Below are 123,256 nucleotides of genomic sequence, written 5' to 3' on the forward strand. Positions count from 1 at the left end.
AGGGGCTCTTGACACAGTGAAACTTGAAGGTGAGGTTCAACCTCTAGCAGAACCTTTAAGATCTCAATACAGGCCATGTATGTAGAACTTTCTGTCTGTAGCACAGGCCACACAGGACTCCTAGCTAAATACAGCCCATTTATCATATGCTATTTAATGGCACTTCTCATCAGAGACTTTAACTAGGCAGAGCATGACTGAGCATCCTGCCCCTGGTGACAGTATTTATGGGATTGGTAATTTTCCCCTAGAGAAAAGAAGGCAGAACTACTCCCTGACTGATTATCCTAATGGAACGTTGTAGAGGTGGGGAGGAGAAAGGCACAGAACCAGAAGCTCAAATATCAGTCTGCAGTTTTCTTTCTTTAGTGGCTAATGACTTGTGCTTCAAACCATGAAACAGCCTCTGCCCGAGGATTGCAAAGCTCAGTTACTGGGTTCTGCCATCAGAGGGAACTGTTGCATTTTTTAAAATTCCATATCCATTCTGCTGGCCCAAAGAGAAAGGTTTTATTGTCACCACCTCCCTACTCCCTATGAAAAATAAGAGTTCTATACAACTTGCTGCCCTTGGGAAGGCTGTAAGTGGATGACAAGACTTTATTAGAGTCCATACATTGCCCCTGGAAGCTGGATTCTTGCCTGCAGCTCCTGCTACAAGTTCTAGCTGGGAACATCTGTCACCGAAAATTTGTCTTCAATGTTTTTGTGCCCCTGCCTGTCAGCACCCAAACACTTGCCTCTGTTGATAAAAGTAATGAGTTCAGTGCATGTGTCTGGTGCATCAAGATAACTTTGTTCTTGGCCTGCCTCAGAGTTGGATACTGAGAACCTGCTAAGCACAGCTGCTTTGCTGGAGGAAACTCCTTTTGATTCCTCTCTGTAGTAAATCTAGGAAGAAAATGCTGGGTGATTTTCACTCTAGTGAATGGAGACAAAGATACCATATGTCAGGCAAGATTCTTTTCACACTTTTTCCACATTCCCAATAACAATCCTAAATTCACTGGTTTCAATTTACAGCCAAAAGGGGTCACTGAATGCTTCTGTTCCACAGAAACTGTCTCTCTTTGGGGCAAGCATCCTGTGGTTCAGGTGTATTTATAAAAGGAGCTAACTCTGCCCTAGATAAGCAAGACAGCATTCTGTATTTCCCCACAATGATTTCCACAGCTGCAGTGGTGGTGGGAGAAGATAAGAATTAGTCTTTTCTCCACCATGCATTTGCAGTGGGGCCAGCTGAGAAGTTAAGTAAAAGAGATCCATGGTCCTTGGCTGGCTGAAGCCTCAGTGAAAGGTGGGGAAGCACTGGGTAAAAGCATAGTTGTCTCACTAGACAGTAATATTTCCAGCTTTAGCATATCTTCATTTCTCCTTTCATGCCAATCATTCTCTTCTGCCTTTTTCTCTTCCTTTGTTAAGCTGCTGAAGAAAGTGATCAGAATAGGAGATACCTCCTGCCTCCTGCCAATCATGGACATTTTCAAAGATGAAGACAGGAAGCTGATGCAAACTCACTGCCATTTCAGAGCACTGACCATCCTGAAGGACAAACAGGAGGATGCTGACCTGAAAGAGGCCATTGCCTACCTTTCCTTTGCCATCATTGCTTCAGGTAGGATTATCAACATACTGATAGGGAACACAATGTATGTCTTCTGTACACTTTACTACATGTCTTCCCAGAGCTATTTTATGTCCCATGCTTTCCTTCTTTACTGTGGTTTAAAAAAGACCCTTTTAGGATAAGCAGTGCAATGGTGTTCTTCTGTTGGTCAAGGAAAAGCAGATTGGTGGGGGGATTCTTCTGTACTTAATGTAGGGAGGCTGTTTATCACAGCAACAGATCCATGCTCAAAATATAGGGAAGTCTCAAGAAATTACTGCAGAATTATTATTCCTTCTATAGAGCTTGATTTTTCAGTAAGTGACTGCACACAGATGACTGAGTAATGTCAAGATCCTGGTGTCCAGCTGCTAGGGTGCACTACTATAACTCTGAAATGTTTCCCCAGAAAATGAAACTTGATCTAGAAGGAGATTAAAGCATCTTTGAAAATACAGTATAATTGTTTCCTAAGGAGATCAAAGCCAAACTGGCGATAAATGAAGAGAATTTTGTCCCCTGAACACCCTCCTACCAATGAAATGTACGTGGTGCCTCCTGTTTCATGCGAATGAACAGTCACTGCAGCAACCAACCTGCCTTCTTGTTCCAACATCATGCATCATTATCCTAGCTTTTGCTAAGTAGCGAGATTAGGCTAACATGGAAATGTGCCTGGCATGTTCCAAGTAAAATCATGTTCGTAAGGAAATGTGCCTCTCACTCCACGCAAATGTTATGACAACAGCATTGAGAAGAAAGAGAGATTGGTTTATGAAAATGAAAAAACCAAACTGTTAATTGCTTTGAGCTGGTTCCATTTCACAGCCCAGGCATTCCAGCTTATCCACTCCCCACCTGCTGGAGCAGATGCTTTCTTCTCTCATTTATGTTTTTCCTATTCCTTCCTAACAAAATCCCCAAGGGTTCTTTCTAACTAGTTAGATCGTAATCCAGCTCAGGTTCTGAGGGGATGGTCATGCCATTGGTAAGTTGTCTCCAGCTGTTGCACATTAATGATGTCTTGGAGGAAGGTGTGTTGGAGGGATAGATGTGCAGATACGAAAACATTCCCTCATTTTCCTTTTGCTGCTTTCCAGAGCAGCATCACAACATTGTCTTTTAGAGGTCCTGTAAGAAATACCTGGAAGACCTTATGACAGAATTACAAAGGACAAAGGTTTGCAGACCTCAAAAATTCACAGCAGTAGTTTGGTGGCAAGTGACAAACAAGGAATTCTCTGCACTGTTAGCTAGCTGAGCCTGGGTCTGCCAGAGGAGGCAGAAGAACACTGGCCTGCATAGAAAGTTTGAGTGTGTAATAACTGCAGACCATTCCTTTTGCTTCCATTGGCTGTGCCTGAGGAGACCGGCTCTTGCTGGTACAAGAGGCAATCAGAAAAGCAGTCATGGATATTTGAGGAGGGAGTGTTGATGGACGTATGTATGTGTTTTTATTAGAAACCAGGAAGCTTTTAGCTAGCTGAGCAATGTGATTTTATGATTTTCATTCTGTTACCTTTTTCACTCATTCAGCTTTTTATTACAATGTTCTTTTGGCATGTTTAACTAGCCTGAAGACTCTTCGAAGTGGGGTCTGTGTTTTTGGCATGCCTGGCACAGTATAGTTCCTGTCTGGAAAGTCAGAGTTGAGTCACAGCAGGACAGTTACAGTTAGAGTATGCATTAGCAATTCCACTGGCAACAGAAACAAAGGAAGCTATCACTTAAGTACTCTCATATACTTCATTGAGCAAAGTGGCATTTTCCTACAGCTTCATCTGGATATCCTCGGATATCCTGTCCAGCACCCTCCTTATGCTTCTTCCTGTCACATCTGTGGACTGCAGTTCCTTACCAGAGCACATTTGCCTCCACCCAGCACACATCTCTTATTCCACCACAGCTCTGAATAAAGCATATACTTTTCACTCCTGCAGTGACCACAACACAACATGAAGGTCTACCACATCATTTGCACTTGGCCACTTTGAGGCCCTTCAGTGGGGTTTATAGTTGTCACATGCTCCAGGTAAGCATGGCTGCATTTCTGTTCTCCAGGGGGTTATGCTGAAGATTGCCTTCTCATCAGGGCTCGATGCTATGGGCACCTTGGTCAGAAGAAAACTGCCATTTTTGATTTCAATGCTATCCTAAAGGAGGATCCTAGGAATGTGCAAGCTCTGAGTGGACGAGGATTCATTTACCTTGCTCTGAAGCAGCAGAAGGTATTATCATATATTGATTTGGTGGTGATATTTCTGATGGTATTAAGCAGTATTAGTGTAAGGTACCACAGGTTTTTCATGGACTCACTGAAATCAAATGAGTTTACCAGAGACTTTGGGAAGTGAAAGGCTCTTGCTTTGGCTGGTGTATCAGTAGTCCACCTGACCTTATTGATTTCCTTTCCCAATCTAGAGAGAGGAAAACAAAACCTTAATCTTACTGGCACTACCATGCATTGATTTGCAATGTAGCAAACTCCCCCTTATATTTGATATCACATTTTCAGAACATGATGTTGCATTAGATGAAATGTAGCAACAACAAATGGAGAAAGAAAGAACAGTTTCAAGGTTCAGTGAGTCCCTCTCCATCATCTATGAAAGCTTATGTGTACAATTAGTTTTACAGTGGACTTTGGAGATTGCAGTATATCATTGCCTGGAAATCATGTCAGATGTCTGCATGGTTTATCTGCTTCTAATATGATCAATAGCCTTACACTTTACCTGTATAGCACACCGCTGATTGTGTGGATTTGTACTGGCTTATCCTGGCTGGCCCAAATCCTGCACTTACTCATCCACAACATCTCCTCCTTGTTGCTCTAAGATGTTTTTTCAATGATAATCTGAGTTCAAAACACTGCAAATAGTCATTTGAACCTGTCCTTATATCAGCTTTGCAAATGAAAACAATGCATCACAAGGACAGAGAAGAGCAATGAGTTTCCAAAGTTGTGCAGATGACCTGTGGGACAACAGAGAACTGAAAACACATAAAAGAAAAAATTACCAATTCATAGTTATTGTGCCATTTCAATTTTTGGCCTTGTTTTCACACAGGAAGCAGTGCAAGATTTGATCTCAGCATTGAAGGTGGAGGCAGGAGCTGTGATCCCAGCAATCCTGGCTCTAAAGCATGAAGCCCAAGGTTTGATCACTCAGTGGCTCCTTCAGCATGGCAGGGCTGTGTTAACTGAGCTTGTTGCTACTAAAGACCTTTCAAAAGAAGAAACCCTCAGGGATCTTCTCATGCTTGCAAAGACACTCATTAAAATTGACAGGGATGCACCATACCACATCTTCTACACAGATGTTTTAATTGCAAATGGTGAGTTCCAATTCTTTCACACTGCTGCTCAGAGTAAGGGAATGAAAGAAAGCTGGTGTTAAATGGCAAGAGTACTGCTGTAGAGTACTTGTCAAGAGAAGTTTGCAAATGTTTTGGGAAAGGGTATGAAGTAATTAATACCCTTGGATGTGACAGTGGACAGGCTACTTAAATCCTGCTTTAGTTAAGTTTTCTTGATGCCTCTCTCTCCACATGGAATGGGTTATATAGCTTGTACTGATGTTAACCCCCAGGAAGGTATGAAGAGGCCCTCAAACACCTCCAGGAAGCATTTGGCTGCTCTCTTGCTGATGACTTTGCTAGTGCAAGGCTGGCAGTGCTGCAGCTGAAGAGGAGGAATGTGACAGCAGCAGCTCACTCACTCGGTGTCCTGGCTAAGAGAGATGAAAGGGAGCTGGGGTTTCTCCTGAACTTCACAGACACTAAGCAACGGCAGCATCTTGCTCAGGTACAATCTGGTTTTGATGCCACATGGGTGCATTCAGTGGGGAAAGAAATGAGAAGCAATCCTGCAAGGCTGCAAGGATTTTCCCTGCCTTGTCTTGAATAGAGTGTGTGGGAAGACATTTATCAGAAGCACGAGGAACAAATTGGCTTCTTCCTCCAGCCTTCACTCCAGCCAGATGAGGGAGTTGAATCCAGACTTCTTTCAGTGCAGTGACCTTGCTTCAGTCTCTAATAATTCATCATTACCACTTCTTGCCACTTGGGGGAATTTCTCCTTGGTCCCCCTAGCATTAGACCTGTTTAATCCCAGTGCTAAAATGCAGGGGATGTGAGGGGCAGCAGCTAGAGATTTAACAAGATCCTTGCTCAGCTGTTCTCTGTACGAGTTACACAGTGCTCATAGCTGCCTTCTGGGGAAGGGGTATTTATCTTTGGTCATTTTCTTGCTGAAATTAAACGCAAGGTTCTGATTCAGTCTCCTTAAATGCTTCGATTCTTTTTGCTCTTTTGTGTAACATTTAGAAATGTGAATGTATTTGTATAAAACGATGAGCCTTTGAGACTGGCATTGGTTTTCTCAGCTGAAATATTGTGACACAAAAATGGCACATTGTTCTAGCCCACAAAGTACGGATTTTTCAGTATTTTCTTCAACTTTCTTCCCCAAAGTACATCCAACTCTGAGAAAACATCTCCAGTAATACAACAGGACAAGGTCAGATTGATGGTGAGGAGTTTTAACATTCACTCAAGCATCTGCAATTCTGATTACTCAGAAGCTCGGTGTTCTGAGAATCAGTTTGCTTTCTTTTACTCAGTTTGTAGATTGTGTGCACCCTGGTGAGAAGCTATATTGTTGTGCTTTCTCCCAGGTTATAAAACAAACAACATGCTGCTATACTTAATGTATCTTGAGAGGAGTGCTTTGTGAGTTTCTTAGCAAAACAGCAGGAGGATATAAGCAAACAAGTATTAATTTGCTGGTCCCTAGATAAACCCCATCACAGAGAAAAGAGCCCTTCCCTTCTGATAATGTAAAAAAATCAGTCTGACGGGGAAGAGTTTTAAGATTTCAGAGCCAATTTGCAGACCTCATAGCAGCCTTCCAGTATCTGAAGGGGGCTACAGGGCTGCTGGTGAGGGACTGTTCATTAGGGACTGTAGTGATAGGACAAGGGGTAACGGGTTGAAACTTAAACAGCAGAGGTTTAGATTGGATATAAGGAAGAAATTCTTTACTGTTAGGGTGGTTGTGAATGCTCCATCCCTGGCAGTGTTCAAAGCCAGGTTGGATGAAGCCTTGGGTGATATGGTTTAGTGTGAGGTGTCCCTGCCCATGGCAGGGGGGTTGGAACTTTCCTTTCCAACCTTAACTATTCTATGATTCTAATGGAGTTTTCTTTGATCTTTGTGAACCTGAGGTTTTGTGGCTTTTTCTGCCTTCTCTATTTTGTTGTTTTCCCCTTCAGATAAGGGCAGACTTACACTTGAGAGTCACGATTAGCAAAGCCATCAGTTGGCTTTTTTTCCTATAGCTTGGGGAAGCTTCAGTAGAGACCAGCCTTCATAATCAGCACATGCAAATGTCTGGGGGCAGTACGTGGGGATGCAGTTTCCATCTAGTCATCTTTGGAGCAGAACATGGCAGAAATGTGGTTTCATGAAGAGAACACTATAAACTTTTAGCAAAACCTGTACAAAGAGTGGTTCAGAAATGCCTGAGAGAAAAGAAGGTGCCCATAAATCCAAGATTTATCTGCATGTGAAGATATATGCCAATTACATGTTCTCCAACTAGGGGCAACCTCAACAGTTGAGAAAGTAGCCACAATTTCTTAGTCTCTGTGTCTACCTGTGCTCAGTCCAGACTACATATTTCAGGGGTTTCACTTTTAATAACTAATATTAAGTTACTTTCTGTCCACAGGTAGCAGCCCAGCAAGGAAATGTGCTGATTAAAGAACATAGCTATGAGAAAGCTCTTGGTTATTATACGCTTGCTGCTTTGGCAAGCAAAGATAGCCCAAGGTATCTTCGACAGAGGGCTGCTTGCCTTATGCACCTGAAGAGATACGACAAAGCTTTACAAGACCTGGAGAAGGTGATCCAGCAGCACGGCCGGAGCAGTCTGCAAACACGCACTGAGGACCACTGCTCCAAAGGACACCTCCTGTTCTCAGTGGCTGAGGAGGAAGCAGCAGTTAAGCAGTATATTGAGGCACTGAAGCTGGATGAATCTGTGGCATTATGCAGCATCATGAATAGCCCCGGCAGTGAAATGTTAACCGAAGCATTTCTTAAGGTTGCCCAATATCACTTTGAAATGCAGCATTATGAGGAGGCCTGGGAAATCACAGCCTATGGGCTTAAAATTGATAAAAATGCTGAACTGAAAAAGCTGAAAACAAGACTTAAGCGAGAGGCATCAAGCTGTAGCTTACATTAATGTGTGTGTTTGGGAATGTGTCTGATTGCTTTCTAGTTTGTGAGGCTGCAAGAACAAGGGGAAGATGAAACGGTTGTGCTAAACATGCAATGGACATGCCACTGAACATGGTACAGCAAGATTAGAAGTGAGAGTTTCAGGCAGTGAAACTAAACTGACCAGGAGAGCGCTAAGAAAAAGGCAAATTGTAGTATTCAGGAAGCCTTTAAAATTGCTGTGGGTGTGTGTAAGCTCCCCTCTGGGAGGAAAGTGTTTTGTCTGAATAAGGTGATCTAATTCTAACACATGAGTTCCAACCATAGTGAAGGAAAATGAAGAGCTTGCAGCTTATGAAGAATCACCATGTATTTCCTTGCTATTTGATTCATTTTACACATACTGGTCTAATAAGTACCCCCATTTTCATGGGCCAGTCATAAAGATCTGTCAAAACTAACTTTTATAATGTAATTGTGAAGGACCATATGTTTTACAGCACTCAGCTGACCTGCTCCTGAATGGAACTGCCTTTGTCATCATCCAGTGGATGTGCAATGATCAGCACCAATACAGGGGAGTGGAGCATTACAAATGCCAAGTAAGCTGTTTTTCTGTTCCAGGAAATATAGGTAATATGAAGGATGAGACTCAGAGATTAAATATCCAGTCTAGTGACTAATGTACTGGTATATGGGATACACAAACAGCTACACTACAGACTTCAACCAGGGCTACCAGATCCCTGTGTCTGTTATTCTGGTCTCTCACCAGGGGTGCCTATTCAATATCATCTGCCCCATCCTGGATAGTCATGCAGAAAGGACAGCACTGGAGCCTGGGCTAATTGAGAAGTGATCAATGTACAAGGAGGAGGTTAGGGCTGGAGGCAGCAGCCAAGATGGTAATGTGGTTTCTGCAGTGGTTCAGCACTCATCCTTCACCATCCATGCTGCACAGCACGGGAACCAGCATCTCAGCTGCTCTGAAGGGTTCTGCCTGCCACAGCTTCACCACCCGTAAGGACAGAGAGACTCAGGGAGCTCAGAGATGGTGCTGACAAAGACACAGGGTTTCACCTCTGCAAAGGGAGCACACAGCTTCAGCTGGAAGCAATGAGCCTGTGCTGTGCAAAAAGGAAACAAGGTGGGCCCAAAGCAACATACTCGTGTTTTGACTGCTCCAACCGAATTCTCCCAATGTTTATGGAGTGTGATAATACAACCATTGAGAAAAATAGAAACTACTGTTGAAAACAAAGATTAAAGCAATGCTGAGACCTGCTCTCCTGCTTTGATTGGGATGAAAGGGAAAGGTAACATTTTCTTTTTTGTTGCACTGTTTTCTGAAAGGCAACATCCCACGGGGAAACCATCCAGCAGCCATGCAGTCAACCCAATAGGCACTGATACCATCTCCACCCTTGCATCTTTTTTGCTTCTCTGCATGCACTTTTGTTTTTTCTTCCCTAAGAGCACACGTAAGGCTGGGCTTCTTTTCCTCTTAAATTCAAGGAAAGTTATTCTGATTTAATCCTAGTGACACAGATGCTCCTAACGTCTTTCTTTTTGCTCCTACCTGGCATCAAGATGCTACTGCATAGTTTCCAGCTGCCTGACCTCTTTAGGTCTGACCAAAAGTTAAAGCATGTCACAAAGGGCATTTACCGGTTACCTCTTAAACATTGTGGGAGCAACGTTCCTGCTCTACTCACTCTGCTGCTGGGCAGCCGAGAGAGGGCACTGCAGGCTTTGGATTCAAGTGGACTTTCATGTGGGAAAGCGAGGAGTGACAGCAATGCGGGTGGCACCGTTGCAATGCCAGTTATCTGCAGAAGAGACGCAGCATCAGTATTCCCCCCTGGCTCTTCGACTGTGGGGGGAGAGCCCAAACGTTCGTGCTCTCCTCTGCTGCTGGGCAGCCGAGAGAGGGCACTGCAGATTTTGGATTAGTACGGAATTTTAAGTGGGAAAGAGAGGAGTGACAGCAATGTGGGTGGCACCGTTGCAATGGTAACTGTCTGCAGAAGAGGCCCAGCACCAGCATTCCCTCCTGGCTCTTCGGCTGTGGGAGCAGAGGCCAAACGTTCGTGCTCTACTCACTCTGCTGCTGGGCAGCTGAGAGTGGGCACCGAGGATTTTGGATTCAAGTGGACTTTTAGGTGGGAAATGGAGGAGTGAGAGCAATGTTGGTGCCACTGTCGCAATGCTAACTCTCTGTTGTCTAACATGTTGTACTTGCCAGTACAGCACGAACCCAACCAGGAAGGGGTTGAGCTGGCTATTCCTGGGACTTGTTTTGTCTGGTGGCTTCCTACAAACTGGAGCAAGGACTCACCAACTTGTTCCACATCATTAGCGGCTGGCAGCTTCCCAACCATTACCAGTGTAGTCTGGATTTCACCCAGCAGCTTGGAGATGAAAGACATTGCAGCACCACTGCACTCACTGTTTTAGGTCCCAGTCCAGCTCCTACTGAAGTCAGTTACTCTTTTTCCACTGAGTACAGCTTGATCTGTGTCTGACATTTCTGTAACACTTCTGTCTCAAGTGCGGGGCTAGCTGAAATGTTGGTAACAGAGTCCAACACAACAGATAGGTGCCTACACCTCAGCTCTTTTCTGGCAGTCAAATTAAAACCAGCACCACAGTCAAGCAAGAGCATGAAGAATTGTGTTTCTTTCCTGCAAACACAGATGCTCTGAGCTTAGAGCAGCCAAAGCACCTGGTGAAAGGAATCTAGAAGCCTGCACTAAGCGGCTGCGTGTGGAGGCTGACACATGTGAAGCTCTGTTCTCTTGCCAAAATTGCATCCCTGCCAGGAGCATCATCAAAGAAATCTCTCTGGTGGTGATGAAGATACTGACGGTGTTCAGCTGCCCTAAGAATGGCTGAGGTCATTGCTCAGAATCAGGGAGGAGCCCCAGGAGAAGTGTATGTCTAAAGGAGTAACCAAAGTCCAGGGTGTAGGAACACGCAGGACATAGCTGTATTTTTACACACATAGCAAGGAGCCACCTCACCTGGCTCTTCTGTCAGCAGAGTTTTATTGAGAGTCCTCCTGTGAGTGATTTAATGAACATCCTAAAGGCTGTAAAGTTTACACACATAGTTTGAATTTCTTCTGTCTCATTCTGCAGCAAGCGATTATTGACTCCTCCTGGTTTACATGTGGGAAGCAGAAGCATAAAGACAAGAGGTACTAAATGAGCAAGCAGAGAGGAGGCCAGGATCCTTGCTCAAAGGTCAGCAGTTGTCTGTTTTAACATGTAATACTTCCCGGTCAGTGGTGCTCAGATGCTACACCTGGAGGGCCTGGTTTGTTACAAGACTTGGCCTCTGTTACAGCACACCTTGTCATTGCTAAATAGGCTTAGTTCCACTTTCAAGACCAAGACACCAAGAAGCAGCTACCATTTTAAATCCTGTGTCACGCAACCACTGCAGGACTGGCCCAGCACTGGGAGCAGGAGGCTGTCAGCACAGGAACAAGAAGAGCATTCAAGAGAATTTGAAACTGTATAAAATCGAAACTGGGAAAAAGTGGTTTTCCACACTAACATAGAACTGGATTTGGGGGGTTGTGCTAAGAGGCCAAGAACTTAGGCTTCTGGTTTTTCATCTCTAGAAGAATAAGGAGGTGTAATCAGTTGTAAGGAATGACTGAGGGCCCTAAGAGTCCTTGGTTGCTGGGGGACAGCCTGGCTCGGTACTGAGAGTTGTGCCAGCCATTGACTGAGGGAGACCAGCTCTGCTTCTGCTATGGATAGCAGAAAATCCTGGTTACTTCACACTGTGGGCAAGGTGACCTGTAGCATAATGCTGAGACACCTCAGTAGTTTTCCTTCTAAAGGATACATGAAATTCCTGGGATCTGTAAAGTACCAGGAGCCCATGAGAGCCTTTTCCCAGAGCCAGCATTACTGAAATGCAGTGGGTGAGCAGAGATCCTCCACCCCTTGGCAGCACACTGCAAATGCAGCCAAATATAGGCAGAAAGAATCCTGCTTTCTGAAGAATGAAAAGAGGAGCAATGGAAAAGAGCAGCAGCATCCCTCTCTGTGAACCCACTCCTCTCCATCCCCATAGCAAGCTTCTCTGAAGGCAAGACTAGGATTAATAGGAAACATATGGGAGGAGAGTCTGTGATCCAGTGCTCCAGGATGAGCAGCTGAAGCACTAAGGAGCTACCTGGACCCCATTCAGGAGTGAGCTCAGGGATCAAACATCTCATGAATGGGGAGTGGGCTGGGTGGGGAATGTAAAAGGTACAGGCTGCAGTTTGGTGCTTCCCACCCTCCCAGGGCAACATGCCAGTCTGGGAGGAACATTCCAGTTCCAGCACAACAAAGCGTGAGAGTCACTAACATCTTCCACGCAACATCTCTTCCCCTCCCTACTCAAATTTAATTGGAGCTGAACTCATATTCCATAGGGTTCCAATCCATCCAGTTTTCAAACTCTGAAGCCTTAAGGGACTTGCATGAAGCTACATTTACAAGCAATGGACTGATACCAAAATCAAATGCCCTCGACTTTGGTGGAGCTGAAGACTGAATTAGAGGCTGTAGCTCAACCCCTCTATGGAATTTGGTGGAGGCAGATTCCCCCACCTCACTGAGGACACTGCCAATGCTCTCCAATGCTTTACGGTCTGTATGTGCAAATAAACCCTTCTCCTTTCTGCTCCATCTTTTTTTGATCCTTTCCCCTTCTCTTTGGAATTTCCTCCCTTTGTCCATCCCAAGAACAAAGCAGCCATTATCTCAAAGCTCATCACTCCACACAGATATAATCCAGCTAAATATCTGACTTAACAGGCAGCGGACAGCTGTAGAAGACCAGCTGAAAGGGTGAAAGGGTCTGTCCTGGACAGCAAAGTACTGCTCTGAAGTATCCAGGACAGACCTTTAGACAATACAAACCAGCTGTGCTGTTACAGTGCCTTACACATCAACTACAATTCTTGTCTTTGACTGAAAGAGGGGGAAAATGGCCACAACCGCAGTCACTGAATCAGAACACCCCCAAAGCTGGAGAGGGTTTGTATCCACACCCAACCTTCGATTTTCTGCCTTTTCCACAAGGAGTATAAACACAAATTATGCACTCACCCACCTTTGCACTGAAGCTGCATAGGATTGCTTTGCTTTGTAGAAATGGCAGCTTACTCCTGCACTGGTTCTCTTTGACATCCTGTTGTCAATAGCACCCTTTGGCCAAGCTTCTTTTCCCCTCAGGAGTCCAGGGGCTCTGGCAATCACCCTGCTCCCTCACTGTCTCCTCATTTCAGCCCCTGAAAGCCACAGTAGTGACAGGATGCTGCAATGCATGTACAAACTATGCCCCCACTGCCATTTGCAGCTGTACATTCACATCAGTACCTCAGTTCACTGTCCTTTCGGTTGGAAAAGTACTGGAGTTTGACATCAGGCCTGCATAATGACTTGGGGGCTCAGCAAATGTCTGTCAGTGACTTCCTGGAAACCTGCAAGTTTTCCAGGTGTGTTGTCTGCTCAGTGTGGGATTTATTTAAAGCATGTGCTGAAGTTTAGCAAAAGGGGACACTGGTCCTTGCTGGGGTCTTAAGGCAATGCAAGTAAACAATATAATTGCTATGCAGAAGAACTGGAGCTGTTTCCAATAAAAAACAATTAAATTTACCAATAGATCACATTTCCAGTTTAAACTTTTCCTGGTGGTGGATGGATGCATCACCTATATGCTCTCATCAGCCACCAACTGGAATTAGAGCAGGAACAAGGTGGGGAAGATTTTCAATGTGACAGTGATTTGAGTATCTTTGTTCCTGTGTTTGTGCTTCTCTGCAGTTTAACTACACAATATCTGCAAGAATGAAGTGGGATATGCTTCATCTCAACAATACTTCTCACCTCCCTGGATTTACACATCAGTGCTTTAGTCTTTCCCTTAAAAAAAAATAAGGAGGAAAAAACTAGTTCAAGTAAGGGTGGAATGCACAGAGATGAGCTCTGTTCCCAACCACTGCTGGTTTAGTAGCTACCATCAGCCTAAAGTGCTTAGCGAATGGCTGCTCATCCCATCACATTTACTACCTTCCACATGTGCTTTATTATCATTAGCTTCACTTTAAACCATCCTTTCCAACCTTTCCTGTCTCTTCATTTTTGCTGTCCTCACTCCAGAATGAAGTAACAAGCCTGTAAGCAAGCATTTTCCATGCCTTACCTTACAAGTTCATTGGGTTATTCCACAACTACTTCCTTTACCTCATCCCTGACAGCCTGATTCTGCCATGAGGCCTGTGCACAGACCCCCTGAACTTACTGAGGCTCTAACTACAACATGAAAGCTCTGGGTGACCACCAGATTGATCTCAGTAAACCTTTATGTCTAACATGGCTTTAAAAAGACTTGGTCTAATAGCTCAGGGTAGAATTAAGGTTTATGGAAATAAGAGCAATAATTGCTACAATTTGAACAGATTTTTTGTCCTGGGGTTGTTATTTTTACACGGTGGATGAGGATTTTCATTTAAATATGCTCTATAATGTTACAGTCCGGACACAGGAGCAATATACACGTATGGATCTTGCCATACAGCAGTAAACCCTAACCCCCAGGATGGTTATTGAGAAAGGAAACAGTGTACACTTACTGTAACTCCCCATTTCAGCATAGCTTTTGGGAACCAGCACAGACTGAGGTGCCCACAGCACAAAGACATCACCTGGCTCCATGTTTCATTTCCCAGAAACCAGAATAAATGGCATGGTAACAGAAGGGGTGGGCTAGCCACTGACCACTGGCGTTCTGTAGTTAGATTTATGCTGTGACTGCACAGGGCCTGGATGTCTCCTGCTCTGCCTCTCTCCTGCATGTGGTTATGAAAAGAGCAAGAGAAGGAGAAAGGAAATTAACACAACAGAGAACTTGAAATAAAAGTGTTTTACATCATCTCCTATAAAACAACCCATAAATCCCTGCCCTCCTGCTCCACCCCTCACATGGTTTTCATTTTGCTGGCAGGCTGAATAACAGAAACGTGGAGGGTACAAAGCACATATTCTTGGTGGGAGAGGCACCCCCTTTCCCTATGCACTTCCTACTCACACCTTGTCCCTGTGCCTACAGCACAGCATACTCTTCTGGTGAGTAATTGAAACATGGAGGAATTCAGCATCTGTCTGCCATGTGCATTGCTCCAATTCCTTCCACTCGAGGATCCCTGCCCCACTGTGAGCCTCCTCAGCCACCTTTGCCCAGTGCAGGGGAAAGAACAGAACTGTTGGGACTTCTGAGCCACCAGCATAAACCCCCAGGTAACAGAAACAGCAGAACACTAGCAAGGCCCCCATTCAAACCCATCTGTCACTCCAGCAATGGCACAGAAGGTCACAACAGGAAGCCAGAAGGGTTGAGGCAGTGCCTTTCCCATTCCACCCCTGCACCCAGAGAACCTGCAGCTCTTCAGAGCCATTCATGCTCCTTCAGCAGCCACTAAGGTTTTCTGAAGACAGGAACAGAGAATTTAGTTCTGTCCTGGAATTCCCTGGCTCATTTAAGTAGCTTTTCTGAACAGGATGTCTCTAATGCCTGAACATAATCTAAACATCCAAAGTGCTGTATAAATGTATTAGTTACTTTCAGTAACCTTGGATAAACAGAAAAGCTAATGCTTCAATTCCAGCATTGGTTTTGCCATTGGAAATAAACTGCAGCTCAAGAATTTGTTAGATTCACCTTCTCCATAGGGTTAGAGGTCCTCTGGAGCTCTCAGGAGTTGCCACACTCTCTGTCATTGCTTTCTTTGCTAAGAAGAGAAATCACAGATGGCAACTAACCTACAACACGAAGCTAGGTCTCATTTCTCACCTCCCACCTCCACCGCAAGCACTGCTCACCAGAAAGAATGACCTGCTGTAATTCCAGGAACTGAGCAAAGGCAGGGGAGTGAAAACTCCAGCCTGACTTGCACAGAAACATAGGCACCTTTTTCTTTTAACAAGCTCCACTAGGGCAAGCTCCAGGAGATGCCAAGAACATTTTGTTCAGAAGCAGGGATCTGGAGCAGGTTTATTCCCAGGGTGCTGTCCCTCTCAGGGTAGGGATGTACCAGCTGACAGCCGTTTCCTCCAGCCAGCTGGTGAGATACACTGCCAGTCCTGGGCTGTGTCAGACTTCAGTTCCAGCCCTTGAGAGGAGAGTTCGGGCTTGTTCCCATGGCAGTCTGGCCTGTAGCTAACCTGGTAGTGACTGTGTGTGTATAGGAGAGACACGCAGACAAATACAGTTCAGAGCAAGGCTGCATGCAGGTGGAGGGAGTGTACTTTAACAGTTCACTCTACAGTGGCTTTTTCATTCCCACTGCTCCCAGTGCTGGGCCTCATTCTGGCTTTGGCACTGGTCTCCAAACCAAACCATCTATCCACTACACTATGTAAGCTGCCATCCTAACACCCAGCTTTTGCTGGTCTAGCAAGTTACAACCTGCTGGTGCTTCCCCTTAAAACCACTTACCCATTTGCTAACTTTAGAGATGACTGCAGGAGTTGGCAAGTGTCTGACTGCAGCGTGGCATCAGTGTGTGACCTTATGGTATGGTGGCTATGGTGAGAAACATACTGCTGCTAATCTGTGACCCCAAGACAAATGGCCTCATTTGTTGTAGTTCACATTTCTTTGTCATCTCTGACTGAATAAAGAAAAGGATGAGAATGAGTTAAGAGGGAAGGGGAAGCAGCATAAGAAGACCTTAAAAAATACATTAGTCACTGCATGCAAGGCAAACAGCAGCCTGTTGATATATCCCACCCAAAGGGGACTGAGAAAGTGACCTCATGCTGCTTGTCAGTTATAATCCCATCCCTCCCATGACAACCTAATGATATAGCTCCATCTGTCTGGAAGCAAGTTCCCACTGCATCAGGGCCAGCTTTACTATAGAGACAGAACAGTGCTAGGAACTTTTAATGACTGTGTGTTATACACCCTACCCTCGTGAAGGCTTTTTCCAGTAAAGGTAGGAGCAACACACAAACACCAAGTCCTGTGCTGTAACATATACGTGATGCAGACTGATTGTGTGCTTAGGTACAAGTTTATGTCATGCTGTACACACTGTACAAAACCCCTTAATTTATCATGATACTGCTTTTGTGCCTAAGGACTTTGTCATGGACCTGGATCCTCAGCATGCCAGATGCTGTGCGACCAAGCTAAGAGGAGGATCTCTGCCTCAGTTTTGTTCTTGCTTGTGCAAAGTGCCCCTAGGTACCACAGTGCAGAGGCAGAGCAAACTGCAGCCACCATCCAGCAGCAGCTGATGCAGCCTGTGCAAGAACTGAGGAAGCCTTGGTCCCTTTTATCCAGAAGTACAGGCACAGAAGATAAGGAAGAGAGACTGCCCCTTTCTCCACAGACTGTTGCTCTTTTCTTTCTCCCTTCCATTTCTGAGGCATCTAAAAACCCAGGGACAGCTTTCTGCTTCCCATTCAAATCAGACTTTAGTCACAGGAAAGCAAGATGCAAGCCATGGCTGCACCATGCTCATAGCACCCAGGTTATTTCCATGCAGAATGAAGTCACACTCGGTTCCCAGCCACCAAAATGGACCAACACCAGCAGGCAACCTGCCCTAGAGCTTTCTTTCTTTTGCTGTTAGTTTCAAGGATGAACCCATAAATTAACCTATCATTGACTAAAGTCTAGCAAAGCTCTTGTGTGCAAGGGACGTAGATTGCTGCTCAGAGTCTGTAAGGATCTGCCAAGAGGCTGTACTGCCTCAAGGATCTTTGGGAAACTGGCTGTGTGTAAATCTTTCCCCTTGGATGCATTTCACGGAGCCATCCAAAGGGTCGATAAAGCCACAGACAACACAAGCAGTAGCAGGTGGCTGGATATGATGATGCAGGAGCCCACCTGAAAGGACCAGGACACCATAGTGCCTCTGCCTTGGGTACAGCTTGTCAAGAGCTCTGAGCACAGGCTGAGCTGCAGCCAATTTGGCTGCACAAGTAGCTTTTCACTGTGGATTTTATGGGGCTCCCTGGGAGCAGGGGCAGGGGCAGCCCCCCTCTGCCCCTGATGCTAAGTTATTTTACACTTATTATCTGAAGTCAGTGTTTAGCCGTTGCCCAGGTAACAGCTCAAACATGCCTCACCTCTGGCCTCCCTGCAGCTCCGCATGGCTGCTGGAGAGCTGGGAAGCAGACTTTGTGCCAGGCGCTGAGGAAATGAGCTCTGCAGCCTCCCCAGGACATCCCAGAATACTGGAGAGCCAATCCAAAACATTCCCAGCCAGATTCCTGGGCAGACACCTCACTGAGCACACAGTGCCTGCCACAAAATCCACAGCATCTCCCCCACCCCTCACACCCTTCGGCTTCTCCAAACACGTGCAGAGCCATGAGGCAAATGCAGCCCAGCTCACACCATTCCCATTGGTACCTCTTCCCTACCTCTCCCAACATCTCCTCCAGCAAGTGCATGTCCTCTGATACACACTTAGAGTACTTAGAGCCAAAGACATCAGCCTGCAGTACATGCTGTGTCCTGCTGAGCCACAGCCTGGGCTGAGATACAGGAACTCAACACACATAGAGCCTTTCAGTCCATGGAAGGGGTTAAGGAGCTGGAATGAGGCTGTGGCAGGCACTCAGCAGTCCTGTGCTGCTAACACAGGCACCTCACTCCCTGAAGTCACAAGGAGTATAATGTGCATAAAGGAGGTAATAACAAGCCTGGTGTCCCTGCTACAGCCTTCGTATTGAATGTGCTGATCTCCCAGGTTAAAACACAGTGCTGAGGCTCGACCTGCTACCAGGAAACAAAACAAACACATCTGCATGTTGCTTGGTACAGCAAGATCGAAATGAGGTGCTGCCAAAGGAGCAAATGGGACTTGTAGTGATGGTGCCTTGCATGTACTTCTGCCCTAACACACAAGGAAACAAAGAGCAAATCAGGTTACAAGTACAGAGGTGCAAGAGGCAAGTGCTGTGCCCCAGTGCCACAGGTCATTGCTGGAGCAGGGGTCAGGAGACAAGTCAGACAGGCAAACCAGAGCCATTTAACACTTCAGTTCCCCTGTCCCCATACATCTGCAGAGGGCTATTTTGTTTTTGTTACCTCTGGGGCATCATTTGCACTCCAGCTCCCACTTCAGTGGTGTCTGCAAACAGACATGCATCCTGCCCAAGTATGTACAGTTCAGTTAGATGCTTGCTGGGTGCTTTCAGCACCCCAAAAACCTGTATTTTTCTTCTCTCATTCCTCCGTTCCTCACCCCAAGTCGTGAGTGAGGGATCAGTCCCTGGGCAACTCAGAACATAATCTTTGTCACCCTTCAGATTCACTGTGAGGTTACAGGAGAGCCACACCAGATCAGGATTTGCCATCTTGCCACATTGAGACCTGCATCTTTATGTGTGGTGGCACTTCTGCAACAGGTTATGTCTGATATGGGCCAGATCTCACATCGTATCAGCATCAAAAAGACCGTACACAGGTGCACCTTTTGTACTAAATGCATGGAAATCTTCCCCTAGCAGAAATCTTGGATGCTTGCTCCCAGTCAGGCACTGGCAAAGCAATCCTTGGGAATTCTTCAATAGTTTTAAATACCGTGAGATGCCAGTGGGGTTCCAAAGTATGTCTGCTTGAACTGTTACTGAATTCCTTTTACTGCCCCCCCTGCTGGGAGCCTTGATATCAGGGAATGTTTAACTCCATGAATGGCAGCAGTTTTCACATTACTGAAGAGCTGAGTGATTTTTGCCAGGACAACTGCAATCAAGTGGAGATTATTTCTTTGCTTTTTAAGACTTACTTCAGAGTGGTCATAGAAGCACAGTGTGGGGAGCAAGGTATCAGTATCCCCTCTAGTTTTCCATGAAAGAGATTTCTCATGCATTGTCTTCATCTGCTGTTCTCCCTTGAGAGCAAGAGAAGTGTCAAGCCGAGACCGCTGTAATCCTTGCAGCTCAACTCAAAATGAGCTGGAGTTGTCAGCAAACAAAACTGATGGGGCCAGAAAGAAATCAAGTCCTGAATGACCTTCCCTAGCATCATGGCAGAGACAGAATCTGCCCCTATTTCCTTTTGTTGATGGCCAAACGTTCATCCCCCATGGCTAAAGCAACTCCATCACCTTAGTCAGTGTCAGCAGCTGCTGTGCTGGGTGCCCCAGAGGGGAGGGTGATGCTCCCATTAGCCAGGCCCCAGCCAGTACCAAGCCCCCACTGGGTGGGATCCATGTCCTGCCCAGAGTTCTGCATCCTGACCCCACTATTCCCAAGCCTGTCCTTTCACTGTGTCTGGCTCCCTGTGCCTCTTGCCACAGGACATTCATACTTCAGCTAAGTCATCACTGACCCATTTTACTTCCTTTCTTTTTTTCATTCATCTTTGCCTTCTTGGGCTTGCTTAAAGCAGCTGGACCCACTTGGGGCTGGTTTGGATCCATGCGAGAGGACAAGGGGATGTGATGTAGCATAAAAGGAAGTGCTCCCAGAATGGCTGCACACTTACTCTACCTTTCTAAAGCCTGTGGAAGTTTAACTGCATCCTAGAAAACATCAGGGACTCTCAGGGACTGACTGTCAGCTCTAGGCTCCCTCCTGCTGGGAGTCCTGTCTGCCTACATGCCACAGCCACGTGGAGACGTTCCACATTCACAGTCAAGCCACAAAAGTCTGTCCTGTTCCTTCAAGGAATGCTGTGTCCTATGTGAATTAGAGAGGAGCAATGCCAGCTATGGAGTCAAGCAGGCTTCAGCATGCTGCTTTCTATGGTTACGGTCCAGGAAGATTTCAGTTTTGGCACAAAATATATGTACAGACAGGGCTCTGATGTGAGATGTGATCCTCTGTTCTGTCATTCATCCATCACATAACAGCCCCACAATGTGCCAAAGGTCCTCTTAGCCTCAAACAAAACCCAGAAGTGGGAAGGAGTTCATGTAGCCTCCCTGACATAGATACACATTGGCCTTAAGTGGTTCACTGTCCTTAGTCGAAATACTTATTATCAATCACATGTTGCATGAGGAAAATACATCAGCTTTGCCTGTGACTCTGCATTTACCAGCAGAGGTTCCTGATGCAGCTGTATCAGCACAGCTTGAACAGACAACTAATGCATGTTTGTTCTTCCTTTCCAACTCAGTCTTGCAGTAGTTCACCCTTTCCCCAGTATCTCAGTCTGCCTTGCCAGCCCAAACCCAGCCTCAGCTTGGATCTACCCAGAAGTGAAGGTGAGTCTGTGATGTTCTGGGCCTCTTTCACTCAATGGTGCATTGAAGCACATCAGGAAAGGATAAGGTGAGGTATTTCCTTTGGGCTGGGTGCCCAGTAGCTTTGGAGCAGGGGAGGAAGAGAGTTTCCAAGGCCCCTTCAGAAGGCAGGGCGAGTACTACTCTGGCATGGCAGGAGGAGAAGTCTCTTGCCAAGTCGTCTCTGGAGCCATGATCAAACACATTGGGGCACCCCCTTTGTGCTAATAGATGAAACTGCTCCTCTCATGAACTTGGGTACCCAATGCCAAGTTTAGATACAGTCTAGACTCAGTAGCATATTTATAGCCTTGGCACATGACGTGGCAGGCAGTGGGGTATAAACAACATTCAGACACCATGAGGCGCAAAGTTATTTATACATCCAAGTGCTGAATGTGGGGTACCACAGCCCCAGGGGCAGGAGCCACAGCTTCCTGGGGATGGGAAGAAGCTGCCATATCAGTGGGAGTGTGGTTTCTGAGAATGGGACACGACAGGAGTCAAGATCACTATCTAATCTTCTGCAAGACACTAAACTGACCGTACTTCTTCAGGAATAAATGCCATTTTACCTGTTGCCACAAGAGCTGAAAAGAGTGAGGAGCTGGCTCAGCCATTGCCCGAGATACAAGCAAATGTCCATTCACTCATAACAGCAAAAATGTCCATAGTCAGCAGCTAGTATTCATGATGAGACTCTCCTGCCAGTTTAACACTGTCCAGTGGATTCAGTGGCAGCAACTCTCTCGCAAGTCTAAGAACTATCTAATTCATGGCAGTAACAGGAGTCAGCATCTGTGCTGCATTGTGAACACAAGAGCACATGAGTACAGTGAGCCTGCAGGCTGCTCAGGCTGGGAGGGAGTAAGGCATTACATACATGTATGTAATATATATAGTATAACAATATACCATCTCAGCAGCTCCTTGCAATTCAGTTTCTCACAACATAGATGCAGTCCGCTGTCAAGCAAAGTTTGGCAACATTGTCCTGAGCTGATAATGTCAGCTAAAGATCTAGTTGAGGAAAGAGAGGAGTACCCTGGGTTCAGCTGGGCTCTGATTTGTTCAAGATTCTTAGCCTGGTTGTGGATAAAATTGATTAGCAGAGGATTAATATTTATGGACCTCTTTGAGCTCTTGGGCTGAAAGAGGATGGAAGCACCATGTGTTTTTATTTGCCCAGGAGGCAGAGCTTTCAGCCAGTTCTCTGCTTCCTTCTGCAAACTGCACCCTTAAAGTAGGCTCACAAGACAGTTTTGACTCTATCTTGCCATCGATACAGGAATCAGGGGTTTTCAACTGCTTTAGCTGCACCAGACAGTGTTCTGGTATGTTATTATAGTGTGGCTAAGTCATGTCTGGTGGCTGTTAATGTCCCAAGCCTCTTAGAAGATGGACACCCTGTGAGACAGGCTGGCTGAGACAGGCAGGCAAAGTGACAACATCAGTCAATGATAACAGGGTGAAGGAAGTCTCCTTGTCAAAACTTCCTTCAGGCCTGCAGGGAAAGGAGTGCCACATCAAGAGCTGGACATGACTGCTCTTCCCTCTTCTTTCTTCATCTTGCCACAGAGGGTTTTAGGTTACTGCCTCTAGGTGGGGAGAACCGGTTCTGCAGGTGATGGTGGGGGAATACGCATCTGTGTCCTTTCTGTGACTTACATGTCATGAAGCACCTCAACCTTCCGCCCGGAAAGAAACTTTTACAGACATAATTGGCTTTAATGATAGCTTGCACCAGCACACTTTCTCCTGAGAGTCCCACGCACTGGGCAAACATCTGTCCTACAGACCTCTGCCCAGAGCACACGGATGTCACTGTCACCCAGAGATGGATTATCCAAGCAGAAAGCATACTGATCAACTGTTAGCTCATTCCAGAGGTCAGAGGAAGGTCAAAGAGTCGAATCCTTCAGTGATTTCACTAGGAGGATATCCCTTCTCCCTAGCAGGTTTTTGAGGAGGCTCTTCTAATCTGTGACATTAACCTTACTCTGCCAAGAGCACTGGCCCCAAATCTGTGCTGTGCCACACTTAAACTGTGGGGCAAACATCTCCCACTTAGAGGTATAGTTTTGTATGTCAACTTTGCAAGGGATTGCATGGATGCCAGAGAGCTCTGCTTTCAAGTACCTGCTGCCTTCTCTGTAGAGTGAAGGGGGATGTCAGCAGAGGCTGGTTTCTGCAACATCTAGTCTTTGGAGGGAGAAGGGCAGACAATACAGTCCAGAGACCTGCAGATCTCAGGATCTTTCTGATGGAAGGCCTCATTTATCAGTCATGAGTGCTATGAATGACAGAATGGTCTCTGCCCTTTCATGCTCATTTCAACCATGAGAAATTACAGCCCATGCACTTGGACTGGGCTTAGACAGAGAAAGGAGTGGGCAGTGCAGTGATCAACTGCCCATCTCCGCTGGCCAAACACCTCCTCTGACAGACATTAATACAGCTGTGAGGGGGAAGTGTTAGTGTGAAGGTGCTGAATCATCTCATCCCAGAACAAGCCTTTGAGAGGTCACCCAGTTCATTCTCCTGCACAAAGTGGGTAACAACTACATCAGCATCCTTCCTGGCAGCTTGTGCACCGCATCCTCCCAGGTGCAAAGAGCCAAAGACTCTCCCTTCAGTTGAAAAAGTACTTGCACCCTTCTCAGGCTACTGCTGAGCACATGGGTCAAACATCTGAGGGCCCCACACTGCTCCACAAGCTACAACCCGTCTGCACTTTGACACATGAGGGTGAGAAAGTGCTGGCCCCCTTATCCAAGACTTCCAGCATGGCATTAACCAAAGTGTTGAGACTTTCTAGGTATGAAAAATAGGAAAGAGAAATGTGTGAGAGAGGGAGAGAAATTATTGATAAAGACCAACCTGACTCCTGCCTCATCCTCTTCCTCCCCATTTTTTATCCTTCTCAAGCAGCTGTAGGGCATTACTTGGTTTGTGCTGGGCTGAGAGGATGCTGCCAGGTCAGCAGGATATGTTGTCCATTTAGACAAGAGGATTATTTAGTCTAGAGCCTCTCAAAGGAAATATCCATTCGCACATGAAAAATCTCTAGAATTCCATTTGCTCTCTCCAGGGTCTGGGTATCTCTGCAGTCTCCAAAATGCAGTTGCTGCTTCCTCCATCCTCTGCTGGCTCTGGACTTCAGCTGCTCTTTGTTCAGTTGCTCTAAGCTCACAGTGAGATTTTGCCTGCACCAGACATGTTAAATAGTAGGTGGAAAGTTTTTCCTTATCCCAAACATTTCTTCCCAGATAATTTGCTGCCAACTGATTGAAAACGAAAATTGTCAACCTTCTCTGGAAGCTTCACTGCTGCTAAGGGATCTTCATCCATATAGGTGTAAGTAGCTAACAGGAAGTAGTACCTATATGGATTTTTCAGGTCTGTGAGTACATTCCACTTGTTCCACAGCCAGGGACTTCCAGGGCACTGTACTAATTACATTGACCTCGTGATTAGAGGAGAAATTCAGGTGTAAGATGCAGCTCAGGAACAAGGAGGAACATTGTGTTCATGGTATGTAAAACTGCTATGCAGTGCAGCACAACTTTAGCAGCAGGAAAAGATTACCAGGATACTTAGGATAGGGAAGGATGGAAGTGATACAAACAAACTAGATCCGACACACTATCTATTGTTAAAGATTCCTAAGAAATCCATATATGCATGCAAGACAGCGTTAATTCTGCTTTAAAGAGCTCCCTTTTGTCTCCTACCATTTTTTCTAGGAATTTTACATCTAAGCTTTGTACGGTTCTCATTTTCAGTTAGTAGAATACACCATAGGGCAAGAACACCCTTCTGCACTATGGGCAATCTATTTAGGCAGCTCTTGTGAACTTCAAAACACATACGGTCATGACATAAGAGGTCAGCAATGTCCCAGCAAGCCACTTGCTGACAACCTTTCACCTCATGTGCTCTCAGCCTAATTCGGGAGGGCAGTGTCTTGGCTCTGTGTGCTTTGGTGAAGAGCTGTGACAGCTTGTATTTAATTCCTTTGATCTACACAGTGTGTGGGTAGCACAAGGATCCTTTCTCTCATTCTAAACACATGTATACTGCTGGAGCATGGCCTTACTCAGAGGACAATGGGGTTCCTGGCAATTGACTTATTCCTGTTGCAAAAACTCCACCTCTGACCTGATTCATCCCCCTGCCTGGTGCAGTGACACCGACCGTGGCCTCATGATAAGGGAATCATTGCAGGGGAGTTATAAATAGCTATCAGACAGGGGTCACTAAATCTGCCTTACTCAAAGCAAACATGTCAGCCAAAGTTCTTCTATCAGGAAGCTGCATTTCCTACCATTGTCTGTCTCACTCTCCCATCTCTTCCTAGAGGTGTCAGCACCATTATTAACTCCTATCTGAGTTTTTTCCCTCTTCAATTCCTGTTCCCTTTCATTTCTGCAGTGTGGCAGTGGCAAAGACATACAGACATTCACTTTAATGATGACACTGTTCATGGGGATCCTCTTCTGTTCTGCCACTATGGTTTGGAAAGTGCATTCTGACATAGAATAGGGAGGTGCCTAACCAATGCTGCCCTTATGACAATAATTAGTGTCATTTAAGCACTGTGCTCAGTAAAGAAGCTATAGTCAGGTCATAGTAGTGAGTCAGTGTAGAGAGAAGTGAATAAGGGATGGAAAGTCTCAAAACTGAGGTACTCAGGACAAACTCCCCAAGCCCAAGGAAAAAGCATAGCAGAGGAATCAGTGAATCCACTGAGGAAAGGGCAGTGCTGCATGTGTTGAGTAGTCCTTGGTCACAACCTATGGGAACCTCAGCTAGGAAGCCAAACTGGAGATCAGGCCATTTACAGGGATCAAAGGCTGGAAGGGTAGCAATGTTCGTCCCAAAGACACAGCTGAGATTACAGAGAAATTAACATTACACAGTTCTCTTTTCTAGAGATCATGGTGCAAGTAAAAGGGAGTACAAGGTTCTGTTTTCCTCAGAGGTATCTATACCAGCTATTCTCAGAAGTTACTGAGCAGAAGACTCAATTACACAAGTTCCTAATATAGCAAGTTATCTGATCATGGGCTATTTTTTTTAAGTTTTGACTCACCCATTTGTACACTTCTCATGGTAAAGGTCTTTACCCTGTGGAAACTCTTCCTACCAGAGCTCAGACTGACTCAAGGGAACAGTTATTTTGGGAGACTGTCCTTTAGAAAGAAAAAAAAACCATCAAACTCCAGCTCTCTTCACGTTTATTCATGTCTTGAGCAAACTGCTTCCTGTGCAGACAGAGCAGCATAACAACTGGGTAACACCCAAACCCAGCAGCACTGTGTCTCTGCGAAGAGAGCTCTGGGCTGCAGTTCAAGAGGCTGTGGCTTGATTCCTAACTACACTGGCCTTTTGACTGCCATTCAATGAGCCAGTTCATTGATCCGTGCCTCAGTTTCCCTACTATGGTAACAGCAATGATAGAGACATCCTTGGGGGTCTACTCCTGAACACTCCTCAGTAACTATTAAATACTGCTTATGCTGGGTTAGCCTAATTCAGCCTCAGCATGATCCCTGTTCCTACTGTGTTTACGGTTGCATTCCTTCTACAGGATCCTGGACTTCAAAAAGTATACTAATAAGTAAACAAACCACAGCTCCATCAGCCAGGAAGAAGAAGCAAAATAATGCAGACAAAGAGACTCGCTCGGCTAGTTGACGTGGTGACATCCTGCCCAGGCAGAGTCCTAACTGCCCAAGAAGCATCTTGTGAACGGAGCTGGTTTTGTGTCCTCAGGGAAGGGTGTGTTCAATTTGACGAGCAGTGGAAGATGGAAGCTGCACAGACATTAACTTCTTTGGCTGAGGAGAAGGAGAAATGCTATATAAAAATGACCCTAACAAGGTCACATCCCTTTCTCAATGCCAACCTCATGAAGGCCCAGCAGAGGCTGGGCTGCCCCCAGCATGTCTCCTCTGTGTGGTTTCAAGTCCTGTCTGCCTCCTGGTCATACTGAGCAGAAGTGAAAGCCAACAGAGAGAGAGAAAAGGGAAAAAAGAGAACAACCTAACCCCAAATCTTTTTAAAGGAAGTCAAAGGCCAGATGCTCCTGGTTTCCTGTCCACCGGTGCCACAGTAGCTGTAGCCTGTGGTTGTGGTTAGTCTGTCTAGAGCTCACATGTGAGAGACTGAAACTGTATTTACTGGAAACTGCTCCAGCTCTGTGGCTGATGAGCTGCAGCAATACCTGACAGCGGCCTCGCAAAACCCTCCTCTCTAATGGGAAGGTTTGTTTCCTCTGGGCTCATGTTGCTCATATTCCTTCATCAAAATAAAAGGTACATAAGCAAGAATTCATTTTTTAAAAAAGTGCACTTTGGACTAGTTTTAAAGGGAATATGGGAGAAAGTGGTTAATGGCTTTCTGCACGAAGTAAAGAAGTTGCTGCATTGCATCTGAGGCTTCGATATTGTAACTCCTTCTGTGATAAGGTCTTTTCTATGCTTTATGCAAGAAAGAAGATTGAACCTGAAATCAAACTTGACATTTTTCAGCAAATACTGACAGAGTATCTGCTCTAATTGCAGTTAATTCAATAATTCATTTTCTGCTTGTGAATTACAAGAAACTCTTCCTTGACATCAGTGGGTGTTTGGATGGAGTCCTTCAAAAGCTACTATTCAAGTATGGCAAGGAGAAGAATCAGATCCAGTGTGTTTTTGATGAGTAGGAGGCATAAATGGAGCAGTAGAAAAGTCATGCTTTTTAAGCACCATATACTGCTCTTCCTAATCCTACTAAGGAGCATAGGCTAAATTAGACCAACAAAGTGTGTTTATGTGTAGGATCTGCACAACCCTTTGGTTCTTGTTATACAGTTTCTAAGTTCAGTTTGGACATGGCAGACAATGAGCCTGTACAAGGTGATAAAGTACCTGGTAGAATCAGGATAAAATATTTCTACTGGCAAGCAAAGCGAGAACACTGATTCCACGACTGTTTTAATTACTACATGGATGCTCAGTGGGTTTATAGGATCCATCTGGTTCTTGTGGTAGGGAGTAAAATGAGAGAGTAGCAGTCCGGATACCTACACTTCTGGTCTGAGCACTCCCTCTCTGGTTAGCTTAGAGCATAGGGAATATTTACACGCCAGACTTGCAGGATGCCATGAAATGAGAAGAAAGTAGTGCACATCTCTATCTGCACTTGTACTGATCAACCAGCATATCCCACCCTGACAGTAAGTTACGAGAAGCCCTCCTGCACAATCCAGGAAATGCCCAGAGTGGCACCAGTGCTGTTTGCTGGTACCCACTGTGGGTGCCAACACTGTGTAATAGCTGTGGATGTTAGGTGTCTGCCAGCTCTGCCATCTGGCCAGCACAGCAGTCTTTGCTAGAGAACACTAGCACAGAAAGATGGCAATACCAAGCTTCATGTTGCTCCCTTTGGATCTTTACTCTGAGGAATTGGGAGGATTTGAGGATATACAGCAGAAAGAAAGGTACCTTTTGGGCTCTCCCTTTGTGGGTGGCCAGTGGCTTTTACACAGAAGTGATATTCCCCTCTCCCCACAAATGAAGTATTTCTGGTGGAAATGAAACTGAAATAAATCCCTGCACACTGTACAGCATTCTCTTTTCTGTCTTGTTTCACTCTACACAAGCATTCTCACTCACTTTTGTGAAGGCAGGTGAATGAAAGAAGTACGTTTCAGTGAAAGAGAATACAAGTGCACATGTTTTGTTGTAGCACAGAGCAATGAGGAGGTATTTCTTTAAACAGTTGGGAAGCTTTCTATTGGTGCAATGTCCTGTGCTAGAGAGCACTTCAATTAGCAGGATGGACAGAGTCAGGCATTAAATGTTAGGGGCTATTTAGTAAACACCATTGTATTAAATCATGTTTCTTCACATTGCTTCTCTGTAACTGGCTGCATATGAACCAAACAAAAAGAAATACAGTCTTTACTGTCTTTACTACAGAAAAGAAACTAAGCAGGCAGAGCATGGAAAGCAAAGCAGGGAGAGCAGCTGCATGGCATATTTTGGCCACTGCTGAATAGGTGGAGTGTCTAAGATGGGCCAGCACATATACACATTGCTAACAACTGCTCCCAGGTCTCCTGAGATCCTAGCACAGCCAGTAATCCAGAACAGCTTGGAGAGGCTGGACAAGTCTGCAGGAAAGTGGAACTAGAAGCAAGACACAATTTACCTAAACCATTTACAAGGCCTTGATAAACCAGATTAGTTCTTCCCCTGCATGTAGAAAACCGTATTTTTTTTTCCTGCTTGAGCTATACAGAGGGCAGCAGTTTTCTGCTTGAGATACACAGCAGTAACAATGAAAATACATGCAATGCCTGAGGGTAAAGAGCACTGTAGCAGTATTTGTGTAGATTAGGGCCTCAGGGACCTCACGGCCAGTCCTTCCCTTCCTCACACAGGGCACTCTGTGTCTTTTCTCTAATTGTGGTGTAATCCTGATTAGTCACAGCCTGTTCTTGCTGCTGCACAAAGCCATGTGGGCAGCACCGCTCGCAAGCCTGTCTGCCGCAGCCCTCTGAAGCGCAGCCAGCGCAGGAGGAATGAACCGCTGCACTGTCTGGCCCTCTCTGTCAGGAAACTGCACTGTTCACAGCACAGACAGAAGCCTCCGAGGTGGCTGCAGGAGGATGTCATCCTCTTCACATGTGGTGGAAAAGGAGGGGGGCAGAGCAGGGGACCTGTGTGGGGAGGAAGAGTGTAAAGAGAGATAAAGAGGCAAGAAAGAACAAAACCAAAGGGAGAGAGCAGCAAGCCAAGTGAATCCAGCCATTAGTATAAATCACTCCAGAAACATTGAGATGATCCAGTCTGAGGGACTGGATCAGTTCCATCTGTGGTATCAATACATTGATGTCAGCAGGCAGACATACCATGCAGTTGGATTTGATCACTTCAATGGGGCAAACTTTGTTCCCTTCAGAAACAGGAAGCCTTAGAATGTCTTGTCTAGAACAGATTCATAGTTCCTAGAATAATTCACAGCACAAACCCTGGATTATCTCCAGTAAAGCACTCTCCCAGGAAGGGAGGAAGGAAGAAATGGGTGGTGGATGCCTCTTCACTATGAATTCAGTCAAATAGACTTCTACAAGAACCCAGAGCTAGATGACTTCCTATACATGAAACACTAACATTTCTAGTGTCACCTCTGCTCTTAAAAGCGTCCCTTCTGCATAAATGTAGAACACCAGCTGCCAAGATAACACACCTTCACTGAGATTCCTGCACATTCAGGTTGCTTCCAGCAGCACTCACATATATCCTCTTGCTGTGGACTTATGATGTATCTTCTGTCAGTTTGCCTGTGTGGCCTTAAGAAGGTGATTTGCTAATTAAACACAACATTTTCAGACTATGAACTCTACTTAACCAGCATGAACTATTCTGCTTTCAAGTGGTTTTGGCTTTAATTCTCAATAATTAGGGGGATTTTCCATGCTTGTTCTTCTCTTTTTAAAGCAAAGCTGATTTTTCAGTCTCTGATGCTTAGCTTGGGTGGCATTTGGCCATTAGCTATGTGCAGGAATCATATGTACATCCAGTCATCTAAACCTGGCAGAAAGGAGCAAGAAGCAAACACAGGGGTTTGAACTCTGCTGATTCTCCCCATCATTCAGCTGGTGATTTATTCCTACCAGGAAGGAGACAGTTACACTTCTGTAATCACCAGGAAGGAACCAACAGCTTTATACCAGTGTGAAAGAGAGCAGCATTCCATTCAAAATCTCCCTGAGATTTTGTGCCTCAGGTCACAGTCCTCTAACATGTTGAATCATGCATCCTTATGGTCACAAGCAAAGCAGGCAAATTCTTTGGGGTCTGTGTCTTTTGCAAACTTCCTGCTCTGGCTGACTTGTGACCTGATTTGTCTCACACATAGCAAACTGGCTGCACAGGGAAAACAATTAATCACAGGCCTTTCCTCTGGTAGCAGCAAATAAATCCTGGCCAATTCCATGCCACTGGGAAGCAAAGGAGCCACTGGATGCGAGTAGCATTGTCACTTTTCTCTGCCATCTGTCTGGGATAGATTTGACACCCTAATATACAGGACTTGTGCAGATAATGTTTTGCCTGGCTCAAAATCAGCTGGGGAGCCACAGACAGGCCTCCTCACCTTCATGTCCTTTGTATCCAGGACCCAAATGGGCATCTCTGAACCATGTGTATTTATGTAGACATTGATATATTGCAGTTTGGCCTCAAGTTTACTGATGATGAAACATAGCTGTCATTACAATCAGCCATCACCACAATCAGTCAAGTCCTCCCCACCCTTGCCTCGATGTGCACATTGTGAATAACATCCCCACTATGAATAAAAACTTAGTGCTAACCTTGGCAGAATAGAAACAAGCACCCAGAAAACTCAGATAAGAACTGGTGCAAATCCCAGCCTGGTTTGGATAAGGCTGAGCTGAGCCAGATGTTTTCATCTCAAATCAGACTTTCTTTCCATGAGCAGCCTGTTTCCACTTACAGCAAGACAGGGACAATGCAGTTTCCCTCTCTGAAGGGCAGGAGGGTGCAAAGCTCATTTGTGTTTTCTTCCTGCCCCGTAAAGAATGCCACACAAATCTCTAGCCAGCATCTGTCTTTGACAGTGGTAAGTAACAGATGTTTAAGGAAATCATGCAAGGTAGACTACAAGCATGCTATGAGCCTTCTTCTGGTTTACTTCCTTGCTCCCATCAATGCCAGGTTCCAGGCTTGTGACAGAAAACTTTTCACTATTCAGATTCTTCATGAACGTTTGCCTGTGAGGCCCAATGTGCCAGGTGGAAGAAAAGGAATCAGATTTCCATGGATTTGTTTTCCAGCTTTACTATGGGCTCCCTCTGGGACCTTTTGCATCTCAGTTTCCCTAGATATATAAATGGAGGTGGTAATTCTTCTTCTACCCTTTATTATGTGCAAGAGGTCTTTGGATAGAAGGTACAATATGCACAGATGATTGAGAACATAGATTCCTATTATGGGCTTCAGTGATGCTGAGCAGCTCTAAGTCCCTGTAGCTTCATGGCATGCAATGTGAGCAGCACCTTTGAAAATCACATCAGAAGTATGTTACACCACTGACTGCATCTGACAGGAGACAGGGAGCCAGAATACTTAACAGCCAAGTGAGGGGTGTGAATTAGGCTAAAAGTCAAATTGATTCTCAATCTGTAACAAGCAGCAAGCAAGCAATTCTCTGTAGTTACAAAGACCAGCCATGTATTACAGGTAGTTCTTAGGAGCTGAACTCAGAAGGCAACTTTTCCCAGTAAAGACTATCAAAAAAGCATCTCTGCCCTTGACCAGATGCCATTTCAATAGAACTTGCAGGAACTTAATGGCTTAGGAACCTTTTCCTCTCCATTAGACTCATTTGCAGTAGCCCACTAATTGTACGTGCAGACAGCCAAAGGGCCTAAATCCAGGCTAAAACAAGTCAAGTGGTAAAAGCTGTGAAAATTACCCTCTTTGTAATCAAACCAATCCATCAGTTCTGGGTCACATATTATCTTTTGAGGGACACTCACATTTCCAATCTGATGCTATCAGCAATTCATTCATAACCATGACTTGTGCCCTGTTTCTGTCTGGCGCTAGTGCCATATCTCAGCATTGCACCTTTAAGCACAAATCACTCTCTGGTCCATGCCTCAGGCTTTCTGCTCCCTTCTGCCATGAGTCATGATTTCAGTCTTATGCAGAACTGTGGGTGGCAGCTCATAGAATAGCCCAAAAGCATTCCATGGAGAGGAAGTTGCACTGCAGTTGCATTTGCTTTGCCGGGACTTTTTTCCTCTATGTCTTACAGAACAGTGAAGAAGCTGGGAGTTATTGGCAGTGTGAAGCTCTGTGAATTGAGAGGAATGGCAGGGAAGGTTCTTACTCAAAAGTCCTCAAAATCTTTCAGTATGTGGTTTGGATTATAACCCAAAGGCCTCCAAAGCCCATGCAAACACTCACTGTTCTTTCAGTTTTCTTTGGATTGAACTTCAGGTGAGCTGAAAAGATTGTGCAGGTGGCTATTTCCAAAGCCAGGGGAACAATTCAATACTGTCCTTACACAGAATGGCTCTACCAGAAGTGGTGCTAAATGCAGGACTATCTGCTAATATTTAATTCTGCTGCGTGAGCCTAAGAAGCAGAAAATAAGAGAAAAAGGCAGTATGAGGAAAGCAATGTGAAATACGAAGTAAGAAGGTAGCAGAGGGCTGTTATGATGCTCTGATGTAGATCTAAAGTTGTCTCTCTCTGGCAGGAGCAGTTACAAGGTTTTTTCCAACAAAAAAGAAAATCATGTGGTTCAATTAATAGGTCTTCCCAGGGCTGATTGGGAACATAGAAAAGGTGAGAAGATGTTATTTCTGTTATCACAACTTGCAAAGCCACCAGACTGACTGGCAGGAAGAACTGCAGTCAGAGTGGAAAAGGGGGGAAGGCAAGAACAGAATCAACCTGAACAAGTTAAAACACTAAGAAGGGAAGTCAGCCCAGGCCAGGGTGGAATTGAGACACTGTATGTGCCCAGGCAGACCTTCTGGCTCCCCCACACCTCAGTTTCCCCAGCTGTGAAATAGAGATGACAACCGTTCCCTCCTACACAGGGGCACTGTGAGGCTGAACTCATTAGTGTTTGCCAAACTGCTTCGAAATCCTCTGACGGAAGCTGCTGCACAGCATGAGCACAAAGTTGTTTTTTGGGTTGGTTTGGGTTGGCTTTTTTCCTTTTTTTTTGAAACACTAAAGAGATGAGCAACTGAAAGAGTAACCAACATAGTTCACTGCCTCTTTAGAAATGCCTGGTGTAATCCTAGCCAGCAAGGGAAAAGGGTTTGCAAGGGAGATGAGAAGAATGCTGATGCCAAATCCAGTGAGAGGCCTCTGGCATAAGGAAGATGAAAGCCTCCATCCTCTCTGACACTTGCCTGGTGAGGAGGAAAAACACAAAACAAAAGAAGAAAGAAAAAAGAGAAAAGAGAGAAGGAATAAAATGAAGATGGGACAGAGGGGGAAAATGAGAAAGAAAGAGGGAGGGAACAGCAATCCAACGTGGTTGGAATAACTCTGCTCACTGTAGCCTGTCCAACAACAGCCCTGGCGGATCATAAAACAGCCTCTCACATCCATGTGGTTTTTGCTGCTAGGAGACAAGGTACAAAACACACAACCTCACGCCGGGCTCCATAAAACCTTATATTCCCCCTTAGACCCAGAGATCATCTGAAGAATTTGCATCACCTAATTAGAACCAAGCCAGGTTTTAAAAGTAAACTAGAAAAAATGAAAAGCCCCTTTCCCTTCTTTGTCCCCTTTTTGTGATTCAGTGACCATGAAATGTAAAACGTACCTTCATGACCTCTTCCCAGGAGGGTTTCCATGCAGATGCTTTGCTGGCAGCTCTTTACCAAGCACACCTGAAGGCTAAAGTCACTTCCTTTAAGTGGTGCCCAGGGGCAGGTGTACCCCATTCTCCTGATTCCATGATGAGGGCTGCTAGCAGACAGCTCCTGAGAAGCACAAGGAGACCTCCACTGCTGTTGGCATTTGCAGGGTTGGCTTTGTGCACACAGAATGAGAAGCCAGTCTCTGCTGTTACAGACAGTGATGAGTTTTCTCCTTTACTTTCATCCTTTTGATTTTTTCTTTTACTTTCATTCTTTTTATATCTTTACATTCTTTTATTTTAGCTCTAAATCAGGATAAAGCATTCCATGGCACAGGTGTTTAGCGTTGTCTCTTCACAACAAAAACCCTCACAATTTACTTAAGGAACTTTACTACAGTGTATTTCCTTTGCGCGTGAATGCACAATATTTGATCCTACATGCAGCTTTACCTACACATGCTCCCACTGACCCTGTCCAGAGCCTCCCATGACTGCAGGCCATTATACACACAAAATGCCATGGCGCTTGTGTGGCTGGCTGAGAAAGCCGAGGTTTGGCCAACACACACTGAAGAGTGGAGCCTGGGTCATGGCTGCCCTCGGCTCTCCTGTGCTGCTCCTGATGGCTGGCCAGTCCATGGGCAGTGACTCCAAGTGTCCTGTCAGCTGCAAAGAGAGCAGGGAGGAGCGCTTGGGAGGAGGCTGATGGATGATTCATGTGGCCTGCATCCAGGCATTACAGCCAGCAGGGACCACGGGCATGGCTTGCCTGCCCTCACGGCACGCAGGCTGCAGGGCTTCTCCGCCATCCTCTTCAGGGAGCATCCCTCCCACAAGAACTAGCAGGCTGCACTTACCGTTCCTCCGTGAGGAGAGGCTTGGCACCATTTGGCACTATAGCACAAAGTGGTTTAGGTCTCACATCCCTCTTGCTGTGGACGCAAGGGAAGCACGGGAGTTTCCTCACCTCGCTGCAGCACCTCACGCTGACTCGACAAGATGGCGCCTGGGGGGCTTGTGCGTGGACGCGGCCCCTGCTCTCCTCAGCACCAGAGGCAAGGTGCAGGCTACAGCACAGACCTGCAGCCCTGGAAAGCTGTGGTGGAGAGAGGTGGTTATCCAGGGAAATATCCTCTCCTTCAGACAGGCAATCTGTGTGCACGAAGGGCAAGTGCAGGGATTTGCTCACCTGCACGCGTCACCTCAGGCTGACAAGATGGCGCCTGCCGCTCCTCAGCCCCCAGAGGCAAGGGGGACCAGAGCTACAGCACAGGCCTGCAGCAGTGGGAGCTGTGCTGGGAGATGTCCTGGTTTCAGCTGGCTTTTCCAATGGCTGCCCAGCTGGGAAACAGCCTTTTCCTTCAGAGGGGTAGGCCACAAGGGCGGGAAGGAGCAGACGGGTCATGGGAAACGCGGGGAGGTGAGTGCCACATTCACAACTGCAGGATTCTCTTGGATTCACAGCCTAGAGCAGCTTCTCCACATGTCCCATCCCAGGATCAGGTGCCTAATATCTAAAGAAGCAACACTAACAGCCCTCGGTAGCATCGTGCTGCCATAGCCAGGCACACGCTGTCCGTCCATCCAAGCCGAGGAGAACACAGTGTCTAAGAGAGGAACAGCAGTGGTGTGATCCCAGGCACGGTCCCTTTGACCCATCCACAGGGTGGAACAACATCCCACTGACACAGCAGTGCTGGTGGGACTGAGGAAACCGAGTGCTATGACCAGCACTAACCCAGTATAACGTAGGAGCAGTTGTTTGCTCTGCGGGGCCTAGAACGGCACCTGAATATGGTGCGGACAGAGACAGACTTGTGGTGGATGCCACAAGAACGAACACAATATCAGGACCCATCTCAGGACTTGCCAGGCCAGTGTGAAGAGCAGAGCCCCAGGCTTGTCCTTGGCTTGCTTCCCCCATCTACCCACACTTCACTGCTTTGGCCGGGATCTCGGCAGAGGGGCTCTGAGCAGGGGCTATGCAGTAAGTGTGGGTTCAGATTGTATTTTGATTACAGAGGCTGTGAGCAATGTTCATTCCTGGTGGGTGTATCATGGCTATGGCTTCCGGAGAAAGCAGCCAGTAGAACAGCAACACATCCCTGACAGGGAGGGCCGTATCCGCTGCAGCCTGTACACTCAAGAGGATGCAGCTGTATCCTCCCCACCAGCCTTGCACTTGTATTTTCCTTCTTCAGAACTCAAGCAAACCCCAACAATAACCTGCCTTCTAAGTGTGCCTGCCCTGCACAAAGTGCTTGGCTGGTGGGTGAAAGGGAATTGAACATGTTCTCCCTCACATAGCCACTGTATCTGGCAAAAGAGGAGGCAGCTGGTTGAGGAATTACTATTATCTGCCCTCTGCAACCAGAGTACACCTTCAGAGTGTTTCCACCAGCAAGGACTTAGCCTTAAAGGCACTGATGTCAAGAAGACCTGATGGACACTGCATGCGTCACTGGGACAAGTGAGAGGAAAAAGTTATCTCGGGGAGGGAGAGCAGAAAGAAAACAAGGACCCCAAGGATCACACGCTCAGAGGATGAGAGGGGAAAGAGGTCAGTTCCTGACGAGCAACTCAAAACAAACCCATTGTTCTGTGTGAGACTGTATCAGCCCCTTTTCGCCAGGTGCTACCTGGAAAATCCATCTGCCCATTCCCCCTCCTCTGCCCTGGCTGCTAGCAAACTGGGGAAACTCAGGAGAACGGTAACGGCACCAGCTTCCTGGCTGCTCTCGTCTCACCTTCCTAGAGGAGGATCAGCAGATCTGTCCTGGTGCCTGGAGGAGGACACGTGCCCTGGACTGAGCTGAAGAACTCTGCGGAAGCACCAGGCAGCACTGCGGCAGGATATCTTTTGGGCAGGAGTGACACAGCCCATGGTAGGACACTTACATTTCATTGTTTTTGTGGGTTTTCTTGGCCTATATAGATTTGCTCTGTGTATTCACCAGCCAGACACTGCCCTGTACTAATACATACCATGTTTAGAAACCATACCAGCCCATAGATATGCTGCTGTCTGACAACCTGCTGTCACCTTCTGGAAGGGCTAAAAGGGACAGTTTAATAAAAGAAAGAAGCACCAAGGCCTTTTAGACCTTTGTATGTTGGAAAAGAAGTCCAAATACCTCCCCTGCCCCAACTCCAGTGAAAAAAGTCCCTTCTGGGTCATCTCACATCCATTCCAGGGCCTATCCATAAGACATTTTTGTTCAGAGCAAAGCTCTAGTCCTGGATTTTACATCCTAAAAATGACCATAGCCTATGAAACTGATGCTAAATCACAGCTCTCTGTCAGGTCCATCACTGCACTTGCATCACAACACCACTTTCCTGAGCGGTGCCAGTGCAGGCTCCACAGGTACACATGGAGTACATAAGCCTTTTGCATAGAATGGTTAAAACCTCCTTGAAATCACAGTGCCAAAGAAAGGGCCCTGCAGAGGCCAGTGGTGTGTTTAGAATGAAAACATTCTGCTCCCCAAAATACTGTCATGGGGAAGCAGAACAGAGGAGAAGGGAACTTCTTGGCATGGTTGATTTATGGTTCCTTTGGCTCATGGCCAGCTTGGAATACCCCAAGCCTTTGGAGAACCCATGGAAATGAAATGCTGAGGAAGTTGTACATCCTCTCAGTCAGCTAAAAACAAAAGGCAGGTTTTATAAACATGGTGTGGACACTATTACAAGACGCTCTTTCTGCTGGGTTTTGGCATTGTGTCTAGTACTGCTGGCCAGAAAGGCTGCTTGGGAGCAGGAATTCGGGGATTTCTTACAAATGGCAGTATTGGAAAAGTGTTGAAATGTTGAAATTTCCCACAAAATGAGAGCTCTGAATTTAGTTTCTGTCAGGAGTCATCAAACTCTATCATTCTGCTTCTTTTGAAATAATATCCACGTCCAGTACAAGTGTATGAATCTGATTCTTCCAATATTTAAAAGGCAACATGAAAACTGAAAACTTTCTTTGTCCTGTACATAACTGCCTCTTTATGTGTCAAGAGAACAGCACTGGTAAGTTTTTTAAGCTTTTTAAGCATTGTGATTGTCTTTCTTTCTGCAATAAGCTCCCTTCAGGGAGAACTGATGGTAGCTGGTGGTAACAGTGAAGTTAACTCAAGTGTTCTTTACAGAGGTCACCTACGTGAGTGTTTAAATTAGAGCAGGTGCTAAAACCCCAGCTTAGCATGTTCCTGAGCTGAGGCCAAAGGCAGGCACTGAGATCACTGAACCAAGCTTTGCCACTGACATCAATAGGATTTAGCATAAGCCCATTCCTAATTACAATTGCCATTCAAATGATAAGGCAAGTCCTTGTTTTCCAATACCTAGGTGCTGTTGTATGCCCTTCATCCCTTGGTGATGTGAGTGGGCTGGCCTTTAAGCGTTGCTCATCTGTTTTTTATCAAGTACAACTACTCTTTGAGATCGGAAGAGAATGTGTTCTATGCACAAGTATCTTGTCTGCTTCAGAGCACGGCAGTTTCCACGCGGATGCCACTCTGGCTCCCAGCCCTGTCTTCCAGAGGCAAGCAATAAATAAATTCCATTCCTTCTACACAGTTTAGCAAAGGCCATGTGAGTCATCACTGGGTGTAAGGACAATGATAAATGTTCCTTTAAAATGGTTTCAGCTTGACTGTTCCTTCTTTAAGAGGCCTTTTGGGAAGATCTAATCAGGTCCCTGGAAAAATTGCTGCCTGGGGTTGTGTCAGGCTAGATAATGCTTTCTGCTGTGAAAAACTGAAAACGTTTTTCTCCAGGTAATAAAGGATATTGTCCTGCTCCCCAGGGACATTTGCAGTTGGGCTGTTCATTTCCTAGGCTGGTTATGGCTTGGCTGTGATGGTAACTGCATGGATCCAGTTGGTTATGTGGCTGCTTCTGCCCTAGTCAGTAACACTTGGGTGCAAACAGCAAGACAATTCTCAGTGGATGTAATCATTACTGTCTCAGAAAGGTTTGTTCTTTCAATTCATGCTAAAGCTTTTCATGAAACTTGTGGATAGAAGGAGATGCTACTGATAAAGATTCTGAGGACCTTAAATGAAGTGACTTAAACATTGCTTCCTACCCATAGCCCTGTATGTATTTCCCCCACTTCAAATAAAGAATATAGATTGTCTCTGTTGCCAAACAGCTAGAGAATAGAAATTTTTCATGTTGAACAGCTGAGAATGAACGTGCACAAGTGTTTGTAAAAGATACATCACATATATAGAGGTTTTCTTGCCAGGAATCTGAGTTTGCTATATGCAACTTAAAGGAATGCACCTTGAATTTCCCCTCATTAGGATAGTTTCTTTTTCCTTGTTCTTTTTGAGTACCATCATTCCTTAACATCAGCAGCAGTTCAGTGGGAGCTCTTACTGTAGATGACTGGTCTGGGATATTTATGAAACGTGTTCTATGGGCTAAGCACTTGTCAGCTCTGCATCTTTGTTCCAGGCAGCCCTCCTGTTGACTATTAGCACTAAACTCTCACATTAGATGTCCTGAGAACATGTTGGGTTTTTCAGGAAGCTGGCAATGATCTGCTCCTAGCAGTGCAAGCATCCTTGTACCAAAGCCCTGCCTGATCCCTCCAAGAGACACATACCAAGGCACCGTAGCAAGCTAACAAAAAGTGGAACACATGGGGACAGATCCAAATGTTTGTGTTTTCCTAAACACAATCAAGAAAAAAGGCCACAAACCAAAACAATTTACTTGTGCAACAAGATAACACCATCAGGCAGCAGCAAGTGTGCAGTACAGGCCAAGAGACCATCCTGTGAGTACATTCCCATTCTTAAAGGCCTCTCCTTTCACTCCTCCTTTTCTTGCTTATGCATTTTGACAATACAAAGGTAGGTCAGCCAGGAATGTGCATATCCCCATCCATCTGTAACAGGCCTGTCACAGATGAATGCAGCAGTGCTGCAGGAGTAAGTGATCCATTTGTCCAGCCTGTGGTGCACTTTGACATGAGCTCCACCATTAGGAAAAGATCAGCACATGCTTCCTTAAATAGCATCAGAAAAGGAAATTTAACAAGACAACTCTTGATGTCAGAGAGATCACCTCTGCGTAGGGAGAACAGTCTGGGATCCTTTGATCCTACCCGCCTCTCCATCGCGGGCTCCGAAGGTTTACTCATTTACTTTGTTCTCTTCTGCAGTTTTCCTGCTCTGCAAAAGGCAGATCGTACTAGCAGTAAGTAACTAGACAGTAAATCTGGAGAATAATTCTTTACTGACTGAGACACCAAGCATCTCCTGGCATGTCTCCAGCCAGCTCCATTCCCCTCCAAGAGATGGCAAGGGAAGTGGGAACAGTGCTGTGCCTCTCTTCACACAGCCAACCTCTCCTGCCAGTCCCTGGCTGTGAGCTGCCTTGACAAGAGAAGGAAAAAAAATAAACCCCAAAGCTCCAAGCCTATTTTTATTTATGCCTATGTCCATGGGGCACTCTTTGTCTCAACAGCCGGTATAAGGATCTGAAGCTGTGCTGGAATCTGAAATACCATTTATTTACAGGGGAAATAAAAGCCCTGGATTAAACAGTTCATAAAAATAATCTGGGAGCTGAGACAGAGCCTGAGGAGACCAAAGGTAACAAGATCTGGAGAAGGCATCTTTGTGTGTCTTGGCTGTAGAGATGTTTCCTCAGCAAACAAAACATCTTGCCCCTCCCAGCCACCTCCCCAAACCAACTTGGCTTCAGAGGAGTATTTCCTTTTGCTTCCTCTCCTCCCACCTTTGTTTGGCTTCTTTAAGCATATCCCCAAACACCCCCTAAGAGAGAAGTTTCTAAACAAACTGGTCACCCAGTAGAGAAGTGGGACTGGAGAGGGGCAGCTCTGGTCCTCCCAAGAAAATCCTTGGAACTGGGAACTGCTGTTTTCATGCAGAGAGATTCTGCGTGTCACAGATGCAGCAAAATGTCACATTGACATAGATATCTATCAATGGTTTTATGTCTGCCAGCAGCAAGGAAAAAGAGCAGGGAGGCAGATAGCAGGAGCCTGTGGTCTGCCCTTCCACTGCCAGGCAGCCATCAGTGCCTACTGCACTTGGCCTGGCTCTGCTGCAGACCACCTGCTTGGCCTTCACACTGCACTCATTTTTCACTGCCAGTTGACAGGCTTTAGGAGGTTTCCAGACATGGAGCTAAGCAGGAAAAGAGCAAACCAAACTTCTGGACTCCATCTGCTCCCTTCCCTTCAATGAGCACTGCACCAGCACCCAGGGCAGTGTATAAAAAGAGCTTGATGGAGTCACCCTATAATCTTACACAGCAGCTGCCAAACTTTAAAGACAAGCAACACGAAGGTACGAGACCTTCCCCTTTTAGAAGGGGCCACCAGCTCCTTGGTGAAGCAGAGAGCTCATATTAAGTGAAGCATTAGACCTAATGCAAAATGGCTTTGTTTGTGAAGTGCTGCAGGGCTCAAACCACACAGGGACAGTTCAGTCAGTAAGGCAGCAGCTGCAGGAGAACACAGCAATATCAAGCTGGCTATGGACTGTCTGTGCAGCATTGACAGGGGCAAGAGTCAGGCTAAAGGTGATGGGCAGAAGTTCTCAGCAGTTAGAAAGCATTTTGACTCAGAGGTCTCCAAGGTCTTAGTTCTGTGAGCCTCAAGAGCGCTAAGCCCTTCTGTTTTACTTCACTAGTGTCTAATGTGGGGTTTTCTCATGTAACCATTCTGGCAGCTCCCAAACACGAATGCAGAGCATGGTCTGTATTCACTGAAACTGGCAATTAGAGTTGGTAATCTCATTTTAATATATAATCCAAGGAAATCTGCCATTTTAATCCAATGCAGACAGTAAAGGGGGGGGGGGAAAGGTCAGTGCTGGATTAGGAACAGGGCTTAAATCACAGAAAAAAAACCACCACTCTATTCAAGTACTGGGTTCTTGAAAAGTCAGCCTTTCCAGCTGCATGGAACATCCAGGAAAGAAAGATGCATGATGGTACTGTACCTACAGCATATGCTCAATTTCCAGCTGTGATAACAGAGTTCATACACAGCCTTGTGCAAATCCCCTCTGCTACCTGCCTTCTAAAATTCAGCTATTAAACATGTCAGGTATCAAACTATCCTTCTGTCTACTTTGTTTGGAGACAGATACTGTAGTTTTGGACAGATAGTCCAAAGAGCAAGTAGGATGAAAGGCTTTGTGTACAACAAACTAAAGGTGGGCCCCCTTTCTTCTTACCTGCTCTCTGCAATGTTTAAAGCATCCACCACATTACTGAGAGGGTCATTTTCTGTGGAGAATAGTTGAGTTCTGGCTACTGCTGTAAGACTCAAGTTACTGGACCACCTTCCTCACCCAAGGTGGTCAAACCTGTTCCAGTATGGAGACACAGCTGATGAGATCAGAGCCTGAAAAGACAAATTCCAGAGAAAAGGATGTTTGCTTTTCCTCTGGACAAAACACAACTTTTCTGGCAGGCGCAAGCAGGACAGTCTGTCCACTTTGGCAATACCCTGCATGCCTGGACTTACACAAGTGTGTTTTTACATGCAACCCAGTTTGATTACACAACCTCCCTCCAAGAGAATCTGGCAAGAAAGATATCTGAGAGACTTCAGAAACTGAGGCTGCAGCATGCTGTTTCCCTCCTTGTTCCTAGCATCATGACCAGCATGTCAAAGATTTTCCCTGACCAACCATCTTTGTGCGCCTTGGCTTCTTCTGCAGTTGGAGCTGCTCTTTTGGTGTTCATCCCTTTCTGAAAACACCATTTAGCACCCATCTGGGGAGGTGATAGTTAATGCTGGTGCTCGATTCTCCTTGATGCCAAGTGAAACTTCCTGGGAAATGCATCATAGCTGATCTTGGGATGCTCATGCTTATTTAGGTTTCAGGTATCTTACAGCTATGACCATAATATTTTATTTGCATTTGTTGTTTGTAGAGAAACATACATGCCTTGTACCTACTGAAATGTTCCTGAGCTTAGTGCCAGTGCCAGGCAACCTTAAAGAAGAAAACAAGTTTATTGTAGTGAAGGTCTCTGTTACTCTTGGTTATGAAGTTCAGAACATACTTGGCAAACACCAATACAAGAAAATGCAGACCTAAATCACGTGGAGCACAAGTCTCTTGCTCTAAATGTTAGGCATCCTCCAAGGCACCACTTGCCTGAGGATCTGCAAACCCACCTCAAGAGTGCCTCAGGATGCAGCTTCTCAGAGAGGTTTCCTGTCCAGAAACATGTCACCCTTTTGAACTCCAGGTTTATTTGCATTTTTCCCGACTATTTTTAAAATGCAAATAATAATGTCAGATTGCATATGAAGAATCACATTCTTTCCCTTCTAATGAGCATCTTACTGCACAGCACTTACTTTGGAACAGATAGCTGGCATCTGTCAGGACATGAATTGAAAATGTGTGGATTTATCCAAGCAAGATGCATCATAAGGACTTGTTCTTCTATGCTTTCCTTTACAAAATCCATTAAAAACTTCATTTCTAACATTCTGTAAATCTTATTTTCATTGCTGTATTTCCTATCATGCAGCACAGTTTGACAGTTTTCATTTAACAGCATTTCACAGAGGCTCTAGATGATACATCAGCACAGCTGGTTTAAGGATTTACTGTGCCAGTGTTGTTATCAAACCCCACAGCCAATAACTCCTGAAACCCTGAAGTTTGTGCACTGTCTATACCAGGTCAGAATGAAAAATGCCGAAATGTCAGCCTTAGTGATCAGATTTCCCCAGTTGTCTGCTTGATTCACTGCCTTCCCCTGGGTTTCCATATAGCCCATTAAACAAAACAAACCCAAACCAGGCCTTTAGAGAAAGAAGGAGTTTGACATGATTAAGTAGCTTTGCTGGTAATGTGTGTGCAACCCACCCAGGTGTCTAGACACTCTGAAAAACACAGATCATATTCAGGAGGAACAGCTGGTATTCCTCAAGTCTCTCTCTGTTGGACCTCAAATTAAATAGGAACAGATCTTATCAATATGAGGTGATCCTCTTCCAAAGGAAACATCCACCATGTTGCAGGAAATGAAGTTACTGGTTCAGTAGGTGGCACTTCACTATTCACATCAACACCACTTGTGTAACCCAAGAGGAAGTTCTGCACTCCCAAAGGTCCCTCTTTTTGAACACTGGAGAACAAAGAGTTCAGGCTCTCAAAGGTTAAACCCTCACTATTCTTTATGATAAAAGAAAAAAGATTATCTGTGTCCCAACCAGATGCCAGTTTAGGACAGTGTTTATTGCCAATGTACCCTTTATAATAATAAGTTGGAGAGTATGTTTGCTTACGCAGCTTTTAGACAGTAAAATTGTGTTAGGCCCTCCTAGGTAATAGTTAAAAGCTTAGCAAGATGTTCTGAGAGGGAACAATGACAGACTCTGATAGGAATAGGCATCTGCAGAACTCCTCAGGACAAACAAGCTGCTATCTAGAAGATTATGCAGAGGTAGCATCTATTTCTTGGCCTGTTTTCCACACAATACCATTACACAGCACAGTTTTCCTGGGCCATAAGCTCTTGCCTGCAGAACAGTCATAGATGACATCAGAGGAAAATGCAGAGTAGTGTGGACCCAAGCCCTCAAATTATTTAAAGGTGTAAGGCTGAGCAAAGTGAAAAATTGCAGGTTAAACACATTTAACAAGGACTCACAAGATGCTGTACTTGTACAGATGTGGGTTTGTAGGAGCTCAACTGGTGCAGCAGTACAAGAAAGCCAAGGATGTGTGCTTGTAAACCTGGAGGCTGCTCCCAGCTGAGGAGCTTGACACAGATAATGTAACTGGTTGGGATGCTGCCAGGAAAACACCAAGGGAATCTTGAGGTATCCCTGTTGGCATATCTTTCAATTGCATCAAATGTGTCACAGTCCTGCAAAATACAAAAGGTCTTTGCCCCACTTAATTGTATTTGAGAAAGTATTGCCAATCTTACTCCTAGGGGTAAAGGACGATTTATAACACAGCTAAGTTACAGCCAAAGAGGCTGCCCAAGGCATGAACTGTGGGTGTTCAGTGTAAGGGTATTTAGCAAGGCCTAAATTCAGGCTTTAAGTGCTCTTTTATAAGACTGTAAATCACCTTAACTTTTATACACTGTGGCAACATGGGAGCAGAGGAATGTGGCTGGTCTATGCTAGTCCCAGAAAAGGTCCTAGATGAGGTCAGCAGATTGGGCAGCAGACGTACGATCCTGAGCCTTGGAGTAAAATGCTCACACTTGTATCTCCCCTGTGCTACGTGCATATGTGACTAGGGCCAAGGGGCAGGAAACAAGCACAGAGGTGCCACAGGAACAGAACGCACAGGGACAGCTTGAACACACCATGGAAAGAGCATCACAAAGCAGTAAGCAAACCGTAAAACACAAGTCAGACAAAACATCTGGCAGCTGCTTCAAATAGTTTTCTGTCTGAAGGGCAGACAAGCCTGCAATAGTTTCGAATCAAAACATGTGCAAGGACAGGATTAGTGCTCCAGTGTGTTTTGTGCAAGCACTGAATGAGTTTTGTGCCTTTCAGCACGGTTTTGTATGCCAAGAAAGGTTTTGCTTTGGGTTAGGTTTTTACTTTTAATAAACTTGACTAAATAAATCCCCATGTATTTCCTTCTCCAGTCAAATGCAAGTTAGTCTCTGGCATAAGATCAAGAGCATTAGGTCTGCATGGGAAGCACATGGGAGACGAGAGGGAGAGCATGCTAGGAAATGTGCTTCATAATTGTCTTACCTTGTGCAGGGGAGAAGGTGTAACTGCCAAAATAAGTTCTTACAAGTATGATGCACGTCCTTTTAAGTTTGCACATCTCAGACACAGTGAAAGGGAAAATTGTCTTATGCTGCAACTGGCAAAGGACTTGACAGGCACAGACTGATGTGAAGGCTCCAACACAAAAGGTGTTTGAGTTTAGAAGTAAATTCTTAGTTCAGCACATGGAGAGAATTGGCAACTGTCCCATCTCCCCAGAGTCTGTCTTGGCAATGTCATAGCTTCAACCAAGACCCACAGTAGGTATGTCTGCTGGCATAGATATGCTGCACAGGAATGTAACCTGTACCTGAGACAGGCTTTCCTTTTGGAAGGACTTATGACAAGACTAAAGTAATGACATACAAGTAACATGACAGCTACTGAACTCCCCACTGAACACTCTCCCCCTTGCATGCATTTCTAGACTTGAATTACTTTTGCCAAAGCTCGACTTCCAGAAGTACACAAAAGTGACTCCACTGCTTGTCTGGAGCATCAGGATACAAAAAAATCCCTGCAGAATTGCCACAGCACTTTTGCATCACCAGCAAGGCAATAGCAGGCAAACTGTCAAGGCCAGAAGCTCCTATAAAATGTAGGAACAGTTCCATGTGCATAAACATGATTAGTCAGCAGCAGCAGGCAGATGAGATGCTGGCCAGCAATAAAAGGGATGGCTTTCAAGGAGGCCCTGATACGAGTAGGGCTAGCAATTTTTAATGCTGCTCCAAAGGAGTGTATCTGCCCTCTGTGTGCCAGTGCTTGAACACAGGCACTAGCAGGGGAAGCAGGGAACCACTGATTCATTAGGACTTGCCGATCTGTGATATCATTTGTTGATTCCAGCAGGCCCAATCCCCATCTCATGACTTCCTCCACTGTTACCATGGCACTGTACATAAACACCACAGGCTCCCAGCCCTGAGCAGGTCATTTGTTTCAAATATTCCATGCAGCTGGAACACAAGCCTGTTTGGGTGTCTGGAGCTGAGCATGAACTAATTTCTGTCTTCTGCACCCGCCCCACCTTCTGCAGGCTCCAGAACCCCTCCAGCCACACTCGCAGCAAGCAGAGGCAGCCTTCCCCTGAAAAGAAAGGGGAAGCTGGTCTTGTTCACACAGAGCCACAAACTGTGTGCTCCACTCGAGTCCTCCACTATATGGAGCAAAATAAAAACTTACTCAATGTTGCATGTTTAAGCTTCGGATCTACAAACGCTGTCTTCTAAATGTGGGGAAAAAAACAAGTTTAAGCCATCCAACATTCACAGAATGCTTGCCCTGACTGGAGACAAAGGCAAGAAACCACTTGCTTTTTTTATTAAGCTCTCCTCACCCAGTACCCTTATAAGGCAGTTTATAAGTATAGCTCTGAGCTTGAGATGAGCCTCACATGTTGTAGTGTTTGTGTGAACTGATTAAAGCAGTTGGTTTCCACAAGTTGGTAGCTGCAGGGAAGACAAAAAAGCACATGGACAGGAGAGGGAATGAAAGCCTTTGTCATAATTGACAGAATTACCAAGTCATCTCACTTCCAGTCTTGGAGGCTTAACATCATCACTGATAGGATGTGAGAGCATCTGTACTGCACAGGTTGGAGGTGGAGGAGACTGAAGGCACAACCTACAAGTGAACACTTTGTACTCCACAGTGTAATCTCCACCTCCTCACAGCCCAGGAATGAAGTCTCTTGTGCAAACAGATCTCAAAATGCATGAAAACACAGCAATTTATAGCAGTCAGTAGGGAGTGACTGAAAACTAGTAACAAGTGACTTGAGCTAAAGCAAGTTCATGACCTAAAGAAGTTGCCTAGAACATACTGAAATCAATCTGCCACTTTTCAAGCACTCATCATACAAGAACGACTCTCTCAACACCCAGCTTAACTTGCCACAGCACCTTCTGTAATTCACTCTGCTGTTCTATGGGCTAGAGATGCCTTTAGACTTCACCATTTTATTTTGCTTTCTTCTATCCCTCTCCATCCCTAACAAAAACGACAGTCTTGGTAAACATAAATAGGTTAGTGATTTGTTTTCATAGGAGCTGCTTTTCCTGACAGAAAAAGTTGTTTGTTGAAACTAGGAATGAAATTTGCAAACCTGCACAATGCATGAAGACAAACAGAGCTCTGTCTATTGAACCTACTTCTATCTATGCAAAGAAAAAGGAGTAGGGCTTTAGTAAGTCAGCTGTAAGACAAGTTCAGTTAGGAAACCAAGGCTGTATCTTATCCATCAGGAGAAGCTATTACTTAGGGCTGTACAAAAACTGATGTTACCATCCCCTACCACTCTGCACCAGCAGCTGCATCTTGACCTCTACCTTTTACATGCCAACTTTAAGTTGTTATTCTTCCAAGCAGAGATAAGGCCACAACAGCCCCTGCTTTACCTGTTTGAGCTGCCTTCTTTGGAGTAAGCTCACCAATCATGTAGAAACTAGAGAGCACTCTACACAATTCATGCAAATGAAAATCAACATCAAGTAATATTTAATAAAGTTTATTAGGTTACTGAGTATTATCTACAGTCATAAAATAGAAAGTCAGGATTTAAAACTGTACAAAGCAACGTACTGGTGAGGTGAGAAGAGATGGAAACAAGGGAGCACGAAGAGCATTAGAAGTAGGAAGAACACAGCTACTTCCCTGGAGTTCTGGAAGACACTGGTTCAAGTCGAAGGCAACCAAGCAGGGCTCCACACACTGAATAGTCTTGTGTCCCACCCTGTAACAGAAACTAGTACAAACCCCTACATTAAAAAAGAAATCATATAACATTAGATTAAAAAAGGGGCACATCACACCCCACCCAGTCTTGGCACCAAATCTGTGCTTTAAAAAATATACTATGCAAGTAGTTTATCTTAAAAAAGGTACCTACAGCAGCTGTTTAAAACATGTTCTTATACATAACACCACAAATATATATTAACATTTTCAACAACTAAACTCATTTGTACCTACACAGAACTGAAGGGATAACTCAAGAGCAAAAAAAAAAAAAAAATACAAACCAACCACACAAACATTTTTCAAGACAAAGAAATGTGCAAAATAACCCCAGAAAGGCAGCATAGTAACCTGTGGAGAGGTCAAGAGAGCAGCTCCTGCTAGTAAAGGAGTGTCATCCTCTTTACTTGGCTACTGAGGTGAGAATCTATTTGGGATGTGCTGATTTTGCCTGAATTGCTTGTCCTCTTTATTGCAGTTCTCTCCTATCCCCACCCTCAGCTCTAGAGAGGTTCAGTTTCTTCTTGCTGTGCCTGAAGATCATCCCATTGGCTTCTGGTAAAGTCTCACCAGCTACATTCTGCAGCAATCACCCTCTGGATTTCTCATCTGCTGATGGGACTTCTGCAGCCACACTGCTGCCACTTCTCTGGGAAGACTCCCACCCACAAGCAAGAAACAGAACTATTCTGGCTGCATAGTTAAGTGGAGATTACACTGATGGTCTGTGACAGAAGCAAGCCTGGTCTGGATGCCTCTAAGCAGCTTACCTAAGAAGAGAATTCCCTGGCAGAGCCATCAGAGAAGCATGTAAGTATGTTTCTCTAAAGCCTTAACATGGAACAGGCTGTACAGAAGACAGACCTAAAATACAGGATGCATAGCCATCTAATAAATCCCAGCTCATACAGCCTATCTCAGCCTATTGAGGGAGAAGTTCACCCCTTCTGTGTACTCACATCTGCAAGGGACCCCTGATCCCAGACTAAAACCTGCAGTTTTAAGTCAGAAGAGAGCAGGTGAAGACACAGTACGACTGCTCAGTCAGCTCAGTCAAACCCTCTAAGAGGCAGCAGAACAGAGAACAGAGCAGAACTGTGCAAGCAGTGGTGATAAACAAGCACACAGGGATTCACTATGAAATAACATTAGTACATAGTGAGAAGTCCTGGCAGATACTGGCATCACTGACATCACCAAATTAGAAAGTCTCCTGGTGGAAGGGTTCTTGGTTTTGGTGTTTCAGGGCTTGGGGTTGTATTCTTAAATATTTATTTTTTGGTTTTTAAGAACTCAGCAATTAATTCTTGGTCTTACAGACTCTTCCCAGCTCTGCTGCTCACCGCATGCCTTTCCATTCTTAGAACCTGGTTTTAACATTCCCATTCCTAACGCCTTCCCTTTCCCCAGATTATGTTCTTCCCTTGGGCTGGTACAGAAAAACCATTCACTCCTAAGCTCTACAACCCAAAGGGTGCAGCACAGCCTTTCATCAGGAGAAGCAGGGAAGCACAGAGCTTCTGTAAATGTCCCTTTTGTAAGCATGCTAGGGAAGAATTCCAAAGAACAAAACACTTCAGTTGTGGAACAAGGATTACTTGAGAGTTGCCAATAAGGGCACATGGAGATCTAAGCAGTGGCAGGAATACTTTGGCCAAGGAGTTCCAACAGTAGCGATGACACAAGGGTGGAGAGCCCATTGCTCAGTGGGTCAACTTTGATATTTTTGCCTTGGTTCCAACTCTCCATCCTTGAACACGAAGGTCATTGGTAGAGCAGGTAACTCTTGAGGGATGCTGGCAGTGGCAGTGTAGGGATCTCATTCAGTCTTTCCTTGCCCAGAGCAAGCCTCACAGCTCGCCGACACAAGTCCATCAAAGGCAGTGGTTCAGCTGGGAAAAGAGACCCAAGACATTAATATACCAACCCACAAGTTACACTAGAAAGCCCACAAGGAAGTTCCCCTCTGCAATACCAGTTATTCAAATCGGAATTCATCTTCTAGCTTGTGCTACTTCCTACAGTACCCAAAAACCTTAAGATTTGCTGAAGTAAAACACTGCAGTGCACAGTCTGATAGCATGAAAGTACCATGATTTGTCTATATGTAGGATAACAGCTGTCAACCCCTTTGTTTGTATACATGCTTCCCATGAAAAACAAAGCCATCTGTCAAAGCTTCACATCACTACTTGTACTGTGACATTTTCCATTAGAGGATTCCCTCCTGTGTCAAACCAAGGAGAAACACAAGCCTTTGGCTATCCTTTCTGCATCCTGTACTTACACACACCGAACAAGATAATACTAGTTTTTCAGGAATGGCACATGGGACCCTTTGATGCTGAACATACAGGGTACAACATACAGGGTACGGAGGTCAAAGCCACAGTTGATACATCACAGCTGCACAGAAGGAAGATACAGATTAGCTTCTCACAGCTTCTGTCACTATGTCTGTCTAAGCTCACCTTTACACAACACACTGCTCAAGCCTAAGGGGTTTCTCCTCCCCCAAGAGAAGACTAACACAAAGACATCCCAAATTAAGCAGATACTTGGACATCCTTCTAAACGGCCTGAGGGCTCAGCATGCATCATTAGAAAGCTTCCTTTACAGACATCTTGGGCTAAACACAGACACACCTAAAAACATCCACAGGATGTGGAAGAGTTTGGCTGAGAAGCTGAAGTTTTCAAGAACCTTGATAGAAGCCAACAGCTTTAACTTCCACTAGACAAGCCAAATTAATCTGACTGTTCATATAACTGTTTTCAACAGCTGAGACACAGGCTTTGTTTTCTCTGAGCGTGGTCATGTTACTACATTTCTCACCAGAAAGGTGGACACAAGCTTGTCCCTTCCAGGTTCAAAGATAACAAACAGCTAACACTGAGAAGCTGAAGCAGAAGTGTTGTCAGTAGCCTTGATCAGGCCACTCCTGAAAAAGTAAACAGTCAGACTGCTCCATGTAGAAAACACTTCCAGTGAGAAGTGGAAAAAAGCTAATTTTCATCTCATGTTTGGCAACAAGTCTGTGAGAAGGAGAGTTTGTAAGCTGAGGAGAGACTTGGTAACAGAGTCAGGAAATGCATGCTTGAATTGAGCTGTCTCCTCCTCAAATTAGCAGCCAGAGCTGAACTAATGCCCTACTCCCCTCTCTCCTTCCCTGCTGTGGATCACAAGCTGTTACCTGCTCCAGGGGAAGCGTCAGTGGGACGTTTCTTCTAGCAGTTCTCCAAAGTTCTCCCCGTGCTTGAAGCACTGATTATTGTGAGTAATCACCTCTATATGCACCCCCCTTCTGCACTGATAGCTGGCTGGAGAGCAAGCAGATCCATCAGGGCAGTGCTGTTGCTCCCCAAGCCCCACGTCTCACACATGTTCTGTGCCACAAGTGAAAGGAAGGCTCTCAGCCCAAAGTACTGCTGGTCTTGCCTGCCCGTGACCTCCTTCAGGATCCATGCTGCCTCTTCTGCAGGGACAGGTCTTGACTGCTGGCCTGCACGTCTCAGCTCTGGCTGCAATACTGCCAGAGAAGCCTGTTATTGGCAGCACTCCTTTGGCACTTCCCAGTGTCGCTTACTCTTAAACCACTGGGATACAAATATGCTGTATTCCAAGTCTGTCCCAATCACTCCTGCTCCGTATGGAGATAGCTGGGACAGAGGCATTGTCTAGCCAACATCCCAGAGGACATGGGGCCCCAAACTGCAAAGCCTATAGACCTTAGCCTAACAAACACATTCCAGTTTAATGGCCTTAAAAGGAGAGGATCTTCTTCCCACAGAGTTTAAGGACAAGAACTTTGTCCTCATCTAGTTTGCACTGATAACCCTGTCTGACAAGAGGCCTCAAGACCAAAAGAGAAAGCACACACATATCTGACCTCCTTCCATTCACAACCACTGCAATCACTGGACAGTGTTGCTATTGAATGCTCAGAAGCAGTTAGAGCCAGACACCTTCTTTCTATCTGTGCCAAAATAGCATCCCGTCATTCCTGGCCTTATGCCCACAATTCACTCCTATGCTGAGAGCACATTACAACCAAATCCAATACTGGAGGTGGCCATTTCCTTGCTAAGTGCAGTTCTGTGCCAGCAGCTCCACAGACTTGCTGGCTTTGAGGGGAGCTGCAGATTTTGGCTTTGACCCTTAAAAACCCCTGGATACTGTAAGCTGGTGTGGCACAACAAACTGGGTTTCTTTCTCTTGGTGAGAAAATGCTCTGCCAAGAGCTCTCTATCTGGTCTTGCCGAGCTGAAACATACTTCTCAAAGCACTTTTGCTCTTACCCCTTTGCAAGGCTTTCCTGGCTATTCTGACAGCTCAGTTTTCGGGGTGCCCACTGTCACCCTTGTTGTAGCTCACGTCACCAGTGTCAGGGGTTTGCCATTGTTCGCCCAGCATTAGAACATGTTCTAAAGCACACATCAGAGCCCAGAATGTTACAGCCTTTGGGCAGACACTGTTCTGGAATGCAGGGGAAACACTGCTCTTTTCATATCAATACAGCCAAATTTATTTCACTAACATCATAAATCCAGATTTTAATCCACTTCCTTCACCTCTCTCGTCCACCCTACCCAGAGGACTGAGTCACAGTCTGGCCCCATGGGAACTTCTGACTATGAGAGATAACAGACTTTAGCACATTTGGACAGCCAAATTTATTACTAAACTTAAAGAGACTGATGTCCCTATTAGTTAAAGGGGCCGGCATGCAAGTTGGGTTGGCTACAACATCCAGCCCCGCACTAGAAATGAGCACACCCTGCCCTGAAAGAAGCAGAGAAAAAAGCTACTTTTTGGAAGATGAGATTCCCATTTTCTTAGGGTCAGATCTTCCCACTCTGGCCTGCAAGGGATTTTAAAAGTCCCTTCATCAGCCATCTGAGGAAGAGAATTGTCCCTCAGTGTTTCCTGCAAAGGGACACCAGGATTACACCCCCAATAGTACAACTGTCAGGACATTCCTGTTGATACTTGGGTAGCAGAATAGGAAGGCTTGTCATGTCTAGAAAGATAGCTGGCATCACCTCCCCAAACCTTAGTCTCTGTAGTGCCTTAGGAACAGTACATGTATACAGCCAAACTGAATTAGCCATTAAAGCTTCAGAGCTGTATCCTGTTCTGCCAACATGAAACCCTCAGCTCTTCAGAAGAATGAAAACCCTCCCCAGGATGGTCTAGTAAGCCTGCACTTAAGTAGCACACGGATCTGTGCTGTTAGAACTAATACAAGAAGTTATACTCACGGTCAAGTCCATTCAAGTAGCACATCCGTATTTCACAGTGCCCCCACACCGCGCTTACCACTGGATATAGCTTTTTCCCTTTGAGTCCTCGAAATGCAACACCCATGTATTGCCCATCTACAATGAAGCTCAGTGTCCCATCATCCATGTCCAGAACCACCAGGAAAGAATCCGGCACAATGAAAGTTTCATCTGGTTCTAAGAAGGCAGGGTAGGTTTTACTTGGCTGGTTCTTGCCATCATGGTACAGTCTGTTGCGCCCAAGGTCCCAGCCCCAAGATTCATGGTTATTTCCTACCAGTGTCGTGTATCCTACTGAATGCAAAGGGGCATCTGCTGTTGCCACCCCGACCACAGCATGTGTGCCTCGCTGCCTCATTGCCCATGTGATCTGCCACACGTGGAGTCCTCGGGTATATCCCACTTTGCCTCTGATGGCATCTGTACTCTGAGCCACCGGATGCCGGTGAAATATGAGTTTGTCATCCTCTTTCACAAACACATTCAGCGAGCGATCATCATTGTTCCATGAATGTAGTAACTGCACTTCATAGGACACCGGAGGCATGTCCAGTAGCAAATCCAGACGTGTGGGTTTGCTGTAGTCAAGTCCTTGGAGTTCCTGTTTCAATGGCCTGTATACAGGGTCCCTCATATCCACAGTCTTTATCCCACCTGTGACCTTCTGACCCATGGTGTGTTCTGATTTTGCCTATTTATAGGCTCATGGATTTAGCCGGCCGCTCCTGCTGGCATTCAGCCCTACAGAACAGGCTGCCAGGAGACTCTCAAGATGTGCACCAGTCAGTATTGCCTAATGGATGGAAAGAAAAACAAGGCAAGAGTTAAACATCACCATACACAGCCTTATAGGCAACATTTACAGAGCACTTCTTTAATCTGTTTATCCTGACAACTCATCCTTCCTTTCCACCAGCACAGCAGGGTAATGTGCGCTACTTATGCGGTATGCCTGGCATAGCAGGGATAGCATATAAATCAAATAGATAGGTACAAAGTTACTAATGTCCCCTTCAGAAAGGCACTTGAATCTCTGCTTCTTTCTCTAAGGAATGTATAGATTCAGCTCATCACTCCACACTGAATGCACTGCTGCTTATTACTGCATCACTAACCCTTAAGAGAGCACATTTGTACTTAAGCTGCCTCCAGCAAACCTTGCTTTTATGTCATGATCACTTCTATGGTGTCCAGAAAAATTCAAGATAGTTTAATCAGGGCAGAAGACTTGGAACTCTCCATACACAGTAATGCTGCAGACTCAAGTCTGCCCTGTTCATCTTCAGCTGGAAAGAAGACCGACAACAGGGTCTTGTATACACATAATTTCGCCCGGTCTTCCTGCCCCAGTTCATACCACAAGGTCAGGCTGAGCAAGACATCCCAGTTAAGGCCCAGGCTGCCCACTGGTGTTCATCAGCTTCTTCCAACCGCCATGGAGAATTTCTCCTGCCAAAGCCATCTCTGTAGCTATCCACAAGGGAGGCAAAACACACAGGGCATTTAACACAAGAGGAATCCCAACAGCTTCAGTCAATTTTTTAAATATAGACCTGAGTTGACAATTGCATTGTCTTTGGACACTACAGTAACATGCTATAGCTGACTGGTTGTTCTTGGGGAACCTCCAGGACATAAGCAACCCCTAGAATAAAGGTGACATGCTGCAAAGACACACAGGTAATGGCAAGATTTTCTTCCCTTGGCACAAACAGTTCCAAAAAAGAAGCAAAGCACTGCACACAAACCATCTCCCCATAGCAGTGATCAAGAAAGGTAAAAGCCAAGCAATAAAAGCTTCTCCATCTGGAGAATTACAAACCTTCCACAGAGCAGCTGGCACAGCAGCCAGCAGTTACAGATACAGGTTTGAGCATCCTTTGCAACCCCACTACAGCTCTGCTAAGTACCTTAGAGGCCTGACTGCAAAGCAGCAGACAAAACCTGCTGGGTCCAGCCTTGAGGGATGCCCATTCCAACAGCTATGGGCACTATTGGCACTGCTGAATCACTGCAGTCAAAAGCAAATAAAGCTGCTGTAGGCTGTCTTGAATGAGTAGCTTCAGTTGGGGCAGCTGCTCTTCTCCAAAAGGAAAGAATCCCTAGCTTGAGAAACAGGATCCAGGGGGAGGAGCAAGGTGCTTCTCACAGTTCTGCAGTTCTCCTTCCAAAGCTCAGAGAAACCTCTGAAGAGCTGAAGCCAGCTTGGCTACAGACAGTACTAACTCACTTCATGTACCTCTCCTCCAGCACTGCATCCACCAGTGTCTCTGCTCTCACTCACAACACAAACAAGCCTCCAAGGCAGCTGCCAAACTGGGGGCAGCTATTGGGAGAATGAAATGGGAGGGGAGGGAACCAGCTTTCTAAGAAAAAAAAAAGTGTTATTTTAACATTTCCTGAAGTGAGGCAATCACACAGTGCTGCTGCCAGCTGCACTCCCAAGCAAGGACCTCATCTGGCACAGAAAACAGAGCATGAATCATATCTGCTTTAAAAAGAAGGTTACTGGACCTAAGAAGCAAAGCTTCAGCTAGAAGGTGACAGGGAAGGCTCATGTTTGCTCTAGGTTAGGGAGCAATTCACCAGCTTCCTAACAGGTGTTTACTATTGGTCCAGAGTATGCCATTGGAACCGTGAGATCAAACTGTAGTTCTTAGGAGAAACAGAACTACTTTTCCTTCCCTCTTTTTAAATATGGGAAGAAAAATGCCCAAGGGTCCTTAAAAGTCACATCCCAACACCAAAGCTGTCAAACCAAGGCTGTCAACAAGGCACTGGCTAAAGCACACTTGGAAATCTACAAGCAAATTCAGCTGTTGGAATTTTGATTAGGATAAAGCATTGTTAGGAGGCAGGCAGATATACTAAGGGCTCTACAGTGTGCATGAGAACACTCCATAGGAAGCTAGAACCAAAGCAGACTGCAGGGCTATTGGCGCCGACTGTGCTGAAGCACAAAGTGCTCAAGAGAAGAGAACGCAGTTTTGTGCTCTCCTTTAGCAAAACAATGCCTCATTCCTTATGGCTTCTTGCCTTTTGCCAACAAAAGCTTCAGCATACTTTCCTAAAGGCTGCTGCACCAGAGAGGGAATCACCACTGTGAAGGACAGCAGGGACTTCTGAAGCACATGGGATAGGAATACCTCTCACTGCCTGCTTCAGAAAGAAAGCAGCTCCTGCTGAACACAAGCACCTTGTATTTAGTTATGACACCTTCCCCAGGCAAACTATTAACACTAAATGAAGGACAACAGCTAGAATAAAGCAGAGAAAGGGGAAAAGGCAAAGATTGGAGCAAAGGGGTGGGTTAGAGTGAGAACAGGTTTAATGCTAAACACCATATGCCAAGATCAAAGTGCATCATGGCTCCTTATTAGGGCAAGGCAACAGTTCCTGCTCAGAGCTGGCTCCATTGTTCCTGGCACTGCTCTAGAACTGCAGGGTGGCACCTTGCCCTACAGCTAGGAAGCACAATTACACTCTCAGTCTTCAAAACTAAAAGCCTCATCATGCGCAAGACAATACAGGTACTCTCACTCAGGACAGATACAGGAAAGCTCTCCCTCTTCAATGAATGGCTTAATGCCTTAGGCAGCTTGATATGAGACACAGCCAACCATAAATGAATAGATATGCGAGGGAATTAGCTACTTCAAAGCCTTTGAGCCTGAAGTATAAGTGTAAGCACTGAAAGTGCTTTTATCTGGCATTATCAACAGCTCAGGCTTGCTGCAATTCTGCTCTGCTTTGTAAACACAAGCTCATCCCCATGACACTCTGTTCTGCTCCCATGCTATTTTCAGTTCTTTTGTTCACCTCTAGGCTTAAAAGCTTTGGAACAAAATTATAAGAGTGTCTCAGGAAAACAAATATTCACTGCTATTTTCAGGGAGAATTAGATCTCCCTCAGTTTAGCTGTTCTGAGCAAGTAGGCAATTTGCCATACTAAAGATATGCCAGGTTTCAAAACCACTGCTAGCTGCAAATAGAGCAAGGCAGGAGACAGCAAAGGCATTTCAGAGGCAGCTGTTGAAATCCCAGCTGCTGAATGGGGAGAACACAGCTCCAAAGAGTATATGCGGCAGAGCAGAGCTGGTGTCCATCTTCTGTTTACACACTGACATGAACCAGGCAAGATAACTGCCTACACAGACTCCTCCAGTTGATGTAGTCACCTTGATTTAGTTCATCAGTAGGTTGTGTACCACAGAACAGAGGCATTCTGTGCCCATGGAACAGTTTACCCCCTTCAGCTTGCAGTGAACCTCAGGATGCAGCCAAGAACCCAGTGAGGGAGATGTTCTGCTGGAGACAGTTGAGACCTTCGTGATGTTTTGTCCCCCAGTATGAATCAAAGAGCTCATCTTGATTTCAGTTACCTCCCTAGTGTCCCCCAAAACCTTGCCAGCATGATGCTAAGCAGGCTAAACAATCCACACAGCTAGGTTTAAAGAAGCCATCCACATTCAAAACAAGGCCCCTTACTGCTCTCTGATGATTCACCTCATTCCTACCTATTCAAACCCATTCACCTCATCCAAAACACACTAGAAATGCAATCCAAGCTATCAATATAGTGAACTTAAGCCAAAGAATTGTCACGCAAAATACCCTCACTGTTTTATCTGAAGCCAAGTGGCTGTTCTTTCCCATGCAGGTTATATCACCCAGTGGGAGGTTACTTCAGGTACCCACATCTCAGAGTGATGTAAGAATTTTAACAGGCTGCTGTGCAGATTTCCAGCTCCATTTGGAAGCAACATGCACAGCAGCAAGAATCATCAAAGTCCCAGTCCAACATCCGCACACAAGTGTTAATACTTGCCATTCAGGAGCCACTGCCCCTGCTGGTTCCAGTAACTAACACAACTGAGCTGCCAAAGGGATGCCAGAGTCATAGTATAGCACTGATGGTTCACAACTGAGAGATCCAGAGCAGAGTTCTCAGAAGCATCTCTCCAAAACAAAGGGAAGCAAAAAAAAAACCCAAAACCTATTGCAAGACACCTGCAGTTGTTAAAGCACCTGTGAGGCACTCAGCCACTGAAAACATCTGTGTTCTGGAGGCTAAAGGCTAGAAAACCATTCTTCTTCTGTTAAACTTCACCAGAAATAAGGACCAGAACCACTTCAGTCACAAGAAGTTTGATAACTTTAGTTCAGAAAACCACCGACTCCTCACAGGTCCTCCCTTGTGCTTACAGAACACCCATCTGGAACATCAACTCCAAGAATACATGAAGGCTCTGGAACACCTTCATTCCTGATCCAGTTTTTCTTTATTTGTTCAAGTCAGTTGACTGTGGCTCTGTTTTCCCCCTCCATAACACTGAGTGTGCTGCTACACTGAGACCAGACCTTTAAACACCCTGGCATACTACTCCAGGTGCTCAACAATGAATCAGAGCCCTACCATAAAGATTTCCAGGAAAAAGGAAATATATATTCCAGGAAAAAGGAAATAGATATTCTGCACATGAGCATTTCCTTGCTTACAGCTTTGGAAAGCTGAACTACAGCATCCCAGACAATACTAACAAATGATACTAACAGACAACTGCTTTGCTTAGGTGTCCATGATTTATCTAGTAAAACATTAAGCAAACTTGGTCCATATTCTTAGGCTACATGTTCATCCCACATGCCAACAAAAGAGCTGCCCTACTTGTAGCTTGCTGACTAAACTGCTGGCAGCAGCTTACCTGAAGACACCTTTCAAATCCTTCAGGTATGTGCACAACCTGTATGTTATGACTCCCCACAAACATCCCTCACAGTGCCAGCCCTTCCTGCACATGATTCTAGAAGCTGCTTCACCACCAGAGGTTTTCCCCTTCCTCTCTTGGTGGTGCTAGGAACACATCCCTTGATCATGCAGACCTTGTGTAAAACCGAGCTAAAAGCAAAGGTGGATCAGCAGTGCTACAGAATAAATGGGGTGGAGAAAGAAGAACTTGCATGCCCCAAACAGTGTTCAAATTTTAGCCTCAAAGGACCAGGATGCTCCATTTTCACTCGTGTTAATTCTTAGCATCACAAATACACACCTGCCTTGGACTGGGTATTTCCGCTTACTGCAGAAGCTAGTCACATAAGCCTGGGACACTCCACTCAGCATTTATGCTATCACTTTGCCACATTCTGGCTTTAGCACCCTGCCCACCCCACTAAATACTGATCAAGCCTTGGGGAAAGAGAGTCAGCTCACCTATACAGTTGAAGTTTCAGTGCTGTGTTAGCAGAGACCAAGCAGCTATGGAAGAGATGACAGGACTAGTTGGAGTGTTGCAACTCTGCTTAGATCAGGACTGGGCAGGCAACCTCAGTGCACAGCACTGGTTTTGGCAGCCAACAGCCTCACTGCTTGTGCCACACACAGAGGGTTGCCACAGGGGCAGCTTCCTCAGCCCCACCTACTGAGGAGCAGGGGTGGTTTGGATCAGCAGGTTGAGCTGCTGGCAGGGCTGTGTGGCCTCCACAGAAAGTGAAACTGTGCTCTCAGTGAGTGCAAGAGATTGGGCAAGGAAGAATGAAGCAAGATGGCACATGTCCCAGCAGTCAGCAAACAGCCAGCACTGTCCTCCGGCAGTTTAAGAGGCCCCTGGTAAGTAACTGCTCCAGATACACCAGGGATGGTGAGAACAAGGCAGTTTATTTCAGCTGCCTCACTAAGCAAACAGCCTCATTCACCTGCTAAGCAGACACCAAGAGCTCTGTCCTCTGTACATTAAGCAGCTAGCATTAGGATGCCCACCTGAGATCTACTAGAAATGGGTTGTGTCCAAGGAAGCCAGGAGCATGGCATCATACAATGCTGCTAGGATTTGCAACCACTAAGAAGTACTTGTCTGTACCAACAGAGCACTCCAACATTGCTCTCCTTGGGATAATTCAGACTGCAGAAGATTTCTAGCTACTTTTGCAGTGTTGCCAGGCAGGGTGATGAAGGCAGCAAGCTCTTACACTTGGCGTGAGGTGTCTGTTTCACCAAAGCAAAGCACTGAGGTTATTTACAGCAGCTCATATGAGTAAACTAAAACCTAAAGTAAGAACCACCCCCCATTTTCAACTCAGCACTTACAAGAAACCAACTTAAGCAAGCTTCAACTGTTCACATAGCCAGGCAGTTCCTGTGAACTGCAGCACTGCAGGATCTGGCAGGAAATACTAAGGAAGGTGAGAGAGGTTACTTTGTATCTTGCAATGATGGAAGCAACCCAGACAAAAGGAGTTCAGAAGTTACCACCTGAGATGTCTCCTGTTAAAGGTCACTTACAAACAGCAATTTTGGTTGCAGAGAAGCTACAATGTTTCTTTAAATGAACACAGAGACCTTGGGCTGGTTTTCCTGGCAGAGAAAGTTTAGTGGAGGTTTCAGAAAGGCCATGAGCTCTGCGTAAGGCTCACAGGTACCTCAGGAATGCCAACTGCATGCTAAAGACCAGACACAAAGTCTCCTCAAGGCTCTTTAAAGCAGCTTCTTAGAAGCAGATTGCTCTAACATGTCTGTGACAATGCCATCTTTGGTGGGCATCAAGTCTAAAGCATCAAACCTTTGGAGTCAAGTTCTCCTTTTCACTCAAACCCTGTACTTAAAATGACAGGTTCCTGTCTAATAAGCCTTCAGAACCACAGTCAAACATGTTCTTCCACGGGTTCTGCCACTTACAACTAGTGTGTGTTCATATCAGGACAAGGAGACTCTGGCTAGGAACAGCTCATATATTGGTAGTGTTACCCAGATGTTAGCAGGAGTTAAGCCATTTGCACTGGGTTCCAAACATCTTTGTTGTACAACAGATTTACTCCAAACATATCCCTAGTGTTGTATAACACTGCCTCACAGGCAAACAAGTGCCTGTTCTGCAGAGTAAACAGCACTACATGGCATAAGAAGGCTTGCTAGGATGATGATTAAGCTCAAGAAAAGCCAATGAAGTTGGGTTCCAGGTAGAAATCAGCATCTCATTCATGCTTTGTGCCATGAGAAAAGACTGTCACATGCTCAGATGACAGCTCAGCTGGTAGCCTAACCACTTGCCTGTGGCTCTGAAGTTAACAATACATACAAATGAATTACAGACATCACTTGTTTTCAATGCACAAGCTGTGGGCAAGCTGTAGTGGGGACATTGCTGCTGATGAGATGTGTCAAGTTCAGCTTTGAACCATAGATCAGCACTCCAGATAGATTCTTTTGGTGGAAATAACCAAGCAGCTGTGGTTTGGCAGTTAGGTCTGAGCTGAGACAGCACCTGTACATAGTGTTACAGGAGCAGAAAGCCTGACACTGTAAGAACAAGGATGTGACAGCAGGGGCACAAAGCAAAGCAGCAACTGGAGAGAGCCTGGAAGCAAGCAGTGAATTGGTACAATTACTATATTCAGGTACAGCCCTGTTCTCAAAGTGCTTTGCACACCATCAGCACAGCCATTCTGGAGTGCAAGCTGCTTACAGCTGATTGCAGTGGTTTGAGCAGCTTATGGAAGGCTATAGCACTCCAGCTGACAACATGTTCTACCAGCACAGCCAGTTCTCTGCATGCTTCAGCACGCAGATACCCACTTGGGGAACACAGCAGCACCAGATCAAGTACCTTCCAGATCAGGCAAGACATCCCTCCCACACATAGGATTCTCATCACGCTGGTCACGTTTGGCAAAGTAATTTTTTTTAACTCCTGGAACCACTTCCAGTCTGAACCTATCAGCCAAATGATGCTTTTCCTCATTGCTTGTGGCAAGAATCTGTTTTCTGGGGATAGAGTTTGCTTGTATGAAATTAGAACTGTTTGATGTAACTCTGGAAGGCTGCTCCCAGGTGGCTTCAGTAGAGTCTCTGCTTTAAGAAAAGGCACCTGTGTCTCAGAAGAGCTTACTCCAAGGAGAGAAAAACCCCAGTCTAGTGTAGATGTGCCAACTGCAGAGGTCACCTGCAAGAGGCACGCAAGAGATGGCTTTATGCTTTGTTTGCAGACTAAGCACTAAGGGAAATCACACAGGCATCAAGAAGAACGGTGACAAACCTCTTTTTTTCATCTTGCCCAGAGGTTCACCGTTCTTATGTTTTTGTACCTGTCCAGCCACCTTCAATTCATTTTTGCTGGTGTTATTGAGACTCTTCATATAACCACGCTTCCAGAGGAAGCCTCACATCCCTGAAGGCTACAATCTATGCCTGGCACATTGTAAACAGAAAACCCCAGTTCTATAAACAAGCTTCACTTGAAACACTAGTTCATGGGCCTGAATTACCCACAACAACATCTAACAGAACTTGTCTTACAGCTTCCCTGTCCTTTAGCACTCAGCTCCACACAGCTTTTCTACTGCCATCCATTCTTAAACAATAGCCTAGTTCTTCAATTTCCAACCCTAACTATTCTATGATTCTATAACCAAGGATTACACTGAGGCTTCTGTTCAGATACCATATACCCTTTGATAAGGGCTTTCAGAGGGGGTTGTCATTTTATCTGTATAAGGAGCTTCTCAATTCTAAGACAGCCAAATGCTAACACAGCCAGCATGGAATGTCCCACATGAGCTTACCCTCAGGACCTGTAGGTTAGAAAGCTACTCAGGAAGAAGTCCCAGAGTGTTCCTGGGCTCTTAGTCCAGCCTAAAACACTTGAGGAAGAAGCTAGCATTTAAGTCTGCCTTTGAACTGTGCCTTAAAATGTTATCAAAAGATGGTCCAAGCAGCGTCAGGAAAATGAACAGGAATGACAAAGGTACCTGCCTTGTCAAAGTTAAAACTACAGCACTGCTCTGCTTTAGTTTCCCATTCAAACATATTTCAGTCACAGTAATTATGTTGGTCAGCTACTCAAAAACTTCTGTCTGAAACTCATCTGGAAGCAGGGAGAAGCAGGGGTAGCAGGACAGGCTACCTCTCACTGCAGTTACTGCCTGGACCAGAGGATCATCATCAGGTCACGTCTTGCTCTAGTGTAATGAAAACCAGTCTATTAGTTACCATGCTCTCTTCCTCCAGCCCTTCCCACTCCCTCATGCTCCTATATCAATGCAGTTATCACTGCAATCACACTGAAGATGGATTTAGGGAACCAATCCAGGATGATGTTCCCACAGCTGTTTCACTGCCCTGTGCTGCAGACATTCGCCCCAGCTCACAAGAGGAGCAGAAGCAAGCAGCAGTTATTTTGACAGCCACTACCCTCCAAAGCCATTCAACAGGAGAAGCAGCGAGCTGCTCCACATTGGTGTCTGTAAAATCAAGCCAGCACCTGACCAAATTACCATGCCTGCCTTATGTTTTTCCCTCCTTCCCTGGAGCACTGAAGCCAAACATCCCAAGATAGGCTGCATTTAGAAAGGCATTTCCTCAACAATTAAGCCACCATAAATTTTAAATAGTAGATGCTTATGTTCAGAACTATTTGCATTAGAGAAGCCCACATAATCCATCATGAGCCACCCACTTGCATTAGAATTCCTTGCTTTTAGTTATTTCCCCACTTAACAATTTGCAGCCTACACAGCCCAGTGTCAAGCCTCATGTCCATTGAAGTATCTTGATTCATTAGTTTTGTCTGACAATCAGTAGGTGGGAAGGGGAGCAGTGGGTGGAAAGAATGAAGCTTTGATGTTTCTACCTCTATCCAAAGTTTCCATTCCTATATGAAAAGTGCTTTTTTGCCCAGCAACATAAGTCATCAGGACAAAGGTTTTAGTAACAAAATCCTGCTTCCTCCCTCACACAGTTAATGCATTACTGTGATTTAATGCTAGCAGCTGGATTAAAACCAATCCATGTTCAAAGTCTCAGCAGTCACCTGCCAAAACTCCCATCTCCTTCCTAGGTAACAACAGGGCAGAGCAAAGACACTTTGTGGAGCTGTATCTTGTGCTGTGCTCTGCCAGTTCACAGGTCAGCCCCTCCTGTTTCAGCTGTCCTTGGCCTACAAGCAAAGTTTCAGAAGGCCTTTCTCATATGTTATGTTTGAAGGAATGGGGGAAGTAACATGGCTGGGCTTGTGATAGGCTTGAGTAGATCTACGGTATCCCAATTGCTGGAAGTGCTAGTTCAGAAGTCCTAGTTTTTTCCTGGATAGCTGCCATGCTGCTTTCAGTGGGCAGAATAAGGCAATGCACAACACCTCCATAAACACAGATCCCATCAGGAGTTGGATGAAGTCACCTGGTACACCCCAAGTACCAATACTTGAGAGCATTACTAATACTAATGCATGAGAACAGGAATTGAGCCTGTTACTGTATTAGAGGCAGATAGATTTGGGTATTATAGACCTGAAAAGCAGCATTTTCTCAAACAGATGGCTTGAAAATGTAACATACACAGCAGATTGTGAGGATTCCAATCCCTGCTCCTAAAAGTAACACAGTCTACAGTCAGGAGACTTGTTAAATCCAGCAGGATTCCTTCTCAGGAAAACCACAGCAGTTCAAGCTCTTTCAGCTTTAAGATTAGAGCCACCTCCTTCCTCTTTCCAGAGATGTCACAAGTACTGGTAACAGTAAAGCAAAAAAACCCCAGCAGAGCAGCTGCCAAGCACCAGATTACTCAGCCTTTTGCACTCAAATAGGTTTATTGTGTCTGAAGCTTCAGTACATTTATCTACATCAAATACATCTCTGCCAGAAGGGAAGCTGTGCAAGTGTCTGGTACCACTCATCAGCGCTATGCAAAAAGCCTAGTTGAAATCTGGGCTGAGTACTAGTAACAGATAAGCCTTGGTCCATTGCAACAGTGTCTCTGCTCAAGCAGAGCCCTGGACTCAAAGTGCCACAAAGAGAACACTGCTCACTGCAAACAAGGGCAGAGCAGCACAGTCAATCACAGCAAAATCAGGGCCTTCTGGTACAGAACTGAGTCTGCATTCCATCCCTGCTTCATTGCCACTCAGCGTGGGAAGCTCCAGCACATCACCTTCCTTGGATCTGGATTTCACCCATTTGATGGGCAACAATACCACTGTCAACCTGCACACAGGGCAGGAGAAATGCTTTTTGTGAGAGTAGAAGGTCACTGAAAGTGTTGTTACATACATATTCCTGCATCACAGGGAGAGAAGGTGACCAACAGGACCACAGAGGACACCCCACAAACTGCCTGCTATTGAGGAGGAAATCCAAGGCCCAGCACCCTTAATGCTAGCAGGATGATATTCAGTTCCTCACAGAAAGCTGCTTTATCCCTGATATTTAAGGAAGCAAATATTAGCTTTTCTTTCTCCTCCAGTTTTACAATTTATTTACATTTGCATTCTCAGCAGCTCAGCTGGCATCCTCCTCCTCATATTCAACATAATGCTCTACTTCAAGTTCATCCTTCTCACTCTCCCTTTTACTGTCTGCATTTAGCCACAGCAATCCTGACAGTCAGTAGGATGAATGTAGGAAGACTCCCATCCGGCCATGCAAGCTTGCTGCTATTTTCCAGGGAGGAAATAAGCCCCTCAGTCATGAACTAATGAGTTTCCTGACTGAGCCTTTTCCACCTGATCAAATACTATGACAATCAAATCATGAGACATAGAAAATTCATTCTGTAACCCTGAGGCTTAATGCTACTCATGATCTGTGCATAACTAGCATGGCTTTCCACACATGACCAGTGCTGGAGCATAACCCAACCCATACAGAGCTTGAAGCAGAAAAAGAGCAGAGGAGGATGCACTATTAACAAGCACAACTTCTCCCCAAGCTCTTTCCTTCCACCAGCTCATAAACTGCAGCCTGCTCCAACCTGTACAGTAAGTTTCCCTACACCCTTTCACCACCAGGTCAAGAGTGAACATTAACTGTGCTCCTTTGACCTGTCACGATAGTCACGTCCCTCTTTAGAGAGGGGTTGACATCAAGCAGTCAAACTAAGTGCCAGATATAAGCTCTGCAGTTTAGCAACTGGCTTATATATTGTCTTAGTAAACATCATGTAAGCCTGGAAGGTAGAGAGCATGCTAAAGCCTTGGGCAGGAGTGCCTATGAAGCAAAACGTCTTCTGAAGATACATTTAATTCATACTTCGCAATTCAGGAGCTCCTGAGGTTGTTTCCAGCCTGGCTCTGCAGATGAGTCTTGTCGGCTATCAACCACTAAAGCAGCCTGCCCATTTCCAGAAACTCCTCTGACAATATCAGAGCAAAATGCCTATACAAACTCACTCCATAGAATCAGACCAATACAGGCTGGAAAGGACCTCAGGAGGTCTCTAGACCCACCTCTCCCTCAAAGCAGGGTCAGATTAGGTTACAGCTTTATCCAGTTTAACCTCATAAACCTACAAAAAAGACTGTACAACATCTGGGCAAACCTGTTCCAATGCTTGACAAGCCTCATGGTGACAAAACTTCTCCTTGTACTCAAGATTAAGCATCTTCCTCCCTGTTCAAGTCATTCCAGTTTTAGGTCAAATTTAGTGTTAAACCTCAGGTCAAATAAACCCTACAGAAGTGAACATAGTTCAGCCTCTTGTACCAGCTGTTATTGCCCCCTTGGTGACAGCATATGAAACACTAAGCACAGACTTAGCCCACAGGTCTCTGCCTTACCTTGCCACATGGTAAAACTCAGCATTCCTCCACAAAGTCTACCCACATCTCTTCATTAAAGGCTTCTTAAACATTGGAAAAGAAAACTGACATTACATCCTTGTGTGTAAAGACCCAGGCGATCTTCCATAGCTTCAACTACAGAGTCAGATCCTTCCTGTCCCAAGGGCTGTGGAGACTGAGGTGTCACCACTGAAGACAAAAACCTCACAAGAGGAGGCAGTTGAGTCAGAGGAAGTGATTTTTGTTTTCATACTGTTGAGGAAACAATCTGTTCATTTAAGCAAAATGATGAGGTTTGAAGTCAACCCCTACGCAAGTATCACACAGTCATGACAGGGACTTTAAATTAAGTTTAGGCTTCCAAACCCCAAAGCTTGTCAGATCCTTATTCTACTATGCTTGCCTGTAAGCAAAGAGGGGGCCACAGGAGGCTTTAAGTCTGGTGGGTTCAGTAGGGTTAGGCAGACATGAAAACAGCCACTTCCAAAGAAAAGCCTTCTGCATTTCATCTCCAAAAGCACCTGGCTCCTACCATTTCCCAAGAGGTATTTCCCTCAGCCCCTACTCTCAATGTGATCTGGGACCCATAACCTGCAGATCAGATAGTTCTTTTACCATGCTAAATGAAGCCAGCAACATATTTTTTCTTCCATGCCCTGACCACTACCCAAGCCAGCCATGGGATTCCTCATTCCCCAAAGTGACCTGCTACACGAGCAATGTAAGCTCAGCCTTACCCACCGGTTGCCCTCTCTATGAGGACAGGCATCCCCCTTGGAAACAACCCTCCCAGAGCAGGCAGCTTGGCCCCATCACCCCTTCACAAGTACTGCACCTCGCAGGAAGAGGGCTCATCTTTTAAAGTGAAAGATGAAAGCCAGAAGCTGCATGTTCATGAGCCTCATGCTCAGTACAAGTCTTTGAAGGCAGGAAGGGTAGGGAGGGCAGGGTGGACCTTGAGCAACTCAGCTTCATCTATACCTCCCACCCACAAATAACAGCCACTGGTGTTCCCAGGCAGAGAGGGAGCTGTATGTTAGCTTAGAGCAAGCAGGGTTCAGGAGCTTCCAACCCTCAGATTGGTTTCAAAGGAACACAATTACCTTCAAGATAAAACCAACAGTTTTATTATCAAAGTTAACAAGGTACTTGGCTTTGAAATACAATTTCTTCCCCTGCATCAAAGAGCTGGTAATTTTAGTCTTGTAGCAAAATAGTGGAAGAAATGAAAGCAGCATCTGCTTTGACAAGATGAATGCAAGATAAAAGGTGTCTGTGACAGAAAGCTGGCAGCAGCCTTATGTTTTCTATTCAAGCTTGATCTGGAAACAACAACCCTTAGAACAGAATAAAAGCTGTGGAAAAACCCTTTCCAAATCCAACAACATAGCCAGAAGATGCAAGTTCTCTTCTCCAATTGCTGCAACAGCCCATGGAGGTGCAGAGTCCAGACAAATCCAGACTTGCTATCCCAGGGTAATCAAGCACTTTGGCTTGCTCAAGTCATGATATCCTCCTTCAGTTTCCAATTCCCTCTTTCTTCCCTCTGAGTCTTCAGGAGGAAAACAGTTTCCTAGGGATCTCCTTCAGCAGAAAGGAAGCAGAGTCACACCATGGCAGAACACCTCCAGAACATTTGGGTACAAATGGCTTGCAACCCAGCCAGCAGAGAAAGGAAAACAGCACTGCCATTCCTTGTCTGCGTGGTACAGTCTGTTCTTGCAGAGGGAGTTCAGGATCACCACGAGACATAAAATCATATAACAGTTAGGGTTGGAAAGGACATGCTCAAGTCCAGCCCTGTCACCAAGGCACAGAAGTTCATCACAAGTGTATCAAGGGTTGGTCAGCAGTGCCCTGATGTGGATTTACTGGCGCTGCATGCACTAGGGCAAGAGATAGTAGCTTTCACAACACAGAACCCATTAGGAAGAGCAGCCACGCTGTAGTGTACAATAGGCTCCCACTGGAAACAAACAAGACAACTGATGTTCTGCAATGCCCCTGGCACCATCTAAACAGGGAGAACATAAAGGCACCTTGCTCTTGCCCTGCTCCCAGTACCTGAGAAAGTCCCTCTCTCTCATCTATGCTGACTCATTAGCTTTCCCAAGGGTCAGCTAGATCTGCCATCCTGAGGTTTTGGTTACGGAAGGGCTGTTTTCTGCTCTTGCTCCACACTTTTTAGAGGCACCAAGCTTCAAGACAGCTAACACAGAAGGTACAAGCAGCTCACAAGAACCAGCTATGAAACATGGATCCAGTACAAGATCTGCAGAATCTACATACTGTGTTGATTACATGCACACATTTATTGTTTTGCTGGAATTCAGTATAGAGCCTCATCCATCCACTCATTAGCAGTAAACATGAAAAGCTGCTTCTAACCTTTAAATCGTTTGATAATAACAAAGAGAAGCCATCAGAGTCTACTCTGCCTGACCCAACCCATTGCCAGTCTCTAGAAAGATGCTGCTGACCTCATTTCTGAGGCAGCTGCCAGAAGCTCTAACTCAAACATTAGTTATATGGACAAAAACCTAAAGAAAGAGCCAGATAAACACACAACAGACTAGTGCTGAGGCATTCATCAACATTGAAAGCACACCATCAGTCTGCATTGGAAGGTAAGCTCTCCAGAGGCAAGAATATACACAGGGAGCCACCTCAGAGCAGCTCTCAAAGTGCTGAAGAGGATATTCCTGGCAGACAGATTACACAAGAGACAGCTCCCAGTGCCAGCTTTACTGGAACATGCACAGCACCTCCCCAGAGCACAGCACTCTGGGATGGTGCCTCACTATGACTTGTCATTAGCCAGAAAAAGTTTAATGACATGGTTGGACTCTGTGTTTAAATCTGACTGACCTTGGACATACCATAATTAGGAAGAGACAGTGTTGTACATCTCAGTGAAGCCTACAGCTAGGTACAGGCACTGCATGATGCAATGCTTTGCTTTCACCATTACCTCAAAGGGTCCTTGGAAATTGCAGTGGTGGTTTGAGATAGGCAGAGTGACCACAGCTTCAGCTGGGTTCTTACATCAGCCACCAAAAGGCTTCACATAACATTTGTTTTCAAAAGCCTTTCTAGCCTGACTGCTTCAAGTTTTATCCCTATAAAAGCACAAGCAGACAAATCAGATCTGAAAGCGCAGAACGCCAAAATGAAATGGATTAAAGCACATGATCCAAACTGTGGCTGCAGGAATACACATGCTGCCTTCAGGACATCTGTACTGTCAGGTGGCCAAATATCCAAGAGCAACTTTTTCCTGGAAATAACAGTTGTGGTAATGCAGAACAAGAGGTTTTTGCCAAAAACCATGACCAAGACTTGCACCTACAGCCCTGTTCACAGCTGCTTCACTACTGCTCGGAGTGCAGAGCGGCTGGGTCAAGTGGCAAGGAGTGGAATTTGTCCCTTAGTCTTACTGGGACACACTCAAGTACATTCCTAAACCCCAGTTTCACTAGCTTAAGCTTTGTAAATTAAGTAATACTTTAAGTGGCTTCCTCATCACCTCCTGCGTACCAAAATTAAGCTGCACCTCAATCATTTAATCTGAGTAAGGAAGCAAATGTGTATGATTAGGTCCAACATTACATAATGGTAGTACCTCTTCATTAGAAATGAGTATGAAGTAACAGTTCACATCAGTTGCTTCAGCACAGGCAACTGGAACAACTGGTTAGGAGAATCATGCTTTGAACAATATACTGCTGAAGAGACACGATATATGGCCTCAATAAACCGATTTATACTGGATTTTGGTTGTGAACAGCTTGAAGTGCCACCTCTTCAGACAACACCTGAAAGCACAAACTTTTACTCTGAGCCACTATGGCATAATGATCCAGACTCACAACATTAAGTCCTGTATGGAGCAGCCCATCTTTACACCCAGCAACAGAATGTGTCTCCCAAATCATCCACTTCCAAAAAGCCTCCCAGCTCACCATTTACAGTTACATCAACAGGCTCAATGCTGAAACATGGAAAGACTGCAACTAGAATGTCCATGACAACTTCAACATTAGTTTGAGGAAGGATACTAGAAGGAAAGTTTGTGTAAAGGAAATGGAATCTCCTCCCTTACATATCAAGCATCTATCCTGTTTTCAAGGCAGAACACCGTACCAAAGATCTCAGTTCAAGTTTGTGTAGGCACACTTGGCTTTCTACGCAGTTTAGTCTGACAGCAGTCCAATACTGGACCTCTTGGAAAGAGTTGTAAAAGCATTTAAACATTCTTTGCCTGAAAAGATTCTGCTTAATTTCAGACATCAAAGTCAGACCTAAAGCCTTGATGCTCTTCTTGTTCAAGCTTCAACACTAAGTTTTCAAAAGCATTTTGCCCTCAAAAGTAAAGTAAGTGAGCACTGTTTGCAGCTCTACACAAGGCTTCCCCCTGCTCTCCATAACTCTGAAACAGATTGATCTTGCATACACTGAGTGCACAGCCACACAGGGCAGGAATCCAGCAAGTCTTGCAGAGCTGACTGATACAAAGGTTTTTATTATAGTCTGCTGCAGACAGTGGCTACTAGAACATGTAGCCACATAAGGAAGACTCCCAAACACCCCAAACAGCTTTGAAAAGATCTTTCATTTCAATTAGGAAGAAGCACCATCTCCTACAGGGAAGCAGAGACAGCCACTGCTCCATGTCTATTTTTGGATGACAGGGAATGCTAAAATCGTTTTCGCCTTCCAAATACCCTGACACCACCACAGAAGCCTGAGTAAGCAGAGTTTGAAGAACATACATGTTCATCATCTCTCTTCCCTCCCTAGGGCTTCTCAGCAGACTAAACTGTGGGTTTCCTTTCTAAAACAGCAGAATTCCAGTACCTGTAATTAAGCCAACAGCTTTCTGCTGTGACTATTCCAGACATTACCATCTGAGTCTTTTCCATTCAGGTTACCCATCCAAAAACTTCTCCAACATAAGACATGAAATAGTGCAACAGAGAATGACGGGACGAGCTTGGTAGATACAAGCCAGCCTGAGTTGTCTTATCTAGGCATTAAACAGCTGCCAGTACTTTTACAGTTCAAAGGCAAGACAAAAGCTGTACAGTAAACCTATCCTCCCAACATACTGCAGTAGTCATCACAGGTCCTCATAAGTCAACATGCCTTCTAAATAAGTGTTTAATATCAACATTTGTATAGTCACTTAATTCCTGGTGAACCAAGTTTATTTGATGTGGGCCACAGAAAGCTCCCATGACATCAATGGAAAGTTTCCAATTAGGACACCAAATCTGAAACACATTAATAGAACTTAAGGAAGAAAGAAAAGGGAAGAAACCTTGTAGAAAGTTGAAAGATCTGTTCTTAATAAAGACACAGGAACAAGCACAGAAGATAAGCTGCCTTGCTTCTTCAGAGTTCAGTGAGCAAGAATTGGAGAGATCTTAGCACAGTTCTATTATTAGCTGCTCCCTTCTATCTAAGCTTGTCTTTTCTAAGGCTGGTCAGTCTCAGCCAAACTACGTTCAACTCTCTCAACTGCCACTGATGTCCTCATTCCTTTTGAGGAGGCAGAACGGCTTTGCTAGGATTTGCTGTTTACAAGCATCAATTGGAAAGTAATGAGGCCAATGCCACCCACCATCCAGTGCACCACAACGTCCCAAACACAGAAGAGATGTAAACCGTCTGAATGTCTAATGCCTGGAATATCAAAGCCACCACATCCAGCAGTACTTTCCTCCCTTAAAAACCTCACATCAGAAAAAACTTACCTTGCAGTTCTGTATCCGTAGTCAATTCATTACAGTACTACTAATACTCAATGAAAGTGTAAGCTGAAATCAGCCTGCACACCAATCCCCTACATAATCCCTACATAATGACAGCATAGAATCCCAGACTGGTTTGTGTTGGATGGCACCTTAGAGCTTATCCAATTCCAACCCCTGCCCCAGGCAGGGACCCCTTCCACTGGAGCAGCTGCTCCAAGCCCCTGTGTCCAACCTGGCTTTGAACACTGCCAGGGATGGGGCAGCCACAGCTTCCAAATGAGTACCAGCTATAATACCCTATCCTTCCTCTTCATCTGAATAACCATAAGCTTGAAAACCATTCTCAGGTATCAAATACACAGAGGGATTTGTCATCAGTCTTAATATATGGTATCCCTACATCAAGGAACAAAGACTAAAGGCACGTGACCAGTCACAGCCAAATTCTTTTTTGGAGAAGACATGTCCTTATAGGAAAAAAATACCACCACAAGCATATGTAAGCAGACACAGCAGCAAAGGTCCCCCTCTTCCAAAGCTAATAAGGTCAGTAAAGCAGCAGATTCACTGAAGTTCTGTGTAGGCAAACATCTGGATGTATCTGCCATCCTGGAGTGTCACAGCATACTCAGCAAGGTTCCCCCAGTTACACAGCACACTGCTCTGGCTATGGAGCAAGCAGGAGGGTGGTTGCACAACCCCAGCCTGCCTGCAGATGTGAGCTATTGCTCCTTCCAGGCTCTCTCCAGTCAGGTGTCCCCTCCCACTTAAAGTGTTGACACAAAGCTGTGCCTCTTGCCAATCCAGTTCAGTGTCCACACACCAGCTTTATCTGATTACTCAGATAAAGCCTCAGGATTTAATGTTACTCATGCTAAAAGAGCAGATTTGGGCTTGTGTGGGCACATTATGACCGTAACAATCTCACTGGAAGGGAACATCTTGCAGCCACTTAGCATGCCTCATACCCACAGGATGAGAAGCGTATGAGGAGCACCAATACCTCAATAAAACAGGAAAGATTCAGCTGGGGAACATGTAGAATTGACCTTCCAGGAAGCCTCTTAGTTCCTTCAAAAGCTGCTTCTTGCTAACAGCAAGTTAAGATACACAATTTAGCAGCTTGTTGGTCCTTGAGTAGATCATCTCAAAGTCCATTAACTAAGGCAGGTATCAAAAACACACTACAGTATCCAAGTTCCAGAATGAACCTCAGCCACTGAAATGGATCCGTATCAATAAGCATAAAATGCACACTTTGCCCTTTCTTTTCCCCATCCCAACATACAGCAAATCAAACCAACAGCTTGGAAAGCCAGTTGCCCTGCTGGTCTGCCTTCACTCCCTGGATTTTCACCATTACCCAGGCTCACAGCCACTTCACAGCAGATTGGCTGCTCCAGTTTTCAACTTCTCCACAGCAGCTGCTCATTGGCAAGACAGTGTGCCACATACCTAACCTTGCAGCAATATCCTGCTGGAATCAGGGCCATGTGTGCAGCCCTTCTGTCCCTTTCCTCTTCGGCTGCAAACTGAGTTATGTGAGCAAGATCTTAGGGGTGCCTGAATCAGTACCAGAAACAAATCTGATGCTCAGATCACAACTGTTTGTCTGATCCTTGGTGCAGGAGGAGCACACAGCACTCCAGAAAAGCTCTGAGGTAACAGGAGGAAAGCAATGGTTTGGCTCACAAAAACAACCCCAAGAACTGTTCATTCTATTGATTCACTCCCACCCCAGCTCTCTGTCGTTCCAGCTGGAAGTGCACAACATGGCACATGGAAAACCCCAGAACATCAATAGTGAAACTGTGCAGGACATCATGCAAGGAAGGCAAATGTTTAAGCCAGTAGTGCAGAAGCTCAGCAGCAAGCTGCAGGGCATCACCACAGCCCAGCCCGCAGCAGCTTGTACCCATCCTATAACCCCAGAATACAAAGACCAAGCAGCTGTTTCCTGCCCAAAGGAGTCAAGCCAGGTACTTTCTGCATTTACACAGGCTCCAAATCTCTTTGGCAGAAGCACCAATGTTTCTTCTGCAGCCGTTCAACAGTTCATAGGAACCAGGACACAAACACTCCCAGTTCAGCTTACTCCTTAGCAGCTGGTCCAAAAGGTTTCGGTATTCCTTTACATGGGCACCACTTGACACTTCAAGTCCCAGATATACCATGGGATTAGTATGGAACCAAGCAATCCTTCCTTCATTGTCCATATTCAATAACATGATCAGTTTTGCCTTTAAATAGCCTAGGAAGACTGTCTATCCCAGACAGGCCCCAGCAGAACTGCTGACAACATAGAACCAACCCTATCCATTCCACATAACCAGTGTCCCAATTCCTTCACAGTACAAACCAAAGACTACTGCTTGGAAGTATTTCAAGGGCCATTATTCCCTTCCCACTGTGAAGCAATGCTTCTTTCCTTGCAGCACGGCTCACTAGGCTATACCACAACGGACCCAGGGATCTTGAAGCACCATATCACTTGAACTGCAATATGGCAAACTCCAGGACTTCCTTAAGGCCTCCAACCACTGTTGTTGGAATCCAGGCATTTTTCACATCTCCATTTAGCAGAGTTTAACTTTCAAAAGGCCATTCAAACCAGAAATTATCCACAGTGAAGTTCTCTAAAGTTTAAACTGAGAATCTCGAAGCATCTGAGACCAGTGCAGCCTCATCACAGAGAGCAGCTTGGCCTTAACCCTTGCTTGCTTTCCTTGGCTGTTTTCCATTTGTGGCTCACAGTCTTTAGAACTAAGCCGTTTCTGCAGTTTTTGTGCAACCAAGTGCCTTTGTACATTTATGGCATCAAGGCCCCATCTGGGATGTCCTCAAGACAGATTCCTGACTTGATAACATACCAGCTATCCAAAGAAAGCAGTTTGAAACTAACATCTACACAGCTGCTCTGACTTACAAGCCTCATCAAATTCCCCTCCCAGGCTAAAAGCAAAAGCCCATGTTTGGTAACTCCATTCAGACATTACCACCTTCTGCCACAGAGCTCTTGACTCAAGAGTTGTTGCTCTGACTTTGAAATCAAGCACATGGTGGTGGGGTTTGGTTTTGTTGGTTCTCCCCCCCCTCCCCAGTCTTTACTGTGTTGATGAGGCATAGGGTACAACCCCTTAAACAAAACCTGGTATTAGCATCCCTTCCTGCCAAAGGTGATCAGGCAAGAAAAGTATTGACTTTATTTTCTCCTTTAAAAACCCTAAAGCAAAATGTGGAGTGACTGAAGCAAGGCCACACATCAAGTCAGATATATAGGAAGGATTAGCCCACAGCTGTCCCTGGCTTGCAGCCCTACACTCATCCCTCTAAACTACATTCCCTGGGGCACACACAACACTGTCAGCTTGCCACAAGCACCAGCTGGCCTGGAAAGCTCTGGAGCTTAAGTCATTCCCAAGCATGACATGTGACAAAGAATTGTCCCCAGCAGTCATGAGACAGCACCAAGCACCCATCTCACTAGCCAGCACTTGCATCTGCTCATCCCAGTGGTCCAAAGCCCCAAACATAGAGGTAACATGCTAAGAAATGGTTCTTACAGCTGTCCTCTTGCTAAAGGCAGTCTGCACCTACAGTACCCAGGCATCCATGGGATTGGGACAGTTGAAGTTTTACCCAGTTTCAGCTCAATAGCAGGACATTGTTTCAGCTGGCTGTTTTGTCAGCACCTTTACTGCATCACACGCTGGAGGTGGACCTCAACACAGCATCCAGCTCACCCCATATCTATTTCACTGGCGTAAGCCTGCTCTTTCCCTTCAATACTAGAGTTGAGGCAGCTTGTACCACCCCACTGCTACAGAAGCAAGCAGCTCCTGTACCAAATTAACACCCAGAATGAAGATTTAAATCACATATGCTGTAAAAGCCACTCCTAAGTCACACACTTTTTCCAGATTGGCAGCTCTGGAGCACCAATAACTCCTGAGCCTTTTCAGGACCACAACCATCCTGGCACAGCCTGCTTCAGGGCTCAGACAGGTTTGTTCCAAGATCACCTTGAACCCCTATGGTCAGACAGATGGTGACAGATTGTTTAGCAACAAGCTAAGAAGTCACTGTTGGAATGTTGCTGGCTTGTAAATTCCTCATAACAGGATTAATTTGCAATAGACATTACGGTTGACTTGAAGAAACCTTCATATTTAGGAAGGAAGAGCAGCTTCCAGCTTAACTGACTGCAAGGAGGAAAGATAAGTCTGTCCTATGAAGCCGTACAGGATTTGTTGACACTTTGGTACCTGGTTGGTTGGTTCAGCCACTGAAGAGGAGGAAGACTTCATTGCCACCAAGAACATCAGTTCCTGCAACTAAGTCTCACTGTTTCAGTCTGCCCTTTGGTGGAAGGATGAGGGTAGACAACAGATTGTTCCTGACCTCTCAGCTGTGAGGAAAGAAGCAGACATATGAGAATGACATATGAGTTCTCCCAGTGGTATGCACCAAACCAGACACCCTGGTCTCCAGTAGCATGCTCATATCCTGCAGACAACTTGGTTTGCACTTGTCCCATGTGTAAGACAAGGCTGCATCTCAGTCACACTCATGACTACATATATACATTATATTCCTGTAACTCACTAATTCCTCCAGGAAGGCATCCTGCCATGCACAAGACAGAGCTTCCTCAGTCTCCTATCATATTCATTTGCCCAACAAGACTGCTAAATCTTCCCAAGACAGACTCATTATATATTCTTTTTCACTTACAGTAGGACCCTCTGGAACCATTTCCAGATGAATGAAACTTACTTTAGCCCAGGAGCTTCCGAAGCATTACCTATGACAGCAGAGCAGCACAGAGTTAAAGGGGAATCTGTGAACAAGCCCTTCCCTCCTTCTTTTAGAGGTGGCACTGCTTTAAGTAGCCACTGGGGAAACACGGTTAACAGTGGAAAACCAGCATGTGTTTGGGAACTAGTACATTGGAGCTAAGCTTTCTAACAGTCAGTAGAGTCCTTGGCCATCTCCTGTAGCACATATCTTGTCTTTGCTACAGGCAACTTCACTCATGCCCCCCACCAATTATTCATTGAAACACTGGCAGCTGTAGCAGTTACTAACATGGAGTAACTCAAAGAATTCCTGCTGCTCAGAGCAGTGTAGTAACTGGAAATGAGTCAACATCTTGACATCAACCAACACATTCTGCAATAGCCACCAGCAGAGCAGTCCAGTGACTGCAGTTTGGTAACCTTAGTCCTCAGACACTTACTCACTTTTATTCCACAGGCATTACACAGCTTGGTATGGAAGCAACAAGGGCCTATCCTGCACCAGCAACTTGACTTGCTAAGACAGATCACATGCTTGCAAACAAAGAGGAGCACAGCAGCTATTTCCAAGCCAGTCACATAGACCAGCGCTTGGTAGAGTCAAACTTAGGGAAACTCACACTAAAACAGCTCACTAGAATAATCCATGCAGGTCTAGTAAGCTGTTCCCCACTGCTATAATGCTGCACCAAGCTACCAGTCGATACATGTACAAGCCTCCTTCCACAGGACATGAAGATGCACAGCCCCACTGAGGTCATCTCACTGATACTCCCTGCCAACACCAGTTAAACCTTATTCCCCTTGTCAACACAAGCCCTCCATGACTTCAGACTGTCAGTACATGTACACTGCAACCCAAAACTATAAACACAGCTTGCACTGGCTTATCTGGTAGCATACCAGCTGCCAATTCCAGTGTATTCAGTGGCACCAGCCACAGAATTCAACTGAGACACAAACCTCACACAGCCACAGAGCATACTCCCTTCCGCATCCTATAGTCTTCAAAAACTATGCTGTAACTTGGAAGATGCACTGGCAGCATGGTCTGCACTCAGCCAAAGCCTGGCATACAGCATCCTTATCAGCTACGGATTCTTAATTGCAGGAGCTTCAGGAATTCATAGTTAGCCCTCACAAGACAGACTCGACAAGACCAGCAGCCCCTGCAGGTTCCCTTCACCCTGTCCACGGAAATGAAGTGTAGGTGCCAGGGAAAAGAAGTGAATACGTGGGAGAGCAACAAGCAGAGCGCATTTTCCACATCCAGGATCCAGCAATGCTGAAGTGACTCCACACAAACACAGCACACAGCAGATAGTCAGTTCCCACAACACAAGCCCTCATCGCCAGAATCTCCAAGACAAGTTTACAAACAAGCTCCAACCACATTATAGTGCACTTCAGCAGCCTCTAAAGCAGAGAGAGGCTGCAAAAGCCTGCTGCTGATGCGCTGCAACAATATGATGCCCCCAGAGGGATGCTCTGCTGAAGTTCATCCCTTGTCTTCAAGGGGAGAAATGTTTAAATTGCTGCTTTATGCATCCATCATCACACTACCCTGACAGGGCCAGGCACCGACCGAGCCGAGTGAGGCTGGTACAGTACCCACTGCTTGCTCAGAAGATGCTCTTCCACCAGCTCATTAAATGCTCCTCAGCATCACTATTTGCTCTGTAATCAGTAGCACAGCTCCATCACCTTCCCAGTAGCTCCCTTATATTTCACTGCAAAAATATCCATCCTCATAGGCTGGGATAACCACTTTGACCACATCCATTCTACAGCCAAATCTCTTCTATCACAAGCCACTAGAAGCTCCACAGGCTGGTCCTGGTAATGTAGCAGTCAACTTACACCAAGCAAGGCTAAGCTACCTCTATTACTGTGCTTGGCAACACGAAATCTGGTGTTGAAATCAGACATGAAAGGGGTGGGAAAGGCAAAGACTGCTTCTGGAACAAAAGGTTCGTAAATCCATCCTGCATCACTGTCAGGAAAAGAAAGAGCTGATCTTTCTCCAAGGTAGCAACTCCCATTTTACAATCATTTTGTAAACTTCCTTATCTTGAGCAATGGCTCAGACAATTCATAGGTTTCTAATCAGCCATGGCCACCAGCAGTCATCAGCCACACTGACTGCCCGGGCACGGAATACAGAGAACAAACGACAGATTTCAGCCTGAGGTTACTCTCCTCTCCTAACCACAGTCTAGAAACTCCAGATACAGGATTATATAAGCTCTCGTTGTTTAGCATAGGTTTAGGCAGTAAAAACCCAGACATATTAATCAGGCCTTGTAAGGTGTGCTCCAGAGACCACCGCTGCAACCACAGACACTGAACAAACAACCCGACTTCCTGAACGAGCTGAACATCTCCGAACTGACATTATCAGTGTTTGCTCTCCAACCCCACACACGGAGCTCCGCCAGCCGGCCTCTGGCAGCCGCTCCTCGCACGGCATCCGGCCCGCAGCCGCGGAGCCCTGCGGAGCGCTCCAGGCCCCGAGGCTCGCTCCGTTATGAGCCCCGGCGCTCCGGGCGCTGCTCCTTCCACGTCCGCACCACCGGGGCTCACAAGCCCCTTCCAGTCTCTCCGGCGGCTCAGAGCCCGGCTCCGCCCCAGCCTGGCGGGGGTCGCTCTGAAGCTGGCACCGGTTCGGAGCTGTCTGCACGGGCTGGAACCGGGGGCATCTCCGCCAACGGAACCAGAGCCGCGGCAGCCGCGGACGGGAAGCGGGTCCTGTCGCAGCCACCCCGGTCCCGCGGGCACCCGCTGCCATCCTCCCCCCCCCCCCCCGGCTCCTACCGTTGCGGGGCTGCCGGCCGGACCATGGCGGGGCCGGGCCGCAGGCTGCTCCCGGGGCCGCGGTGCGCAGCGGGCGGCTGTCCCCCGCCGCGGCGGGGAGGCTGGAGCCGCAGCACCGCCGCTGCTGCCGGCGCCAGCCGCGGTAAGGGGGGCCCGGCCCCTCACATGGCCCAAATAGCGCCCGGCCGCGGCCCCGCTCCGCCCCCGGCCTGGCCCGGGGCGCGGCCCCGCTCCGCCCCGCAGCGGCCGGGAAGGGGGCGGGCGGTGGGGCCGGGGGCGCGGCCGGCACCGGGAACGGGGAGCGGGGACAGCAGAGCCCGAGGGGTCCGGCGCTCTGCACCGCTCCGGGGAGGCAGCAGAGCTGTTGGGCTCCGCAGCGCCCTGCGCGCCCCGGACGGCGGAGCGTAGCAGAGGGGTTCAGCCCTGGCGCCGGCCACCGGGTCGTGTTCAGTGAATTGCATCCTCGGTGTTGTTACCCGTTGACAGAATGTTGCAATGTTTGCATTGCGGACGCTCCAGGGAACGTGGGCTTGCTGTTTTGAAACTGATTTGTTTAGCAGAATAAAGCCGGGAATACAATTCAGTTCGGTCGTCTTTCAAAAAGCAGCTTTTTGGGACAAATTTGACCCAGTAACGTCTCTTTGAGATGATTAATTTTTCAGTATCCCCAGACAAAACCAGTCTGTCTGCAGCAATACAGCTCGGAGCTATAAAGCAGGGAACTGTCATAAATTAAGTGAGCTGTAGTGAATGGGACACCTCCAAGGACCACCTAAGCGCTGCAGGAAGCGGTATGAGTGATTCAGGAGGTGGCCGCCTGCCATCTGAGTCAGTATGGAATGAATGCCCCTGAATGATGCTGAAGTTACTGGGTTTGGGGCCTGGACGTTAGCACTGGGCCATGACCAGTTCTTATCTCTTGTATCTTGGGGCACATGTGGAAAAAGGAGCAGGTTAATTTGTTTGTCCTCATTATTATGTCCCTGTTTCCAGGGGACTTTGCTGCCATCTCAGATGTTCATTTCCAGCACAGGGTCTGAATTCAAACAAGGTTCAATCCCACATATGCAAGTGCATTCCCCTTCCCTGCCTTTTAGTTAGATGGGATACTCAGCCATGCACTCCAGGCTGTGCTCCTCTTAGGGAGCACATAATTGAGTAGTGAGGAAGGTGGCTCCTGGGTGTACACATGCACTGGATCTCTGGGCAGGTTGGCAGAAGGAATTTGACTCAGCTGGGAGCTAAGCAGGCTTTTTGTCACGCATGCTTCATGGGCCATACATTAATGTACACCTTAGTTATACTGGGGCTTACAAGGAAATAGCAGCTGCACATGGGATGAGGTGAAATCACATGGTCCTCAGGGACCACAATAACCACTGCCAGGTTGGTTCCTCAGTGAGGTGATCACAGCAGGACACTCAGTAACATAAAACAGGGCAGGGTCCAGTGCTGAACACACTGAACTGACGGAAGAGAGGACAAGGGGTGATGGTTTTAAACTAAAAGAGGGGAGGTTCAGGCTGGGTGTAAGGAATGTTCTTTACAATGAGGGTGGTAAACCCCTGGCACAGGTTGCCCAGACAGGTGGTGGATGCATGATCCCTGCAGACATCCCAGGCCAGGCTGGAGGTGGTTCTGGGCAAACTGACCTAGTTGAAGATGCCCCTACTCATTGCAAGGGGGTTGTATTAGATGAGCTTTGAAGGGCCCGTCCAACCCAAGCTGTTCTATGATTCTATGAAGAGGTCAGAAGTCCTGCGGAATCCATGTGTGTACGCATGTGAAGTTGTTTGGGTGTGCATTCATATCTTTGCAGGCCTGAGGCACGGATTTGCTCAGCGTGCTGTGAAGTCCTTGGGGAATACTTGCTTTATGCCAGCTATTGTGGTTCATTAAAAAAAAACACATTCACATTGAATTTATTACTCTAGCTGACCAGAAACACCACTGAGATTGTAGATACAGCACAAATATGTCCTTTCACACCCAAAAAGATAGAAATAGAAGGAGTTTTATGTTAAATAGTTACATATTTAGGTAGTTTCTTCAAAACTACTTGGCTTTGACCTGATTCTGCTCCCATTCAGGCCAATTTTCCACACTGATTTCAGCAGAGGGGGGCCCATACTCACCCAGAGACCCCACAAACACGCTCTGAGGGAGCTGAGGAAGGGTGCTGACACTGCAGACCAGCTCCAGTGTCTTCTGTCAGCTTGTTGTGTGAATCCAGCTTTGTTTGTGGAGAGTTCTTCCGATTTCCCCTGTTCCAAAGACCCACTCCTGTATCTTGTGCCAGTGCCAAAGATGTTGGAAAAACATGCCCAGCATACAGGAGCTGGAAAACAAAACTGAAGTGTTGTCTGGGGAGACCCCAAACCTGGTCAGAATTGGAGCTCTGTGGACCAGATTCTCCTTTATAGGAAATCAGTCTACTGTACTTAGTAAAGTTCCCCTACTTTAAATGCCTTGGTTTATTACTGTCAGGGTGGGAGGTTGCTGCAATGTGAGAACCTGACTGGTGGGAGGTTGGCAAAGGCTTGCGTGGGTTCATAATCCAGAAGGGCAGAGGGGAAGCAGCTGTTAATCAGTTGCTAGCAATAGCTCTTGATGCCCAGAGATGTGAATGGGGAATTTTCCTCTTATCCCAAGCCCTTTTCCTGCTCTTCTGCTCTGACCCAGGAGAGTAACAGAGCAATGCCCAGGGCCAGGGTCCCAAGACAAGCCCAGGAGCTCACTTGAGGAGACACAAAAGCAGGTTCTCCTTGGCCTGCCTAGCCACAACTCCCCAGGGTCAGCACAGCACGAGCACCTTCTGCAGCAGCACAGATACATCATCACTGCTGGGAATGATGCCTGAGAGCTGCACAGGGAACTCAGGAGGTTTTGGTCTGCCTGTGAACTGAGCTGCTAATTCCAGCTGTAGTGATACCTGCCTCCCAGCACTTGTCACCACTAAGAACCATTGTCTCTCCCTGGGCACCCTACAGCACATTGCCCTTGGCAGATGTGAGCTTCTTTGACGGCTACTCGCACTCTTGTGCACTAGTTTCCAGGTGTGCAAGGGCTTCCTCCTCTTAACAGAGATCCCTCCTCTCTACAGTGAGAGGGAGAAATGGGGTGGAGGAGGTACAAGAACAGCAGGGAGGTTGGAGGAAACCAGACGTGACAAGTGCTGAAGCAGAGCTCAGATCTGTGGTGGCTTCTCGCCAGATGAGATCACAGCTCCTGCGGAATCTTGTCTCCTTTTATTTCCTTAATATTTGACTTTCTTGCTTCCTCAAGAAGCAGGAATTGCTATCTTCAATCACTTGCTTTGAATACTGTCTGCATCTCAACCAACAGTGCAAACAGTGGCAGAGGGGGGTGACTGACAAATGCCAGTGTTTATGGTCTGCAACTGTTTGGGAAACTAACTAGGGATGGAGCCTGGATCAGAAGAGACCTTTCCAGCTCTCATCCTTGTGCATTTATGCTAGGATTATTGGAAGGGAGGTGGGATGGGGAATGACTTGGCATGCCTCCTTTCTTGTGGTCTGCATTCAGTAGTGCAGATTAGCTGTGGGATGTGGAAGTGGATCTCTTTTGAATGTCTGAAATTAAGCACGTAAATCCTTAAGAGCACAGAGTCTTAGGCTGGTACAGACTTTGTACATGTGCTTTATGCCCGACTGAGACCAACCTTGCAGCTGTAAGCTGGTGGAATGTAGCAAGACAAAGGGGATGCTATCACTTTGCATTTTGGGGGGTGTATAAAGACAGGCAGATAGAAAACATGCAGCTTTCTATGCCCGGGGGAGACAGAGAGAGTAAACACTCTGCCCGGAAACATGTACGTGCTGCATGCAGGCTCTGCCTGTGGGAATTAAGGGAGACAATGCAACAGATAGTGAACAATGAGTGTCTGTAATGTACAGCAACAAAGCCAAAGTAACCCAGTGTGCTGCAGAACAGAGAAAGAGACTGTTAAAACAGCAGCCTCATGAGGTAGAAACCCTGCCAAGCCTGCTTAGAGGACAATCAACAAGCCCTTCTCAGCTGGAAGATGGCTCAATGTGGTGGAAAAAGGGTAAGGAGAGTGGGATGAAGGAGGAAAAAAGGCATCCCCAGGGGCCCTTTGCAGGAACAAAAAGTAGTCCTCTTCCTTTTAGTTAGCCTCTGCCTGTGAATTCAGATGTCAGCACAGTCAGTACAACACTTCATGACCTGCAACACAAGTAAATGGGGCTTTGGAATGAAAGGAAACCCTGAAACCCTCTATCTGTACCAAAGCGGAATCCAGGTATTTTGCTTTACATTCACCAGGCGAGGAGGGGCCTGTTGTGGTGTCTCCTGTCCCTGTTCCTTTGCCTTCAGCACAGGGTGCTGAGAGTGAAGTGGCTGCCTTAAAGAATGGGATGTACCTAACTGGAGCTCTTGGATGCAGAAAATGCTCTACAAACTTCCAATCCGATTTTGGAGCAACCTTTACAACATCAGCTGGTTGCCCAGTTACCTCTGAGGTATATGTACTGCAGATGTGACTACCCCTTAATGCCAGGAGCACCCCCTTAAAATCATGGTAGCTTTACTGGCTGATAGCTGCAGTTAAAGGCACACATGACAACACTCCTTTTGCTCACTGCACCATATGTCACAAGCCTAGAGCAGGGGGCTAAGCACATGGCTGCAGTCTGTGCATGAGAAGCCCCTGGGAGTGGGGAAGCAGGAAAAAGAAGAGTTCCTTGCCTCTGATGGAGGGCCATGAATGGAGAATGGTAACAACCAGGATAATACAGAATAGCAGCTGTGGAGTATCCCTGTGCCATAGATCAGTGCTCAGCTCTGCTCTGTGTGTGACTCACGAGGAGCTGCAGCAGAGCTGGTGTGAGGGGCTCAGCTGTGTTGGTCTGTGCCCCCGGAACCGTGCAGGACAAGGCTGGGAATGGGGTTTCCCGCAGCGTGAGGGAGCAGCTCCCTCTGCTGCCGGCAGGCTCGGCTCCAGAGCACCTCTTTACCCATAGACACCCAAGTGCTTGCAGAGGGGAAGCAGCTCCCGAACAGCATCTACAGCAACGTCCCTCTGCGAGTCAAAACACTGCAGCGTGTGGTGGTTTGTCAGACAGTTTGGTCACGTCCGAGCACTGCTGTTAGGAAAGGAGATGCCAGGCAGCATCTGCTTGCGGCAGATAATGGCAGTAAGAACAGGCCCTGGCTTTGTGCTCCAAAGCTTTCAACTGCTGCTGTTCCCAGCAAGTGTTTGGCTGCTCCTGTTTGATGGGCATGACTCGATACACACAGGGATGCTTCAGGATGAAGCTCTCCATTCCCCCAGCAGCATTCCTCCAGCCTCTTCCAAATCTCCTATCCCCATGAGGCAGCTAATTTACCATTGCTGCAGAGCAGGAGGAAAGGGGAACTCAGGCGAGCAACGTGACTCACCCTGTGAATCAGTGGCAGTGTTCTGCCCTTTCAGCTCTCTCCTGCTAACCACAGACCAGCGATACCCATGGGACTGGGAACACAAGGAAGGACTCCTGACTCCTTTCCCTCTGCAATGCCACTGTGGGGCACACGGCGTGATGCTGTGTCATGACCAAACTGGCTCTCTAGGAAGCTGTGGGATGATGCAGGATCCATGCAGTCAGATGAATCCTATGAAAGATGAAAACCATCCATGGTTTTTCCCCTCCCTTTTGCTGAGGACTTTTGCTTTTCCCAAATTAAGCTGGTCATGTCTATTCCATAAGCACATTCCCAAATGGAATATGCACACCTCAGACACAGAGTATTTGGTCTCTTCCTCCCGTTTCCTCCCTCTCCCTGAATCTGACCCCAGGTTTCCCTTCTTCATGTGGGGAAACTTATTTATGGTACCAGCTGCAGCTCCAGTCCCCCCCAGCTCAGCCAGCACGAGGTATTTGTATCCATCACCAGGATCCCTGCAATCAGCCAGGGAAGCCTGCCCACGTCTGCAATCACAGACAGGACTGGGCCAGCCCATAGCACATCACATGTAAGAAAAGCAAAGCATTAAAAAAATGCCTGAATCCCCTTAAAAATAGGTTGGGATGTACAGAAAAGAACGTGCTGTGTCTGAGCACAGGTCTCATCTCAGCAACAGCACCACCGCTCCTTCACACGAGACCCAGACCAGTCTGTGGCTGAGGAGATGCCTGCAGAGAGGGAGCCCTGTTCAAGGAACATCTGAGGCATGTCTGGTGACAGCGGCATCAGGACACAGCTCCTGCGGGGAATTCCTGCCTGGCACAGCAGAGCCCGCAGGGAGCAGCCTGAGGGCACAGGCCTGGCACAGGGAGCTCGCAGGGGAGCCTGGGGCTGCGGTGCTACAGGACATGCTGCCAGCTCTCTGCAGGGGGAGCGCCTGGAATGAACTGGGTCCGTTTGTTACCCACAGACATCTCATAAGGCAGCTTGTTTGGGATTGCTCAGGCTCCTCAATGTACCGGTTTTAACTCGCTCCCCTCTGTCTCCTTCTTTGCCCTTTTTAGGGGACAGAAAGGCAATAAACCAGATCCCTACTAAGGCAGGTGATGAATCCAGAGGCCAAATCTTACTGAGGATTGCTCTGAGCTGTGGCCAAAAGAGAGCTCAAGCAGAACACCAAAATCTTTGTTTTGAAGAGCATTAAGAGTTTTGCTGTTTCTGCCACCACTGCCTCTGCTCCCTGTGTTTGGGGAGGATTCGCTAATCCTGTAACTGCTTTGGGTACCTCTTTTCAGTGCTGTGCAATGTCTAAACTAGAACAGAATTCTCTCAAACTAGAATTAAAACACTTCTGACCTGGACGTGCCAGCCCTGTGACTCAGCTGTTGAATCTCCTCACTTGCACAGCCATCTTCCAATGTACGGGTATTTTAGTTGATGCAGCATTACCAACAGCATCACAGAGTATCATACACATCATAGCAACATACCTGGACACCAAAGGGAGCACTGAAGAGGATTTGGACACTGAAGAGAGTAAGACCTGTACCACTTGGTACTATAGAAATGCTCTGCTCTGTCAGCAGCCAGGAATGTCCTGAAACCTCACAAGAGTCTGTGAGTGACAGTGCCCTTTCAGAGGCCAGGCCTCTGTGCTGGGACATTGCCAGAGCTTGTTCTTGAAGTTCCACTGCATCAGCTCAGCTCAGACCTTGAATAGATTAGACACAGCTCTATAGAGTCTATGTTATTAAGCAACTCTGTATTGGGGTGATGGTATCTATGCAACTCAAGGGGTAAATACAGCTTAGCAGAGACTTTCTGAAGTCTTTCCTGTTAATTTCAGGACCCTGCAAAGAATTGGGTGATTCCATCTTCTCGTCTTAAAAGGGCTTTGGCTGCTCCTCTGGGTTGCAAAGTCCTGGCCTCATTTGGATGATACACAATAAAAGTCAGTGAACATTTAAGCCTGCACATCAGAAATCCAACATTGTCTTCCTTGTACAACTAGAGCTTGAAAACTTCACCCACCCAAAGGACAGGGAAAACCCCAGAGAGACCACCAGACACTGACAGAAATGCAAAGACACTTGCATTAAAATCCATTATTTTTTTATAAATATAAGTCTCCATTTATTACACAAGGCAAAAAGAATCGCAACATTTTACTCATGGAAAAAGAAAATTTTACAACTTGATGTATAAAAGTTGAAAAACTAATTACTTCCAGTTTAGTCTCCTGTAAAACACAGCAATAATCACAGCACTGAATTCTTGGAATGCACTTTCATTTAAAAACCCAATAAAATTGGTATCAATACTCACTTAGGAGAGAAGCAGACTCTAAGAAGTTACCCCAAGGAGTTGCTTTTGCAAGGAAAGGTTAACACAAGCTCGCTAGAAGGTGCACATCTATTAATAGCTTTCTGACACAAAAATAGCACTGCTTCCTTGGCCTGAGGCCCCGTGGATTTCTACCATTCTTCCTCATTAGATTCACTGCTCATTTAACCCTCTTCCCATCAGCCGCCTCTCGCTTGCCAGTCACAGATGTGATGTACTTAAAAAGACTTGGGTTTCATTTGGCAAAGGTGAAGTATGGGAATTGTCTGTGTAAAGGAAAAGAGCTGTAAAAAAGCCCCAAATCCCCAAGGAATCCAGACAGTGTTCACAGAGGAAAGCGTGTGTGAGCTTTTACTGGCTTTAATAAAGTCTAGGGTGAATTTTTGGGAGCCCCCATTAGAGACTTCACAAATGAATCCTGTTTTCAGCTGGGAAGAGTAAAAAAAACCCTCCACGTGCTAATGTAAAAGTGCAAATAAACCTCTGTGAAATCAGTGCTTATTCTAATAGGTGCCAGACAAATATTACCAACAAGTGTGCAGAAATAGGAAACCACCAATGCCATAGTCATCCATAAAGTAGCAATAAACTCTGTCATTCATCACAAGATATTTATTCTTACATAGGCCAATTTTCTACTAAAACTTGTTCCTTCGCACCAAATGAACTGGAATGAAGTTATTAACATGGCAGGTTTTGTTTCAAACATGAAAAATAATGTTTGAGTTTATGGACATACCAGACCTAAAACATCTTCCTCTGCATGGCTGTTTCAGCCACTCTGTTATATTCTGGAGCCAGTGTTTGCCAGCACTCATCTAGGAAGAGAGTTAACTCCTAGGTGTACGCTCTTACTGCAGCCTCCACTGTCAGCATAGCCACTTGACAAGCCAGTCCTGCAGCAAGACGCTCTCCCTCCTCCTGCTTTTTTAGGCTACTCTCTTCCCCTGGCATTTACTTTCACCCCTTGTTGTTTGTGCTTGTAGTTGAGGCTGCCTGTAACCATGAAACAGGCAGGAGCGCTTATTCATGAACACCCACAAGAGATGGATAACCAGCCATCCCAGTTGCCAAAACAGACCAGTTAAAGGCACTTGTGTCTCTTCTGCCTTTGAACTCTTGAGAAAGCTACTCCACCACAGCTCCCCTTCCTTCCCATGCTATAGCAACGCGATGCGCATCAGTGCAACTCAGCTTAGTCAAATACATGTAAACTGCAGCTTTTCTGGACCATCTGCAAGGTGTAGGGGGTGTATGCCAGGAATCACAGCCATTCCCTGAGAATTTGGCCTTTTCCAAGGTCTTCTGCCTGGTTATGTTCTCCCTGGCTCTGTGGGCTGAGGCAGTGCTGCAAGCACCAGGCTCTCTAGAGCTTGTGCAGCGCACTTACCTGTGCAGCCAGCAGAGGCAATTCTGATTCTGGAGGTCCAGGCGCCATCTCCTGTCAGAATTGGGGTCCCTGCAGAGCCCTCAGGCCTTGGGTCACACACACACACACACACACAGAGCTACTTCTCTGTGGAAGCAGGGCCAGCATCCTGGGAAGGTGAAAATTAGGGAGAATGAGGTCTCTAGGTAGGACTGGATGTCTCCAACCCCTGCTGTGAGCAACAGGACTACACATATCTATAACCACGTACTGCTGTCCTGTCAGAGATGCAACTGCTAGTTCCGTGTGCTCAAGGGATAAGCACAAACTTCCCTCCCTTCTAAATCAGTCTCTTTGAGTACAAACCCCATCACCACCATCTGCAAACACTGTAACTACGTTAATGTGTGCTGTACTGACAGATACGTGGATAGTTTATAAAGCCGCCTCTCGTAGTTTTATAAGCCATGGCAAGCCTCAGTTCTGAGGACAGGGAAAAGGTCATTTCAGAGAATGAGACAAAGACAGCTAAAGAAAACATTTCTTTGCTAGCTAAGCCCAAACAACCCTGAACACCAAGCTTTTCCCTCAACAATTACTGCACTTCAGCCAAATAACAGCTCTGGGAATGCCACATTCCTCACCCTGTCCCCATTATTCTAACAGCATAAAAAGCAATGTCTTCCTTCTCCATCCCCATGGTACCAGCTCTGCACTTAATGAAAGCAGCAAATTACTGCTTATAACCTCAGCCTCTGCTGCTGGGCAATTTGCAAAGACTCAGGACCACACGGGGCTCACAGAGCAGTGTCACCATTTAGGGGCTCCATACCACGGAAGCAGATGGGTGTCTGCTTCCAGTCATAGTCCATGTCTGGCTGACACCCACATGGGCTGCACACACATGAGACTACAGACCCGTGGGCACAGAACCATCATTTTACTGAGACAATGACACTGTCCTGACCAGACTGACCAGGGTAAGGGATAAACATGTTATCACTGTCTTTTAGCCTGAGAATTAAAACAATAACCATAAAACTTGGCAGGTACTTAGTTTAACAAGTCTCCTGTAGTGCCTGTGAGGTAGTTAAATAATGCTAATGACCACAAAGGCCTGACAGGGAAAACTGAGGCACTTAAGGTGAGGTAATCTGTCCAAAGTCGCAGTCAGAATGCCTATGAGAGCCAGAAATGCTGCCTTGGGCTCCTGGCTCCTACTTAGCTCTGAACACTGAGCCGAGCTCCTTTCCTGGCTCAGATGTCAGAGGCACTGCAGGCCACGGGTTAGAGAAGTCCTTCAGTGATGAAGCTGCTGCTGGCAACAGGAAAACATGGACATTGTGTAGGAAAAGCCACGCAGACAAGGGAGGAGGGACACTGTGAAGGCATCACCCCAGCAGAGCTTCATAATCCACATACCACACAAGCTGCCCGGGGCTGGGGCTGACACCCGAGGCGGGCCATTTCCTGGGCTCGTGGCCCACTCTGCTGAGCAGGGTGGTGATGTCGTGCTTACCCTTCCCCAGGACCAGCACAAACACCCGCCTGGCCTTGTTGATGAGGGGCAGGCTCAGGCTCATCCTTTGGTGAGGTTTGACAGGGCTTTCAGTCAGCACCACAGTCTGAGCCCCTTCCAAACCATCTTCAGAGTGGGGGAAGAGCGAGGCAGTGTGCCCATCAGTGCCCACCCCCAGCAGCACCAGGTCAAAGCTGGCATTGGCCACCAGGGCCATGATCTCCTTGGCATACAGCTCCGTGCCCCTGTCCTCTTCCACACAGAGACGCTGGTTCAGGTGCACAGGCATGGGGTGGACATTGAAGTAGGGCACCCTGACGCTCTGGAGGAGGTGGTTGTGCAAGCTGAAGAAGTTGGACTCTGTGTCGGTGAGGGGGACACAGCGTTCATCCACCAGCCAGATGTGGGTGTGCTTCCATGGGAAGGTGTAATGGTGTCTGGCCAGCCGCTGGAATAGGACCACTGGGCTGGAGCCACCTGAGAGGGCCAGGTGGAACTGCCCAGCACGTGCCACAGTCCTGCTTGCTGCCTCCTCCATGTCAGAAGCCAGCTGGGAAATCAGGTCCTCAGACCATGCTGAGACCAGGGGGCTTTGCCGAAACTTGGACCGGATGGTCCTGAAATCACTTGGCATCAGCCTGATGGGGTTCAGCAGTTCCGATGGCTCTGCCACAGTGAATGCCACCTCCCCACTTACCATTTCAAAGTCTAAGAGGTGCTGGTTCTCCGCACCCCCCGGGTAGAGGCGCAGGGGCTGGCTGGAGATGCTGTTCAGCAGCGGTGTCCAGAATGTCCAAGAGGCCAGCAGGCTCTCAGTGGTAATGAAGAAGTCCTTCCTGCCGTGGTAGATGTTGGAGATGAGCACAGAATGCGCATCTCTCTCCTTCACAGGCACATACACATAGTAATCAGACAAGGGGTGTCCAAAGATGCGCAGGTCTGACCGACCCACTTCTTCTCTCCAGCTGCCTTCTGGCATGATGGGCCTGAAGAGGTTCCTGCTCACCAGCACTGCAGGGGTGCTGAGGGCACCATGCCCAATGTAGAAGATGATCTGCTTGGCTTTACACTGGCTGTGCCCTGCATCCCGCAGAGTCTCGCTCTGAGTGCAGTAGGCCTGGTTCTTGAAGAGAACCCGGACATAACCCACCCGTTCATCCAGGGCTTTCCCAGAAGTGAGGAGGAAGGGGACCCCTTCCCACCGCAGGCTGCCACTGTGAACCAGTACACCTGAAAAGACAGTGCTACCCAATTAAACCTCAATAGCAAGCAGATTTGAGGGGATCTCTATCACTTACTTATCATTCTCCTTCCTGAGGTCCCAGAAATCTTGGCATCCACTGTGTTCCTTGCTCCACATTCAGTCCTTTCATATCACTGCACTAACTGCCCTCCAGCTGCCCTGCTATGCTTCCCACAGGCCTGATAAGCTTCCTTTCATCTTGCATGAAACCAGTTTCTAAGCACGAGTATCACTCAGACAAAATCTTTCATGTTGAGAAGACATAGCATGGCCAGAAATGGCATTGTGGTCTACTAATCACAGAGAAGTGCCAATGCTTTACCCCTCAGATGCAGAGAACAACCTGTCTTTAGGAAAAGGCAAAGCAGTTTGCAGGCCATTTCTAAAAATAACACAGAGATCTTATCAAGAATAATGGGACTTGGCTCTTATGCAATGCTTCATTCCCTGGATCATTAGTAAACTAACATGACAACAGTATTATCTTGTTACACCTCCCAGTTACTGTGCTGGCAGATGCCTGGAGACATCCCTGTGTCAGCGGTGAGGTCCAGAGTCACGGATCCAGTATCAGCACACAACGACTCCCATCTCTTGCTCTCATCAGCTCTAGACTATTCCCCACTCCAGAGCCCAGATCAAACTCTCACCTGCAAAGGTTGGCGTTGTGCTGATGTAGTCTTGGGCCTTCTGCAGTTCCTCCTGTACTTGGCTGGCATAAGCCTGATACTGACCCAACACAGCACTGTTTTTCTCCAGGCCCCACAAGGACTGGAAGGCCTGCAGCTTGCACTGCAGAACCTCTTCAGGCCTGCTCACGTTGGCTGGGAGCTCCATGGTCAGGAACATCAGGGCTTCGGTGAGGTGGTTCTGCAGCACGTCCCGGATGACTCCATACTGCTCATAGAAGCTGGTGCGGCCTGAGGAGGAACAGGAGGTAAGATGCTGGTGAGCTGATGGTTTTCTTGCAGACCTGCCCTCTGCATGTGTAATGTGTGTGCCAAGGAGAACAAAGAGCACAAGTCCTAGCTGGTTTGCACCAAGCTCCTCTTCTCCTGGCGCAGTAATTAACTTGAAGCTACCAAACTCAGAGAAGTTGTGGACATCTCATCACTGGATGTGTTCAAGGTCTGGTTGGACAGGGCTTGGAGCAACTTGGTCTACTGAAAGATGTCTCTGCTCACAGCAGGGAGTTGGACTAGATGATCTTCAAAGGTCCCTTTCAACCCAAACCATTGTATGATTTGAAGCCTTTGCTCTCCCTCCAGAGGGGCTTCCAAATTGTCTCTGCTACTAAAATAGAGATAAAAGGTTCTAGGAGACTGCTTGTTCTCCACAGAGCCAGACATAATCCTCCTTTTGGGCGCTTACAGAGCCTAAACTCAGCAGGAGTAACGCTCTTGCTGAGTTCACAGAGAAGGCAGCTTTGCTTTCTTGGCCTGCTCATGCTTTCAGGAGCTGCAGTCTGTGACTGGCAGCAATGTCCAGCTCAAACCTCTCACACACAGCATGATGTGTAACCATCACCCTGACACTCCTGTCCCACAGGTCACAGCACCCAGGCCTTGGACTCTACACAGCGTGCAGTTATACACAAAAGCTTTGTCAGAGTAGCTGGAAAGCAGGGTCAGAGCAGGGACCCCAGCAGATCCAAGCAATAAGCACTGCTCTTCGTTGTCTCTTTTCCCCTGTTTTCATGTCCTAAGAAAGCTCTGGCTCAGCCTTCAGAGACAAAATTCCATGCACAAATCCCTGCTTCTCCTCCCCTGCCTGACCTCTCATGCAGATGGGAACAGGAGAAGGACAACAGATTTAGGAAGAAAGTGACTCAAACAGATGCCTTTCTGCAGTCCAGAAGCAGCAGGCTGCACACTGCAGACTGCATCACAGCCATAGGCTTTCCCTATTGATTGATACATTTATCTCCCTTGCTCAGTTCCAAAGGCACATTCATTAATGTAATCAATGCTGCAGAACTGCTGGGAGCCAGGCTGCCAGAGGAAGCTGCACAGGGGAAAAAGACACCAAATGAAAACTCACAAAGTTGTTCAGAGCAGGGAGGGTACAGGGTTGGGGCTATGCACATACAACATTGTGCTCCCTAAATCCCTCTGCAGTGCATCCCTCTCCCACAAACAGCCCCAGGTGAGGTCTGGGCTGCAAAACCAAAGATTACTCAAGTTTGATAAAATTGCATTAATTGAGTTTGTGGTGTTTGAGGAAGGAATAGAGGGAGGGAGGAGAAAAAGAGAAGGTAAAGCGAGTGGAGAAGCAACCCTGATGTTGCAGAACCGAGGGCACCTGACATCCCAGTAAGTGCTGCGGGTGGCAGTCCAGCCCAGAGTGCTTTATGCTGAGCACTGCAGAGCAGATGCTGCAGCACTGCAGGGAGGGATTGCAGCCATGTCCTTCAGCAGGAGACCCATGCTAGCTACTTGGATTTTCTCTCTGCAATGCTCTTTCTTAATACAGAGAGGAAGGGCCAGAAACAGGCAGACAAACACAGGCTGAGCTAGGTACTTGGACTGATACCAACTAGCTGATAGGAGCAACATCCAGGCAAAAGATGCAAGAGCATCTTCCAAAGAACAGCACAAATGTATACTCAGTGTGAGCTTGGTAGCTAACAGGACAGGAATACTAAAGCGTTGTTGTTACAACAGCTGGAATGTTGCAGCTGAAGATTGCATCGATTCCAAATCCAGTGCTTTTTACCAAGATTTGGGATAGAAAACTAGGTACAATTCCCCCCAGAACTCTGCAATAGAAAAAGGTGTGGGATTCCGCCCCTGCTCCCAGCTGAACTGCAATGGGAATATTTTCTTGGAAGCAGCAATACTACCTGGAAGTGAGTCAGCCCCTAACATAGTCTGAGAGTCCCTCTCTGTATCTAGGGAGCAAAATACCACTTATCTGCTCTTTTTTGTTACTGCCCCAGCACTACCTCAAGGGCCACTTTCACATAAGTAATGAAGCTGTCAGTTGCCCTCATCCACCCTAGCTCTGCACACTCGCCTCACCAACCTTTAGCATCCACAGTCTCTTTCAAGACAACCTCCACTCTTTCCACATGACGTCGGTTCCAAATTGGATCCAGAAACTGTCGGTTCTGATCTCGAAAAGGCAGGATATGGGCTACAGCCTGTGAAGGGAGAAATCAAAGACCCAACAAAAACTCACCACATTGCCACAATATCTCTGCCTCACTGCCCCATCCAGCACTGGGATGCGCCCAGCTCTGGAGCGCTAACAGACATGTCACATAGCATAGAGCAGAGTGGGTCAGAGAGGAGAAAATCAGCAATAATGGGGTCTTCTGTGACTGTACACAGCAGACATTAAAGGTTTTTCTGAGGCATTTTGAGGTTTTATGTGTAAAGCCTGAACTACAAACTGCAAGGCACTCAGTTTCTGTCAAAGGACAAAGGGCTGAGTCAGACCATTCTGGGACTAACACACAAAGTGCTGAAATACATCAGATTAGATGCTTGCACCACTAAAGCCATCAGCTCTTTTGGGGAGAAAAGGAAAAGAAAGGGAACAGAGAAGAAATCCCATCTCTCAGTAGAGATGCTCTCCTTGCAGCCGGACATACAACCCCCTGTGTAAAATGTGATCACAGTGCCATGGCTGAAGCAAAATGTGGCATCACGTTCCTCTAAAAGAAGGATGCCATGTCCTTGAGCACATTCCCTCTGGGACAATACAGCTCCACAGCCTGAGCTGTCCCTGCAGCAGCCAGTCCTCCATGCCCTGAGTGGAGCACAGGGCAGGAAGAAACCTTCTCCTAAGCATCCTGCAAAACTAACATCCCATCAGCTCCACAGCATATCAAATTAAAAGCTGCTTCTAGAAGCCACAGCTAAGCAGAGAGGCCTGTGTGTAATGAGATGGGAGAACTAGGAGAGGGAGAGTGCATTGCTTATTCAGCGAAATCAAAGCCCTGACCTTGGTGAGAAGACCAGATGAATTCTGCATCTCTCCTTCATGCACACACACAGTTCACCCCTGCACCCTGGCCTCCCTCTGGAGAGGGGACCTCCATCACTCTGACTTTGTGATGCACATTTCCTCTGATCTGTGAGATTGGTAAGTACAGGATTCCATAGCAAACAGATGCTTGGGGACAAACTCAGTGGCTCTGCCTCAATTTGAGAGGGGAACAACACTCATTAGATGCTGAACTGACATCCAACACTCTCCCTGCACTAAGCCCCTCAACCTGCGCACTGCAAGCTGCTCACCTGCTTGCCAAGGTAGTGGTCCACCCGGTACATCTCCTCTTCCCTGAAGAAGCTCGTCAGCTCTGTCGCCAGCTGTTGGGCTGACTGCAGGTCGTGACCAAAAGGTTTCTCCAGCACCACACGTAACCAGGCTCCTGGGGGGGGTCTGCAGCTGCTGTTGATGTGCCGGGCAATCTCTGTGTAGGCAAATGGGGGTACTGAGAAGTAGAAGATCCTTCCAGCCTCCTTCAGCCCCTCCTGGCGAAGCAGTGTCTCAATCTCTCTGTTCAGCATAGTGTAGTTCTCGGCAGTCTTCAGCTGGTGGTATTGGCTCAGCTTAAGGAACTGGTCCTTGAGCACAGCACATCTGTTGGGAGACTCATCTGGGGGACAGGACAGCTTCTTCAGCACATCAAACATCAATCTCTGCCCCGGCTCCAGAGCCTTCAGTGCAGCCCCATGGAAGGTGAAGCTGTGGCCACTGCTCACTTGATCCAGGTAGAGTTGGAATAGACCCTGCCATAAATATTTCTTGGCCAAATCACCTGTGGCTCCCAGCAAGACCACTGAGATGTGGCCCTGGGATGCTTCAGCCAGTGATGGCAAGGCTCCCACAAACAACACTGTGCACAGGACTCTTCTCAGCATCTTGGGAGAGAAGAGGTAGGTCCAGGAAGACTAGAGGACAGGAATAAAAGAGGGAAAATCTGTCAGTATGTGTTGTAACACTGCAAAGCACAACATGAGGTACCTGCTTTCCCATGGCTGAACAGGATGCCTGCATGGATTCTGCACCCTCCATGATTTGAACCATGGTAGTAACTGGGGCTCTTGAGAAGATTGCAACCTCCTTATGCAAACCAAGAAGTGGAAACAGCATGTGCTTAATGTCTTTTGGTAGCATAAGCACTTTTCCCACAGCTGAGTTAAGGAAGTGTCAATGCCTTTAGCCTGTGAAGCTCAAGTCCATTTTAACATACATTTCAGAGCTGGCTACAGATGAACACATATGCCTGCAAATTAAGTCCTGCTTTCAACAACCTGCTGCTTAGGACTTTGCTCAAATGGTATTATGTTCTCTTGGCATTGCTTCATGTCAATATTGTCACAGCAGCTCAGAGACAAGCATGACCACCAGCAGTTCCAGGCTCCTCTTTAATACACTGACTTCAGTGACTCATGTGCAGCACCACGCTCATGAATGGAGCTGAATAAGGTCCTAATGAGTTACTGGGAGACAAATGATCTGATAAAACAACAGAGGGGAAGAAGTTTATTCCTAAAAATTGACTCTAGACATAATCCTCACGATGGTTGGGTATGTGGCCAGGAGACAATGTGGTTGTGTTCTGCTACTGCAGCTTCCCATCACTGAAGCGTGTGTGTCAGCACCCATTCTGGCCTCCTCCGCTCAGCACCCATGCAAACCACTGCAGCCAGCAGCAGCTGGACTCCCTGACCAAAATGCCCTTTTGCTCTTATTTAGTCTTGTTTCTCTAATCCAACATAAAGTTTTAAGAGAAACGACACATTTAGTTCTTGCACCTAGAAACACAGCAATTACTACGTCTCAAGAGAGATAAGCCGGAACAAGTGAGTAAACCATTATGCTGTTCTCATTACATCAAGTATTACTTCAGAAGCTCTTACACTGGCTATCTCATGCTTTGATTTTCCTGTTTGGAAGCTGTGTTCAGCTGGAGCACACCCTTCACAAGCACACAACAGTTAACTTCTCTAAAACTTCTGGTTCTGGTCAATACATTTATTCCTTTCATTTTTACCTGTGTGGGAAAACCAGGGATTTTTTGACAGCAAGAGGAAAAAGCACATGGTTTTGTTATACTGGTGCAGTGGTACTCTCAGTAGGCTTTGCACTGGCATGATATACCATGTTAAAGTGGTAGTTTAATGACCATACAACTGAGAAATGGGTCTTGGGTATGAGAATGAACATGATCATCTGCAGGCAGAGATAAGACAGTGTCTCATCAAGTCATACATTCACAGTCAGCTAGAAAACATATCAGGGTCTCCACTGCTCCAGTTACAGCTGTACCCATGCTCTAGGTCCAAAAGCTGTTAGCTTCTACCTGCCCAGACTTACTCAGGATTGTCTTTCCTAGGCTGGAGCAAAAGGCTTGGTCCTTGCTTCCCCTGAATGGCAGGGGGATAAAACACAGATGTTGTCCTAGCTCTTGACTGGCTCTCACTTTGGAATGCCCCCAGAAAAGACATTATTCCATCATAAAGTCGATACAGGATCTAAATCACATAAGGGATAACTAACAATAGGGAACTTCTGAATATGTCTCCCTGTCTGCAGCTTGAACTGGTCTCTCTAAACCTCGTGTTTCTCTCCCCAGCACTCACCTGGACAATACAGGACCTCCACAGAAACTGCAGCGGCAGAAGCAGCTGGAAACTTGTCTTCACAGCCCCTCCTGAGCGCCGGTCTCTTCTCCTGTGGCTGAGCTTACAGCAGACTCTGATCAGTGGCCTGGTGAGCAGGGGAGATAAGGGAGGTTGTTCCCTTTCTGGTAAACGAGAGGAAAGACCCAATTACAGCAGAGAAAAAAGGCACGTGTGTGTGCCAGCAGCATCCCAGCACATCTGACCTCTCAGCCATACACGCTGGCAGTGTTGTACCCCTGTTGTACACCTGTTGGCTCCTGGCTGTGAGCAGGCAAAATGCCAGCATACGTGGCAACTCCTGCTCCCAGAGTGTTTTCCTAACTCCTCTGCTTTGCATGTGAGCAGGGTGAAGGTCTCCAACTGAGATCCCAGTGACCCCCCTCAGGAGCAGTCCCCAGTCCAACTCTCAAGGGAAAGGGCTTCCCAAGGCTGGTGTGAGAAGGGGACAGACCTAATGAGCCCAAGGACAGCACCCATATGATGCTGCTGTGCCCTCTGGGCACCCTGGCTTCCCTCTCAAAGGTTAGCTGGCACTGAGACTCCTTGGCTTTTCCTTCCCCATTTCCTGCATGGAAATCACACAGCAGCTGACCATCACTTAGCAGACCACAGCTGCAGCCTGCTCTGCCACTGTCCAGTACACATTGCTGTGCTCTGGAGAACCTCAACAAGGTGTATCATAGACTGTAAACATAACTCATATCAAACCTCTCCTGGCCTTCCATTGTGACTGGTTCCCACCCCTCCCTTCTTGCTGTGCTATTTAAGCTCCATTTATCTGCTTAGGGAATTCAGCAAACAGTGCTGGCACTTACAGAAGGGCATCAAGCATGGCTCCTGCAGTACAAATAATTACCATTTCAAGCAGAGGTTTGCTCTTCCCTCCCCACTATGGGGTTATAATGCAGATGACAAACTTTCTCAATGCAATAAATTAATATTTACATTTGCTTAAGCAACCTGTGTTCCAGGAACTAAGAAGTCTGACATACTGCCCACTGCAGCCTGGCAAGTTACTGCCATGCTGCAGAGACTGCGCATGAAGAGCAGGTACCTACCATGAAGGAAGGGTTTGGGTGGATAATGCTTTTCTAATGTACCCAAGCAAATGAATTACTCAAGTAGTTTCCTGGCAGATGCAGCTACCCAGTCACTTGTATTCCCACAGTGACTGAAACCAGTTTCACAACACTCCCAATTGCAAAACGCTGTGCTGCACTGCCCAGAATAAGCACAGGAAACCCAGGGATGTGTTTTAATTTCACATCAGATAAGTTCCAGGTTGACAGGAGCCCATTGCAGGCCTTGGAAGCTCCCTTTGCTGTATGGAAAACATGAAAAAGGCCTTTTTTGTTACTGTTGCATCCCCACTGAAAAATAATTGACATGAACAATTGCATGGCCTGGGGCTGCCATGGGCTGCGCACAGGTAACACAGGAAGGGAAGAGTTACCAACGAGGATAAACATACTGGATATGCAAACACCAGAGCAGGAATGCTCCCACCATCAGCTGCCGGGAAGGTCAGAGGCTTAATGTGGAGACTCACATTAAAAGCAAGCTGAGGGATGGCATGAATTAGTGTTTGGCCTTTCCTGTCAAGCATCCAGCGCAGCACGGCCACAGCCTCACTCCAGGGCAAGCACACCCTGGCCCCAGCACGGTGACAGCAGCTCCGCTTCTACAGCCCTGGAACAGCCGAAGGACGGGGTCAGAGTGAGGAAAACGACGGGAGAGACCCGCATGTCATCACCCGCTGACGGCCCCGTGAGCCCCTCACCGCGGCACGCGTGGGACGGGCAGAGCCGCGCTCGGCAGCACCGGAGGAACCGGAGCCCCCGCAACCCGCTCCCGAAGACCCCTCCGCTTCCCGCCCCACCGCCGCCCCCCGCCCGTCCCGTCCAGCCCCGCTGCCCCACTCACCCACTCCGGGCCCGCGAGTGGGGCGGTGGCGGCGGCGGGTGCGGGCGGGCCCGACACAGCGCCCCGCCTGCCGGCGAGCTCCTCCCACCGCACAAAAACTCTGTGGTTGGCGTCAGATCTCACTGGGCAGTGGCAGTCGGGAGGGGAGAAAATCGCTGCTTAAAGGAGGTTTGGGGGTACAGAGCCTCCCCCGTTTGTTAACAACCCCCTTTGGCCAGCTCCAGCTGAGCACCGCCGCTGGCACTGTGCTCTGGGCACTGGTCTTAACGCTCCACACGGGGGTAGCATCAGATGTGTCTGCATGGTGCGCACTGCTGAAGAGCAGTTGGGCTGCTGAGGTTTGCCATGTACCATTAGACCAGAACCTCTGAGTTCTGAGGCCAGGGGCTGCAGTAACCAAAAGGAAAACTCTGTTTTTCCCAGTTGCATTGGCTGGTCTAACTTATGTATAAATATTCTATTACATGTATATTCACAGGATCCCAGACTGGTTTGGGTTGGAAAGAACCTTAGAGCTCATCCAGTTCCAGCCTCTTGCCACAGGCAGACACATTCCACTAGAGCAGGTTGTTCCAAGCCACATCCAACCTGGCCTTGATCACTGCAAAGGATGGGGCAGCCACAACTTCTCCAAGCAACCTATGTATATAGATATATGTTTGTGTAAGTATATTTGCCTACGGATCTTGAATCGCTGAAATTATTGTGACACTAGCATATGACCTTCTAACTGCACATGGGCATCCACAACTCCAGCCTTATGCTTTCTAAACAAAGGAAGTAGCTTGGAGTGCATTTCAGTTCAGCTCAGCAGTGCTTTTAGACACATCGAGTTTTGATGGAGTGATTAGAGGCAGACAGAAGAGAGGTAAAAGTACAAATGCCCACTTCACCCGAGAACACACAAAGCAAAGCACTTAAAAATGTCCTGATACAATGTAAAGCTTGTGCTGGGGCTCAGCTGTTACCTTCAGACCCACTGAGGTGAACAATGGCATCAGTATTATTTCCATAGTTGGCTACACTAAGTACATTAATGTATGGAAATCTTTAGTTGCTGGCTTTTAGACCTAAACAGGCTGTAGGCAGACTTCAGGCTCTCTCCTAACATTGGTCTCAGTGCTATGTTGGGGCTTTAATTACAGATTCCCCTAGCTCCATGTTACAATGAGTATTAAAACCTCCCTTGTTAAGAGCCCTGGCCAGCCAGAGTTCCCACATACCATCCTGGACTTCAGAAAAACACTGTGGTTGCAAACCATGGCTTGTATGGCAATGGGAAGGAGTTGTAAAGCAGACTAACACAGTTAAATCACTGCAACTGTATCCCATCATAAATGGCATTACATTATATGGCAAGACTAAACACCTATTGTCTTTTTCACTCAGAGGCCTCAAATTATTTTACTCATCTAGATACACTTTACCACTACCAATTTACAGATGGGGGAAACCGAGTCATCTTGGCAGAACTGAGAACAGCACTGGGGTACCTTGCTGCTCAGGCCGCTAATCTATCAGTGATATTATATATAAGACAAACCTTGCACTATATTTGTGATACAACTTTGAATTATGTTTACAGTACTATTTCTTGATGCCATAACCTTCTTTGCCCACCTGTTCTGGAGCTTATTCCATCAATATGTGTGCCTGGTGTCAGACAGATCCTTTATGGTATTATTACAAAGGTGTCAGAGTGATGAAAAGTGTTAGTGCCCAGGTTTGCCTGCAAGATGGGCCAAATTAGGGATGAGGGAGACTGCAGGCTACCCTGCTCCACATTACTCATCGCTTTGTGATTCTGACAGTGTTACTAATGCAGCTTTGGAGTAATTGTGGGTGCCTCTAACAGCAGTCCTGTTCCTGACACCCAGCAAAGGGTAGATCACAAGCATAACCCAAGTGATTAAATTTAACAGATTAAACTTGGTGAGGGGGTAAATAAGCTCATCTGAAAGAGCCAGCTGGACAAATAACCCAGCTTCAGAGATCTCTCCTTACTACCCTATGTGATATTACTACACAGTACATTTAGCAAGAAGCTTAGGGGAATCAGTGTTACATCCCATTGCTTTGCATTTAACCCATTATTGGCCTGATGGCAGAGCTTGTTCAGCTCACAGAAGGTAACCTGCATCAGTTTGGGTGGAGCAGACTGTGAGAAGAGGTAAATGGGAGTCCCCTTTTGCAGTCTGCTTTCTGTTCTGGAAGAGAAAGAAGGTTTGCCATCAACTTCAGCTGAAATCATCAAAGTGCAGGTCTCCCTGCTGTGTATTTCTGGCACGTGGAATGAAATGAACAGCTGAAGCCCTGGTCACTTACCCCTGCTATTATAAGAGATAGAGCTAGAAGCTGAGAGTAGTGCCAGTTGTCTAACATCTTCTGTTGAAAGACCATGTTTTCAGCTAGTTAGATGATGCCAAACTTCCAGACACTGAGGCTGAAACTGTAGGGGTTGGGCTTGCTTTATGCAGTTGTTTTTTGGAAGTCTCTGTAAAGAAATGGTGCAGCTATTTCTGAGCTGAAGGTCAGGAGATGAAATAGGTTTTTTGATCATGTTAAAAATATCTCAGTTGTTTCATTAAGGAGCTCTGACATCTCATAATTTGGGGCAAGGAAGATTTCATCCGGATGATGGCTTGGATCACACTGTGCTTCTCTCAGTGCCTTTTCAGGCGTACTCAGATGCATGCTCCTTTAAGGGAAATAGGTCCAGTGTGACAGATGAGACATGTGATGCCAATAAAGGAATAAAAGGTAGTTAGCAAGGGAAGGGGGCTTTAAGGAGCCAGATGTTCTACCAGCAAATAAAAGCTCTGTAGGAGAAAGAGCTGGTTTGGGTGGTGGTTAAAGATGGTGTTGCAGAGGAGAGAGTATTAAGCTGGTAAGAGCACCTCAGCTGGGAGACACCAGCCTGTAAGTCCTGGGTAAAGACTGTGCTCTGACACAGCAATTGAAAGGTAGTTCTTTAGTTAGGCATGGGAAAAGCAATATAAAAAGTGAGTTTGATGTTATGGGAGTTTGTTGCCCTTTGGTGTTGCATTCACAGCTTAGCCTGAAGGTGTGGAGAGCTGAAACTGAGCCAGGATGGGGTTTGTGCTGCTTTGAAGAGGTAAGGTGTGCTTCAGTACAGCAAGCTTTTGATGAAGTAATCTTAGTGGAAGCTTGCCTGAAACCTGCCAGATTTATGAGGCTCTGCAAAGGCATCTACTGCCAATGATCTATAGATGTGGCTGGAAATGACCGAGTAATCTCAGTGGATGCTTTATCATTCCTCCGTTCTGTGTGTTGTTTCATGAGCTGGGAGCCTTGCTGCAGAGCTTGGTCAGTGCCTATGCTGGGGGACAAGCTTCCAGGAAAGCTCTGGAGTTCCAGGCTCTCAAGCTCACATGATTTTGTGTCAGGCTGTTAACTCCTGCTGTGAAACAATAAAGAAAGCTGTACAGCAGCTGTGGTTCTTGGAAAATAAGATTACTGGCTTGTGGCTTCTGGAAAAGCAGGCTCTAAAACTGTAACAGCACTTCTTAAAGTGGTGTGGGAGAGAGGAAGAGGTGTTTTGTTATGGCTACTGGGGCAAGTCAAGGACTTAGCTACTTAATGAGTTCTGGAGCTGCAATTGGGCTTGAAGCTTGTGGTTAAGTGTGCTCACTTAAAGCCTTGAATGGGCCTGGTAGAGGAAAATCTCTAGTTTAAAAATGGTAGGTTTAAAAACTGTCTGGTATTTAAGAATGCCATCTCTGTATTGAGATGAGCTATGGTCAAAGCTGGATACACAAGAGTCCTGTTGCAGTGATGGCAGGTGATGTCCCCAACACCCAACTACTCTGGTGTTCTGTCTGCACGGTGTGGCTCTTAAAGAGCTTCGTATCAAAGTAAAGTTGAGACCCTCCAAGGTGAGACTGATGCTGCCTCTTAAGAGCTTCTGTTTCTATTGTTTGTTGACTTTCTCTTTTCAAATGTAGCTTTTGAGCTGTAGGAATTGTGCAGTCAATGCCTTGCAGGTGTGCAACTGGAGTGAGGCAGGGAAGTGTCTTAACCCAGCTGACTTGTTCTGAAGCTGCAGTGAATGGCATTACCAGCTAATTCAATTACCTCTCTGCTGCTATCCCCAGCCAGTCATGGGACTAGAATATGACTTAATGCCAGTTGTAAAGTTTCCTCACCAAGACTAGATGAGTCCTTCAGCAGCACTGCTGCAGTACTGATGCAGTCTGCCATCCCTCAACAGCCAGGATGCAGCTACATGAGTACTCCTCAAAAGCAGTAACAAGGGGAAAGGAGCTGGGTGTGGGGAGGAGGAGAGCTCATCTTCAAGTACTTTACCTGAAACAAACCAGAACTGGTCAATCAAGTCATCTGTGTCTCCTTTCTGCCTGGTCTTCTATCAAAGTGATGCTCTCATCAGCAGATTAAAGTGCTGGCATCTTCCCCAGAAATTCCTGCACTGGGACAAACTGCTTTCAGTCCCCTGCTCAGTCTTGGGCTAAATGAGGATGGAAACAGAATTTACAGGCTAAACATGCTGTTTCTTCATTGTAATGTAGAGAGATATAAACTTCTTGTTCATGAGGACATAGGAAGCTAGGCAGCTTTGCTTAGCTTCCATCACTTGTGTCTCCGGAAGGCCTCTTAGTGCATTGACTAGAGTCAGTTGTACCTATCATATCTGAGGAAGAAATAATCACAAAGCAACTACAGATTCCCACTGTTGTAGACATCATGTGTAGAGCTGGACTAAAATCTGTCTGCTCAAGATAAGCAAAGGTAGTTCACAGATGAAGTGATTGCCTCCTCTCTGCCCTTCGTGTTAAGTGTAATCATCTCTGTGTTTGTTCTCTATCATGAACTGTTCTCATTGTGGTCCAGACTGGTTCTGAGCTTCAGCAGGTTTGAGTCTGTATCATAGTGGCTTAATTTACTTCAGAAAGAAGCACAAAGCAGGTAACTTGTGTTGCTGGCTGGCTCTGACAGCTGCTGGAGTGCAGGAACTGAAACTGCAGGCCTCTGAGGATTCAGCTGTACTGTGGCAGTACCTTGTCCACTGAACAGTGCTGGTGTTCTCCAAACTCTTTGGGGCTGGATGAGTAAGAAATGACTTTTCTGTCTGCCTTTTACAGTGTGAGCCAAGAAGCCAGGCATGTAGGGAGTACTGTAATCACTGAGATACCTGAAAGGTCCCCTAAATGTGCTTGACTGGAGTTCAAGAGTTCCTGTATCTTAGATGAATATTGATGAAGATCAACACACAGAACTTGTGAAATTACCAGCACAACAATATCTGTTATTAAACACTTCCCTTATTAATTAATATTGGACATATTGTCCTAGATTAAAAATAAACCAAACACAACAAAATGAGTATATAAATAGCACACTTGTGAGAAGAACCTTTGAATACATGGAGGCTTCCTAGTCTAGGAATATCAGCTCTTGCTTTGACTTTCACATCTTCAGTCCTAGGTTCTTATCATCTGAGTGGGCAGTGCAACACTGAATGCCACTGTTCACCTTTATAATTCAATAATAATTCCATATATACAGGCTAAAGCATTGCAGGAGGGTTATTTCTTCTATTCAAGAAGTTTTGGAAACTGTAATAAAAGCAAATCCACTCTCTACCAACCACCTTTATGTTGTAATATAAATCATGGCCTAGGCAGTATCTGATAGCAGACTGCAGCAGAGCTGTGCTGCACTTCATGTCAGAAAGCTGATCAGCCCAGGACTGCTGAACTGCACCAGTGCAGCTGAGGGAAGTCAAAGGTTTTCCCTGAGAATCTGACAGCTGAATGGGAAAACCAAGGTGGAAATAGATCCCTCTGCCCTTATTTCAAAGCTACATTAAGACGAGACTGATTGATAAAGCTTAAACCCAAAATCCTTCATCATAATGCATTTACTCTCCTAGAGCAAAGTGAAATGCACCAAAATGCATCACCACGTTACTATTAATGGACTGTGTTGCAGCAGCAGATTGGTGCAGAGTTTGGGATGGTACATGTTGTTCAGTCCATTCCTTGGCACTTGCACACGGGCTGTGCATTGCAGCTTTGTTTCATTAAAGTGATGCTTTGACTCATCTACTACAGATTAACTATGTGCTTCTGGTCTGTAGTGTAAGTGGCCTTGAAGTACTGTTGGGTGCTTCAGTAAATCAATATTTTCCAAGCTTTTGGGCTTTCTTACACTTACTTATCCTGTCTCTTAATATTAACTCTGCCATGAGCCAATGCTGGTGGCAAGACACCAGTAACCAGAAATACAAAGCCAAATACACAGCTTTGTGTCTCTGTGCTCTTCTGTGATACTGTAAAATCAGAATTGGGGATGCTGTTTTATGCAACAGGTATAAAGAAGTAAAAACTGAGTCAGTCCCCTGAATCCTGCAATAGACCTCTGCTGAGTTGGTGGTAAGGACTGGCATGCTGGATGCAGACCTTAGTCTGCTTATACTGCATCTTGCCTGGCAAAGAACAGGTATCCCGTGCCTTTGGATTATACAACTAACAGGCAAGCTAAGCAGTCCAGTCAAAAAACTAATCTCCAAATGGAAGAGCAATGAAGGTGAGAAGCAAGAAAAAGGCTTTCCAGGCAGTGCCAGGACTCTTTTGGATACTGATATCAGCATATCTGAAAACTTGATCTAAAAGCTTTCAAGGGTGGTACCAAAAGCAATAATAAATTTAGCTTGACCCTGATGTACACTTGGCATTTTGCTGTGGTGCATTGAAGTATGTGGATGAAAAACTAACATGTTTCAAAACTATCGCTTTGCAACTTGGTTCCAGAGCCAGTTTGCTGTAGAGCTCTTGCCCACATACTTTAAATGGTGCCTGGTTCAGTTTTCCCCTGGCAATACCCTTCAATAACCTTAAGCTTAAGTGGGTTTCACCTTCGTCAGTCTCACTTAGCACTGGAGACTAGAATAACAGAACCAGGAATCGTTAATAATGGGTAACTCTAGGATGTAAAGTCAAGTCTCTTCTTTGGACACTAGTTCTTTTGTTCCATAGTGCTGACTCTCACTTCCATGAAATGGAAGGAAAATGGACTGGTGCCTGTTGTCTCTGTGCCCATTGAATCTCTCTGCCATGAAAACAGGCTGAATCCATGACAAAATGCAGGGATCTACACATCCATCATCTTTAGCTGCAGCCTTCCAATGGCTTAATGAATGGAATAATTGAGGGGTAGCTTGTGTGTTCTGTCTAGTCACTAAGAGTCGGGAATTAAATGTCCACAGGGTAAAAAGCTTTCATAGGCCTGAGCTGGTTTAAGACAGCAGAACTTTGCTGAAGTTAGTCATAGGTCTTTGGACCAGGTTGGATCACACTTTACACTGTTCTGTGTAGCAGGAAAAAAACAGACCTGTTAAATATTTGAGGAAGGTGTGAATTTTTGGGGGGCTTTAGGGATTTTTTTTGTTGTTTAGTGGTGGTTTGGGTTTTTTTCCCCAAAATTAAATATTTATACTTGCAATACCATGGAGAATTCAGCTTTCCCCTGATCTTGTCACCCCTCTGCCCTCACTGATCAAAGTTAAAGAGCACTCTCCCTACATCTCTCTCTTCACCTGTACATCCTCAATGCCCCTTATAGGGTCCCTTCCAGTGTAAGTGATCCTATTCTATCACCTCAGAATGAGTCCCAGCCTGCACCCCACACCTGGACGGGCTCAGGCAGGATCAGGGTACTTTTGAGAGGCTCCTGCAGACGTCTGCTTTGCTTTCCATTTGTGCTCTCCGGAGCAGCCTCACCAGGTGGGCAAACCCAGCAGGCATCGCCCGGCTCCTCAGGAAACCCGCCCGTGCAGCTGCCGCTTGCTTAGACCCGATCCTATAGGATCAGGGCTCTTGCAGTGTCAGGGATTTAAGAGTTTTTAACTCCCCCCTCCCCCCCCTCTTTTTCCCCTTGCTCGTCTGAGCAGCTCTGGGCTCTCCCGGCATCACTTCAGTGCAAGGACCCGTCTGACACTACTTATGCCAGGTCCTGCCTCCCTCGCAGGAGAAGCAGTCGGCAACTTTTGCTGCTCCAGACCACGCTTCATCCCTGAGACAGCAGAGCTCTACGGAGTGGATTTGGGGTAAGAAGAGAGAACTTGGGAGGGAGGGAGGGTTTCCTAACCTGCTTTAATGGAAGCTCGTTCCTTTGCGTGCCCTTTTTGTAGGGAAGGATGCATTTTAAAGAGGCTGTGGTCCTCCCTCCTGCGGGGTGGTCTTTTATAGGGGATGCAAGATTAAAAAGTCCAACTTCTGGCATGTGCTGACTGATTCAACTTCATTCAGTTCCTTTCTGCCTTTTGAATTCTTGGGACCAATATGAGGGGGGCTGAAGTCTTTTTATAAAATCCGCGTTTTTTAAACCAAACCCCAGCACCCCCTTGAACCAAACCCACTAAAATGACTTGTCAGGAGCTCTGGGCTTGCATTCTCTCTGCTGCTGATTTTGCAGCCTGGCTGGGGGGGGGTTTACTGCCTCCAGGATGGTGCAGTTGTGCTGCAGTCCGAGCCCTGTGCTAGGCTGCAGAGCATTGCAGGAGTGCATCAGGACGCGGGGACTTGCTGCTGATGCAGTACTTCAGGGAAGGAAACTTCCTTCATCCTCCCTCCTTTTTCCCCCTTTCCCGACACTTCCCAGCTTATCTCCCAGCTGTCCCTCCGTGTCATCCCCCCCCGAAGAAACTGGGGATTGTGTGGCGAGATGCCGGAGGACGAAGGAGAAAGTGGGCACTGCAGCTTTAAGAGTGCAGTAGTGCCACAAGCTTTTCTCCTTCAAGTGATCTGCAAAGCGGCAGCCTCAGCCAGGGATTCCCCTTTCCATGCTCGTCCTGAGCAGCCCGGAGCTGGCAGATGGACTGGGGGGTGCAGCCCCAACTGACTTGCCTTTACCTCTGGGTTTGAAGCAATCTGTTGTAAAAACCCGGTTGTCTCCTGAGATGCCCAGGCTCAGACCTCAGCACCCTTCTCCCAAGAGACCATGTCCTTGTATCTGCTGAACTTGCCTTTAAAGTGTGTTTTATGCATCTAACAAAAGTGGTCCCATGACCTCCAGGCATTAATACCTACCTACAGCCTTCAAAAGTTGGATCACCATTGGAAATGGGTTAGCACAGCCTCTTACTGCACAACTTTAAGTTGTGATTTCTGGAGAAGAGGGCAGTGTGAACACAATTTGTTAATGGAATGAGGATGGAATTTTAACTACAAAGTTAAAAAATTCACTTGGGCCTAAATGTCTGCTAGAAACTTATTTTCCAAGTATAAATATATCTCTATTAAATTGATACCTCTATCAATTCCAGAGTCTTGGTAACAGTATGAATGAATGGGGCATGGGGGAAATGCAGTTTGAGCCATTATCAATGCTGTTGAAATAGCCAGGAACTCAGCTGGGCTGAAATCCCTGCAGATATGGACTTCATAGTGTGACTGTGGGGGAGAAGCTGCTCAGCAGTCAGTTGTTATAGCACATCCTGAGTTAGATCCGTGCTGCTGCAGCAGAGTTGATGCTGGATGACATTAGCAGCATCTGAAATGACTAAATATTTGGCTTCCCTATTTTAGTGATGTCTCTCGATGCCAGGGAGGGTGTTCTTGTCCCCACTGAGGCCGAGGCAATTACTTGTGTCTGCAACTTATTTGAGAGTACTAGTGGATGTTTGCATTGATTAGATCTGTAATTGTGGTGCCTTTTTTATCTCCTGCTTGTACAAGGACTAAGAAAAGTCAGTGAGATCTGTAGGAAAGGTGTTATCCTCATCCCAGAGGAGGGGAGCTGGGATCAAAGCCTGATGTCTCAAGGTCACACAATGCAATCTGATGGCAGAGGCAAGCCCCTGGGCACCCTCAACTGCAAAGTCATTCCCTTAAATTCAGTGAAGCTTTCAGATCTTCCATCAGAGAGGTCTCTGGCTCCAAGTCTTGAGGACACAAGGGGAGTTCTATATGTAAGGCCAAACCCTTTAATTTTACATTATGTAAATCACAAGTTAACTGAAACTCAGATGGTTGTGATGCAGACTTTATGCAGCCCACTAATGCTATGTTACTCCTGTTTTCCCTGCAGCAAAGAGACTTAAATTCATTTGTAATTATGCACAAGTTTGTGGCATTTATGAACAAACCACTCTGATTGGTAGAGTAGGAGCAAAATAGAAGTAACTGAGTTAACACCAGGCTTGATGTAAATCACCAAGGGATAATGAATGTGATGGGGTGTTCCAACATATGGCTATTGTGCAGGGGTAATCAGCATAAAAGAATATTGGTCTCTGCCTTAAGGAAAACCAAATGGAATTAAAACAACCCCCCTAAACAAGCCTGTTCTAAAATTGAACAGAACAGACTTCATCAAAGGTGATACAAGTGAAAGCACGGGAACTCTCTGGAGTTCTGGTTTCTAGAAGCTGGCATAAAAGCCTCTTAAAAGGATTCTTTCTCTTCATGTCTCCTTGCAAATGTGGCATGATGAATGTCTTCCAGATAGAGAAAATAAGGATTATTGCTGAGGACCAAAATGAGCCAAATCCAGGACTTGTGCATCTCCAAGAGCAGTCCCTGTGTTTAAGTATTGTCATACTGGTAAATCTAGTCAGGTGAAATATAACTCATTGAATGCTGCTGGAAGGAAATTAATGGCAAAGAAGCCTTCAGTGCTGAGCAACGGGAAGAATTGTTGCCATGGACAAAATAACAAGGATGGGAGGACATACTTTATGTTATCTATCCTCTTACATTCTATGCTGCCTTAGCAAGCCCTGCTCTGCGTGCCTGGGAAGGCATCCTCAGTAGACATTAAATCTTAACTAGAGTTCATAGCACCTCCAGTACCACCATAACTTCTGTGTTATGCCTACAGCATTATAAGATACCCCGAGAGTGTGAATGTAAGCCAGTGCATAGGTTCAGTGCCTCTGAAATCTAGACTTTACCATACCTCAGCTGATTTCTTCCTTTAGTGCCAGTCTCTGATTTGAAAAGCAGTGATTTTTTCCTGGCTGCTGCACTGATTCTAGAACAAGCTGTAGCATTTTTGGCTGCCTGGGGTATTTGCTCTATTTTTATACAAGTAAGGTGTCTTGAGAAAGTACCAGCTTTATAACGTGTAAGGAGGCTCGTTCCTAGTGTCTGCTCTTGGGGCTCCTGAGCTTGCACAGAGACATGCCATACCACCATACATATGCTTTGTGGTTACAGTCAGCACTGCTACCAGAGCCTCAGATGACTGCTTCACCACATGTTTAATGAGTGGGACTTAAATGGTGGTTTTCTTGTTGCTACTGACTTGTCCTTATCTATTTCCAGTTGCTGGTATAGAAATTATTAAAAAAGATTGGGTCAAATGACAGCATGTATTTGTGGAGAAGGTTGTGGATTCTGTGCCTGCTACTGCGAAAGGCACATATCCTTTAAATAGCTGGATGTGTCTACAGTTTGGTTTAGATCTTTTTGGTGCTGCTAATGCAAATGTAGTGTAATGCAGCAGCAGACTGCATGCTAGGCTGGAGGGATGTAGCTCATTTCTTTCTCCTCCTAATGCATGACACACTCTGTGGGTATTGCCTGGCACTGCAGCAAGCTCCCGTGTTGTTCAGTTTCTTTCTTCCAAGTGATTTGATTTTATGAGTGAAGAAACACAGAAGTGATGATGATGGGTCTCTTATACAAAGGGGAATTTAAAACCTGCTGCTGGACCACAACTGGATGGTCATTGGTAATGACTGTTCCTGTGAGAAACTGCAAAGATATCCTTCCCTTTGGATAATGTAAAGCATTTGACGGTTTTTGCCTGTTTTGCCATAGACCAGAAACATTTGGATTGAGGCAAGGGTGAGAGAGGTGGCTTCTTGAAAAACCTCTGCAGGTTCTTCCAGTTGGCTCTTTCACTGCAGAATCCAGTGCTCGGACATGCTGGGGGGGAGGAATCAGTTGTGTGACTGATGCACCACGTTCTATAAAGCCTTACCAGCTGCAATAAAGTGCTTTCTGCCCACCCCTGTCTGACACTCGAACACAAGAATTCCCATGTGCCAGGAATCCCAACGGCTTTTCCTCTAACACCATTCCTGGGCATAAATGTCCTTAAGATGCAATTTTTCCAGCTCAGCCTTCAGCGTTTCGACTTCTGGTGTGAGCGCTGAACTGCGGTGGGGTTGCCATTTGGCCATCCTTCTTGCGTCTTTTCCCTGGAATTTGGCAGATCCAAATGGGTTTTAATCTGCATCGATATTCTGCAGCAAATAACTATGGTGATAGAGTTATAAATGAAGGGCAAAGCTTGCCTCCTTTTAAAAGCTTACTTGTGATAACTAGAAAGCACTCTGCTCATGTCTTAAAGAGCAAAGTTAAGCAAGGATGTGCCTCCTGAAGATGCTCTTCACTTGGTTTAGCAGCAGAGGTTGTGTTGCATCCTGTGGAAACAGAAGAAGGTCTCTGCCCCAGAAAGCTCACAGGCAGGAGCCTGTTCTATTCAAGAAAAGCATGGAAATAGCCTTGAACCAGCGATTGACCTTGAGTTGTTGGTGAAATTCTTAGGTTTAAAATATCATTGGATGGTAATTTAGCATCAGTTCTAAGCTCTTTGCCAATCCTGTAATTCAAATAAGACAGAGAGCTGCTGGATTATGTACTATTTGTTTAAACTAAGGGAAATAAGGTGATGAGCCATGTTCAGCTTTGAAGGTCACTGTCAGACTGATGATAGTGGGGGAAGAAGCTGCTGGTTAGCGCACACCTAAGGTGCTGTGGTTTGGCTCCTGTGGAGCTCCCAGGCTCTGAAATGCTTCCCCACATGTACCTCCTCCCAGGGGATACCTGAGAGTAGCTTTGCTCTAGTAAAGAACATGCTGTGGTTTTGGACAGCAGTTGTTGCTGTGCTGGTGCAGTGGCACTGGCAGCAGCAGAACATGCGACAACGTTGACCTGTCTCCCTTGTGAGATCTGTAGAAGTGTTCGGGAGTGCATGCTGTGCTTTGGAGAGCAGCACTTCAGCTGCTCTAGGCAAAGAGGGGCCTGAAGCAAATACCCTTGAACTGGCCACTGAAGCTTGTCTTGGAATTCACCTGATCTGTGGCAAGGCATGTGAGTTAGAACACTGGGTTGCAGCCATGAGACAGACCTTGGGCTGAATATCAGCGAATATTCCTAGCTCCGAGGCTGCCTTGCCTATAGATCCAGCAAAATCAGCACACCTCAGGGCAGAGGTGAAAGAGTACTTTGCTATGGCACACAGAGGGTAAAACTGAGCAGCATCTCTGCTTGCTCCTGGAGGCATTTAAAGGAGGGGTGGTGCAAACAAGTCCTGCTCCTCCTTGAAGGCTCAGTTCTATGGACTCAGTGTCCGATTACTGAGCATCAGCTTAGTGTGCCTTGGGTAGCTGGGGGAGAAGTGAAGAGGAGGGAACACTTTGTGGTTTGCTGGCAAGTCACCCGCTCTTTGATGCACTGCAGCAAAAGCCCTGTCTGAAAACTCTTCGGCAAAGAAGGACATTGCAGGGAAAGGGAAGGGGGGGGATGCTGATGGACTGCACACAACTGAAAGATGCTGCTGCAAGCGCTGTGACAGCCAACCCCTGTACTCTGCTTCCCCCCCTCCCAGTCATTTAGCGATTGACTTGGCCAAGTCCATTGCCTTACGTCTGCGAGTAGAATGCAGTGTCCTTCTCCTGGATGCCCTTCAGTTGCAACAAGGGCTGATACTGCTGTGTAGGCATGTCCCCCGGGGCTTATTGTAGCAATTCAGGTAACATTCATGATGAGGAAGGAGCAAGGCTTCAGGAGATGAATTGGACTTGGGTGACAAGCCACCACTGCAGCATCTGCTCTGCAGTGGCCTCAGCCAGGATGTTGTAATGTTTTGGGGACTACAGTGAGAGATGTAGCGCATTATATAGCAGCAGTGTTGATGGAAAGGAAGCATGGACCAAAGAAATGGTGAACTGCTGATGCAGTGCAGGTGATCCTTGAATCTTTGTCATTGCAGCACATACAAGGTGTCTGGACTGTGTCCTGAGACAAACAGTAAGATAAAAGGTGCTTTATGAATTTTGTTTGCTGAGGTTTAAAGCTCTCAAGTTTGCAATAGGTTTTTCTGGCCCAAAACAAATATATTGTTGCTGCAGAGGAAGATTGCAACCTGCAGGCTGCCCTGTCTGATGGTCTGTTCTGTCCCTCCTAGGAGAACTACACCCAAAGTGGAAGAAGACCCCACCGATGTATGAGCCCGGAGCAGGGCTACTGACCACAGCCTACCAAGGCTGTGCTGCTTCCTTCTAAGCTGGACCTCTCTGCAGCACAAGGTGCTAGCCAGGCAGGATTGGCCACCTTGCTCTGGAAGGAGTTGCAAGAGAGTGTGGTAAGGCTTTTAAACTTCATGTCTCAAAGTTAACATGTTAGCTTAACTCCTTATACCGCAATCATCATAGTGAGGTAAGGGAGAGAGGCCACTTGCTTAGGTTAACTCACATGCTACTGAACTGATAGCTTAGCAGTGGAGAAGCAAAGATTGCAGGAGCCCTCAGATGCAGCAAAAACTTGCAGTGGTCAATTGTTTCTATTCTGACTGTTCCTGTCTAGCACACAAGTTGAACAGATCATGCAATGAAGGTACTTCTGTTAGTAGGTAGCATTCATGATACGAATGTTTTGCTGATGTTTATTTTCAGACTCTCTATTTTAAGAAACTGACTCAGATTTACATGTGATGAATGTTTCTGGTGGCAAACATCCTAACTTGGAGCCATGTCACTGCCAGTGGTGGTGTGCTTAGCTGTATAAACAACTTGTGTGGCACCAGACCTAAAACCAGCCACTTGAACTGTGAACATGGAACAGGCACTTGTGTGCCTGTGCAGCTTCATTTAAAGCTGGTCTCTTTTGCCATGTTCTCATAAGTCCTGGAGAGCTGCAGTAGCAGCTGGGAGGGATGTGGAGACCTCTGTATGGATGCTTTCCAAGCTTTGAATTGCTGCAGTTCTGTTCTTGGTGTCTGCTCTGTGCTGTGCCTTCTCCATGGGTTCAAAGCAGCTTTTTGCTAGGCAGGAGAGGGTAGGGAGTTAGGAGAGGGATGGATCAGGAAAAGTATTTCTTTCCATGGCAGTACTTCAAGAAGAATCAAGGGGTTGCAGCAGTGGGAGAAAGCATGGCCAGGTTAACAGAGCTGTCAGTTTTCTGCTGGCCTTGCAGTGTTCCTTAGGTGCAAAGGCAGATGCTTGCTGCTGCATTGGCTTCCTTCCTTCCCTAAGCAGCTCTGTGTGTGAGGCAACTGAGCTTGACCCCTTTTCTTGCTGAAAGCTATTTGTTCCACAGATGTGAGGCATGCAACAAAAATACCTGCAGTCTATAGGGCACTGTGGGAGGATGGATGGGGAGGGAGGAGAAAAGCTGTCAGCAGAAAGCCCAGTTTACTCAAACTGATTGATGACAAAGAGATCCTGTGCCTCCACCTGTGAACTGGCAGGGAAGATGCAAAGAGCTTCTCCCAGATGCCTCTGAAAGAGACTCTTCCATCTGTACCCCTCCTTACTGCTTCACCCTGTGACCTTGTGTGCCTGCAGAGGCCCTAGGTGGGACGTCTCTCCACTAGCACTGGGTTAGAGCAGGGCAGGCTCTTATTGGCAGGACCCGGTGTTCCTGGTGCTGGGTCCACTGCCTGCCTCCCAGCAGAGGGAAGCAGAAGCACATCAAGCTGCTGTCCTGCAGCCGTCGGCTGCTCTATGCTCTTTCAGCCTTGGTATCATTAAACCAAACAACATCCCCCGTCAGACACCTCACCAAGAGACATTTCTCTTGCTGCTTAACGATAAAGCCTTTGAGTAGCAGGGAGTTGCTACCTGTAATTCCACCAGCTAATCCTATTAGCGAGCTCTGCCCTTCACCTTAGGTACTATTCTTAGTTCAGTCCCTACTGGATTCTTGACAGATCAAATACTAAGGCTTGGTCTGTGCCTTTGGAAAGATTAGTTGAATGAGTGATTCATGAAGCATCTTCCTCTCTTTAAGAGGTGAAGTAATGCAAGAGATTGATGGAGAGCCTGCTGTTCTGAAGGAGGTAAGTCCAGTACTGATGGAAATGCAAAGAAAGCACTGGAAATGCTGATGGATGAACTTGGTGAACTGTAGCAAACCCTAACTCACCCAAGGGAGTGGACTGAAAGACTTCAGTTCCTTGTGACTCTTTGCTTTCATGACCTTAGAACAAAAGCCTGTCTTTTGTCTTCTTGCCTTTTTTATCTGAACCTGGATCTCCGGTTTGCTGCTCTTTATTTGTTCCATCAAGTGATACACAGAATCCCTGTGCCATCCAGACCCTGCTCTGGGAGTGAGTGTAACACTGGAGGAGTGACACAGTCCAGGAAGAGATTAAAGGCTGTTTGAAGGTGTCTGCTTCTTAGAGGGGTAATGTGACAGCTATGTCCTCTGTAGCATTCTCTTCCCTGAAACTCCACAGACAGGTTTCTGCACTGCAGAACAGAAATAGAAAGTGTCAAAGCACCTTCAGGCTGTTGTAGTCTAGTGATCTTGAGTGTGCCTCAGTCCCTCAGTGTTACAAGTCCTTTCTAATAGGGTGGCTGCAAACCATGTCAATGTGTTGAGGTGTACCTGCACCTGCATCCCATCTCCTGTGCAGTGTGGAGACCTGGGGTGTGCGTGTGTGCCCTTGCTTCGGTTCCTATCTGATTAGGAGAATCTTACTAAGAAAGACAAATCCTGATTTCACAACTGGTACCTGTCTGAGCAAGGCCAAGCAGACGATCAGAGCGAATAAGGCACTTCAGTCTAAGCAGTTGGATGTTTCAGTTGTCACGGGAAAGATACTCAGCTGCCTGGAACATTGTCCTTGCTCTGTGCTTGAATTAGTGTGGTTCCTTATGCTGATCACTCTGCTTCTGTTTCCTGTTTCTGTAAAGAGGAAAAATATTGGCAGGCTGCTGTACCCATGGAATGGGTTGGAAGAGAATTTGCCGGTGCTCTTGGAGACCAGGAGCTTCTGGGAGAGCTTTTGGCTGTTTAGACAGAGGCAGTGCAGGAAACAACTAGACCTGAATTGCTGTGCACTGATGAGAGAGGCTGGTTAGCATGTGGTGAGCAGAGGTAGTTTATAGGTTAGACCATTGCCTGTGAGGTTGTCTGGCCTTATATCTTAAGCTATTTCTTCACCTGTGGGCAAAATATACCTTCACATTATCCTTATTGATACACTTCTTTATCCCTCCGCCATCTTCACTGATTACTTTTCTCTTCAAACACAGCACTGGCAATTGAGATGTGATATAAACATACCCAGACTGCTGCCAGCAGCCTAGGCCATATAGGATTCCTGACAGCCTGCCAGCATGCAGGGATTTGGGGAGGCTCATGTGCTCTGCAGAGATATACGTCTCAGAGCTTTTCTGTTCTTGTTGCCAGATCTTCAGTCTTTCTTGCTACTCTCTTTGATGTTAACCAAAAGGAAAGGTGTATTTGTGGAATGTGACACCCAAAGAACAGTCCAAACACTACAGAAACCACATTCAGGATTAGAATGACCTGGGTCCTTCCTGTGACTGCAAACTTGGTGTAATTAGCCTCCACAAAGTATGCATGTATAGGGAGAAAGTATCTGCAGAGCTGAGGGGAGCTGGACCCGTGTCTGAGTTTTCACGTCAGTGAGTCCACGACAGCTTGTGCTGCTCTAGCAGCCTGAGAATTTCCCTTATGCTTATGCTCAAGTTCCAGCTGGTCCATGGGTCTTGGTCTTCAGCTCTTGCCACCCTTGCTGCGAGCAAAAACTTCAGCGGAGCTACCTGCAGGAGTGAAGTAATGACACGTTTAGACCCCAGTAACGTTGTTTTGAGTTGGTAGGTGAAATGTGTCTTTGTACTCTTAGACTATGGTGTAGGTGAGGTACCAGCTGATTCCAGGCTAACACTCCCTCAGTGCAAGCTGGTATTTGTTGTGCTAACTCCTGTTAATACAGGCGGTTAGCTTGTACGCACGGACAGTTAATCCAGCTCTGCTCGAGCATGGCATTGCCTTAGCTTAAGGGAACTTGTTCAAACATATAATATTGCAGTTGGATGCCTTCCAGATTCACTTGCTGCAGAAGTTTCCCAACTTAGATGCTAACCAAAGTATTTCTGCAATGGGTGATGTAAAACAGGTTATTGAGGTTAGTCAGGTTTGTCTGAAGACTTTGGGCTTTCAGTCCTGTTTTACTTCACCTCTGAGAAAAGCTGGTGGTACAAAGTAAAAGGGCCTGTTGAGTAGACACCAGGTGTTTGTATAGAAAGTAGGACAACAGTAACTGGTGGTGTACTTGCAGCATTGCTGTTCACTGTTAACAGGCCGCTTTGCTGCAGTTCAGTTAAGTGGGTGCTCTGGTCCTCACAGATGGATAGCTACAAAGGCCTCTGGTTAGCTGCCCTTGCAAAGGAGATCTGGAAACACCTACTTTGGGAAAGCCTGTACTTTTTCCTGCTTACCAAGGATGTTGCCATCTATATGGCAAGTTAAGGAGATGTCCTTTGAGGGCAGAAAAGTCACATATTAGTGATTTGTGACTGACGGTTTGAATAAGTGTTTATGAATCTTCCTCCATAGTGGTATAATTGAGGGGAAATGGATGGAATTGATGGGGTACAGTTGGGAACTTAAAGGAGGCACTGAGACTGCTGTTTCCTTCCACATTATCTGTGAATACTCTTTTATCCATGGTAGGTTGTAACTTGGTGTCATGATGTCTGCAGGGTGAGGATCAACACACACTCAGTGTAGGTAGCAGGTAATTTTTCTGTGCACATATATTTCTCTTTCTTATCTGGCATTAAAACCTACTGCCAATGCCTGTGCACAATACAAGTCTTCATCTAGTGCATGATATTGTGATTAAGGATAACTGTAAAGGTAAAATGTGAGGTAAAGTAAATTTACATTCAGTTCATAGTTCCCTACAGTTTGAGGACAGAAAGATCTACTAAAAGAATCTCTTGGCTAAGCAGGGATAATTCATTTAGTTAGTCTGCTAGATTACTGGTCTGAACCAGAACATCAGATTCACCTTGATGTGAAGAGAAAACAACTCACTGTATGCCTAGGTGCTGAGTTTTGGTCCCTAATGCAGTTTCCCTGCCTAGTTTAAACTGAACCTCTGGTGCTGGCTTTTAGCCACTGGCTCTTCTGCTTTCCTCTGCTGCTGTAAAGAGCAAGCAGCAGCATCCAGCATTTCCCATAGGAAGAGCTTCCTACCCTGTAATCAAGTTATGTCTGAAGGCAGTTTGGCTTAACAATAAGGGCAATATCAGTGAGAGCCGTTCAAGTGCTCCCCAAGCATCAGTAGGGCCCTTAAATTCTCACCAAGAGTAAGCTGAACTGAAATGACAGCAAGAGTAGCTCAGCTGCTGCTTGCTGTTTCCATGCTCTGAAGAGCTTTCATCACTAAGACCCATCCTTAATGGGTTCCTTTAGTGGATGGGATCATGTTTTTGAAATGGTGATAGCTCATGCAGGTTAAAGGCAGTGGTTGCCCCTTGAATGGTAGGATGCAAGTCCTTAAAGTAAATTGGTATCAGCATGCCTGTAGGAAGCCTTGGATTCTGGCTTCCAAATGTCTGCATTTAAGGGAATTCAGCTTAAGTTTCCTATCCAGCTATTAAGTGTCTCAAAATCTGCTTGTTCCAGTGTTGGTCATGCCCAGCAGTGAATAGGAGTGTATTTGCAGCTACTAAATCTGCTTGGGGCCTGTTAGGTTAATACCCACCCATGCTTGGCCAATCTCAAGGGTTTGGCTTCAAACGCTGCTTTTGAAGGGAGCTTTCAGACATGCCCCAACCTGTGGTGTGGAGATTGGCACAGCCAGAGGTGCATACCCAGGAGCCTCCTCTTGTGCTGCAGCCTGTGTGCAGGAGAGCGTCCCTCACCAGCAGTGCTGCATCCTGCAGGGCTGCTCTGGGCTGAAGAGGATGGGGGATCTCAAAGCTTAGAATGAATGGGGAAAAGAAGTAATTTCATGCACACAAGAGTAGAAATTAATCCAAGCTGTCCCTATGCAACCTGGTACCTTCAGGCCACCTTTCATCTTTCTAGTTATTGGCATAAAAAGGAATATGTTTGGGACACATTTGTTTTACTCTTGCCTTTCCTGCTCCTCAGGGCCACAGCATGACCAGCGAGGAGCCCTGCAATACATGAAGAGCAAAAGAAAGCAGCTATGAGAAGCAGCAGACATAGGAACAAGTCCAGCTTCAGCAGAAACATGCAGTTTAAAGGATCTTCTTTTACCCAGGTCTATGTGGGTAGAGTACAGCTGAGTCAGACTCCATTTCTCCGCCTGTGTACCAGGCTTTCTCACTTGCGTGCCAGAGGACTGCTTTGGCACATCTCTTCCCTTTGTTAGCCCAAAGGCTGGCTGTAGTCCCTTACACTTGTGTGCTATTGTCCATCGTTGGCCAGCACGAGGGTGAATGTGTGTAGAACTATAGGAGTTCCACCATGAAAATATGAAAGAGCTCTCTCTGGAAAGAGGCTGTAGACCTGCTTGACCTCTGGAGCACTGTCAGAGCTGTGCTGCAGTATACCAGCCTGGTGTGACCGATGTGTCTGCACATCTCATACAGTGACTCTTCAGAAGTTGATTAGATATCTTGACCATTGCTTTCTCTGTTTAGAAGGCTTATAAAAACCAGCCATTACAGAATAGTGACTCTTTCTGGGGGGGAGGGGAGACACTTGATGCTCTGTGCAAACTTTGGTCTTTGCAGCACTTCTTAAGTTAAGGATACAGTCAGTTCCCATTTGTGGCTACCTCAGCAAGCAATCTCTTGTTATTTCTTACATAAACCATGGAACTATTAGTTTAGAGATGATAGAAAATTTGCCATCTGGATTGAACCTGCCTTAGATACTTCCTTTTACTATTTGAATGCAGCAGCTTTTACATTTGTTTCCTGTATAAACTGAAGAGCAGAGACTCAAAGACACATTTCACTTGTTATTTGCACCAAATCAGCCAACTTCTGCATCAAACTCTGAATGTGTGCTATGAGGTGGGAGTTGTGAAGGGTGCTGGGTGGGAAAATGATGGGATATCCTGGGCTGCAGAGAGCTCTCCACTGCCTCATGTGGAAAAGAAAGGCTGTTCAGAACTTGGGTATTGGGGCTTTTATCACTATCTTATTTGGAAACTGTCAGTTTAAAAGTTTGGGGAAGGTGGGAACCTCAGTCTCATGAAGTAGGAGCACCCTGGTGGGTTGTATGAGGAAATGCAGAACTGGCCCTTTTTGCTGCCTGTTGCTGTTATTAACACTGTTCAATGCTCCTTTCCAGGAGGACTCTGCTCTGCATCCTTCCCACATGCAAGATGTGGGAGAAAGAAGTGAAGGGCTCATCCCCTGTGGTACAAGCTTAGGGCAGTCTGGGCATAAGGTTAATTTATTTTTAAGCACATTTATGGAAATGCATTTTAAAAAAAGGAAAGAAAAAGAACATTTTGGAGCTACTGAAGATACCCCCCTCACTCACACTGTGTATGCTGACCCCCTTGTCTTCCCCCAGCTGCACTTCCGTCACATGGCAGGGAAGCAAGGGGATCTGGAGGAAAGCAGAGAGGGAAGTGCTGTTTGCTGCAGC

General features: G+C 46.3%; 3 protein-coding genes across 8 annotated transcripts in view; 1 reads left to right on the forward strand and 2 right to left on the reverse strand.

Moving 5' to 3' along the window:
• Window positions 1-7,859, forward strand: part of TTC34 (tetratricopeptide repeat domain 34) — a 10,803-nt gene extending 2,944 nt beyond the window's left edge. Inside the window, 5 exon segments of the mRNA XM_031043908.2 lie at window positions 1,423-1,615; window positions 3,668-3,834; window positions 4,678-4,945; window positions 5,200-5,414; window positions 7,341-7,859. Coding sequence (XP_030899768.2) covers window positions 1,423-1,615; window positions 3,668-3,834; window positions 4,678-4,945; window positions 5,200-5,414; window positions 7,341-7,859 — 1,362 coding nt within the window.
• A 40,888-nt stretch (window positions 7,860-48,747) lies between these two features.
• On the reverse strand, window positions 48,748-81,291 carry SPSB1 (splA/ryanodine receptor domain and SOCS box containing 1). 5 transcript variants are annotated; one of them, XM_034068243.1, is made up of 3 exons: window positions 81,190-81,291; window positions 54,256-55,069; window positions 48,748-50,885 (listed from the first exon to the last, which is right to left on the reverse strand). In XM_034068243.1, exons 2-3 carry the CDS (start codon window positions 54,947-54,949, stop codon window positions 50,758-50,760), a joined length of 822 nt encoding a protein of 273 aa, XP_033924134.1. In that variant the 5' UTR covers window positions 54,950-55,069; window positions 81,190-81,291; the 3' UTR covers window positions 48,748-50,757. The 5 variants fall into 5 exon arrangements, with proteins under 5 accessions (XP_033924134.1, XP_030899756.1, XP_030899754.1 ...); XM_031043896.2 differs by lacking the exon at window positions 81,190-81,291 and adding an exon at window positions 77,842-77,942; XM_031043894.2 differs by lacking the exon at window positions 81,190-81,291 and adding an exon at window positions 73,577-73,750.
• Window positions 81,292-89,556: 8,265 nt separating this feature from the next.
• Window positions 89,557-101,704, reverse strand: H6PD (hexose-6-phosphate dehydrogenase/glucose 1-dehydrogenase). Of its 2 annotated transcripts, XM_031043900.2 has the most exons (7): window positions 101,652-101,704; window positions 101,278-101,417; window positions 99,687-99,813; window positions 97,335-97,991; window positions 96,115-96,232; window positions 93,741-94,010; window positions 89,557-93,077 (listed from the first exon to the last, which is right to left on the reverse strand). In XM_031043900.2, exons 2-7 carry the CDS (start codon window positions 101,301-101,303, stop codon window positions 91,720-91,722), a joined length of 2,556 nt encoding a protein of 851 aa, XP_030899760.1. In that variant the 5' UTR covers window positions 101,304-101,417; window positions 101,652-101,704; the 3' UTR covers window positions 89,557-91,719. The 2 variants fall into 2 exon arrangements, with proteins under 2 accessions (XP_030899760.1, XP_005143314.1); XM_005143257.3 differs by lacking the exon at window positions 101,652-101,704 and having other exon boundaries at window positions 99,687-99,850; window positions 101,278-101,413.
• Between the last annotated feature and the right edge of the window lie 21,552 nt (window positions 101,705-123,256).

This window comes from Melopsittacus undulatus, chromosome 12 (genome assembly GCF_012275295.1).
Source record: "Melopsittacus undulatus isolate bMelUnd1 chromosome 12, bMelUnd1.mat.Z, whole genome shotgun sequence".
NCBI lineage: Eukaryota > Metazoa > Chordata > Aves > Psittaciformes > Psittaculidae > Melopsittacus > Melopsittacus undulatus.

Excerpts from the sequence above, each read along its gene's own strand:
- SPSB1 (XM_034068243.1), bottom strand. The coding sequence starts at position 54,949 with ATGGGTCAGAAGGTCACAGGTGGGATAAAGACTGTGGATATGAGGGAC. Across the intron at positions 50,886-54,255 it reads CTACTTGAATGGACTTGACC|CTGAACCACTGCCTTTGATG; the intron begins GTGAGTATAACT and ends CTCTTTTCCCAG.
- H6PD (XM_031043900.2), bottom strand. The coding sequence starts at position 101,303 with ATGCCATCCCTCAGCTTGCTTTTAAT. Across the intron at positions 97,992-99,686 it reads GGAGGTCCTGTATTGTCCAG|TCTTCCTGGACCTACCTCTT; the intron begins GTGAGTGCTGGG and ends CCTGTCCTCTAG. Across the intron at positions 93,078-93,740 it reads CACAACGCCAACCTTTGCAG|GTGTACTGGTTCACAGTGGC; the intron begins GTGAGAGTTTGA and ends CTGTCTTTTCAG.